The sequence below is a fragment of the Podarcis melisellensis genome, assembly GCF_964234715.1.
Source record: "Podarcis melisellensis genome assembly, chromosome: 17".
NCBI classification, from domain to species: Eukaryota; Metazoa; Chordata; class Lepidosauria; order Squamata; family Lacertidae; genus Podarcis; species Podarcis melisellensis.
The window spans coordinates 2,689,559-2,826,528 of NC_138534.1; the positions used below are offsets into that span (position 1 = coordinate 2,689,559).

At 45.7% G+C, this 136,970-nt stretch overlaps 7 protein-coding genes and 2 long non-coding RNA genes across 13 annotated transcripts; 2 read left to right on the plus strand and 7 right to left on the minus strand.

The window, feature by feature from the left end:
- Window positions 1-3,809: 3,809 nt before the first annotated feature.
- Window positions 3,810-16,592, plus strand: EMD (emerin). Of its 2 annotated transcripts, none has more exons than XM_081894715.1 (9): window positions 3,810-3,834; window positions 9,672-9,761; window positions 11,070-11,162; window positions 11,255-11,335; window positions 11,622-11,705; window positions 12,310-12,390; window positions 14,272-14,375; window positions 14,503-14,555; window positions 15,937-16,592. In XM_081894715.1, the coding sequence occupies exons 1-9, from the start codon at window positions 3,825-3,827 to the stop codon at window positions 16,190-16,192; spliced, it is 852 nt and encodes a 283-aa protein (XP_081750841.1). In that variant the 5' UTR covers window positions 3,810-3,824; the 3' UTR covers window positions 16,193-16,592. The 2 variants fall into 2 exon arrangements, with proteins under 2 accessions (XP_081750841.1, XP_081750840.1); XM_081894714.1 differs by lacking the exon at window positions 3,810-3,834 and adding an exon at window positions 8,864-9,008.
- LOC309359662 (uncharacterized protein) lies at window positions 16,432-26,006 on the minus strand (the record flags this gene model as incomplete). The annotated part of the gene is made up of 4 exons (XM_081893542.1): window positions 16,432-17,250; window positions 17,403-17,541; window positions 24,915-25,047; window positions 25,877-26,006. The coding sequence occupies 4 exons, from the start codon at window positions 26,004-26,006 to the stop codon at window positions 16,969-16,971; spliced, it is 684 nt and encodes a 227-aa protein (XP_081749668.1). The 3' UTR covers window positions 16,432-16,968.
- A 2,914-nt stretch (window positions 26,007-28,920) lies between these two features.
- LOC309359663 (5'-nucleotidase domain-containing protein 2-like) lies at window positions 28,921-50,020 on the minus strand (the record flags this gene model as incomplete). Its single annotated transcript, XM_081893543.1, has 14 exons — window positions 28,921-30,176; window positions 32,031-32,095; window positions 32,659-32,799; window positions 32,935-33,021; window positions 33,713-33,794; window positions 34,727-34,828; window positions 35,668-35,770; window positions 36,425-36,485; window positions 39,048-39,176; window positions 41,054-41,147; window positions 41,648-41,703; window positions 43,029-43,103; window positions 44,387-44,571; window positions 49,774-50,020. The coding sequence occupies 14 exons, from the start codon at window positions 50,018-50,020 to the stop codon at window positions 29,915-29,917; spliced, it is 1,689 nt and encodes a 562-aa protein (XP_081749669.1). The 3' UTR covers window positions 28,921-29,914.
- Window positions 37,501-39,041, minus strand: LOC309360428. The gene is made up of 2 exons (XR_014164139.1): window positions 38,662-39,041; window positions 37,501-38,631 (listed from the first exon to the last, which is right to left on the minus strand). It is a non-coding gene; the product is annotated as an uncharacterized lncRNA (long non-coding RNA).
- LOC309360443 lies at window positions 44,923-49,612 on the minus strand. The gene is made up of 2 exons (XR_014164154.1): window positions 49,113-49,612; window positions 44,923-48,689 (listed from the first exon to the last, which is right to left on the minus strand). It is a non-coding gene; the product is annotated as an uncharacterized lncRNA (long non-coding RNA).
- Window positions 50,021-56,888: 6,868 nt separating the features above from the next.
- LOC309359869 (protein bicaudal D homolog 2-like) lies at window positions 56,889-77,717 on the minus strand. 2 transcript variants are annotated; one of them, XM_081894151.1, is made up of 9 exons: window positions 77,579-77,717; window positions 72,977-73,196; window positions 72,653-72,865; window positions 70,590-70,742; window positions 67,451-67,858; window positions 63,811-64,578; window positions 59,341-59,492; window positions 58,346-58,550; window positions 56,889-57,551 (listed from the first exon to the last, which is right to left on the minus strand). In XM_081894151.1, the coding sequence occupies exons 2-9, from the start codon at window positions 73,187-73,189 to the stop codon at window positions 57,546-57,548; spliced, it is 2,118 nt and encodes a 705-aa protein (XP_081750277.1). In that variant the 5' UTR covers window positions 73,190-73,196; window positions 77,579-77,717; the 3' UTR covers window positions 56,889-57,545. The 2 variants fall into 2 exon arrangements, with proteins under 2 accessions (XP_081750277.1, XP_081750278.1); XM_081894152.1 differs by lacking the exon at window positions 77,579-77,717 and adding an exon at window positions 77,003-77,386.
- A 339-nt stretch (window positions 77,718-78,056) lies between these two features.
- Window positions 78,057-99,866, plus strand: TEX28 (testis expressed 28). 3 transcript variants are annotated; one of them, XM_081894556.1, is made up of 8 exons: window positions 78,907-78,924; window positions 79,483-79,538; window positions 80,512-80,623; window positions 90,788-90,854; window positions 93,916-93,986; window positions 94,851-95,521; window positions 98,177-98,312; window positions 99,432-99,866. In XM_081894556.1, the coding sequence occupies exons 4-8, from the start codon at window positions 90,800-90,802 to the stop codon at window positions 99,744-99,746; spliced, it is 1,248 nt and encodes a 415-aa protein (XP_081750682.1). In that variant the 5' UTR covers window positions 78,907-78,924; window positions 79,483-79,538; window positions 80,512-80,623; window positions 90,788-90,799; the 3' UTR covers window positions 99,747-99,866. The 3 variants fall into 3 exon arrangements, with proteins under 3 accessions (XP_081750680.1, XP_081750681.1, XP_081750682.1); XM_081894555.1 differs by lacking the exons at window positions 78,907-78,924; window positions 79,483-79,538 and adding an exon at window positions 78,699-78,806; XM_081894554.1 differs by lacking the exons at window positions 78,907-78,924; window positions 79,483-79,538; window positions 90,788-90,854 and adding an exon at window positions 78,057-78,415.
- Window positions 99,867-100,521: 655 nt separating this feature from the next.
- Window positions 100,522-106,027, minus strand: OPN1MW3 (opsin 1, medium wave sensitive 3). The gene is made up of 6 exons (XM_081894580.1): window positions 105,660-106,027; window positions 104,896-105,192; window positions 104,293-104,461; window positions 103,428-103,593; window positions 102,584-102,823; window positions 100,522-101,585 (listed from the first exon to the last, which is right to left on the minus strand). Exons 1-6 carry the CDS (start codon window positions 105,766-105,768, stop codon window positions 101,469-101,471), a joined length of 1,098 nt encoding a protein of 365 aa, XP_081750706.1. The 5' UTR covers window positions 105,769-106,027; the 3' UTR covers window positions 100,522-101,468.
- Window positions 106,028-126,965: 20,938 nt separating this feature from the next.
- On the minus strand, window positions 126,966-134,514 carry LOC309360514 (blue-sensitive opsin-like). Its single transcript, XM_081895071.1, has 5 exons — window positions 132,768-134,514; window positions 132,259-132,427; window positions 131,839-132,004; window positions 128,662-128,901; window positions 126,966-127,103 (listed from the first exon to the last, which is right to left on the minus strand). The coding sequence occupies exons 1-5, from the start codon at window positions 133,153-133,155 to the stop codon at window positions 126,975-126,977; spliced, it is 1,092 nt and encodes a 363-aa protein (XP_081751197.1). The 5' UTR covers window positions 133,156-134,514; the 3' UTR covers window positions 126,966-126,974.
- Between the last annotated feature and the right edge of the window lie 2,456 nt (window positions 134,515-136,970).

The following is a 136,970-nucleotide window of genomic DNA, read 5'->3' on the forward strand; positions in this document are numbered from 1 at the left end:
AAGTATCCCAGAAGAATAGAAACGAAAGTGTTGACAAGGTTCTCAGAAAATGGGTTGCAAAAATCCTTTCCTTGGGAAACAGAAATGTATACAGTATAAGTAACTGTATAGTAGCAGAACAAGACCCTCGGCTCCAACATAATTTAACATTTAGAGTACAGAAGTGCTTCGATATAGCAAAATTTCACAATGAAGTCTGTATTCAAAGTATAAATAATAAAACCCCACCATGTAGAATTCAGCCCTTGGAGAGCTGCAACTTATGTGTCGTTTTTTCTGCAATAGTCCACATATTTTGGTGGTGGTGTTGTTTAGTCGTTTAGTCATGTCCGACTCTTCGTGACCCCATGGACCAGAGAACGCCAGGCACCTCTGTCCTCCACTGCCTCCCGCAGTTTGGTCAAACTCATGCTGGTAACCTCGAAAACACTATCCAACCATCTCGTCCTCTGCCGTCCCCTTCTCCTTGTGCCCTCCATCTTTCCCAAGATCAGGGTCTTCTCCAGGGAGTCTTCTCTTCTCATGAGGTGGCCAAAGTACTGGAGCCTCAGCTTCACAATCTGTCCTTCCAGTGAGCACTCAGGGTTGATTTCCTTCAGTATGGAGGGTTTCCTTAATATTTTGGTACTGTTGCGATATTTGCAAATTCTGTAACGTTTTCCCTTTCTATGCAGTGGTGATCAGCCTGCAGCCAGCATCCAAGTCAAAAGTTATTTTGACCAAAAGTTTGACATGCGCCTGTCCATAGGTTTAATGAAGAGAGCGGTGGAGATATGCAGACAGAACATTTTAGTATATTAGATATTTATCTATATATGGTTGTCCAATCTATAATAAATAAATGGTGTTCCCAAATTGTGACCCTTGGGACACTTCCTTCATAAATGGGAAAAGACCCCTCTGTCCCCAGTGGCGTAGCACGGTCAGGTGGACTGCAGGAAGCTGAGGTGCTGTGTGAGTACAACTGCAAAAAACAAGCACCAGTGCAGATATGCACCCACTCTTAAAGAGCTTAATTGGAACACAAGAAGAGCCGGTGGTGGAGGAAGAGGGTGCGGGGTGTGTAGGTCACCCCGGGTGTCATCACTGAGGGGCGGTGACAACATGAAAAAATGTGAGGGTTTTTGTTTAAAAAAATGGGCTCACGAAACACCTGTGGTGTTCTGCACCCACCTACTCCCCTTCCTACTCCTCTGCCTTCAGATGTCTTCTAAAAATCAGAGAGTTGTTTATTTCCTTGACATCTGATGGGAGGGCGTTCCACAGGGCAGTTGCCACCACCGAGAAGGCCCTCTACCTGGTTCCCTGTAACCTTGCTTCTCTCAGGGAAGGAACCGCCAAAAGGCCCTTGGAGCTGGATCTCAGTGTCCGGGCTGAACCATGGGGGTGGAGATGCTCCTTTTGGTATACTGGGCCATTCACAGGGCAGTGCTGAATTAAACTCTGCGGAGGCCCCTTGGCAGTCAAAATCTGGTCGGGAGGCAGGCCTCATGCGCACACTGGAATCACATTGAACTAAGAAAGCTTGATTGTCATTTTCTTTCAAGATCAAAATATTATTTTGATCCATTGTCGCGGGACCCCTAAAAAGTGTGGGGCCCATAGGCCAGTGCCTACTCTGCCTATTTGGTAATCCAGCCCGGCCCCTTTGGCTGCAGGAGAGAGAAGAAAGAAAAGTTGAGGGACGCCTCCTGATGCGCTGCAGCTGTTCCTCACAATGAAATGGAAGGCTCCACATTTGTCAGGCACTTTCGGATGCTCAGCAGTCCTTTTGTGGTTACAACAACCCTGTAAAGTAGGCCAGTGCTATGTGCTCCCCAAATTGCAGCTGAATCCCTTGCTGATTGGCATCCAACCTCTGCTTAAAAGCCTCCAAGGAAGGAGAGTCCACCACCATCCCAGAGAGTCTTACCATCAGAACGTTCTTCCTAATGTTTAGTCTGAATCTCCTCCCCTCCCCTCCCCTCTGGAACAGCAGAATACAAGCTTACTCCCTCTTGCAGCCCACAGATATTGGAAGATGGCTCTCCTCTCGCCTCTCAGTCTCTTCTTCTCCAGGCTAAACATACCCAACTGCCTTAACCATTCCTCATCAGGCTTGGTTTCCAGACCTTGGTTTCCGGATGGGGGGGGGACATTCCCAGCCACCCTGGAGATGCTGCCCAGGACAGAAGACCTGCAGAAGGACGCAGAACAGAAGTTCTGACAGAGGAGCATCACCTCTCAGGAGGGGCCGCTGTTGCCAGGGTGACAAGGACCTGCCCTCCTTTGTGACATCTCTTGCTTCTCCCTTAAAAACCACCAACTTGCAGGTGGCCATTGTGGGTTAGTAGTGAGGCGAGTTGAGTAGTAGAAAGAGGAGTTGGTGGTGGTTGGAGACAATAAGGAGAGGGGTTCATTTGATTGTTATTTTGATTTTGATTTGATTAATTACTTTTATCTGATTTGATTTATTTTGATTTGATTTATTATTTTACTTTTTATTTAAACACTTTTATTTTACTTTTTTAATTTACTTTCCGTTCTTTATTTTCATATTTTTTTATTTTGGGGCTCCATATTTAGCCCAAAAAGTCCATATCTGGAGGCAGTGCTTCTGCGCATGCGCAAAGCGCGCAGAGTGATTTTGTGCATGTGCGCGCGGTGAAACCTGGAAGTATACACTTCCGGGTTTGCCGCATTTGTAACTCAAAATTACATTACCATATACGGTATCTCGGGTAACATATCCTGAGGTACCACTGTATATTTATTTTGTGTAGAGAGTAGTAGTTAGGGGTAAGTGTAGGGTTAGGGCAGGGGTTGGGCTTAGGCTTAGGCTAAGTGCTGGGGGTGGGGTCAGAGTTAGGCTTTGGCGGGCATTTTAGATAGTTAGCTAGTTTAGAGAGAGGGTGGAATTTTCCGTGAACAAAATGTGCAGACTGTAAGCATTCATTTGCTTTCTCTTGGTCTCCTGGGGGGCGGGGAGCGAATCCTGGGGTCCCCTGCACAGCCTTGGCTCTCTGGAAATCAACCCGGCCAGTCTTCTCCAGAGAGCTCAGCTCCTCCACACTGTTCCCCTGTCTTCCCCTTTTCTCTCCCCTCTCATCATTTACATTTACTAGGACATTCCTAGCCCACTTTCCTCCCAGGAGCTCAAGGTGGCCTTCATGGTTCTCCCAGCCACCAATTGTTATCTTCACAGCAGCCCTGCCAAGTAGGTTAGGCTGGCCCAAGGTCCACCAGGGAGCTTCATGGCTGAGTGGGGATTTGAACCCTGCTCTCCCAGGTCCTCCTAGTCCAGCCCCTCCAACTACACCTCTGCCTGGCTCCATTTTGCATCTCTCCAGCTGCCCTACGACCTCAGCCTTCTCCCCCTTCCTGGGGGTCTCTCTGGCTCCAAGGAAGACTCCACCACCTTCCTCATGTTCTGCTCCTCTTCTGGGACACCTTGATGCTTGGAGGACCCTCCTAGGGGTCGCCTCCCTCTCTAGGAAGGGCAGGGCTGTCCTAAGAAGATGAGGCAGAGCAGCCCTTAAACAGCTGGCAATGTTTCTCTTTCCTTTGGGCTGGAGCTCTTGAACCCATAGCACTTGGGGCCTCCTTTCTCTCTCTGCCAGCCCTTTGTGGTCTGGGCTGCCTCTTTCCTAGTGATGCCCTTTTGGGTCACTGAACTGCAGAGAGATGGAAGGAATTGGGCCATATGGCCCTCCTCACACACAAACATCCCCAAGAATTGGGGCTGCCGGCTTCTGAGTCGCTCTCTTGTCTTGTCTCTTCTAGGTTCAGGTGCTTAAGACGCAGCAACAGGGTGGCCCCCCCCCCTGCAAGGCCCAGAGCAGTCCATGGCGTCAGGTGAGCAAGTGGTCTCCTTTTTGGGACAGAAGAGGGCAGGAATGAGCTGGGGGGGCAGCTAGTCTAAAGATGTACAGAGCCAGATGGCTGGATCGACCCACAGTCCATCTGGGCCAGCATCTGGAAACCCAACCCCCCTTAGCGATGTGGGGCCCGATGGAGGAAGCAGGGTGCTGGGCTGCGGGGCAAGGCAGGGGAGGGGGCAGCTGTCAGTGGGAGGGGCACCTTCCCTGGGGAGCCATGTTAGAAACTCTTAGAATAGCCTTGCCAGTGGCTCTGGGACGAACTCACCTGTCCCATCTTCTTCTCTTTGCGGATGTGCTGGGGTTCCACATCCCTTCCCTAGGGGTGAGTATAGGATAAAATGAGAGCAGGGAGTGGATCCCTCAGACCTGCCCCCCACTGCACTCTCAGATGCGGAGGAGCGCCCCCCCCCCCGGGAACTGACAGCCTGACTTTTGCATTTCACCTGCTGGAGGAAGATCAGCTCTACCTCCAGAACTGCCAGGCAGCCTGGCTCAGGGGCTCTGAACCCTGAAGTGCTCCAAGCATTTTTTGCTGCTGCATCACTCTCAGGTTGACTCATGTTCAGCTTGTGGTCCACTAAGACCCCTAGATCCTTTTCCCATGTACTACTAGCAAACCAGGTACCCCTCATCTTATATTGGTGCAGAACCTTAGATTAGTCCCTATTGAATTTCTTTTTGCTTTTGGTCATTTATGATTAAGTATTTACAAAAAAAAAAGGAATTAGGAGTCATATTCATAAAAGGAATTAAGGCAATTTATATAGATCAAACTGCAAACCTTGTTGTAAATAATGCCATTACAGGAAAAATGTAAGATACAGAAGGGGACAAGGCAAGGATCCCCCCTATCACTGCTTATTCTTCTTAAAAAAAAAATTATTAACCAATTTCCACATAACAATTTACTCTTAATCAGTTACATTATTTCCCCCCCTTTCCCCCTCCCCTCCCTCTCCCCCCAGCAAGGACTTCCTTCAGCTCCCCTCCCTGATTTCTTTACATATATTGTTTTCTGCATGTTGTAAAATTGTACATATCCTTACTTTATCTATCACATGTTCAGCTAATAAAATTGTGAATGTTTATTCAAACTTGCCAAAGAGTCCAATTCATTTTGTTGTCTTTTTATATAGTTTGTAAAAAGTTACCATTCTTCCTTGAAGTCACAGTTGTCCTTTTCACGCAGTTTATATTTGGCCAATTCCACATAGCTTATCAATTTTTCTCGCCACAGTTCTTTTGATGGTATTTCCTCATTCTTCCATCGTTGTGCTAACAAGACTCTTGCTGCTGTTGTAGCATACATAAATAAGTTCTTTACTTTTCTTAGCAAGTCTTGTCCTACAATCCCTAACAAAAATGCTTGTTTTTTTTTATAAATGTCAATTTAAACATTTTTTTCAATTCATTATATATCATTTCCCAAGGTTTTTTTTAAACTTCCCTACATTCCCACAACATATGATAAAAAGTCCCTTCTTTTTCTTTACATTTCCAACATGTGATTGACCCAGTTTTATACATTTTTGCTATCTGTACTGGTGTTATATACCATCTATACATCATTTTCATGTAATTTTATTTCAAAAGAGAACAGTTTGTAAATTTTTAATCTATTTTTCACAGTTTCCCCAGTCCTCAAATTGTACATTATGTCCTATATCTTGTGCCTATTTGATCATGACCGCCTCCTCATCTTTTGTCTCCAGTTCTAGCAAGATACTATATGCTTTCTTCAGCATTTTCACTTCTTCTATAACTTCCTTTTGAAATGTAGAAGTTGTGTAACTAAACCCTTTCTTGTTGTTTTCCTTGTACATCTCATGTAATTGTCTGTAGTGTAACCAACTTTGAAAATGATATATTTCCTCATAATCTTTTAATTTCCATTTTCCTTCTTGGTCTTTCAGCAAATCTCTCTCTATATGTAGGCCACTTCCCCTTTGTGCCAAGTGGTTTGAGTATCGAAGCTTCAATTGGTGATAACCACCAAGGTATTTTTTGTTCTATTAAATCTTTGTATCTCTCCCACAACCTCATTAGTGATCTCCTGATTATATGGTTGTAAAATCCTTTGTGCACTTTCCTTTTCCCATACCATAAGTATGCATGCCATCCAAATCTATTATCATGACCTTCCAAATCTAATGCTTCTTCCTATTCCAGTTTTATCCAGTCCCTAATCCACACCAAACATGCAGCCTCATAATACAGTTTGAGGTCTGGGCGGGCAAAACTGCCTCTTTCTTTTATATCTGTAAGTATCTTATGTTTAATCCTTGGCCTTTTGCCCCCCCCCCCACCAGACAAACTTAGAAATATCCTTCTGCCATCTTTTGAGGCAATAATCTTTTACCATTACTGGACCCCTCATCACTGCTTCAATCATGTATCAGTCCTAGAGGTGTTGAAGCGGAGGGTAAGAAAGAATTCTGACATAAAGGGGATATGGATGGGCCAACGGAATTATAAGGTAAAAGCCTTTGCAAGTGATGTGGTGTTTTCTGTAGAAGAACCATTGACAAGTGTACCTACGTTATTGGAGGAAATAAGGAAATATGGATGTGGGTGGCACAGAAGGACGCGGGTGGTGCTGTGGGTTAAACCACAGAGCCTAGGACTTGCCGATCAGAAGGTTGGCACTTCGAATCCCCGCGACAGGGTGAGCTCCCATTGCTCAGTCCCTGCTCCTGCCCACCTAGCAGTTCGAAAGCACGTCAAAGTGCAAGCAGATAAATAGGTACCGCTCCGGCGGGAAGGTAAACAGCGTTTCCATGCGCTGCTCTGCTTCGCCAGAAGCGGCTTAGTCCTGCTGGCCACATGACCCGAAAGCTGCACGCCGGCTCCCTCGGCCAATAAAGCGAGATGAGTACCACAATCCCAGAGTTGGTCACAACTGGGCCTAATGGTCAGGGGTCCCATATTTCCTTTAAGGAAATATGGAGAAGTTGCAGGTCTTAAAACAAATAAAACCAAAACTAAGGTTTTAGTGACAAATATGGATGCCCAGGCAAAAAAAGGTTGGCAGATGGCCAGTGGGCTGACAACAGAGAAAAAGGTGAAGTATCTGGAAATATGGTTAACAGTGAAAAACTCCAACATATTTCAAAATAATTATGTAAAGATGTAAGAAAAAATATTGAGTTATGGGGAAGAATGAAACTCTAATAGGCAGAGTTTTGGTTACAGAAACGAATATTTTGCCTAAAATGCTATTTTTATTTCAAACGGCTCCAATAGTAAGCATAACAAGATGCTTCAAAGAATGGCAAAAATATATTTCTAGGTTTGTCTGGCAGGGAAGAAACCGAGAATTAAATATAAAATTTTCATAGATCTAAAATAGAGGTGGGTTTTCCTGGCTTGTCTCCCCTTCTCCCCCCAACTGCGCTGCAGTGAACCAGGCCGGAGTCCCGCTTGCCACCCGCTTGGCCAAGGCGAGGAGAGACTCCGCACCAAGATCCCCGGGGCGTCCGGCTTCGTGCGCCCCGCTGCAGGCAAGCGGGTTCAGCTCCCGAGGCAAGGGCGCCGCGGCGGGCGTCTCCTCTCCGTTGTCGGGCCCACCGCTGCCTGCGCGAGCTGGCAAGCAGCCCGAGGGAAGGGCGCGCGACGGAGGCCCGCCCCGGAGCCGGGCGGGGTCCGCGGAGCAGGGCGGCGAGGCGAGATCCCGCCTGAGTCACTCGGCGATGGTGCTCGGCCCCGCGCGCCCGTAGCAGCAGCAGGTAGGGCGCGGCGCCCCGCTTCGCCTTCCTCGCGTCTTTCCCCGGGGCGGGTTCCCCCTCGCCGCTCCCCGCCCGCCGAGCGCCCTTCGGCCGGCCGTGGCCGGATTCGGCGGCTGCGCGGGCGGGCGGGCGAGGCCTTTTTCCCGAGGAGGCCAGGCGGGCGGAGGGCGAGGGACGCCGAGACCGAGCTGGGGCGCCGGGGGCCAGAGCCGCCGGGGCCCGTCGGAGGGAGCGCGAGAGGGGCTAGGGCTGAAGGCATGGCAGCGCCAAGGCCGAGCGGGGCCTCCCGCCCGCCCGCTCGCCGCCCCTTCGGGCAAGCCGCGCCGGGATGGAGCACGTGGGGCGCGGCGAGTGCCGCGCTCCCTCCCCGCTCCGAGTGCTCTTCGCCGCCGCGCCCGCCGCCCGCTGCCCAGCCGCGTCGCCCGAGCCGAGCCGCCGTCGCTTTGGCCGCCTCAGCCCCGCGACCCCGCGGCCTTGACTTTGGGAACCTTGGCCGCGCTCGCTTGACGCTCCTCCCTCGGCCTTCGCGTTCCGGCTAAGGGATGCTCCGGGCGCTGCTCGGGACTGGAGCCCCGACAGGCCTCTTTCCTGGGAGCGACACCCGAGGTCCGCGCCCTCGCCTCCCCGGCTTTGCCAGGCTGCCCTTCTTGAGAAACACCGGGCCCCTGCCCGCCTCCAGCCTCCCTCTCCGCCTGCTCTTCCTGCTGAACTGCCTCCTCCATTGCGGGCGAACATGTGCAGCTGGGAGGAGTTCCGGGCTTTGCCCGCATGCAGCTCATTCTGCTTCAAGTTTATGTAGTCTGGATTGATACGGCAAATATTCTCTTGTGTTCCCTTCCCCACCTTCAACTGCCCCCATTTTTTAAAAGAGGAGACCAGTCATATTGTACCTTATTCAGTACCAAAGGTTTAAAATCACTTAAAATGTTTACGTATTTTAAAAAGAAACTTGTAATATTTGTCAAATTTCCACTATTATGTATAAAATGTGTATCAAACACCCAGGCGGCCAGCTGGCAATAGGCTTCTGGGGCCCAGGTCTCCTTTCCTGCCTGGAGAGATGGACACGGGGCCAGGTGACACATCCACCTATCCAGTACCAGGCAAACAGGAGAATTGAATCTGGCATCCACCTCCACATACTTTGAATTTTTGCAGAAACATTTAGGGAAAAATATTTTTATATGTTTCTATAGCATTTAAAATTAGCAGGGCGTAAAAATGTGTGTGGGTGTTTGTATATGTACACGTGTTTGTGAAATCTTAATCTGGATATTTTCCCAGTTCAGTTTTTTTTAAAGAAAAATAATAATTGAAAATCACATATTTAGTATTAAATCCATCTGGATGTGCCTGAAATGTATTCTATCTGCATCCAATTATACAAGAGCAGGAGGTGGTCAGTCCCCTATCTCACCACCTGGTGAGTAGTTGGGAAATTACATGCCCTTTCTATAGACTTTGGCAACTGTTCATTTGCAAGGTCAATAAACTGCTTTTGCTTCAAATCACATTGCCCTGCCCTGCCCAACCCATTAGCAATCAATCGCTTGTAAGTGTTAAGAGCTCTGGCTGAGGCAATGCTGCCTTTGGGGCCTGTCTCACCTCTCTTGGGACAGTGGAGGAAAAAAAGCACTTAATTTTCCATAGTTTCTCGTGTCTCATTCCCCTCACAATCCCTTTTATTGGATACTGGATGCACAGAGCAATCCTAGGAATGTTTACTAGTAAGTCCCATTGAGTTCCATGGAAGTTAATTCTCTGTGAACTGTGTTTAGGATTGCAGACTATTTTTGTTTCCCTGCCTTAGTTCATTCTTATGTAGTTGGTTTTGTGAGTGCCTGACTTCGTTTTGCCCACTTCACTGAAATCATCCCCACTTATGAAACGGTTCTTTGTGCGGAACCTGTCACAATCTCATTTGTTACCCGCTTGCATTTTTTTTCAGGGTGAATTGTTTTAATTGCTGGTGTAGTCTTTTAAAAATATATTTATATCTATTTATTTCCTCTTAAAATCATGGCATGAGGAGTACTGTGTGTAACTCTCCCTTCATGCTCCCCCAACCCCATTCTGTATTTTCTAGGTAGCACCATGGAGGCGTATGAAGGTTTGACAGATAAAGAGCTTATTGCCCGCTTGAAGAAATACAGCATCCCACACGGGCCTCTTGTTGGTATGGACTCTAGCACTACACCTGTCTCTCTCAGCGGAATGAAATAGATTTGCAATTGGAGCTTAGAAAGGGAAAACTCAGTAAGCCAGGCCTACAGATTACATATAAAGTGTAAACAGGGGAATCTGTTAGAGTGGACAGATGTAAAAGAGAATTGACTGAGCAGACAATAGTAAAGAATGGTAAAGAAGGTGGATGCTGCGTGTGCTGTTGTGGGAAATGAGAGACAGATGCCAGGGCTTGTCCACCTGGGAAAGTAACCCATCTAGGAGAAGGAAATCTCTGATCCTAAACCTCCACTGCCTTGTGGGACATCTTCAGGAGAAGAAAAGCTAAAGAATAAATCCTAAACCAATCTGGAGTAGAGTCCCGAAGATGGTTGGATGGCACCTTGTACGCCCTCCTTCTGGCAACTCCTGCAGCCAAGCTGGTGCCAAACATATTGTTCTGCTTTCCTTTGGGACTGGGCAGGTTTGCACCCCAGGTTTGCTGCTAACACACCAATTGTCTTCTCCCCACCCCCCTTTTAGACGCACTCCATTGTCTCTCGAGATAGATGCCAACAAGGGAAGGGGTTTTCAGCTTTACGTACTGAAATTCCCTCTTGTATGCTGAATTTGTAAAGATGTAGTAGCCCAGTCTTGTCTTGGATCAGGCCACCCAGGGTTTTTTTTTCCAGCTGGAACTTGCCGGAACTCAGTTGCGGCACCTCTCATGTGAGCGTCATTGCCATTATAAGAGAACAAGGTTCCAACACCTTTTTTTCTAGAAAAAAAGCCACCCAAAAGTCTACCTTCTACATAGCAGAAGGGAACAGTGGGTAAGGGAAGGTGGATCCTTCCTGTCACACACCATCCTCTTTATTCTGAGTATGGCTAGGTTGGAGAGAGAGGTGTCTGGAAGAATGGAGCGTACGATGGGGAGAATTCACCATGTCCTCCTTTTAAAAATCAATAATCACCAGCCCGTGCTTTCAAGGGGACTAACAAAAGCAGCCACAAAGAACAAATGTGGGAGCCTTTATCTTGCCTGGTTTGTCCCTTAACATTAGAAGATAGAATGGAGGGAGAAGAAAGCTGCCAAAGTGGATAATTGTTTTGAAAAAACCTTGTTGGTTAACTGAGGTATTGGCATGCCATCAATATTGCCGTGATCCTCAAGCAGCAGAGGGTGTGTGGAAAAGGCTGGAAGGTCAGGTGGGCTTTTGAAGTGGGCAGCTGTTTGAAAGAGGCATGAGTGAGAGTCTTGTGGGAGCAGTAAACTTTTGTCATCTAGGAGTTAACCTCCAGCTTGGATTCTGTCCTTCAGGATCAACCCGGAAACTTTATGAGAAGAAAGTCTATGAATACGAGACTGAGCGTAGAAAGCGTCCTTCACCTGGAAAAGGATCACTGTCCACAGGTGAGAATAATTGAGGGGGGGGACAGGGAAAGGGACCCCTGTCAGACACTTGTGCTAATGCCCCTCCTTCCCATGTGTTTTTACAAACGTAGAGCCATCCACCAGCGAAAGCTACATCCGAGAGACCTTTGTGAGTCCTCAGAGCAGGCCAAACCTCAACTATGGGCGAGAAGGTGAGACGTTTTAGAAATAACTCCTGAATTCCCAGTAAAAGAGAAAGCCAGTTTGTAGGGAGGAATTTAGGGACCATTAGAGCATCAATCTAGGAGATGTGGGGAGCAAAAAGGGTAGCCTTGTCAGGGTGGAATATCATCATCACTAAGGGGATCATCTCTTCAGGGGAGATCAGGGCAGGGCAGCATAGCCTGGGTATGTTGTCAGTTTTCTAGTACTTTTGGGGAACAAAGGACAACTGCTGCCACCAAACCAAACTCTCCCAATTCATTTTGCCTCTCCCAGCTCTTGGCTCTACAAGGACTTACGTAACAGAAAACTATGACTCTCCAGGATCCAAGGAATACTATTCTGAGTATATAAATGAAGGTAGGGGTCTCCACTGGTCTCCACATTCAAGTCTTGCTTTCCGAAAAATACAGTAATTAAAATTGATAAGCCAAACGGTTTATATTGTCTCAGCTTGGCTTCAGTATCTCATACGTAGACTAAGATTAGTCATTTATTTCATTTCATAAAATTTATATACTACTTGATTATAAAAAGCCCCTCAAAGCGGTTTACAAAGCGAAATCCTATGAAAATTAACTTTAAGCTAGTCTAGGATCTCTTGTCCCAATGATTTGTTGATGGGACAAAGTGCAACTAAGTATTGGTGAATTTAGGTGAGCAGTTTTGATTTTGCAGTGTTCCGACAGTCTGGGTTAGCTGTGACAAGGAAGGCACGCCCTGTAAAAATCAACATTCCGCACCTCAAACAGATTAATCTACAATCCGTATAATGTGAGTGCAGAAATACAGTGTGCTGAAGCCTATTATGCTGCCTGCTGTTGCTGCCTGTCTCCCACTCTCCCCATTAGCATTTCCCCACAGCCACAAAGCCTAGAAATCTCATTTTTAACAAAGCCATGAAATCTAATAGGAGAGGAAAACCCTTTTGCTAAATATCTTCCCCCACCCTGTCCTTCCCTAGATTCCAGTCCCACCAGGTCCTACCTGAGTGAAAATTACCGTTTGCCTCGCCATGAAGGACGCTCCACATATGCGACTGAAGGTAGGAAAGACGGGGGGCTAGAGAAACCAGCCATGTGGAATCAGAGCTGAAGCATAGGGGTGGGGAACCCTCTTTGCCCTGTCAGGCCAGATCCTTATCTGCCCCCACACACCAACCATGACAGGTGGGTGGGACAACCCAGCTGCCAGTCACTTAACAGCATTTTGCCATTGGATGACTACACAGATGGGCAGCTGGCAGAGGAGTCCCTTGCACAGCACTTCCCAAACATCCAGTAATTGTTGGGTGCTTGGGAAGTGCTGTGCAGGGGCTTTGCTAGTGCTATGGGGCTCACTTTCTGCAGGAGTTGGCTACCCCAGTAGTCTCCAACTTTTTCAGATCCAGGATCCACTTTTACCCATTGCATTTGGGGACCCATTTCTGATTTTTTTTAAACCATGTATTTATATGGTGGTAATTCTGCTGCTTTGTGACCCAACTACCAGCTGAAGACCAGAAGGCTACACCATCTAGTGGGCTTGAATTCAGTCCATCAGCTGATACTATACTTAGCACTACACTCCATCTCAGGAAGGGGGAGCCTTTTTCAGGCTGCAGGCCACATTCCCTAACCGCCTGCTAGTGGTGCTTAAGGCCAATGCAAAAGTGGGGGCAACCAGCACCTGACACACAGGCTCTCTCACTCCCCAGCAATTAGGCTTGGTTTTTTATTTATTTATTTCGCTTTTAATCGCTGGCAGGGAGCAGGGTGACCCTTTTGAAGACTGCCGCTTCCCTTTCCAGCTGCAGTTCCCATGAAGATCGCAGAAATCTCTTTGAAGATTCCCCACCTTCATTGCAGCAATTAATCTTGAATCCGGCCTCCACTTGAATATCTTTTCCCAAGCCTAATTGCTGCATGGAGTTTGACCAAATGGGAGGTTGCAGCACATAGGGAGGGTTAATCCTTCCTGGCTGTGATACACCTGTTAAGGAATTGAGCTTTACTCTCCTGAACTGTCTGTGTATCATATGGGAATGTATACATTTGCTTCTAAGGCCCTAAACATCAAGAAAAAGGGACCTGTCACTGCTGATGTGATGAACTGCACGTTGCTCATCTGAGGGTTGGAGATTCCTGAAGGGTCTGTGATTGAAATGGGGAGCTTCTAAAAACATATGGAACCAGGAGGGTCTTCAAATCAGGGAGGTCACACATGATATACAAAAGTTTGCTGAGCCTGGTAGGAAGCAGCAAAGGCCTCTTTGGGATCTCAGAATGATAAGAAGAAACGGGATTGCTGGGGATACAGGCAATGCAAGGGAAAAGGCTGCAACCCATAAATAGAGATTCTCCTGAGAACCTGGTGAGTTTTAGGGTCTGAATACGTTAGGGATAGAGGGTTGCATTAATCCACTTTGGATTTAGGTTTGCTCCAAAGGGAATATTTTTAGTTTCTCTAATTTGGGGGAGTTGCATTTCTTTCATTGTGATATTTGCACATTCTAAATTCAATATGTCTCCATTTTAGTAAATTTATCTCTGGTTTCATAAACCTGTGTGGTCTCAGCTTAATGTAAACACCTTGATGCCTATAGCAATAACTTCTGCTTCCTAAGGATGCAACAGAGAGACCCCAGGGAAATTATGGAGACTGTTTGATAAGGGGCAGCCTGGCAAATAATCTCTTATCTGGTGGCAACAAGAACCTCAAATGGGAGATGGGTGGGTGCAAGCAGAGGGGGTACATTCTCTGTTGTGGCCAGGTCTCCCTTCCCCAGGTAGCACAGCACTCACGAGAGCTGGGATGTGGCTATCACAACCCCCTGGAAAAATGCTGTTGCACTATTGGCTGGGGAGATCTCCTGGCCCGCCCTTCCCCATCCCTACTCTTGCCTATTCCATCTAATGGCTTTGCTTTTTGTCTTTGTTTCCCCCAGACCGGGATGCCAATTCTTCTGAGACGTCCACATCTTCCTACCAGAGTTACGTGTCATCGTTGACCAGTGGGGCACGTCCAGAGGCACCAAGTGCCCGCCAACCAGTACGTTGTTCTTCCCCTTTGTGGCAAGAACGAGGAAGCTACCCACACTGGGCTTACATCCAATTCACCCAGGGAAGGGTCCCTTCATAGCTGCCCTGTGCTGATGGGCATCTGTCTATCTTTTCAGATTGCAGAGCCGTATCCCTACAATTCTAGCCAGAAGGATGTCCCATCTGTGAGGTAAGCAGGGATAATGCAGAGGCACCTGCAGGAAACAATATTCCAGGCAGAGCTGGTGGTGGAGCGAGATGCTTGGCCCCTTGCTGAGGCAGACGTGGCCCATGCTGGATGGATGCTCAGTCTCAGTATTCCCCCCCCCCCGGGTCTGGCACCACCTTCTAGCCAGGAGATGGCTTTCCTACAGGTTTAGGGCTCAAGCTTATTCTCAGGCTACTAAGGAGTTATGGAACCTAAATTGGCTCTAGACATAAAACTAGGGGTGGTCACAGGACTGGCTAAATGTGGTGCTACCAAGTGCCTAGAGGTGAGCCTTCTGCCTCAGGCAGTGGATGCCAAGTCCTGTAATTGTCATCATCAGCATGAGAGCTGGGAGGGATCTTGGAGGCCATTCAGCCTAATTCCGGGCTCAGTGCAGGATCTGCAATGCCAGAAGCAACTATAGCCATCGCTGGCAGGTGGCCATCTAGCCCCTGGCCACCCCCAGTGAAGGAAAGGCCACTGGCTCTCGATGTAGCCCATTCCATGGTTAAACAACACTTTCCATTAGGAAGTTTCTCTTAATGGTTAGACCAAAATCTCCTTGCTTTCCATTTCCACCCATTGGTTCTAATCCTGTCTTCTGGAGCGACTGAGAACTAGTTATACAATGATAATAAAAGTTTAGCATCTGTGTGGTGCTTTCTGGAGTTTCAAAACACTTTGCACATATTTATCTTCTGTATCCCTTACAACTGCTCTGTAAGGTAGCCAGAATGATTGTGGCCATATCACAGGGGATGGGTGGGGAGAGGGGGAAAGGGCTTGCTTTGGGCAGACATGATATTAGAGTGAGGGGTGTCTAGATTCATTGCTCAGGTGATAGAACCACTGTGTTACACCAGTTCTCAGCAGGAAGGACCTTTGCAGAACAATTCACAAGGGTGTTCTCTTGTATGAGCTCCACCGAAACAAACTGGAGCTGGGAAACAGCATTACTGTGCTTTGAAGCGCTTCTTAATTTCACTGAGACTTTAATTTATGCAGTCTTGTATAAATTAGGTCCTGCCAACCTAGCAGTTCGAAAGCACCCCTAAGTGCAAGTAGATAAATAGGGACCGCTTTATAGCGGGAAGGTAAACAGCGTTTCCGTGTGTGGCGCTGGTGCTTGCTCGCCAGATGCAGCTTTGTCACGCTGGCCACGTGACCCGGAAGTGTCTGAGGACAGCGCTGGCTCCCGGCCTCTTGAGCGAGATGAGCGCGCAACCCTAGAGTCGGTCACGACTGGCCCGTACGGGCAGGGGAACCTTTACCTTTAATTTATGCAGGGTGGGTGGGGCTCATGCTAAGCCCTAGTGGAAGGGGGCAGGAATGATCTCTCTCTACTCTGCAATTGCCTTTTCAGGGACAGCAGTTCCTACCAAAGCATCTTCTACCGGAAATCACCTGGCTTGTCCACTCTGGGGGTGGAGCCACGCCGTGCCATCCATCCCGAGCGCCGGACCCAAGCAGCAGAAGGGGCCACAGGGAGAAAACGTTACCTGCCCTTGTGGCCCCAGCTCTTCCTCTTTGTGTTGCTGGCTGGCTTCTTGGCCTTCATTTACTTTTTCCTTCAGGGCGGTGCTGACGACAACCCTTTTGTGAAGTTTCTTCAGCAGTGAGGCCTCAGCTATGGGGGCACATTGTACACCTAGGCCGTCTCCTCAAAAAGAGCCTGGGATATCTCTCTCAGGCTGTCACTAAGTGCCTTCTTGTTTGCAACCCCCAAGTGGAGGGTAGAATAGAGGGGCTGAAAGATGGAGGTATCCTATCAACCTCCCCAAATCATGGCAGCTCCCCACCTCCCTTGTCAAACTTCAGCTAGCTTAATCTGGAGTATTTTTAATCTGCTATTTTTGTAACTTGTGCTTTATTAATTGGGCATGGGTGGCTATTTCACATGAGCGGGAAAGAGAAATGAGGGGATATATGTAGCTTATCAATAGCTTTTTCTTTAAACATGTGTGCCAACATGAAATATCCAATAAACCCCACGAAGGGTTTTGTTTTTGTAATTTTAAAGATTGTGTCTTTCATCTTTATCTCTATGTGGACAATTACTAATTCACCTTTTCCATTGTCACTGCTGCTGCTTATTCCCCCCTTCCCTCAGATGAAGTAGCAGGTCACTCTCTAAAACTGCAGGTAACAAGCAGCGAGGTTTTCTGTTTAAGAGGCCTTTTATTATCTGACTGACAAGTGGTGTGGAGAAGTGGGATCCAGATCAGAGCAACCCCTTGCCCCCTTCCCTTTCAGGTTATTCCAGCTCTTGGGTGCAGTATAGGCCCAACCATTTAGGACAAAGGCTGCTGTGGTGTTGCCTCTCCAGCTCTAGAGCAGAAGGGAGCCATAATGTGTCTGGTCATATCAGTGACAAGTGTGGTGGGAGGCAGGAAGCTCATGTGTTGGCAAGGGGAGCTGAGGAGAGACTCGAGCCCTTTAGGGAACCCTGCAGCTGTGGGGCTGGAGGCTTGGGGACCACAGATGAGCGTGTGGCTGAGATCCTGAAGGGCTGCCGATTGGTGAGATGAGGGCGCAGGAAGGGGCTGGATATTGGGGGAGGGGCTGCACACAGAGGAGGGGGATCTCGTGGATAGTGTGTCCTTCGTAGGTTTTCCCGGACCTGGATGAACTCTGGTTGATTCCCAACCGTATCACCTGTTTCTTCCTGTTGCTGGTTCTGTAGACAAAAAAAACAAAACCCTGTTTCTCTGAGGTGCTTCTGAGTGAACCATAGAGAAGACACACACCATGGCAGTGCTGGCAAGTGGCCTTTCAGGAGATGCAGGGAGCCACATCCAGACAGCCACAGTCCCGCTCTCTGGGTGTTACCTGTTCCCGCCTTTGCTGCCAGCGCAGCAGCTCTTGCTCCAGGGACGGCTGCTCCAGGCCACTTTCCACCCCGTCCCGGCGCCGGTTTCGGTGCTCCAGCACCTGCAGCAGCTCTGGCTTAGAACGAAGGCTCAGGCCTCTGAGAGGAGGAAGTCAAAACAAGACAGCCGTAAATGGCCCCTTCCCACCCTCAGCAGCTCATTCCCTAATGTCTGTGGCAACCACCTGCCAACCTACTTTGCCTTCACTGAGCCAAGTAACAAATTCAGGGCTTAAGCCAGTGCTACTGAATTAAGAGGGTGTAAGACGACTTCAACCGTCTAAGGATCCCTGTAAAGCTAACAGGGCTGTGTGTTAATGTTCCTAATCTACTCTCCACAACATTGGCCTGGAGTTGTTGCATTACTCTGGGCAACTCAGTAAGTTACAAAGTACAAGTGTAACCCACACAGTTCTGGTGGGAAAGCCAAAGCAGGAACAGTTTGGCATAGTAAAACTACAGTATTTTATTTACAAACTGACTGTTCTCCCATTTTTAATGGCGTCAACACCTTCAGAAGCAGCCCAGCTCCCTTTGCCAAAAGGCAGAGAGTAAAAAGGATTTTAGATTTTCAGCTGCTTAGGCATCGATATATATAAAATACATTGGGCTTTTGTCTGAATGAAACTACAATTTCCAGGTTTCTTTGAAGAAAGTACAAAGGATAGTGTGATTTTTGTGCTTAAACCCTTGTCTGGTAGCCACAGGCAACAAGGCATCTCATTACAGGTGAGCGAGTAGATTTGAGTTTGCCCTTCAGTACACACACAGAGATTTTGGGGGAATGTGGTGCTTTGGAATTCTTAGAAACAAACACTATCATGTGAGCACTCCTGCAACCTAAATATACTAAATATCCAATTTGGACTCTCTTCTCTTTATGTCGTTCTGACCATGGGATCTCACCCAGTAGTTCCTTAAACTTACTAAAAGCACCCTTTTTAAAGTCCAGAGTGCATGTCCAACTATGCTATGGACTTTAAGAAGGCTGGTTTCAAAAATGGGAGTTTCTTAAAGGTGAAATAATGAAGACACAATGGCAGATAAGTCTAACAATAAAGAAAAGTGAGAGGCACCTAAAGAAACCTGTGTGACTGCTTAAGGAGCTTAGAGGTGAGCTGAGGTTTAAGAAGGGCATGTACAGAAATGGAAGAAAGGGGAAATCACAAAGGCTTCTGCAGGGAGAAGGACAGGCAAGTCAAACCTCAGAATGAGATCAGGCTTGCAAGAGGTTAAAGATATCTAAAAGGTTTCTTCAGCTATGCTCAAAGCAAGTAGAAGAGCAAGCAAGTAACAGGTCCTCTGCATGGAGAAGTGCTATTGGGAGCAGAGGCATAGCATGGGGGGACCAGGGGGCTGTGGCTCCGGGCACACAATTTTGAGGGGGCACAATCAGGTGCCCCCATGACAGGCATGGAGCCCTGGCAGCTGAGGCTTGGCAGCAAGCAGATTGGTCTAGTGGGCAGAAGAAACATGGTTGATAAAGATAGATTACCAAGATGGCGTCGCTAGTGGAAGCATTGACTTGAGCTCCGCATCAGTTGTGCGGTTTTTATTAGTTTTTATCAGCTTTTATCAGCCTCATTATTTTATCTACAACATTTGGCAGCTTTTCCTTAACTAATATATTCACAAAGCTTGAGTTAAAAGCTCAAGTTAAAAGTCTTGGAGAAAGTCCTGGAAAGTCTCAGAGAAAGCCTTAATTAGCTCCAGCTCGACTCAATCTACTAACTACTTATCAGCAGGAGTGGAGATTAATTGCTCTATTTTGGGAGGACGCCGAGCTTTCCGATTTACAGCAGAAATTAGTAGTGGCTGCATCTCCGGGAAAATGACTAGGAGAAAGAAGCGACAGGTCTCTTCTCCACAAGTGAGCCCACAGCAGAAGTGCAAGCAGAGTAAACTGGATGATTTCGTAAGAGCACAGAATTCAGAACCTACCACATCCAGTAGAGCACATTCCCAAGTAGGTGGGAACACTTTAATGGGTGGAGATCACCCAGGGGAGAATGCTGAGACGAGCGCCCATGAACTATCCCATGAACTACTATCAGAGGGGGCACTGCTCTGTGCAGAAATACTCGCGGACCACTGTCTGCCAGAACAGAGGAGGAAATCAACAGCAAATTATAAAAGGCAACATCTCTTTTGACTGGGTTGGTACTTCTGGCGACCAGAAATAGCTCCCTCAATTCTAAAGACTCCCCACAGACACAGGATGATTCACTGACATTGATTCCATCTTTGTAATGGGTAGAGTGTTTTAAGGCGGTTTTCTTTGATGACTGTATTCCACCTGATAGTCAAGACCATACCACTTTTACTTTTGCAGATGAGTGGTCCCCTGTCTCCATCACTGAAGTTATAACTTTAACTGACCAGATGAAAGCAGGAAAGGCTGCCGGCCCTGATGCTATTCCATCTGAACTGATCAATGCCAAGCCAGAGTGGTGGGCTCTGATACTAGAGGAACTATTCACTATGATAGATAGATCTGGTATCATACCCAACTCATGGCAGCAATCTATAATTATCCCAATCTTTAAAAAGGGTGACAAAAAGCTGCCATCCAATTATCGGCCAATAAGTCTACTGTCAAACATCAGGAAATGGTATGCTAAACATCTGTTAAATAAACCAACTACTTGGCTTGATGAGAATAACATCATAGGTCCAGAGCAGGCAGGGTTCAGGCCAGGGAAATCTACTTTACACAACTCTTTGGTGTTATCTCATTTAGCCGCTAAATGCACACGGCTTCAAAAAGAATGTCTTTATGTGCCTTCCTTGATATCAAGGCTGCTTTTGACACTGTCGACAGGGGGCTGTTATGGTCCAAATTGGAGACAATGGGCCTAGAACCTAGATTACTTTACTTGATCAAAAAGCTTTACGCAAAGAACACCTGTCGCATAAGAACAACACCAGGGAATGTAATGACAGATCCTGTCATTATAAATGGAGGAATAAAGCAAGGCTGTTTACTCACTCCCTCTCTTTTTAATATTTTACTTAACGACCTCACTTCTTTACTAAAACAGGTGGTTGCCCACAGCCCAAAACTCAATGCATCAAGCATTCCCATCCTTCTATACACTGATGATATGATTTTGCTTTCACGGAAAAGAATTGGCCTAAAACGTTTGTTAAATTCCTGTATTGACTATCTGTCCAGAATGAAATTGTGCATGAACTCTGATAAAAGCAAAATAATGGTTTTTGGGAATTCATGCAAAACTATAGCTGGGTATTTGGTGGAAAACCCATCCAGCAGGTATTCAGATTCAACTACCTGGGAATCATTCCATCATAGGCTTCTATGGTCCTCGCACTGTGCAATGGCGGTGAATACCAGTAAGATGTCTATGCAAGCCATAATGTGTTTCTTTATAACAAGAGGTAATTCGCATATCCCCTCTGCCCTCAAGGTCTCCAGTGCCAAAGTTATAGCTCAGTTACTCTACGGAATTCCAGTCTGGCTGCCAGGGTTTACCCAGCTGGTAGAACGAGTGCAGGCAGCTTTCCTCTTCAAGATTTTTACTGTCCCACGCAGGGTACCCTATGCAGCCTTGTGTCTAGAGGGAGGTCAACCCAAGGTAGAGACGGTAGCCTGGGAGATTTCTTACATGCTGGTTAAACATCTGCCTCACAACAGATAAAGATCCTCTCCTTAGTGAAGTTTTGCTAGATCCCTTTCTTTCCCCGGGGCTACAACGGTTTAACATAAAGGTACAGCAACTTGGGTTATCAGTGGAATTTTTGCAATTGATGTCCCCACCATCTGCCAAGGCTAAAATAAAAACTAGGTTGTGGGACAATGAATGCCAGGAACTAAAAGCAGTAGAAGCAGCAGCAGAGAAAACATGTTCCCCTCTTAACTGTCAGCTTTCTTGGGCACATGAAATTAACCACAATTTATCTTGAATTCTTGCTTAATCCTCAAAAAGAAGGGCATTTTCGCTGGCCAGGTTTAATTCAAATCCTTCAAACCTCATATGGGGAAGGTTCTCGGGAATGGTGGAAGGAGAACGAATTTGCCCATGTGAAGACCATCAGGTGGGAACTCTTACACATATGGTTCTTAAATGTAAACTATATGTTGATCTCTGCCAGCAGTTCCTAGATCTACTCTGCATCCCCAGGTGGAAACCAGAGTTAGAGGTCATACATTTTCTATTACTGGGGAATAATCAGGAGCTCACCAAGTTAGTGGCTAAATATCTTTATCTGGTTTTTTGGCACTCAAACACATTGCAGACGTCTGATCTCCCTGGAGACCTAGAGATGTAATGTTAGCCTGCTTTGCCTCTTTCATTTGACTAATGTTTTGTGTCACTGGGAAGGTGGGAATTCTGTATTGATTTGCTATGGATGTTTGTATGTGATGCCAATAAAAGGTTTGATGATGATGATATTTGATAAATCACTTTGATAAATTATAGGGGAAATCAAGGGGAATAAAAAATATGGGGACAGAATAATGAGATTTTGGCTGATTAACATTCTATCATTGTTTAAATGTGTTTGTTGGAGAACTGGTTATTTGTTTTTGTTTTATCATGTATTTTGTATTCTCATTTTGTATTTTTATATTATGAACCACCCTCAGATCTTGTGATGAAGGGTGGTATACAAATTTAATCAGTACTCTTTTTTTAGAAAAGAAATTATGAAAACAACACAAAAATGCATTGCATATATTATGAGAAAGTGCATGCAAAAATGTGTACATTAGGCAAAATTGAATATAAAAGTTGTTTATTAGGATAAATTCTCACTAAAATGTTGAAGGAATTTTCATGAGGATTTATTTTGTTTTATTTTACTTGGAAATTTCTGAAGACAATGTGGATGACTGAACGTAAGGTTAGAAAAATGCGAGACCAGAAATGGACAGATTCCTCCATCTCCCTCACTGCCTGCCCCCAATTGCTTTGAGGAGCAATTTCCCCATTATCAGAGTTGGCTTGAGGGAGTGGGGGCTTTGCTCCCCTCACCCACATGCTCTTTCTGTGGGCAGAGCCCCCACCCCCACCCCTGCAAAGCTGCCCTGTTCTGGTCCCAGAAGTAGGCCAGTGAGCGTGGCCAGGAAAAGCAGCTCCTGGGTGACGCTGGGCTTGTCTGGAGGCCAGCAGAGGAAGGAAAGGCGACACCTGCATGCAGCCTCTTGGGCTGGGGATGCGAATCAGGTTACAAAGAGAATCCTGAGCAGAAGGATGGCGATCACTCAGGTGGGTGGGTGGAAGAGGACAGTGCCACAGTTTTCTCCGGCTTGGCAGTGGGCATGAATTGTGCAGCAAGAGTGGGGCAGCACATTCAGAGCTGGCATTATTATCAGGGACAGGGTGGTGCGGGGCCTAGAATGCCAGACTAAGACACGGGAGGCCACAATCCGCACCACGGCATGAAGCTCACTGGGTGACCTTGCGCCCGTCCCTGTCTCTCGCCCTAACCTGCTTCACGGGATTGTTATGAGGATAAAACGGGGGGAGGGAAAGCCATGTATGCTACCTTGAGCTTCTTGCAGGAAAGGTGGAATATTTAAGTAATAAACAAAAAATATTATCAATTGGAGCTCTCTCTCTGTGTAGACACAATATTTTATCTGTGTCCATTCCCACTTAGTTCTCTCACATAAACACATTCATGAGCGAATGTGAGAGGAATTATGTAGATGTATGTATATAATTATTTACTCACATTTACACTAGTCACACATAGGGTAACAATTAACAAATATTTCCGCAACGCTGTTGATTCCTGCCTCTGCTAAACCTCTTCCCATCCTTCCAGAATTACTTACACACACAAAGAAAAAGGCAAAAATGTAAAAGCAAATAGAAGAACCAGAACCTAGTAATGGACGTGCATGTGAGCATCAGTAAGATAGCAGGGAAAATAAACATTAGACTCTCCATAACTCTTTGGTTACTGAGTCAGGCTGCAATTCTATACCCACTTATCAGAGAGAAAAGCCCCTTTGAACTCAATGGGGCTTAACTTCTGGCTAGATTCGTATAGGATTTTGCTTTTAAACTAGTATTATTATTATAAAAAAAATAATCCAGATACCCTAAAATATAATGGGGGGGGGGAATCAGCTCTTTTTAATAATCACAAGCATAGCCCACATTCCATGCAGCCATCCATTAATTGCTAGAAGGAGTAAAAGAGTTTTCCCTGGCATTAGAATCCTAAAAGGGGAGTTGGAAGGGACCTTGAGGCTCATCTAGTCCAGCCCCATGGAATGCAGGAATCTTTTGCCCAATGTGGGGCTGGAACCCACAACCCTGAGATTTAAAGTCTCATGCTCTACCCACATGCTTGAGTGCAACCTGTTCTGCTGTGTTACTGAGTAGCTCAAGAGGACCCTCAAAAAGTGGGCAAATATTTGGAAAAACTGAGGACTGTGGTCCATCATACTAAGGCCCTCTAGCACTTATGGTTTGAGCCAGTTCCCACCCTCTGCCCCCCAATTCTGTCACATAAAGAAAACAGCTTGCTTCTAGGGTGTTACACCTCCAACATAATTTAAATAAAGTCCACTTAGATATTGTTTATTGCTACAATAAACCACCCACCACTTCTCCTTTAACTTTACATGGTGGGAGAGAAGCTGTCACCTAAATAACAAATATGCAAATATGCTTGGAATGGACTAACACAGCACCAACTTCGTTAGGGCCATTACCCCATGAGCTGCAAGCCCAAAATTGGGTACACTCTCCTCATTCCTAGAAAAATACAATTTTTTCTGTTTCTCTCTCAAAATGGGAAACATGAATATGCACAAACTGTTACAGCAGTTTCACATAAGGCAAGGAGGTGAAGTATCATTGTTTGAGTTAATACCTCAACACATTTCTCTCACGGATAGATAAACTAGGGTGATAGTTGTGAAGCTTCAGAATACTTTTTCTCACAAGTTTACAGATACATAGGAAATATTATTCTGGCTGAAGGCCAGCACTTCAGCCCAGAATAAACTGCGAAAGTTTTATTATATATGTATAACTCTGCTTGCAGAATGCCATCCAAATTGACTTTTATTTATTTTTAAAGTCGTGAAATGGCATAGAGAAATGGGAGTGTTGTCCATCGCTAACAAAGCCACAGGTGTTCCTGACACCTCCACAAAGTGGGTCTAGATGGCAAAAACCATTGCAATAGGCAGACCAGCAGTGGAGACAGGGAAGGGGAGGAGAGAGCAATTTTCTGAGCAACAAGCTACTGCGTTTGGAGTGCTGGAAAATGGATTTCCTTGATAAAGGATCTCTGGCTTCCTCTCAACAAGCTATACATTTAACGTTGCAAGAAAGAAACACAGTCACCTGGAAAGGGAGAGGGATTGGAACAAAGCTGAAAGAACCCAGAGGTGTGGGTTGTTCTGCCCAGCAACCAGCACAGACCCACTGGAAAGACACTCAAGAAACACGAAAGAGCGAGAGCAGGCCGGGAGCTTCTAGCCATACTTGCGATGGGTGAACAATAACTCTCGATGCAGCTGCTGCTGGTTCCGAGGGCCTTTGGCAGGGCTTGTGGCCCGCGAAGAGGCGGCAGGCTGGCCCTCAGCACCCTTGGCTGTGCTTTCTGAACGTGCAGCAGCTGGAAGGAGCAGAGAAGAAGAAGAGGATTAATGCCTCGCAGTTGGAGGGGGAGGCCTGCAACTCCTGCTGGAACATAGCTGTCAACCTTCCCTTTCCCCCCGGGAAATTCCCTTATTCCAGCGCCTTATTCCTGCTGCTTCCCAGATTGTTAGATATCCCATAGACTGTCTCCGGGACAGGGGAGGCTGCTGATCCCTTATTTTCAAATCCGAAAGTTGACAGCTATGTTCTGGAAAGGGGCCTTCTTCCCCGCCTGCTCAGGTCCCGGGGTCCCCTGCTGGGGGCCTGGGGGGTCCAGGTGAAATCCTAATGAGGGAGAGGAAATGGGGGTCAGTGCACAGGAGTTGGAGAAGAAATGGCCTGAGGCAGGATTAGGGCAGCTTTGCCCCATCCTCAAAGTCCTTTCCCAATCTTCAGCCACGTTGGTTTTAGATTAGGGCTTGTCAATTCAATTCAGTATTTTTAGGTGATTAATCCTCTGTCCTTTCACCGACCACTCTCTCACCTGTGGTGTCTTTTTGAATAGTTAGAAAGGACGAGCGTGCTGCTTCTTTCATTTCTTATTTCAGCAGCACACCAGAAACATTAAAAATAAATTTAAAAAATTAAGAATGTCTTTAGCATTCACCAACTAACGGATCTGGAGGCGGGTGATTGGGGCTTGTTCCTCCCAGGAGAGTTGAAGAGAGTTTGAAATAAAAGGCCCTTCCTCCTTTCACTTCTGCTCAGGAGTTTTCCCTTTTCCCCCGAGGAAGCCCCGCGAACTTCAAGGCGCTCCGGATGCGCGGCGAGCGGCGGAGCTGCTCTCTCTGGCCGGCGCCCCTCACCTGCTGCTTCCAGGCGCCGGATCCAGTTGCCCGCGGTGTCCCGCTGCCAGGTCACGCCGCCGACCCCTCGCCGCTCGCCGGCCCCCGCCCCCTCCCCGGCCCGGAGGCCGCGTGGCCCAGCCGCCGCCATCCGCCCGCGGCCAAGGCGCCGCTCGCTCCCCGGCCGGCCTCCGCCCGCGCGCGCCCGCGGAGGGAAACTGGATCTGGCGCTCGCCGCCGAGCCCCCCCTCGCCGCTCCAGGCCGGGCCCGGCGCAGGCTCGCCCCATTCAGGCTCGGGGCAGAGCCGGGGGGAGAGAGAGAGCCAGGCAGCCGGCGAAGAAGCCAGCGCCCAAGCCCCAGCGCGGCTCCTGCGCCCCTTTCGCCAGCAGACTTGGAGACAAAACGAAGGAGACTGGGGAAACCAACAAGCAATAAAATGAGTTTCAGTAAGCAGAAATGTAAGGTTCTAGAATTACTGTAGTCAGGAATAAGCAGCTGAACCAATATACAGTAGTATGAGGGACACCTGGCTTGCCTGAAGTACATGTGAAAAGGATCTGGGGTCTTGGTGGACCACAAACATGAGTCCACAGTGTGATGCAGCAGCAAAAAAAGCTAATGTTATTCTAGGCTGCATCAACAGACGTCTAGTGTCCAGATCAAGGGAAGTCATAGTCTTGATTCTATTCTGTCTTGCTCAAAACATACCTGGAGAGGAGGGCAACCAAGATGATCAAGAATCTGGAAACCATGCCTTATGAGAAATGGTTGAAGGAGCTGGGTATGTTTAGCATGGAAAAGAGGAGATAGGATAGCCAATTTCCAATACAGTGGTACCTCGGGTTAAGAGCTTAATTCGTTCTGGAGCTCTGTTCTTAACCTGAAACTGCTCTTAACCTGAAGCACCACTTTAGCAAATGGGGCCTCCCACTGGTGCCATGCTGCCACCGTGCAATTTCTGTTCTCATCCTGAAGCAAAGTTCTTAACCCGAGGTACTATTTCTGGGTTAGCAGAGTCTGTAACCCAAGGTACCACTGTATCTCAAGGGCTGTCACATGGAAGATGGAGCAAGCTTGATTTCTCTTGCTCTGGAGAAAGGATTTGAACCAATGGATTCAAGTTACAATAAATAATATTCCAACTAAGCATCAGGAAGAACTTTGGGGCAGTAAGAGCTGTTCAACAGTGGAATGGACTCCCTCGGGAGCTGCTGGGCTCTTCTTTTAAGCAGAGGTCGGATGGCCACCTGTCATGTATGATCTAGTTGATTCCTGCATTGCAGGGGGTGGGACTAGATGGCCCTTATAACTATGATGCTGAATGTGCTGTGTGCTTATGGCACAGATGTGCTGTGAGCTTATAGAATACCTCAAAGACTTCAAAAGTCTGTCACCACAAGTACAGTACTTCTCTTCATATCATAACAAAAGCGCCTGAATTAATGTTCCCGTTGTTCTTCAGGTTCCCTCTCACACAAGACACCTAATTTTGAAAATTGAAGTTAGCAATTTTTTTGGTGGGTGCAAGTAGACCACAAAATAGCCTGGCACTGGCAGAGAGACCATGAACTCTGAGAGCCTATTGCAACCAGGAGAAACCATTGTGGGTTTTCAGTGGCAACTTTTAACATTTCCCCCCCATTTTGACTTCAAAAAAGCTTTCTACTGGAGCCAGTCCAGGGTCTGTGCCAAACCTTCAGCACTGCAGCTAGCCTTAATTTCAGTTGGGGACAAGGGGGGGGGGGGACGGACGGACTTCAGGTGCCAGGGACAGCCTATACAACTCAGTTTATTTGTAGGACTTCCTATGCCTCTCAGCATGTAGCCGTATACAGAACAGACTTTATTCTGCAACAAAATATTGGCAGAAATATGAAAGCCTTCATATATATTTATGGGGGGGGGATTCAACCTTTATTCCTGAAGTCTATGGTGCAAGGAATGACAGGGGTGAGAGGAGAGGGGCAGCATGACCGCAAGTTTGTCCAGGGCTCTCAGCAAGACACTCTTGGGGCTCAATAGCTTCCAGCGCACACACAGCCAAGCAAACTTACTCAGGAGCCCATCTGCACCCCATGGGACCTCTTCCTGTGTGTGTGCAGGATTGCTGCCTGTTTAGCTTCATTGTTTCTTTATGATGTTTCATTATCCATATAAAGAATAATGTTTCATTATTCTTACTGCTGTTCTGGGGAAAATGAGCGCTTACTCCCTTGGCCTTTAGAAGGTAAAGAAAATTATAAAGCACTTTGTTAACTATTCTAGTGACCTGCAGCAGGAGATCCCAGTGCCAAATCAAGCCTCTTAAAGAACAGCACCTCACCCCACCTGCTAAGCAAGTACTGTATCGCAAGTTTTAAACGGAAGCTCTGGGGCTATGGGAAAGGATGTAGCAATAGTTCCATTTTAGGAGAATGCAGAGGGAATTTGGACTGCCACCTTCCATTCTCTCCCATAGAACAAATGGCTGAACAAGGCTGTAGCTCTGTGTGCATAAAACAGCTGAAGGTAGCATCGTCTTTCTATGGGGGCACATGGCATGAAGTAACATTCCAGACATCACTCTCCACACAGCTTATTATGTGGCCGTGAGGTGACAGCAAAGTAACACTGGACCAGGGCTCAGCAAACTTTTTCAGCAGGGGGCCGGTCCACTGTCCCTCAGACCTTGTGGGGGCCAGACTATTTTTGGGGGGGGGGGAGTGGGAGAACAAATTCCTATGCCCACAAATAACCCAGAGATGCATTTTAAATAAAAGGACACATTCTACTCATGTAAAAACATGCTGATTCCTGGACCGTCCACGGGCTGGATTTAGAAGGCAATTGGGCCGGCTCTGACTCCTGGGCCTTAGTTTGCCTATCCATGCCCTGGACTGTGCAATACACAGCTGCTGCCATTAGAAAGTGTGTTTCTAGTCCCTCAAGTTAAATTTTAAGAATGTGTGGGAAATGCTTATTAAGACCAAGGATGTGAACAGCATTTCCTGTTAGTCAGGAAAATTTTCAGAGTTCTGCATTGACCCTCATATTTAGCAGAAGCAGAATACGCTAGACAGAGTAAGAAATCTTAATGTACACTTTACTTAATTTACATAGGAAGAGAAAGGAAGATTACTTTGAAAAGGATTTTTTTTTTTAAGTGAGGAATATACATCCACCCCAAAACCACTCCTCATCACAGGCAAATGGTTCAGAAAAGATGAAACATGTTAGGACAAAGTAGAAGAGGGAAAGTTTGGGAGCCAAAACACGTGCCCCCCACCTCTGATCCTGTACCCCCCTTTTTCTGGCAAATAAACATACCAGGAACAGGTTTCACACTGAACTTTATTAAAGGTACAAAATTTGACTTACGAGCTACAAACACCTACCCTCCCATTAGCACCTCCTGTCCCCCCACCAAGAGACAGGATATTTCCCTCCCAGCCCCTCCCCACAGTACCCCATACCTTCCATGGTTGCAAGCAAAAATCACCTTCACAAAAACCCAGCAGTGGGGAAAAGGTAAACTTCAAGCACTTCAGAACACCCCTGCAAAGGGTGGGGGATGAGTAGTCTTGTGAGTTGGAGCAAAAATAACATTTCACCCCCACCCCCACACAGCTGCTGAGTGAGTTTGCCTGTGAAATTATCCACCCCAGGGTAGGGCAGAGAGGACTGCAAGACCATTCCAAGGTGCTCCACCAGCGGACAAGCAATTGACAGGCTTCCCAGCTTACTAGAGCACCTGCAGGAAGAAGGCCAACCAAAACTCTGCTGTTGGGCTCCTGGCCAATTTGAGATTTGGGAATCCTGCAAAGAATTCTGGACTAGCTGGACCTTGGTCTGAGCCAGCAAGGCACTTCTGATGCCTGCAAGCAAGACTGGATACTGAAGACCACTTGGCAAAGATGAATTAGGCCTTAACAATTAAGACATTCCTAGGAAGCACTCTTGCTTTGTAAAATTGGACGAATACCCCGCAGGGACTCTAATTCAAGAAGTCAGCCCTCACGGCTGCACTTGTGGGTCTGGGGCAGAGTCGTGAGCCTCTGCAGCCCTGCCTGCGCAGGTCCCTAGCGGATATGAGCCATCTCTTCCAAAAAGGGAGTCTTCATGCAGCCAGTGCACAGCTGGTCCATCCAGAGGGGAGCCTCATGCTGCAGGGGAGTGCGTCTTGGGTAAAAGGTGTAGTTGAGGTCATAGTTGAGCAAGCAGCTGAGCGAGGCCATGTAGACGTCCGAGAAGCGGCACAGGCGGCGTGAGAAATAGGTGGGGTTGTGGCAGGTGCGAAAGATGCTGCCAAACTGAGGATTGAAGAGGTTTTTGGTGAGTGCCCTGCAGCAAGTTTGAGGGGACACAGAGAAGAGAAAGAGAAAGAGTTATTAGACAACAGCATACAAAATTAAATCTTTGGCTTCCTAGGTTCTGTGCCTAGCTAGGTGACCTAGCAAGCTGCATCAGGACAATGTGTTTTCATGGAAACTGCAGCATGCAGTGCTAGCTGAAGAAGGCACCTCTCCAAGAATCTCAGCTTTCTATTGGGTAGAATTTTGGTTATAAAAATGAACGTGTTTTATTGAAAAAGTTATTTTTATTTCAAATTGCCCCAATAATTAATAAACTACGCTGTTTTAAAGAAGGATATTTCTTTGCAGAAGGATATTTTTAGATTTATCTGGCAGGGAAAGAAACCAAGAATTAAATATAAGATATTGATTGATACTAGGGAAAAATGAGGCTTCCCTCTGCCAGATCTGCATTTATATTAGAAAGCAGCATGCTTGTGTTGGTTAAAAGAATGGATAAAGTTGAAGAACACTCAATTGCTCAATTTGGAGGGGTGTTAAATTTGGTTGGCATGAATTTCTATGGTATGGCAAAGCAAGAATACGTAAGAACTTTATGAATCATGGAATTAGGAGAAATATCTATGGAGTCTGGGGAAAATATAAAAACCTGCTGGAAAGGAAAACTCATTTGTGGCTTTGACCCATCAAAGCAATTGCAGTGAAAAACTTAATATGGAAAAAAGAAGGCCAACGTATAGAGAATTACTGGACTTTACAGATACTAGTGTAAGCCTGAAAAAGATGGAAGAAGGCGGCAACAAGTGACAGATTGGTTGCAATACTGCCAAGTGAATTAAACATTTGACGTCAATAAACAATATGGTTTCATGGAACATACCGATAAGTCAATTTCTAAAAAGTATGTTATTACAAGAATGAGAGACAGGATGAAATGGTGAAATTGGCAATGATTAGTTGGGCAAGAGATGTAGGCCATAATATAGTTAGATTTGTGTGAAAAGCTGTGGGAAACAGGACTGAAATTTACAACCTGCTATGCTCTTAAGAAAAACTATTTGAAAATGCTAAATTCAGCTCAGTTCAACTTCTCTCGCCAACAGTCAACTGAAAACCACCACTGGAGTGTTCAGAGGTCACTGGAAATCCTCTTGAAACTGCTGTGCATGTAGTATCCATACCCACAATAAATGGATTATATTATTATTATTATTATTATTATTATTATTATTATTATTATTATTATTATTATTATTATTTACTCGGTCCATCTGACTTGGGTTGCCCTGGCTTCCTACGAACATAAAAAACTTTCCCATACAGTGGTACCTCTGGTTACGTACTTAATTCATTCCGGAGGTCCTTTCTTAACCTGAAACTGTTCTTAACCTGAAGCACCACTTTAGCTAATGGGGCCTCCTGCTGCCGCCATGGCGCCGAAGCAGGATTTCTGTTCTCATCCTGAAGCAAAGTTCTTAACCCGAGTTCTTAACTCCTGATGAGGAGCTAGAATTCAGAAGGAAAAGCAACTATAAGTAGATCAACCTTTGTATTTCATATTTTGTTGTTGTACATTGTATTTTTGTTTTGCATCGTAACCTACTTTGAGTATTATTTTAACAGAAAAACAGGGTATAAATTGTAAATCTCATCTCATCTATTCAAGCATGCAAAGAAGATATCACCCTGCAAGTTGACATTAATACTACAGACTGAAAAAGCAAAGCACCACATGTACAGCCTCGTCCCAGCTCCCCGAAACATCCTTGGCTAGTTGGCCTGGATAAAACTCTGATTTGCCACAGACACTCAGGCATGTGGCTATTTGTAACCCTGGATCTGGCACACTGAAGCGCATGGGAAGGCCGAGATAAAATGCTACCTGAGCTCTTGTCGCTCCTTCATCCAGTCCTGCAACACCTTCTGAGCTTCTGGATCCTTGAACATCTTTTGGAGAAACAAACCAAGTGGTTAGAAATGCATTTGATGTCCCATCCTGCCTTAAAACTCTAAACCATATACTAAACCAACTTCTGCAGAAGAAATCCGCCTTTTTACCACAGCCCATAAGCTAGCAAGAAACTTCATTTCTTCTATGTTAACTGGTCTTTAGGGCACCTTATTGATTCTATAACCAATGGATTGATTCTATAACCAATGGCTTCAAGTTACAAGACAGGAGATTCCGACTAAAGATCAGGAAAAACTTTCTGACAGGAAGAGCTGTTTGGCAGTGAAAGGGACTCTCTCAGAAGGTGGTGGACTCTCCTTCCTTGGAGGTTTTCAAGCAGAGGTTGGATTGCCATCTGCCAAGCGTGCTTTAGTTGAGATTCCTGCATTACAGGGGGTTGGACCATATGACCCTCTGGGTCCCGTCCAACTCTACAATTTTAGCATTTTAGGATTTTTGCTATACTATTTTAGCATCCTTTGCCATCTCTCAAGAGCAGCCCTCCATGAAGAGCTCTGTGCCCTTTCCCCATTCCATTCTCAGCCACCAAGTGGACTACCTGCATGCGCTCCAGCAAGCCGGTCAAGGCCTGCAGCCAGGTGAGTGCTTGTGAGTACTGTTCTGTGTTCACCATTTTGGTCTCTGTTTCCAGTTCGGGAACTATGGCCCCTGTTCGCCAGCCATGGCGCAGCATCAGGTCCTGTGGGGAGACGGGTACAGTGGAAGGAGGAAGGCATAGGCAAGCCCAAAGCAACTTCACCCCCCCTCCCCTCCCTTCAACTCAGTCAGGTCACAGTTCCCACAGGCCCCAGAGAAAAAGGCCCAAAGATCTCACCGCCAGGTCACTGTAGAGATGATCTCCGAAGTAGAGAACTTTGGATCCACGCCAGCCTGTAAGCTGGAGGAAGTCAACGAGGTTGCCCTATATTTTATTTTTTGACAGTGGAATGAGAAAGGGTGCATTAAAATCACCAGACAGGTGATGTCAGTTAAAGGAGTTCTATAAATACAGGAACAAAATGGCTACACAATTTTTACATTAATATAGAATGAGGTTAAATATAAGAGGCTGAATTTTGACCTAGAATTGACAAAAGATATGGAATTACTTGCTGGTATGGAGAAGGCAGCCTGGTGCCAACCTCCAGAAACAGAGAGCGCTGGGCAAGAAGCCCGCAGTGGGCTTTTCTCCTCTCCCTTGCTTGCCCACTGTGCCATGGCGACAGTGAGGCCAGACTAGGCCGTTTCCTCACTACCAGAGAAAGAGAGAGAGAGAGAGAGAGAGAGAGAGAGAGAGGGGGGGGGGCTGACATCTGAAGGGCCACACAGGCTCCTGTCATAGGGTGGAACTGGATTAGACCTGCGAGAGAGGAGATTACTTCCCCCATCCCTTAGGTATCTGATTTGACATCCATCCAAAGCTGCCTCAAGAATATCCAAGTGGAGAAAAGACAAAGTGTGTGTGTGTGTGTGTGTACAGATGATGATATGCTGAAGGACTGACATGCCCAAGTTACAAGCATGGAAAGATCTGGTGTATTAATTCCAGTCTTCCAAAAGACAGACAATCCCACCACCATGACATTTTTATCGTCCACAATCCATTTCCTCACCTGCTTATATACCTGCCCCTTCTCCAGCTTAGTTATTTTGTCCCACTGCAGATCCCCATTAGCATCCAGTCGCCGGAAAGGTCTGAGGAGAGAAGCAAGTGGGGGGTGGGTGGGGGGTGCCAACAAGACCCTCTGCTTTCCCAGAGCTAGGGGGCATGAGCTCCTGGGACCCAGCACCTGGCCTCCAAACCCACAAAATCATTCTCACTCACACTGTTTCTGTGGGCAACCGACACATAAGATTGTGTAGATGTTTTCTGCAAATTCTTGTGTGAAGTGGCTCTTGGAGCCAAGGTGAACCAGGAGGTTTGTATTTGAACTTTGACTTTGTATTGCATTTGGCAATATTATAAAAAGTGCAATTTAAGATGCACCTCCTTAAAGACTTATTTTCATTCTTTTATTTATTTAACAAAAATATATGTACCTCTTGATTGTAATAAAACCTTCATGTGGTTTAAATGTCAGTAAGACACAAAAAGGGAAGGAGAAGAAAGTATACAAGATATAGGGAAGAAGGGGAAGAATGACAGGAAGTGAAAACAGAATATTCAGAAGTCATGTATAATTTACAAAGCACCCCTATCTTCATAAAAGCAGACAAGCATTTCTGTCCCAATCCAGTGTAAGTGTGTAGCCTTCCCCACCCCACACACTTATTAAGTCACCTTTTTAAAAGTAAAGAAAGGAGGGAAATGATGCAGTTGGGCAGATAGCAGGATTTCAAATTTACACAGAATGCCCCCCCCCCAGCAACAGAAAGCAAACAGAATATTGGGCTCTCTGCAAAGTGGCCAGAGGCAACCTACCAGGTTCTTAAGGCTCAAGTCTCTATACTGACTGGTGTACTCTATAAGACGGTGCATGTGTGCGAGGGCCAGTACCACTTCCCAGATTTCAGGCTGTGCGCTCTGCCCCCCAACCGCCCAAGGTGGATGCACTAGAACTCATCCCTCAATGTGGCATACAGGATCTGGAACCCACAGCAGGAGCTTTAGAGTGGGCCACACTTACTTGACACAATCATTGAAGAAATGAGGCTTGTCTGCCTGGACTATGACCACGTCAAAGAAGTCCTGCCAGTCTTTACCAACCATGTACCGCATCCCTTTATTGCTGGAAAGAAGGAAAAAGGCACATTAGGAATAGGAGAGGGAATGTCACCAGTAGCAGACAGCAGAGGGAGCTTCTATGGGCTCTTGCAACAGAGACCAAGGAAGCCTGAGAAGGGCAGCAGATATTCCAGCAGAAGAATCAGCAGAGTGCAGGAGCTAATAATAATAATAATAATAATAATAATAATAATAATAATAATTTATTTGTATTCCGCCCTCCCTGGCCAAAGCCGGGCTCAGAGCGGCTACAATTCACTCCTTTCTCACAGCCCACATTAGTGCTCCCTGTTCATCTTCCTCCTTTATTCTCTTATCTACCATGAGACTGTCAAATTAGTGTAAGCTGTCTGCCTGAGCCGCCTAAAGGGCTGGGGCTAGTAGTGTAACACTTTAGGTCAAACCTAAAAAAATCTTCAACTATCTCAAGGGCCAGCACATGGAAGATGGAGCAAGCTTAGTTTCTCCTGCTCCAGAGGGCAGGACCAAACCTATGGCTTCAAGTTACAAGAAAGGAGATTCTGACCAAACAAGAACTTTCTGATGGCAAGAGCTGTTTGACAGACTCTCCTTCATTGGAAGTGTTTAAGCAGAAGTCGGATGGCCACCTGTAGTTACGATTCCTACACTGCAGTGGGATGGACTCGATGACCCTCAGGCTCCCTTCCAACTCTACAATTCTATGAAAATGCAGGAGAGCCCTAGAGATTCCAACAGAGTGGTTCAATATCAGCATTTAAGCAGAGTTTAAATAAAGTCTATTGGAGATCAACAGTTTTGGACCAGGGCAATGCTAATGCCCAGCCTACTTCTAGCTTGCAGCCCTGCCATGTTCAGACTCACACAAAGCTGAAAGGGCTGTTGGTGATGAGGAAGAGTTTCTTGCCACACTTGGCCAGGCGGTGCAGCACGGCGTATGTCTCATCCCCACGCAGGATGTACTTCTCTGCAGAGGGAAGATGGGCATTAAAAACTTCTCCATGTAGACAGAACCAAGAGACAAACTGAAACGATGTTCACTGGGTGGGAAGGAACAGTGCTGGAAGGATTGTTGTTTTCGTTTTCTGACTTAGGCTGGGCTTTGCCTACCCTGTGGAAGTGAACAAAAAGCACACAATGCAAGTTTCTAGCCCTTGTTGCTGTGCAGATGCACATGAAAGCACCTGGCCAATCCCTCTCTGATTTCTGAGACGAAGGGTGGGGCTTCAGTCTCCTGGCTTCTCCTGTGACTGCAGAATTTAGCTTTCTTGGTGTGGAATGCGCTTGGTCCAGGCACAGAGAATGCACAGACGAAGAGACTTCAGCCAGGCCTGATCTTTGGTTTTGCCTTCCCTTAAGCAGTCCACTGCTTGGTTCACTTGCTTAAGCCTCTGTGCCATTCTGCTAAATTACTTCATGCAGAAAAACAGCCCATTGTGGAACATTTCACTTCCGACACACTAGGCTAGCTAACCAGCGTGTTTTGCTCTACAGCTTAGCTAGTGGGTGGACGCTCTCCCCTTGGGAAAGGCAGCAGGTCTGGAAAGGCCATTTGCATCCCTTGCAGCCCTCTGCTTGTGTGGTTGCCCTGCCTTCAGCCCCTTGGCAGATGGATACTCACCCAGATCCTGCATAATCCACTTGTACATAAAGCCTTTAATATGGACATCCCGGATGGCATCCTATTGAAAAACTTTTTTTAATAATAGTTTTTAAAAAACACCTCAGAAATACACAAACAAATTAAACAATGTGCACACTGGTCTAGCTCCCCCTGACCTGCGTTTCCAATGCTTCACCAACACCCTGAAAGTTGCTTTCGAGAGATGGTACTTTGGAAAGGAAGGCTATACTGCGCCCTTGCTCTGCACCCCTTCCAAGCTGGCTTTGGGCTAAAGGGGGGGGGGCAAGAGCCGGAATCACCCCACTTGCCCCTCTATCCCAAGCTAGGTTACCTAGTTGGGTGGGGAGGCACTGCAAACTTTTGCAAACTGACCCCAGCCTCCCACAAATCACTTGCCTCTGTTGCTCCATTGCTTTACAACATATTCCGATGGCCAAACCAGTTTAGAGATCCATGTCTGGATCACTTGCTTTAAAAAGAAAAGAAAAAAGTAACAGTAGCCACCAGTTTTTGTGGGGGTAACAAGAATCCAACTGGGACTCCAGAACTGTAGGAAGAGGGTTAACCCTTTCCTTTTTGGCCCTGCTTTCCCTGACAGGGATGTGGGTGGAGGGAGTTCAGAGACACGGATACTTGCTTGTTTTCCTCCACAGGGCAAATAGCGGCTTCAGTGTGTTGGGGGTGGGTGGGTGCATTTACAAAGGAAAAACCTCTCCGTTTGAACCACAGCCCAAATCTGATTTGAGAAATCTCACGGGTGTTTTTACCTGTTTAAATAAATGCAGCAGACCTTGCTACAGTTACAACTAGCCTGGTCCTTGCCTGTTTCTGTCTTTCTTCCTCTTTTAAACACAGAGAAATTCCCAGCTACTTTCCAAAAAAGTGGTGCACACACAGTGGTTTAAAATGGTTTCTAAGCACTCCATGTGTATACACTTTCGGCACTGACAACATCCCATTGGCAGCTTGCACTTTAAAATGCATTCTGCAGACAGGTGTTTTTTTTTTACATTTGGGGTGACATTTTGCTGCACACCCCTACCTGACAGCACTCCTCAGTGGTCTTTTTTAAAAAAATAATAATCTGTTTTTTAATGCAAATCTGGCATAACAGAAAAGTTGTATCCAAAAAAGTTTTGGCTGCCTCCATAGGAAAATGAATACATGTGTGCATACCCACAATGGGCCTCACGTTTCTGGAACTTAGGGAAAGTGGGGAAGTACTGTGAGGAGGGGACAATAAGACACAGTGTGAATACATCCCATCAACTACTAGCCACTAGTGTGGACAGGAAATAATGTGACAGTGCTTTCCATTGCTCATGTGGATAGGTGTGCAGACAAGAAGAAATGACCAATCCATACTTGTAATGGCAGGTTTATTGTAGCTTTGAGAGACAGAATAACAACAGGAAACCCACCCAGAAGACAAAGGTCTGGGATTACAGGTGCTTCTAATCTCAGCTCATTACATACAGTGAAGATACCAGGTAGCCTGACATTTGGCTGGTTGATAGGGGATCAAATACTTCTTTCACTCATTATAATGCACATCAATCTCTGACTTTTGTCTTCTGGGTTTCTGGAGGTTTTCCTGTTGTTATTCTGTCTCTCACAGCTACAATAAACCTACCATTAAAATTATGGACTGGTCATTTCTTCATCAGAGGGCAAACGGGCAAATTTAGCAGGGGATCAAATACTTTCTCCCCTCACTGTAGAATAGAAGCATGAGAACCCCCTAAGCCTGTCCCTATTTTCAGGTGGAATTCAATCAAATACAAGCAAATTCACATTCCGGGAGGCTAATAGAATTGTGCAATTATCATTGATTGGGAGGTCTTGTGTAGCAAACCTGCTTCCCCCTTAAGACTTCTTGTGATAAGAAAAGTGATGGACAAATGCACTGGGAAGTGTGGGGCAACACAATGTCATCTAATCTCCCCATAAACAAATCAGAAAGTTGGCTTGCTAATGAGCATTTGCCATCTAATCTTCCTGCAAACAAATTGGAAGGAATGCTCAATAAAGAGGTCTCTTGGAATAGTCAAAGGGCCTACGTGCATCGAGGCAGCAATGGAGCAATGCTATTTATGACAATGCCTGTTCTGACCTCTTGCCCTGGATCAAGGAGACAGGCAGGCTCCAGAGGAGCTGTGAGTCTGAGAGGCAGAGCCAGATGTCTCACGTTTCCAAAGATACAACTAAGAAGGAGACTTGCCTTTTCAAAACACAGGCAGAGGAGGAGAAAGAGGCCCGTGCGTGTGCCTTGGGGCAGCTGGGCTCCTTGATAAGCCTCCCTGGCAGCTAAGCAGGCAGCCCCTCCCAATTCTCTCCTTGGTTCAGGACAGCCTGTTCTGCTGTGGCAAGATACGTCACTCCCACCCACAACAAAGTAGTAAAAAAGAAAGAACTGAACCGAGCCCTTGAGAGCACTCAAATCCTCCTCCTCAATTTGCCTGCAGGGTAAACCACAGAGAACACAGAGTCCTCCCTCCCCCCACCAAAAAAAAGGACACCTAGCAAGCAACAATCCTCCCGCCAATTCTCAACACAGAAGCCTACATCTCAACACTCAACAACAAGAGCAGAATATGCAGGAAAGTGGAGGGAAACACACCGTGACGTCTTTGTAGAGATGGATGGGATCATAATCAATGTCGTTGGTGATGAAGAAGTCATTGACTACGGCCAGGAGGGTCATTTCAGGGAGAGAGAAGATGTCCATAAACTGCTTTATGGCTGGACCCTGGGAAGACCAAGGGAGGGAAGGAGAAACAAAAGATTGTTCCTGGCTTGAACAGCAACTCTCAATCAGAACTGCCTGCACTCATCACCCATTTCTTGCTAGTGCAAGGACTGTAAGTGTCCAACTTTGCAGAATTCCTGGTTCATCCAGTCCAGCTACACATCAGAGCCCTACATTCACCAACCACCTTCAAAATCCACCATTAAGTGAGAGCGAGCATATTTACTTCCTCTTCCATTATTTGATTTATCAGATACAGTCATACCTCGGGATAAATGTGCTTCAGGATGTATTTTCGGGTTGCGCTCCGTGGCGACCCGGAGGTAACGGAGCACATTACTTCCGGGTTTCACCGCCCGCGCAGACAGTCAAAATGACGTCATGCGCATGCGCGGAAGCAGCGAAACACGGCACGCCCAGATGCATCTTACGTTCTATTCAGGATGCGAATGGGGTTCCGGAACGGATCCCGTTCTCATCCCGAGGTACCACTGTACATAGATCTAGACTGAAGAAAAATGGGGAAGGCAAGAGACATCAGGATTAGATAAAGACAGCTAGGAGGTACAGAGCACCCTCCGTGAGCAGGGGAAAGGGGCTGCCGTAAGACTATTTCACCGGGAAGTTCTTGCCTACCCACACTGCATTCCGAGTGTCAAACAACACACTATGTTAAATGCATAGTTTCATGTTCTTTCGTTTGTTTAAAAAACATAAAATAGCACCTATGGAATGTTCTGATCAGGATCAGGACCAGGACGGTGGTACCTTAGGATGTGAAAGTGGTGCATTGAGAGTGGGGGGGGGGGAGGTCATTGGTTTGGTTTGTTCTTGTTTTTATTATGCATTTTGTGTTTTTATCTTGTATTTTTATGCTGTGGATTGTCCTTAGATCTTTGAATGAAGGGTGGCATACAAATTTTATAAACAAAATAAAGTACCGATTTCCTCTCATGTTGAGCCAAAAACACACACACAAAGCTCAGGCTATCTGCACAGTAAGAGCAGAGCTCAGGTGTTCCTTCGGCAACAGTCATCCTCAGACCGAGCCCTAAACAGGAGCTGCAGCTGTATCTCAGTTGCTGGCTCTGCGCCCATGAAGTGAAAAACTGGACACAAAAGTTGAGCTCTTTTTGCGGGGGTGGGGTGGGGGGCAAAGTTGTTCATTGTTTTTAATGAAATTCACCAAAACCGACACTTCTGACATGGGCTGCCACACACCCGGATTTTCCTGGACATTCATCGATTTCCCCCCAGACGCTGTTTACGAGGGCTGAATACCAGACGTATGGCAACCCTATTTAAAGGGGCCCAGTCTGCTTTATCTGCCATTGACTCTTGGGGAGCGGGATGGCGCCTGAGTCCTCTGAGTCAGGGCAACATTACACCTTCGGCTAGAGAGGCTCACACCTCTTCGACAAATGACTTCTGGTTAGTTATGTACATCTAGGACTGGCTCCAAGGGCAATGCCAGCACTGGCATGTGGGTGCTCTGCCAACATGACGAAAACTTCACTATGGATGCCCCTTTTCAAAGAAGACCACTTCATCCTTACTCCAGCATCTCAGTTTGCCATGCATCCTGCAGTATTCCCTGCAAAAACTCCTGAGACAATGCAATCCCCTACCAAATACTTGGTAGAGAAACCAGGTGAATATGGAGGTCCAGCCTAGAAAGTAGATGCAACTGCAGGCCAACTAAGCTCCCTTTATAACTTGGTGGACCCTGGAAAGCAGAGATACATAGGAGGGCAAATAAAAGGAGCTGCACTCTGCTGGCACCTGGTCCCCTCTTGCCACATCTCCGTCAGAAACAGAAACGAGAGACACTGGCCGATGGCCTTCAAACCAGCTCCAGGGCTAGCAAGGGAACCAACCTTTCCATAGAAGCCACTAGCCTGGTGGAGGGGGATATGAAGGGTACCGTCATACAACGCCAGCACCTCGTCATCTGGAACCGGTTTCAAGCCCCTGTGGAATGCCAAAAAGGGGAAAGGTTTAGGAGCTTGGAAGTGTCGCAAGGAGTGCATCATTTCGCAGCTGAATCAAAGTACTGCATCTGAGTGATGTGGCTACGAAGTTATGAATTCCAGTTTGACTGGTGCAGACATGATGCGGTCTCCTTACAAACTAGTTTGCAAATTTTGAGCCAGAGCAAGGGATGGATGCTCCTTCCCCTCTTCCTTGCTTTGTTTGACTTAACCATGGTTTAATATTCCATGTGAACCACAGCTAGCCATGGCTAACACAAATATAACCAGAGTTTTCAAGGGAGATTAAAAGGACCGCATGCCTTTGGGACTGCTTCCCAACTTGCAAATTCTATTTCCTGGGAGTCAGGGTTATATCTTAGGCATGACCACACAGAAGAATATTAAAAATTAGGTCTAGGAACAGCCTCAATTCCAATATCTCAGCTATGAAATTCTGCTCCATCTCAGCCCTTGGGGGCCAATGTGAGCAGCACTTACCGGTATACGGTGCCCAGCTGAATGTAATGAAAGGCATCTATCTTCATGAGCAAGCCCTGTATGGATGACAGAAGAGAAATGTGGAGTCAGCACACAGGAAACCTATATTGCAAATTAGTTCACAAAACGATATTTTATTTATTGAATTTGTATAACACCATCTGAAGATCACAGGGTGGTTCACCACATAAAAATACAAAATATGAACACAAAATACATTATAAAAACAAGAGCAATAACAAACCAATAACACTCTTCCCACAAACACATTTAAAAGGACACACAGGGTGGTCCAACACATGGTCAAAGGGCTCCATGTGGCCCCCAAAGCCTTTTATGGTGGCCCTTTGCAACATTCGATGCCCCATCCTTGCACTGCCTTCCCAAAGCTGGATTAGCAAGGCGCTGGGCTTTGGGAAGTAGGTGTGAGGGCACTGACAGAGTCCTAGATTCCTCTTGCCTCCTTCCCAAAGCCTAGTTAGTGCTTTCCCAACTTTGGGAAGGAGCCAAGTGCCTTCAACCCAAAGCAGGGCCGGGTGTGTGAGTCAAATTTTGGTGATCCCACCCCCCATGAGACAAGGCAACGTGAAGCCCACTTGGTATGAGAAGTTGGACCGCCCTGATCAGCCAAAGCCAAAGGACTAGTTAAAGAGAAACATTTTGCCTGGCACCTAAAGATATGTAATGAAGGTACCAGGTGAGCCTCTCTGTGGAGAGCATCCCACAAGTGGGGAGCCATCATAGAAAGGGACACTCTGGTCCTCACATGGAGGACACACACAAAGAAGGGCCTCAGATGATGATTGCAGGGTCTGAGGAGGTTCACATGTAAAGAGGCGGTCCTTGAGGTACTGTGGTCCTTAGCCATTTAAGTCTTTATAGGTCCAAACCAGCACTTTGAATTGGGCCCAGAAACTAACTGGCAGCCTGTGCAGTTGGGCCAGGATTGGTGTCATCTGCTCAAACCGTCTTGCCCTGGTGAGCATCCTGGCCACCGAATTCTGCACCAGTTGCAGCTTCCAAACCGTCTTCAGAGGCAGCCCTATGCATAAGGCATTGCCTGCCCACATCTGTGCTACATGGATGACCACAACGGAAAAAAGAACAAACTCTTCCCTTGGCTTACAATTAACCCCCTGCTGAAAGTGACCCTTATTTGCACAGGTGACAAGTAATAATACTTAGCATGCATTTAAGAAGACTTTTAAAATGTTCCAGGTTGATTACACTACTGCATTGGGCCATTGCAGTTTGGCTAAGAACACCTGGTGACTTCAGGCTAAAGTGAGATTTGACACATGCACACACAGCTCTGCTCTTCCAGCCTCTGCTCTCCTGCCAAAGCCACAACAACAGGACAAGCCACCTGTCTCTGTCTCACCTTGGCAATGTCGTAGTGTAAGCCCCGGATGGCAAAGTTCGGCCAATATTCATACTTCAGGATGCCCTTTGGATACTGATGGGACAGAATAAAACATACAATTTGCAAGGTGGTCAATCAGTTTAAAAAGTCTAGAGCATTTCAAGTGTCATTTGGAAGCGGATTTCAAAGATAATACTTTTTCTCGATGAAGTCAATGCGGGGAATTGCTTGGAACCATGCTATCCATATTTATCAGCTACAATTGGGATCCCAGAGGCAAGCACAGACAGCAGGGATAGGGAACCTCTGTGGCCCTCCAGATGTTGATGGACTACAGCTCCCATCAGCCCCAATCCATTAGCCGTGCTGCTTTCTGGGGATGATGGGAGTTGAGAGTACAACAACATTGGGAGGCCCATACAGGTTCCCAAGCATGAAGGGCAAATGCACATTCTACCCATTAAGAGGCAAAGGAGGCATGAAAGGAGAAGCCCTCTTGGTCTGTCTGCCCTGATTACGTATAAGACAAGAGGTAAAAGTTAACTTTCTAGCACTTGAATGAGGAGTGCTAAGCCCTCCCCTTTCCCCAATGCTTCAAGTGTCTCTTCTAGTCTGGGCCACTTTGGATAACTGAGCTGCCAGAAAAGTGCCTGCAGTGACAGAGCATGGTGAGGTGAAGACAGCAGAGGGTTCAGCTTCGTCCACCTGAATGCTCCTTTTGATGCAAAAACCAAACACATACAGTTTACACAGAACAGGAGAAGCATACAAACACAACTGCCTCCTCCTCTCATGTCTCGCTTAGCCTAAGGCAGGGCTGGGGAACCTTTCTAGCTCCACTGGTCAGATCCTGGCCTTGGCTGCCAACCACCTGGTGTCACTATGATAGCAAGTGCCTTTGACTTTGAAGTACAGTACAAGAGTCCTGCATTGTGCTTTAAAATGCCTGCAGCTCCAGTTTCACTGCCCACCAGCTGATGGGTGGTAGAGCCACAGCCTGTTTTCTGCAGACATCCGGTGTATGAGGAAGTTCCGCACAGGGAGCACTTCAGCAGCCAATTCAGCGCTGCTCAGCTGACTGGCGGTATATCTGAAGCCTGATTTCCCTTGCCAATGCACAATTGTGAACATGGTTTAAGTGTACATATGATGTCAGGTGTGGGGGCAGGTGGGCAAGTTTTGGGGGAAACGGGCTCATGGATCAAGCAGGTACCCTTGGTGGGCTAACTTTGGCCTGTGGACCGCAGGCTCCCCACCCCCACCCAAAGGTTTTCAAACCTTCAGTTGCCGCCATTTGTCCAAGCCAAGCACCCTCCAATTTTGCCAATTACTTTTCTCGTGTTCTAGTCAACAGGACATGCAAGCTCTGGAGGTACCTTATACTGCTCCACAAGGATGTCCCGAGCTGTGTTGTAGATGCAAGAGTGGAGGGCAGGTGAGTATAACGCCAGTGTGTAGTCATAGTCAAATCCATAAACTCCGATAGTACTCAGGGAAATCTCATTGTTGGAGTAGATTGTTGAAGGGTTCAGAAGATTGCAGACCCCTGGGGGAAGCAAATCTGGAGGAAGATGGAAGCACAAGCAATTACCGCACACTTCCAAATGGATGCCTCTTACGGACAAAAGTAGGGGTACCCAACACATCAGAAACGTTGGCCTCCTGAGATTGTGTGCTATGCTGCAATGACACACACACACCACCATTTCTATACATTTCTCTCCATTTGACAACCTATACTGCACTCCCAGTGCCATAATAAGGCAAGAAAATAGCCAAATATATGGTTTTATTTAGTTCCAAAAGGTAATAAAATTGTGATCCAGGGATGGAGGGGAGGGGACCCGACTCATTGCATGGATGGGAGGGAGAATACAAGGAGCATTTTCTGAGGGAGTTTTTAGATAGGGCTTGATTTGAGATGGGAGAAAGGGATTAGGATAGAATTTGTCTGAGGGAGAACTGGTTCTGATTTGAGTTGAACCACCACACTGAGGAGACAATCTACAGCAAAAGGAAGGAGTCTCACAGATTAGATAGGAAGACTGGGTTGAGAGTCTAGAGAAGGTATTTAGACTGGAAGGCTAAGTCTGTGCCAGGGGAGGTAGAACCTGTGGGAATACAGACTACCTGGGTTTCATTCTAGCCAGAAGGGGAGAATTCTTCTAGGAAAAGATGATTCCCAAACCAGAAACAAGGGGTGAGGTGACCCCCCTGGGTCTGTTATACAAAATAAAATACCTCAGGAGGCAGATTGTTAAGAGAGTGGGTAACTGACAAAACGTGTCCCTCACTCATGAACCAAAGTTAGTGGGATAAGTCCTCTACAGCTGCGTTTGCACATAATGCTAAGCCATGGTTTATTCAACAAATCATCTTGCAGATGAACAAATAAGCAGTGGCTCCTTTCTCCAAAGCTTGGTTTGGTTTCCAGATGCTCTTGCCTATGTGTCATCATGAGTGGCTGCAGGAAACAAGCAAATCATAGTTAAGCAAGCCTGTTGGGTTTGGAAATAATGTCAAACCACAGTTAAAACAGGTCATGGTTCTTAAGCCAACAACAAACCATGGCTTCATTTTGTGGTTTGTAACCAGAAAAGAAGCCGTGGTTACCCAGCTGGGCTGAGATCAGGCATTCAAACAAAAGCCACTTGAGCTAAGTAAAACATGATTTAGCATTATGTGCTAACCAGGCTATAGACAGGTTGAAAGGAGTGCATGGCCATTTTCTTACTGGTTTCTCTGAAAGGCAGAAGGCTAAGAAATAGGAATTTAGTTGTTAAGGGAAGGGTCAGATCCCTGAAAAAACAGGTCCTGTTCCAGCTAATCAGGACCTTCTTTTCCATCAGAGAATAGGGAGAGCCCAGAACCTAGTTCTCAATGGTCTGATAAATCTGTATCTGAGCTGCACAACTTCAGATGACTGCTAGGAGTCATATAACTAAATGCTTCTCCTTAAAAAAGAAAACCTTGAATACAGAAGTAGCAAGGCAGGGAGAAGGGTTCCAGCTTAGCCTTCTCCCCAGTATGCCAGCTTTCTATGGAGTGTTTTTCTATGAAAGATCAACCCATCATGTGAACCACTACCTGTGTCATGGTATGCCATTTATGTAAGAACTAGGGCCCAAATTATCACAAAATTGGACCGTCTCCATTTCAGCCTCACTCTCCCCCTGCCCCCCCCCTCCAGTGTACCATACTTAGTTAGTTCAGGGTGTTGAACTCACAAAGCTACAGTTCCCAGCACCTTTAAAAAAAGTTCCCAGGTGAAGGTGGTATAAGAATGCTTTAAATCAAGGGTTCCCCAACTTCTGTCCATGGACCATCGGTGGTTCATGAGCTTCATGCAGGTGGTCTGTGGTGTGTCTGTTGATTTGTGGCTGAAGACAGGAGGGAGATGGTACATCCATCACATTAAATATTGATAATGGGGTTTTTTAAATTGAATTTGCATTACTTCGTTTATTTTTTGGATTTCATTTTTTGGCAATACTTCAAGTGACTGTCTATCTGACCTCCTTGGAGAGTCTCCCCACCTCTAAGTCTGTTCTTGCACATCAGCAATCTGTTACTACTGAACATTTCAGGAGACATCTTGCATAGCCAGGAGTCCTTGTTACCCTCAGGGCTTTATGTCTGCCACGTCTCAGCCTCTGAATGTGCTTTCCATATCGGGCTAAGTCCTCAAATACATGAAGATACAACAAAGAAACATGCCTCTAACTATGTATGGTGTGCATGCCTTTCCTTACTATTGAGTGAGCACAGGTAGATTCCACATATACAGGATTAAGGTATAAAGCAGACATAATGGCTCCTAAATAGACCTCAGCCTCACCCCACCCCAAGCCTTAATTTATTCTTTTTCTTAGAAATTAAGAACTAGTCATTTGGATTCCTCCTTATTTAAATGAGCAATATGAAGGCCATTCAGTGCCATTCTATAACAATAAGAGGCTGCTGGGTCCATCACCCAATGGCCCATCTAGCTCAACATCCTGTTTTCACAGTAGTCCACCAGATGCCCACAGGAAGCCCACAAGTAGAACCCGAAGCCAACAGCACTCTCCTCCCCCACTTCTGATGCCCAGCAGCTGGTATTCAGAGGCTTCCTGCCTCCTACTTGGGAGGCAAAACATCCCTTCTTCAACCACAAATCTGCAGTCACTCTTTTAACCACCTAAATGAAGCTTATCTCCAGGAACCACCATTTGGGACTGCCTGCTAGACAGCAAAGATTAAATCTCCCCACAGTAGCCTTTGCCACCCCTCTGCTCCTCCAAATTATTCTCTAAACGCTATTATGGCTTCACATTCATGGCTGGCTTGGAAGCTGGATGGGAACCACTGGAAACAGAATGGATCTTGGCCATTCTCAACTAGATTGTCTGCTTTGCACGCAGGTCCCAGGCTTGATCCCCAATAGCATGTCCTGGCAGGGCTGGGGAGAGCCCTGTGTGAGATCCTGGATAGCCCCTGCCTGTCCACATGGGCGATCCTGAGCCAGAGGGACCAAGGGTCAGATTCAGTAGAAGGCAGCTCCTTGTGTTCCTCAGTCCTTCAGGGAGGAGCTTGAACAAGTGGCAGAACTGGTTCACAGCCAAAATATAAAGCAGCCAGTTGCCCACACAGCTCTCAGTCTTTTAAGAGTACAGACTGCTATACCTGGGCAGCGCATACACTTCGCTGCTCGAAATACATAGCACTTGTGCAACAGCAGACATCCTCCATCAGTTAACCCTGTCAAGTGCAAGCAGGCACACTAATGAAGAATTTGCCTTATGCCAAGTGATGAGTCAGCTCACCTCGGAGCACGGAATACACGTTGCCTTCTGTCATCCCCCCCCCCCCCGTAAACTGGTTGAGCTGGAAATAAAAATTACTGTATTCAGCAAATGCTGAAATGCGTAAGATTCTTTGTGGTCAACGGGCAAAGCACAGAGGGAACTGCTGGGTCAGACAGCCTGGTGTGGTCAAATAAACTTTGTGGGTAGCGATGCCACAGTTCAAGAAACTGGCAGTGCCCAGGAAGGAAGGAAGAAACTGTTAAGCTTTGTAATGCATATTTTTGTGAGGTGCAGAGGAATGACAGTGGGAGGGGAAGAAGAGAGGAGAGAGAGACATGGCAATTTGTGTAGCATTTAGGAGAAAGTCAGGAATTAAGAGCAGGAGTTTGATCGCTTTGTGCATCCAAATAAGTATGTCCATCCTTATTACAAAACTGGATTAAATACTGTTAACGTTACACTAAATATACAAAAGCACACTATTTTGCTCTGGTTTATTTTGAAGCTAACATCATCTCTACAGGGTTTGTTAGAATCTTCAATTCCGCAGATGAACATGTATAAAAACGGGTGAGAATAGGAAGTCGTCTTAAGCTAAGTTGAGGCATCTATGCTCTCTACAACAGCTCTCCAAGGCTTCAGACACGGGTCTTTCCCTGTCCCTATCTAAAGATGCTGGGGACTAGGTAATGGTGGTAATGTAATGCTGGCATTGTCATACCATGAAATTACATTACCTTCTAATTGTTTATCACATGTTTTAACATAAATTGCACAATTAAGTTCACTCGCCAGTCCATGCCTCCTCCCGATCTCTGTAATATTGATAAAAATCCCGACCACAGAAAAAGGGAGAAAGGGGAAGAAAATAGAAGAGGCAACAGCAGCTTTGCTACTGAGCTATAGCCCATCTCTGGCTGCAACTAGAACAGATTGATTAAATCATGTTAAGGAGTATAAGGGGGGGGCACTCTAAAATTGCACTGTTCTCCTCTGCCCCAGCAAGCTTGCTAGATGCATACTTTTGGCTGGTCCCTGACAAGGACTGGGAGAACGCCCCCGATACCTGGAATTCAGAAGGAGAACCCAAAATGTATGCATCATATTTTTGAGAAATCAGGATCTCCTTCTTTGGACTGGGGGTAATTAGTACTACCGTGTTCAGATGAATCATCTGTTCCAGTCAGTCTTATACGTGCCTCCACCACCTGTATTAATCAGGCAGATTTAAAGAAAGAATACTTTTTTAAAATATGCAAATATTTACAAAAATCAAGGGTAGCAGGCATCATTTAGAAGAGCTTCTCTCCCACACAGGAAGGAGTGGCTCTTCCAGATTCATGGATGCATAATCTAAAAACAAAGAAAGGATGGCACTTTCTTCCAAAGATTTGTTTTACCTATTTTTTGCATGCAAATTTAAATCAATTAAAACTACTGTGATAAAACAACTCCAATTCTTTAAATTTCACTGTGTTTGGTGTTCTTGCTGCAGAAGAGTCCCGTGGCACCGTAAAGACTTATCAGATCCACGCCACAGGGAATGTCAGCCTTTCGTGTTGTTGCAGCCGCCGCGTGGGTCTTGCTCTCTTCCTCCCACCCTCCGAAGCCCGGCCCGAAAAGCCGGACACAAAGCAGCCCCTTCTCCCGCTTTCCCTGCCCGGACATGTCTCCCAAACACAGGGGAGGGGATCCCACGATCCAGCTTGAACGGCAGCAGAAAGCAGGAAGGCCCCGGAGCAGATTCACCACAACAAAAGCAGCCCGGGAGATGCGCGAGTGACTAAAACTGTGTCAGGAACCGGGTTCCCTCGGGTCGGCCAAAAGGTACCACAGGAAGGGACCGGCTACAAAGTACATGGACGGGGAAAAGAAACGGGGGTCCTGCGGGAGGAGAGAAGCCAAAGGGGGCGGCAGCATCCCCGAGGGAAGGGAGCGGGCCGGGCGCCTCCTCCCCCGCGAAGCCCCTCGCTCACCCTGCACCAGCCGCTTCAGCTCTCCGTAGCGCGCCCACAGGAAGGTGGGCCGGTCCGGCCCGGGAGGCGGCGCGCTGCCGGCCAAAGCCTCTTGGTGGGCGCCGGGGGCTGCGGCGGCGCCGCGCCGAGCCTGGGGCTGCCGGCTCCCGTAGGGAGGCCTGGGCTGGGCGCCGGGCGCCTCCGTCGCGAAGCGGCTGCAGCGGGAAAGCGAAGCGCCCGCCCGGCGCAGCAGCAGCCCGCCAGCCATGGCCGAGAGGCGTGTGGACGCGCGAGCGAAGGCGCCCTGAGGGCGGGCCGGGAGAGGCGGCTCCGCCCGGCAGGGAGGGCCTGGCCGGGCGCCCGCGCGCAGCTCCCCCGCCGGCTGGGCAGACGCCGCGCGCCCCGCGGAAGAAACAGGGGCCTAGGAATGTAATAACTGCAACTAGCAGATCCCCCGCCCAGGACGAGGCAGAAGTGGCCGCCTTGGGGAGATCTCGCCGGATCCCGCCCCCCGCGTCTCCGGCAGGATTCTGCCGCCTGAGGCACCGCCTCCTGGGTGGGCCGGTCCTGAAAAGCTTCCCTAGGATTGCAGTCTTCCACCCGCAGCCTTGTCTCCGCGTGTCCGGGGCTGCTTCAAGAGAAGAGGGGGACTGACAAATAAGTATATTTTGAAAAATAAATGAATGAACGAATTCCTGTGCCCCACAAATAACCCAGAGATGCATTTTAAATAAAAGCACACATTCTACTCATGTAAAAACACGCTGATACGTGGGGTGGATTGAGAAGGCGATTGGGCCGGATGCAGCCCCCCAGGCTTTAGTTTGCCTACCATGCACTATACAGTGGTGCCTCGCAAGACGAAATTAATTCGTTCTGCGAGTTTTTTATCTTGCGAATTTTTCATCTTGCGAAGCACGGATTCCCATAGGAATGCATTGAAAATCAATTAATGTGTTCCTATGGTCAAAAAAAGATTGGGACGCGGGTGGCGCTGTGGGTAAAAGCCTCAGCGTCTAGGACTTGCCGATCGAAAGGTCGGCGGTTCGAATCCCCGCAGCGGGGTGCGCTCCCGTCTTTCGGTCCCAGCGCCTGCCAACCTAGCAGTTCGAAAGCACCTCCGGGTGCAAGTAGATAAATAGGGACCGCTTACCAGCGGGAAGGTAAACGGCGTTTCCGTGTGCAGCTCTGGCTCGCCAGATGCAGCTTGTCATGCTGGCCACGTGACCCGGAAGTGTCTCCGGACAGCGCTGGCCCCTGGCCTCTTGAGTGAGATGGGCGCACAACCCCAGAGTCTGGCAAGACTGGCCCGTACGGGCAGGGGTACCTTTACCTTTACCTTTATGGTCAAAAAAGGTTTAAAAATCACCAAAGTGTACAGTACTGTACATACATTTTCTAAGACACTGGGGGACAACTCAAAGAAGGTTCCTCTTCCACTCTGTCCATGGTCTGCTGCTTCATCCGCCTTTTCAGCACCTCCCTGAAAGATGACATGACCCTCGTATCAAAAGTGTTCGCAAGGTCACGTGTCAGGTCCTTGTCAGGGTGGTGCCGCTGTGCAAAAGCTTGCACATCTTTCCACTTCTGGCAAATGTCCCTCAGTTCTTCTCCTTCTTCCTCTCACCGGCCTCTGCAGCAGCAGTCTTCTTGGGCCCCATGGCAGCACAGCTCCTACCTTCGCAACCCCCCCCCCCAAAAAAATCAGTGCTTCACATCCAAAAAATTCAAAAGCACCGAACCTCCTAGAAAACACAACCCAAAATCCAAAAAAAACCCAAAAAGTTTTAAAAGTTTAACTTACTAAATGGCTGCAAAAGAAGTTTTGGAAAAGCTTCAAAAATCACCAAAGTCTTCAAAAACCTCAAAAAAGGCTACCACACCGCGTGCTATGAGTTGCTCCTCGAGGTCAAGTCGCAACTGCACCTCTTCAAGCAATGCACCCTGGGTATTAGCAGTTTTAAGAAAAAGGAAACAAACTTGCAAGACGTCTTGCGAAGCAAGCCCATAGGGAAATTCGTCTTGCGAAGCAACTCAAAAAACGAAAAACTCTTTCATCTTGCGAGTTTTTTGTCTTACGAGGCATTCGTCTTGCGAGGTACCACTGTACTTTTAAAGCACATTTCAGGAATTCTTGGCACTGTGGTTTATTCCCTCACAGTTCACAGTTCTTAGCAACCCTTAACAAACTACAGCGCCCAGAATTATTTGAGGGAAAGGATGTGCTTTGCGTGTGCTTTTATGGTATATTGTATGCAATAGCCCCCTTCACACATCTGTTGCATGAAGGGAAGTCCCACCTAGAACCGGGCTAAAGGCCACCGGCTCTATCTCTGACATCCATGCAATATGCATAGACATCAACCAGGAAAAGCCTACAGGTAAGGACTTCCCCCCACATTCTGGAACTATACACTTAATAATAATGCATCATTTTAAACAAAAAAAAATCCATGTGTTCCAGGGCTAGAGAGAAAGCAGCAATCCCAGTATTGGGAGAAACAAAAGTTGGCAGCTGATAGATCAGACATAGAAAAAGGCTAGAAGGAATGCAACAGAATCCTAGAACAGATAATTAAGCAGTCTGGGAGCACTTAGAAATGGAGGCTGTGATGGGTTTTTCAAAGCAAGTCATGCCAGACAAATCTCGTTTCTTTTTTTGGGAAGTTACAAGCTTGATGAATCGGGAATGCTGTGGATATTGATTTCAGTAAGGCTTTTGACAAAGTCCCCCATGATATTCTTGCAGAGAAGCTGGTAAAATGGTCTGGATGAGGTAACAGGTAGATTTGTAGCTGAGCTTCCTGAATCGCAGGGAGTTGGATTAGATGACCCTCTATTTATATAGAATAATAGAATTGTCATATCCATTGCAGGAAGTCATTTTATCTGCCTACAACTTTATACCAATGACAGCAATGAAGTACACATGCTATTAAGTACACATGGCAGAGTTTGGGCACTGTCAGATGGTTCCTGTTCTGCTGATGGGATTTAATTGTAATACCAGCTTTCTCTTTCTTTAGGTTTTTCCTCCTCGTCTTTTCCCCTTTCTGCCTTTGTTCTTTTTTAGACTAGGTAGCTGTTTTATGCCAGTATATTATAAAAGAGATAACTTTGTAATGGGTATGTATTATTGTATATCTCCGAGTATCAATAAATTAAAAAAACCAGCAGATGCAAGTCACACAATTAAACTCACTCCCCACTTCCAATTTGTGTGTGCGCGTGACATCCTCTTCATCCAAGTGGCAGACCACACTCCCCCCCCCCATTAAATTTAGATTTTCCCAATCAACAGTTCATCCAGTAAGGGAGTATCAAAAATAAAAATGTATGTTACCTGACTGTGGGTGTACTGAAGCACATTGTTGGCACTTCTTTTCCACATGTACAGTAGTAAAATGTCACTAAGCACCATCTCTCACTGTGCCCCCTACTTCTGTTTCCATTAACCCAGAGGAAAGAATGCAGCCTGCCATTTTCCACTGGTTGCTGTTGAAGGCATGTCCATAATATTTTAGTTTTTAAATAGCTCTTTCTGCAGAAACTCTTGCATAAAACAGCCATATCAAATATACATACAGGAGTCAGGAAAGAAAAAGCTGAGGAAAGGAAGTAGCAGCCTTGCACATAAACAATCATTGGCTGGAGTGGAGCAGCACACGTTTTATTTTTGACTGTTCTTTTGTGCACAAATCTAGAATATTGTAAACACTTTTCTTTCAAAGGTTGGTGGAGTTTGGCTGTACAGTGGTACCTCGGGTTAAGTACTTAATTCGTTCCAGAGGTCCGTACTTAACCTGAAACTGTTCTTAACCTGAAGCCCCACTCTAGCTAATGGGGCCTCCTGCTGCCGCTGCGCCGCTGGAGCCTGATTTCTGTTCTCATCCTGAAGCAAAGTTCTTAACCTGAAGCACTATTTCTGGGTTAGCGGAGTCTGTAACCTGAAGCGTATGTAACCTGAGGTACCACTGTAGTGGAAAAGTTAACTGAAAAAGTAGACATTTGAGGGGAGTCAACCTGAAAGGTATAAGCTTGAGGCAACAGTGTAATGCAGCAGCAAGAAAAACAAATGCTAGAAGTGACATTAGCTAGCATTCAGCACCAGGGGAAAGTATTTGTTTTCTACCTGACCTTTTGAATGACAGCATTGGCCACAGTAGCAGATTTGACTGATTGAGGGCAAGTATATACTGAACTTTATATTATGATCAGCTGTCTTGGGATTGTTCTATTGGTGTGTATATATATTTATGTATATGTATATCTTGGGATAGATTTTTGGCAAATTGGGTACTGATGAGGGAGCACTACTACGGTGAATCTCTCCATGCTGGAAACTTAACAGAAGTATGATCTGTTGCACACACTAGGTGTCTCACTCCAGTGTACAAAGGAAGAATGCTTCTTCTGCACAGTAACATTTCTAATGACTCAGCTTCTCTTCCTCCCTTTTTGTAGAACACTCCCACAGCCTTAGCCCAGAGGATGAAGGGCTGAGACCAATTTGACACAAAGCACAGCAACAAACCCAGCTTTGCTCCAAGTACCTGAGCAAGAGGCAGGGTTTAGCCAAGCCTCCAAGCTTTTATCTGTTACTAAGATCACTATATGCCTATTTTCCATTTTTGCCAGAAGGGGGCATCAACCATCTACAGATCTTATTATTATTAAAGAGTTTTTTGTTTTACAGAAGTATGTGTAATGTCTCTCGTATTTTTTTCCATGTAACATTTTTACAAATCCTTTTCATTTGTTGAGACATTAGGGGGAGGAAAAAAAGGGGTGGAGGGGGGAAGATGGGTGGGTGGTGGGTGGCGATGCTTCTATTATGCTTAATGTATGTAGGGTTTGGTGTCAGCGTTGCTTGTGCTGTTCACTTGTGTTCCTTTGGTGGTGAGAGAGGTTGGGGTTGGCCTAGGGTGTGGTTGTTTGTTTGTGATAGGCTGTGGTGATCTTTGTTTTCGTGTGTGAGTGGGGTTGGTGGGTGTTTTGGATCAGGTTAGCCATATTGATTTGTACAGTGGTGCCTCGCAAGACGAAATTAATTCGTTCTGCGAGTTTTTTCGTCTTGCGAAGCACGGATTCCCTGGGTATTAACGGTTTTAAGAAAAAGGAAACAAACTTGCAAGACCTTTTCGTCTTGCGAAGCAAGCCCATAGGGAAATTCATCTTGCGAAGCAACTCGAAAAACGAAAAACTCTTTCGTCTTGCGAGTTTTTCATCTTACGAGGCATTCGTCTTGCGAGGTACCACTGTATGCTGTTGGTGGATTATTGTCATTGTCTTGTTGGGCTGTGTAAGTGATAAAGGGGAGCCATAACGGGGTAAAGGCATCTTCTTCTGTTTGTCCCCATGTCAGTTTCAGTTTATTGGTTATTTTTTTCTAGTAGGGCTGTTTCCCATACTATTTGGTACCATTGGTCCATGCTTACTCCTGACAGGTCTCTCCAGTGTCTGGTTATGGTGTTTCTGGCTGCTGAGAGCAGGTGGGTTATGAGTTCTTTGTGGTGTAAATGGGCATTGTTGTCTTGGAAGATGTTTAGTAGGTCCAATTCTGGGGTGATGTTTAATACTTGCTTAGTTATTTTACATATTTCTCGTGTGGCTGTTGTCCAGAATAGTTGGATTTTGGGGCACTCCCACCACATGTGGAGGTATGTGCCTGTGTAGGATCCTGGGCGTATTAGCGCTAGTTTCCTTGGTGTTAGGTACCACCTGTAGGCGAGTTTCAGAGAGTTCTTTTTGTTGATATCTGACCTCTTGACACTGCTTCCTTGTCTTCAAGCTGTGGTCCATTTGCTTTTTGTTTAAATGCACAGAGGCCCCCCCCCCACTCCGTGCCTGGCACAATCTGCTTGAAGCACAAAGTAGTTTTTGAAAGCTGTGCAAGCAAGCCAGATGGGCTACAGTCTTCTTGGCTGAAGTCATGGACACAGTTTTCCCTGCACACAGAAAGCCATCTCCACCCAGCCATGATGCCTTCACAATAAGATTCTTAAAAATATCCTGAGCGAGAAGGACCATAGAAAAAGAAGTTGCATTACTTTGTAGCATGGTGGCAACAAAAGCTTGGATAAAGGAATTAAGGAAAGGATCTGCCCCAATAGGTCTAGCAATGTTTGCCATCCTTTAGATGTGAATTTGGTAAAAAGACAAAAGTGGAAGGAAAGTATTATGCAACCACCAAAACTAGGATGTTATTTACTAAACAGAAAAGTGTACCAAGGATAGCAGAATGGTTAGAGAAGCTGTAAGGATATGTGGATATAGGTAAAAGGTAAAGGTAAAGGATCCCTGGATGGTGAAGTCCAGTCAAAGGTGACTATGGGGTTGCAGCACTCATCTCGCTTTCAGGTCGATGGAGCCGGTGTTTGTCCACAGACAGTTTTCCGGGTCATGTAGCTAAACTGCTACTGGTGCATGGAGGTCCATGACGAGTGTCAGAGCACACAGAGACACAATTTACCTTCCCGCCGCAGTGATACCTATTTATCTACTTGCACTGGCATGCTTTTGAACTGCTAGGTTGGCAAGAGCTGGGACAGAGCAACGGGAGCTCACCCCATCGTGGGGATGCAAACAGCCAACCTTCCAATCAGCAAGCCCAAGAGGCTCAGTGGTTTAGACCACAGCGCCACCCGCATCATATGTAGATATGAAGATCACTAAGCGGGAGTGGGTGGCATTCATGTTTTATTCAAGCTTGATCCATTAAAATGAAAAAGACTTAACTTAGTCATGTTCGTTAATTTAAATGGGTCTCCTCTGAGCAAAACATAGCTGAATATTGCCCAAAGCTTATGGAATTTAGAAGGCAAATGGACAATGTATTTAAAAACATGGCTTCCATTGGGGCCAGAGATTGTAACCTGTAGCCCATCCTCCCTGACCACCAGTCATGCTGACTGAAGTTGGAGTCCAAGACAAACACTGAAAGATCCACAAAACCCCAACTTAGATTATCCTTTCTTGCTACTGTACATAAATGAATGGGAACACTGTTACAGTAGAATTTCAAGCGGTATAGTCTAAAATCAAAGAGTGGTTTTCTAGTAATAATCTTATGTTATTTATCATATTTTGTAATAACTATTATTTAATGCTCTGAATTAAAGAAAAAAGGCTAGGGATGCAGGGAAATCAATTATTTATTTGAGGCAAACAACCAGGGCTCATCTTGCTCCAGACCACAAAGAAAACTGTTTCATACTCTTATACTGCTGGCGTCAGGATGGTGAGGTTAACAGGAGACACTGCTGGGTCCATCTCACAACATGTCTCATGGCTGCATGGGGCTAGTTTTCCTTCTCCCCACAATCCATGCAGTCAGCAATATAATCATTAACTATGTGCAAAACCCCATGGGGAGACAGGTAGAGAAGTGATGGGCCTGGGAGAGTACAGCAGCGCAAAGAAATTCAGGGGAAGGGAAGAACCCATCTTTTCACAGCCAGACCCAAAGCAGGCAGCCCTGGTCATTAAGGCAGACATCAGTGTCTCACAAAAAGGCACAGTGTTAGAGGCGCTTAGGAAAGTCAGCACTGAGGCAAACAGAGAAAAGGTGTGTGTATCTTCACATAACTCTTAAGGCACGAGGGCAGGAAGCAAACACTGGCTGGAGGCCTGCTGCTGGCACAGGGTTCCTCTTGATGGGCTACAGCTTGCAGGTGCCAGGCTTCTCCATGTTATGCAAAAGATAATAATAATAAATGGAGTTCTGTGACCACAATGGAAGACACTGAATGAATGAGAAGTGCCTGGAAATCCTGCACTGGATACTGGCTGTCTCATCTCTGAAAGGAGAACGGGGACCAGGGAGAGAAGAAAGGCAGTTAGAAAGATACATTAAAAAGTACCACTTGTTTTCCTATAGCTCTCCTGTGCTGGCCCTGGCATAGATACTCACATTACAGCTAAGCATTCACACAGCACTTGAACTGTTTAAGGTGCCACCATATTGACCAATTTTGCTGACTGGTGTGGGAGGGAGGACACTGAGGCTGGCATAAGGCCACCTAGTGGGTTCACAAAGGCTTCGGTGCCACATTAAGCTCTCAGTCATAAGGCTGCATGGAAGGTGGGGTAGGGGATTGCTATTGGTCCGTGGACAATAGAGCCTTGGCTCTCAGGTGTGTCATCATTTAATTTTCATTTACTGCATTTATATCCCACCTTTTTCTCTATGGAGCTCCTCATATAATCCCCAAAACAGTCTGCTGAGAGGCAGTGACTGGTGGTGAGCTTCATGGACAAGTGGGGATTTGAACCCTGGTCTCTCAGGTCCTAGTCTGACATTCTAACCACATTACCACACTGACTCTCCTGGTTTATCATCTCCAGAGATAATTGCTTGGATAAGTAAGTGTTATTAAAGCTGAACAAGTACACTGGTTATACATCACTCAAGGCTACACCTTCTATACCCTGCCACTGTTCTATGCAAAATTTGAACTGATAAATTTGAAGAAGCTGTGGATCACTCCCAAAGGCAGCTGGGCAGCATTACATCCTAAGCAGGTGAATGGCTTCAGGGGGTTTTGTTTCACCACCCACCCATAGCAGAACTCACTGCTCCAGCTGTTCTTACCGCACTACCCTTGGCTGGCCTGAGCGCCCTCCTGCTACTTCCCCGTGGCACCTCAGCCGGGCTCTCCAGGGACTCCAACCTTTGTGTGAGTGCCAGCTTCTGCTGTATGGCCATGCGCAAGAGGGAACTCAGTGTCTTCTTCTCATCCTCAGCAGCTGCCAGCTGCCGCTGCATCTCATCTAGCTGACTCACATACTGGTCACACCTGGAGACAGATGGAGGTGGTGAGTTCAAGGCGAGTGTCAAAAAGGATAAACACCACAGAATCCTGGGCAGGCCTTACACCAGCTCTCAGTGCTTTGCATATACTCAGGGACCCATCAAATGCCAGAAAAAGAATGGAATATCCCACTGGACACTAATCATTGCTTGCTGAAATCTTGGCTCCCTTTAAATTAAGGGTGGTTTCTAGTCCTTATGGTTGTGAAAGTATATTGGAAAATGCATGAGCAACGCCTGGCAATATCTCAGAAAGTATAGGAATAGGGCTTCAATAATATTAATAGTTTGGCCAACTGTCAAAACAAGTTATGAGGAATCTAAGAAATTTTGTTTTATGTTGTGCAATATATAGGCTCTATATTCCACCCTTTGGTGGCACAGAATATGACAAACATTGCACATCTTGGAGTTTTGTTTTAGTTCAGCACCCCCTCAAAGAGCATTACCTCACCCCCTGCAGCTTCCTTCTCTTGTGCAACTTCTGCGGTCTAAGCAGCTTTCCATCTCTTTCTATGCATCGTGTGAAACCAGCCTTCCTAGTCCACAACCAGTCAATATCACAATTACTTGATTCTCCCAATCTACATGGCAAGTCCTCAGTTTCAGCACTTGTGTGAGGATAGTGGCACAATTCCAACATGAAACAGGAGCAGCAGTAGATCAAAGGCTCAATGCCAGCCCCCACCCACTTCAAGAGGTGGCTTACCTCCAACCTCTGCCCCACTGCCCCTTCTCTGCTATAGACACAGCTCCCTGGGATGCCCGCTCCTAACCTGCTGGCAAACATGGCACGTAGGGAGCAGAAAGTAGCAGCATCCTCCTTCAAGGCTTTCAGCTCATGACGCAGCTTGGCCATGGTCTCCGACACCAGCACCTTCTCGCCTTCAAACTGGCCCTTAAGGTTTGAGAGGGCAGCCTCTGCCGTCTAAAAGGGAAGGATGCCAAGGGTCAGATGATGCACTAACAAAATGAATTTCAATAGGGACAAATGTAAGGTTCTGCATTTAGGCAGGAATAACCAGATGAACAAATAAAAGATGGGGGACACTTGGCTTGCCAGTAGTAGCTGTGAAAAGGATTTAGTGGTCTTTGTAGACCACAAGCTGACCCTCAGTCAACAGTGTGATGCAGCAGCAAAAAAAGCAAATGCTATGCTATGCTGCTTCAACAGAAGTCTAGTGTCTGGTCAATGGAAGTAATACTACCACTCTGTTCTTCCTTGGTTAGACTACGCCTGGAGTTCTGGGCTTCACAATTTAAGGAGGATATTGACAAGCTGTAACGTATGCAGAGGAGGGATGACCAAGATGAACAAGGGTCTGGAAACCACGCCTTATGAGAAATGGTTGAAGGAGCTGGGTATGTTTAGCCTGGAAAAGAAGACATATGATAGCCACCTTCCAATATCTCAAGGGATATTACATGGAGGATGGAGCTTGCTTGTTTTCTCCTGCTCTGGAGGGTAGGACTTGAACCAAGAAAGGAGATTCCAACTAAACACCAGGAAGAACTTTTTGACAGTAAGAGCTGTTTGACAGTAGAAGGGATTCTCTTGGGATGTGGTGGACTCTCTTTCCTTGAAGGTTTTAAAGCAGAGGTTTGATGGCCATCTGTCACGGATGCTTAGTTGAGATTCCTGCATTGTAGGCGGTTGAACTAGATGACCATTGAGGTCCCTTCCAATTCTTTGACCTATAGCTTCTCCACATGGAAACACCCTTCACCATATGCAGAAAGTATCATTAAAGCACTGGCACACAAACATAGCGCACACACCCTTCTATGCTGCTCTGCATAGGAGACTCAAAGAGGCAGCTGGAACCATTCCACCCACAAGAACAATCTTGGAAGAGCCAGGCACATGGGGCTACCAGCCTGCTGATAAGGAAATACCTTCAAGAAGCTACTTCACTTTCAGGTCAGCAACAGGGAACACATCAACAGGACACCTTTTTCAGAGAATGAACAAGTTTATGTGTCCCTAGGATTACACTCATGGGTGGCCCCATTCTTGCTTCAGCCCTTTTTTTAAAAAGCAAGAGAAGATGCTCCAGCAAGGAGCCTCCACAACACAGCCTAGGGTGCTTGAAAGATCCCAGGACTGCTCAATCCTGGTATATGTGCAAGGAGTATTCCCAATATCCAGTCTTACACATGCAAGCTGTGTCAGAAATTCATCATGTGCGTTTTTCAACAGGTGCACGTTCAACTGCAACCATGTGGAGATCTCTGGATGCCAGGTTGGCAACTGATATCTCCATCTGGCATCTTCATCTTCATCAGCATGAAGATGATGGACTTTTCAGAGCTAGCCGACCTGACCAGAAGAGTCCACGATCAGAATGAGGAGGAGTACCAGGAAGAATGGATGAAATTTAATGATTATTTAGTTAAATACGTTCAGTTAAATTAATTGGAAAAAGCTTGCAATCACCAGTTAGGCTTGGGACTTAAATAAGTAATGTGATGAATTATTATGTTTAATGCTGAATTGGGAAGAAAGAGTGATGTTAAGTGATTAAGTTAAAATTATAAGAACTTTGATTTGGAAAACCGTTAAAATGATAAGCACTGAAATTCAACTAGGGGGATACGAGGGAGTCACTTAACAATGTTAAGAAGATTAGTTTTAATAAGGTTATGATTTATGTTTATTTGTTAGTGTGTTTTTAATTTTGTGAAAATCAATAAAAAAAATGAAGGGGAAAAAAGACATCTCCATCTGGCTGGCCCCTCCAGTTTTTTTAAAGAAGGTAAGCGGAAGAGTTTATTTATTGCATTTATCTCCTGCCTTTTTCTCCAAGGAGTACATGGTTAACTTCTCTCCTCAGTTAATCTCTACAATGACCCTGTGAGGTAAGTTAAGAGGCTGTGACTGGCCCAAGGTCACCCAGTGAGCTTCAGGACTGAGTGGGGATTTGAACCCTGATCTTGTAGGCCCACGTCCAACACTCTAACCACTACACCAAACTGGCTTCCTAGTACTTCTGCTATGGAGTAGTTTATATAAGTCAAGTACCGTAGGTAAATAAATATGGGGAAAGAAAAATGTCACTTGGAGTAAGATCTGAAGTGTTTTCCTTGAAGCTTGAATTTGTTTTAATCTGGATTGTTCGTTTTACTTGATGTTTTAATGTGTTGTAAACCACCAATATTTTTTTCTTTAAAATGTAAAGTGGTATAGAAACAAAATTATCAACAAGCTTCATTTTTTTAAAAAAAAGGTGCCTAGACATTATGTTGTGGTGACCATAACATAGGTTTAAGGTGCCATTTGGCGATTAGCTTAAATATCTGAGTTTCTAACACTGAATGCAAGCCCAGACCACCACTCTTTTGGGATGCAGCCCTTTCTGCCTTCTTTCCCAGGCCTGGAAAGTTGGAGAAAACCTATCAGCAGCCTAAGCACAGGGCTCATGCTGCAAACAGTGAGGAAAGCCGCAGGGCTGTGAAGAGAACAGTACTGGTAGGACCAGGGAGGAGGAGCAGAACAGGACAAGGACAGGAGTGCCCCAGGACTGCAGCCAAAGGAAGTGGAGTGGATAGACCCCTCCCAGACAATTGGAAATTCTATTAACAGGGTTGCTATAAGCCGCCACCCCCTCCAAGTGCATTTTATTGGTCTGCACTGGATGCTGTCAGTCCACCCAGTTTAAACATGGCACTGGTATTGGAAGGCAGGGCCTGCTGTCTGGGTACCTAGACAAAGTGCCCTGCTCTGCATTCCCCACCATCTAAGGTACAGCTAGTGGTTAAATGTGTCAAGGTTTTTTTTCAGCTGTTGTGCCCAAACTCTGGAACCCAGGAGGCCCACTTAGCCCCATACCCATCAGCTTTCCAAAGAAAGGCTAGTGAAAACCACCTTATTATTTAGGCAGACCTGTAGCCTGCCTCCCCAGTCTGCTGCTCTTTGATTGTTGTTATTATTTGTTTCTTGGTGGCTTTCCAAAAAAGCAGCTTATGAAACATTAAAACAAATGGTATGCAAGGGCCTGTGATCTCAGGCCATGCCACATCACATCCAGGCCTATATATGGGCCAAAATCATGTGGGAGCACTGAATGAGAGGTTGGGAATACAATTCCACTCCAAAGAATCTTAGTTTTAGAACACGTTGTAAGCCACCATCAAAATATTTCTGTTGTGGGAGGAGGAAATGCAGCTAATAACAATCCACAGTTAACCCGACATGATAGAAGGATGGAAGCCACAAAGAGGATGATTTAAAGAGAAAGACATATGCAATGGAAAAGATGTTTTTAAGGCATTGCAGTGATGGAATCCAATGGCTGGGTTGCTCTTAGAATGGTCTCTCTGTAAACAGTTTTTGTGAGTTTATTTATGCTGTAGCTTGACACTGTTATCAGTAGAAAGGAATGTGAGTTTGGGTAAGGCGAGCACAGATGGAGGAGACAGGAGAACTGCAATAAATCAGTGAACCAGGGAAAGAACTTTGATTTGATGTGAAAATATTCAAGCTGGAAAATAAATGCCGAAATCTGGAAATATGAACTTACTGAAATACTACACATGCTGCAATCAAATATACACACTAAGTTTTTTTTAATATATTTGCTGTTTGCAGGGTTGTAAAGGGGCAGCTGATGGAAAATATAATTGAAATTATGGGGTGATTTCAAGTAGAAATCGAGAACTAACAGCAATGGGGGTCTATCATGGACATATCTTGCAATAAGAGAAGGAAATCAGTTTTGGAAATTATATTGAATTAATTCAGTAATGATTTGTAATAATTTGGAAAATCAATAAAAATAATTGGAACAATCCCTTGCTCTTCCCATGATAGACAGAAGAAACCTGTGTAAAATAAATGTTGTATAATTCTGCAATTTGCAAGATGGCAAAATATTGCCTCGGCAAAGATTCATTTACTTTTAGACACAACATACTCACAGCCTGATCATACCTGTTTTGTGACTTCTTAACACATTCAGTTTTGCAGTCAGTGTGTAAGAAAATTCCCATAACTCTCACTGATGAGCCCATTTGGCACCAGTAGCCTAGCAGAACTCCATTCTTCTTCCTCTGCCTGCACTGTTTGGCAGGAGAAGCAGCAGCAAGATGAAAAAGGTGCTACTGGCAGTGGGCAACCCGCCAAAAGGGCTCATTGCACTAGCTGAGGGTGCTCCCAGACCCAGCTGCAGACCCACACCTTTCTCACCCTCCCCATCCTATTCACTCAGGGCTGACTTGCACCACAGACAGGCTACTCCTGCACCCACCTGCTTGTTGGCCTTGAGTACTGTGCGCAGGGTGGCGATCTGCTCCCGCTTAGTACTCAGCAGGGACTTCAGCTTCAGCACCTCCTCCACCAGCGCCTCCTTGTCACGTTCCAGTTCGGCACTGTGCCCCATCAGGCCCTGCTGATGCACCAGGGAGAGCGCCACCTGCAGGTGCCCTAGTTGTTCTCGCAAGACGGCAGTCAGGTTGGCCACATTGAGGGGCTCCAACCCACAGGGGGAACTGGGGCTGCTGGCTGGGGACTGGTCCCCACTGCTGCTTGTCTCCATTTCTGTGAGTAGGAGTTTTCGGGAGGACCGTCTTCTGCACATGCTCCGGGCTCCACGACCTTCCCGGTAATAGTCCAACACAACACGCTGAGGGGTGATGCTGTGGCAGGCACAGACATGATGATACAGAGCGGCCATCTCCTCAGAAAAACCCAGGAGCTCTTCCTGGGCCTGTGCCAGCCGTGACTGACTCTCCCGTGCCATCCTTCGGGCAACCCGCAGCTCCGTTTCTAACTGAGCAGCTGCCTCCCTCTCCTGCCGGGCTGCCAGCTGGGCCTTTTCTAACTCTTCATGGCAGCGCTCCCTCTTACAGGGTGATGGGTGGTCCCCGCCATTGCTAGGGCCAGCATCCAGGGTCTGAAACTGCTCCACCTCATGGTTGTTGCACAGCTGTTGCTGGGCTAGAGCCTCCTGGGTGCTGCTCAGCTGTTTCTTAAGGTCCTGCAGGTCTGAGGCAAGCGAGGCCTTCTCATTTTCTGTCTAATAATGCAAACAGGAAATTAGAAAGGGGATGGGGAGAGAGTTTGGTGTTTATGTTTCCCAACACAAGGCATGGAGATAAACTGAGCCATAAGATAAATCCAGATCCAAGGAGGCCAATAGAACTCTAAGTTGTTGGGACATACTCAAGAGCAGTGTATTTTGCAGAGCTACATCCTGGCATGGAAAACAGGAACTAAACTGGGAGTAGCTGGCAAGGACACTCTTAATAGGCAAGTGCTCTGAGTGAGCAAGGACAGCGCTGGTTTTGCAGCCTTACCCCAGAGATTAAGGCTGCTCAGTTCTATTCCAAAACTGTGACCCTTTTGGAGGGATCAATACAGAAGCGACAGGCTTCTCTCTTTATAGAGCTTGCCACTCCCAGGTCTCAAGTTTCCATCTGGGCTTTAAAGAGCCATACAAAAAGAAGCTGAGCTTCCGGGCTTTTGATTCGCAGCCAGGTATTTCCTTTGGCCAAGGGCGGCCAGAATGAGGCTAGCCGGAAGTGACCCAGAATCAGCTATCATAGCATTCACCTTTAGGAGGCTCTCTAAACTGTGGGTGATCTCTAATACAGGATAATCTGTTAAAAATAGAAGGAAGATGGAAAAAGAGTGAGCTGCATTCTAGACAAAAAGTGGACAAAGTGGACAAATGTCTCCAATACCTTGCAAGAGTAGAACAGCATTCAAACCTCCTTTGCCAAGACAACTGGCTTGACAGGAGGGAGAGATAATCTGCAGACAAGCAGCCTGAAGGGGGTAGGGAAAGTGCAACAGGGTCAGGCCAGAGCATGACGCTAGCTGGGCAGGATGTGCTCAGAATAACTTTAGTGGCTTCCTGCCACTCACTCTACAGGCGACTGAGAAGCTTCCAGCTCAACCGGAGTGGGGAGACAGACAGACAGACAGACAGAAACAAACAAACAGCAGACTCCACAGACAAGATTACTGGCAGAGTAGAAACCCGAAAGCAATGCCTCTGGCATCCGAGCGACTTGCAGTCAGAATAGCTCCTTTGAGTTCACTGTGGATCAATACTATCAAGCCATAATTTTGATCTCTAAAACCTTGCTTAGAAAATCACTTCCCAGCCTAGCATTTTCTTAGCTTTTGCCACACCCATGCTCCCCGCCCTACAGAAAGAGGAAATAGTCCCATTACAGTACATTTTAAGCTTTGAAGAACAGGAACCCACTTTTTGACATCACAGCCTGATTGTTCAAATTGCAATGGTGGCCACTATTTGTGCTGCAATACCTTCATCCTCTGTGCCTGAGGCAAAACGGAATGGCAAGCAGTTCTAGGGGATGCCATCCAATGCTGCCCTGGACCACTTCAGGATTACAGATGGAAAAATCAAGGGTCTACAAATCTAGCTGGAGTTGCCCTTGCCAGATAGTCAACACCAAGATATCCCACTCCTGCATCCTCTGTGAATGGGGAGGGAATAATATTTTTCTCTATTTTTTCCCCCTTAAGGTAAAAACAATGCAAATAGAAATGTGCACCCCACCATGAGACTATCATTTATCATAATGATAAATTTCCAAAAATTTAAGACTTCTTGAGATGGTTTAACAACATGAACTCCAGAAATATTCTCCATATTTTCTCAAAGTCATTTCTCTTCCATATTCCCCTTCTTACTTTAACAGCACACATTAATTTATCATTAATCGCTATATCCCACACTTCTTTGTACCATTCTTCTATTCAGCATCCACCTTGCTTTTACCATTTCCTAGCTTTGATAACTCTTCCCACTGTCAACAAGTTTTTAAGTTCTTCATAGCTTGTGTACAGGGAGGGAATAATTCTGCTGGGAACAAGAGACCACTCACTCTCCCCAGGTTCTCTGACAATTGTGTGGCTGGATAAAAGCAAGGGATAAGTAAAGGTAAAGGGATCCCTGACCATTAGGTCCAGTCGCAGACAACTCATCTTGCTTTACTTGCTGAGGGAGCCAGCATACAGCTTCTGGGTGATGTGGCCAGCATGACTTAAGCCGCTTCTGGTGAACCAGAGCAGCGCACGGAAACAATGTTTACCTTCATGCTGGAGCGGTACCTATTTATGTACTTGCACTTTGTGCTTTCAAACTGCTAGGCTGGCAGGAGCAGGGACCAAGCAACGGGAGCTCACCCCATCGCGAGGATTCGAACTGCTGACCTTCTGATTGGCAAGCCCTAGGCTCTGCGTTCTTTGCAGGTACAAGAGGGCTCTGGGCAGGAGGGGAAGTGGAAGAGAAAAACAAGGGGTCTTGCCTTGCATCAGCACACTGGGCTTTGCACAGCTAGTGCTGTTTGTTCCCCAAGCCCAGCATAAAGTGAGAACTGAAGCACATCCCTCCTGATAAGTTCCCCACATGCACCAGAGGACTCTTGTGTGGGAGATCAATGACAACTGCCTATTAGCCAAAGTAAGAGATGGACTGTCCAAGGAAGAAGAATTTGGTTTAAATGATGCCCTCCTGTAAAAAGCAAGTCTCTGTACATTCAAATATAAATTGCCAGGGGCAAAGACTAAACTAGAATCTTCTTGCCAATACTAGCTTTGTTTTTCTACAATGGAGCATTCAACAATTTGATTCCCTCCCTTGAAGTATTACACAGTAACTACACAGACAGGGGCAATGACTTTTTCAGAATTTGGATACACAGTACATGGCAGTGGACTGAATCTCTAACAGAGCTGCAAACCCCAAGTTAGCCAGCTGGGGTAGGGTGAGGGGTGGGGATAGCAAACCATTCGCATTGGCCTAAAACATAGCACATCTTGCTCCACTGTGCAACAGGAATGCAATTCACGTTGTTAGTCATCTCATATTGAAACCAAACCTCTCCCTGATCCACAGGGCTTAGCCTGCTTACCTGGAGCAGCTGTTGCTGCAGTTTGTGAATCTCTGCCAAGTTAAGCTCACTGAAGAGGTCTGCCACAAGACCAGGTGCAGGCCGGATGCTGTGGGGTGTGGAAGCCATGCTCCCAATGCTGCTGGCATTGGCAAAGCCACTATCCTGTTCCTCTGCACGGCTGTGGTTAAGCTCTTCTAGGTTGGCTTGCAAGCTGCTTAGGGAGTCATGGCGCCCTCCTGTGCAGATGGCCAGCTCTCGCCGCAATTCCTGCTTCTGCTCACGCTCTGCCTGCAGAGCCTCTAGTGCCTCCTGAAGTTGGTGTTCTGCCAGGTCCCGGAGACGACCCAGCTCCAGCAGCTGAGTCCCAGCAAGCACCAGCTCTTCCTCTCGGCAGCTAAGGGCATGCTTGATGCTCTCAAACTCCACCTGAGGAAGGAAAAAAGGGCACACTACTAGGTGGTTGGCTGCTGCTCATCATCAGGCCCTGCCTCCCCCAGTATTTCATCTGAATTACTGACATCCACATCTTTCAGCTTCAACATCACTCGGACCAGTTTGGCATGACTGAATATGGCACATGCTTACACTTTCTTTTTACAGCAACAGATGGAAAACAATCCCCACCATCCTTTAAGATCCACCAGCAAGCCCTTCTTCCATGTCCTCTTATGTAAGTGTCAGACAGACATGTGGAATTGTGCACAGGCACCTGTATTGTGGAACTTCCTATCACCACCGTTCCAGACACCAAAACAAGAAAACCTGAGTGAGCTTTTAGTGGCCTATTCATGACGTAGATAAGCTGGACAGGCATTTAAGAGCTATTAAACAATTCTGTTTTATTCATCTTGCACATTATTCTGCAACAAGCTCAAAATAAGTTTAAAATGCAAATCCTATATCCTAGTAGCAAAGGTGGTGGTCCTGTACTTTTCAGTGAAACGAGGCCATCAGCAAAGTCAGTATGTCTGCATAATTGTGAAACTAAAAAATTAGTTTAACTCAACACAGAAGGAGACATAGCAACAGGTATTCGAATGCAGAAATTGGACTATGCGAGCAATTAAGCATCAGTAAAAAGCAAGGGGAAAGGAACTTAAGAGATGGAAGGATGGAGACAACTGGTCTGCTCCAGTCCCCAACTATTAACACCACTTCAGAGAAATCAGTATTGTGGGTGCAAACTTGAGCATAGCAATTACACCCCCCAGAGCTTTTAAGAGCTCTGATCCCTTTGAAGTTAAGAGCCTTGGAGAAATATGTTCAATCTGATAAAAAATACTTCCTCCAAACCCAATTAATTGCACAGATCCCAGGTACAAAGGCACGCGCGCGCGCGCGCGCGCACACACACACACAGTGTATGTACCGTATTTTTTGCTCTATAAGATGCACCAGACCACAGACCACCTAGTTTTTGGAGGAGAAAAACAAAAACAAAAAAAATATTCTGAATATTGGAAGCCAGAACAGCAAGAGGGAATGCTGTGCAGTGAAAGCAGCAATCCCTCTTGCTGTTCTGGCTTCTGGGATAGCTGCCAGTGTGGTGTAGTGGTTAAGAGCGGTAGTCTCGTAATCTGGGGAACCGGGTTCGCGTCTCCGTTCCTCCACCTGGGTGACCTTGGGCCAGTCACACTTCCTTGAAGTCTCTCAGCCCCACTCACCTCACAGAGTGTTCGTTGTGGGGGAGGAAAGGAAAGGAGAATGTTAGCCGCTTTGAAACTCCTTAAAGGGAGTGAAAGGCGGGATATCAAATCCAAACTCTTCTTCTTCATTCGCTCCATAAGATGGCACACACATTTCCCCTTACTTTTTAGGAGGGAAAAAGTGAATCTTATAGAGCAAAAAATACGGAAATTTCATTTTGTATACTGCCCTTCATATGAAGATAACGAGGGGATCACAACATAAAAATAAAAAATGAGAACACAAATATAAATTCAACAAATATTAATAGCACCTTAACATCGGAGGCCTTCCAAGAGGCATCCCCTGCTATGCCTAAACTATTGAGGTAAAAAAAATGGATCACTTGATATGGAATGACCCTTAACTCAGTTGGTTAGAGCATAATGCTGATAATGCCAAGGCTGCCGGTTCAATCCCTGTAAGGGACAGCTGCATATTCTTGCACTGCAGGGGACTGGACTAGATGATCCTCAGGGTCCCTTCCAACTCTATGATTCTATAAGAGGCTTGCTTCGCGTTCCTAATATTGGTACCTCAGAAATCAAACAGAATATGTTCCGGAAGTCCATTCAACTTCCAAAACGTTCGAAAACCAAAGGGCAGGAAGCTCCTGCAGCCAACCAGAAGCCGCAGAAGTTGTGTTGGACGTTCGGGTTGCAAAAAGGAACACTCACTTCTGGGTCTGCGGCATTCGGGAGCCAAAACATTCGACTTGCAAGGCGTTCAGGATCCAAGGTATGACTGTACTACTGTCTTTCTAGCAGCAGGCAAATACTTTCTTTTTTAAACTCTCCAAGACAATGAAAAGGTTTTAAGATTTTAAATGGCTAACACTTTAAAACAGGGCTAGATTCAACTAAGGAGTTGCGCTAGCAGGAGCTGGCACAAGTCCGCGTAGCACAATGTGGCTTCCCTGTCTCCTCCTGCACCCCCATATCAGCTTGGGAGGGTCAGGAGAACCTTTAGAACAGTGCAAATGGGGAAGAGGAGAGAATTCTACTCGGCAAGCAGAATTCTTGCACTGGTAGAATGTTCATATTAGTACGACACTGAATTCCACCCTTAACATTTTGAACTACAGCTTTAAATATTTAGACTGTTTATGATGGTTGGTTGCATGTTTTAAGTCCTGTAAGATTGCTCCTGCAATGCTGCTAGACTGCTGAGGTTCAGAATCAACTAATCAAGGCTCAGAGTTCAGCCATCTTAGAAGTGTCTCTACAGCAGCTGTATTAGTATCACCCCACTTCCATCCACAAGCCAGCAAAGGTCCATTGGGACATGGTTGTAGGTGAAAGCAAACATACATTTGCAAAATTAAAGCAGGTGAACACAACCGAAGCAGTATTCCTATAAAGCAGATGCTATACAATGACGTGGTTGACATCTGGTCCACACCACTGTATGAAAGGCACACATTCAAGTGGTCAGTGCCAGGCCCACTATAGTATGTGGAAGATACCAATACCTGACTGCCCTTGAGCATGGAGACCTGCTTCTGCAGAGAGATGTTCTCCTCTTCAAGTTCAGCACAGTCCTGCAACTGACGCAGCTCCCGTGTCTTGACCTGTTTCATCTCCTCACATAGCCGGGCCTTCTCGGATTCTAGGATCTGACGTTCCTGGGAAGACGGGGAAATAGGAACCAAGTCAGACATGCCACAAACCACCCATCATATGGTATTACATCAAGGCAGGATTGGATACGGAAGAACTTGATATAGGATATGTTAATGGCAAGATCCAATACCCAAAGCAACTTCATCCTACCTACAAACACTTTTTAAAGCTTTCTTATTCCATGTTAATTCATGCAGGCTCCTCATCAAGCTTTAAAACCCTGCTTTTTGGGGGGTCAAAGCTCTGCATGAGGAGCCTCCACCAGAAGAAAATACTTGTTCATACAGCTCATGCAACTTGCTTCCAAAGGAGTCAGTGAGGACCAGCACCCTGGATGGCTTTAAAAGAGGACTGGTCCAATTCATGGAGGATAAGGCTACTAGCCATGATGGTGGCACTCTGCCTCCATAGTTTGGGAGACACCAGTTTCTGAACACCAGTTTCTAGAAATCAAAGGAGAGGAGGGTGCTCTTGTGCTTGGGTCCTGCTTGAGGGTTGCCTATAGTCATCAAGTTAGCCACTGTGAGGACAGAAAGTTGGTCTAGATGGCCTACTCCAGCAGGATTCTTCTTACATTCTTGAGCACAGGGACCCCACCCAACCCCCATTTCAAAGCTTTGTCCTCCAACTTGGAGGATAACCAGCATGGCAACGGGAGGCAGAGCTAGCATGATTGTCACTGTGGTCCCCTTCATCTTTTTAACATGGCCCAGTAATGCCTGAGGACTTGATTATTAAATCAAAGTGAGGGAGAAGTGTCCACATGGTTTCACACTTAAAAGTATATCTAACACTTACATCAAGCTGCAAGTACAAGCTGCTATTGGTGGTCAACCACAGCAGAACATTTTTATGGCATGACAGTGAATTTCACCCACAGAGTACACTGTAGAAATAACAAAATGCAGGGAGCAACGTCTCACATTCTCATGGACGTCTTAATACTCCAGGAACAAATCACTACTACTTTTCCCATTTCACAGCTAACCAATTTTGCATTCTGGTTTGCAGGACCATTTGCAGAAGGGCAAAACCTTATTCCTGATTTTGCACCGTGTGAGCACTCGGAGCAGCTCAGAAACATAGCACAACAATGGAAATGATCCTCCAAGTTACCTCCCAACTCAAAGTCTGGGGGCATTGCCACACTATCATTCTGAGGCATTAGACACACCTTTCAAGCTGCAAAATCCAACAACCACTGCAGACCTCCCCTGAAACTTGGAGATGGAAGTAGAACATGCTTGAGGTACCTCAAAAACCTGGGAAGCAATGAGACACAGCCAGCCCTCCTCCCATTATGAAGGTTACCATAGTTGTGTTGTGCTTTAGAAGACCTCTAAAGCACAGCATGATTTCTGAGATGATTCCCCAAAGCACCTCCCCAGCTTCAAATTTCGGATGACCTCTGGGGTTCATCAAGCTCACCCGAATGGGTGGAATACTCTAGCTTTATAAACTCTAAACCCATAAGCATTTAGTTCAGTATTCTATGTAGCTGGCTTTCATTAGTTTAAAGAACAAAAAAATAGAACTTCCAGTCTCGATGGCTGCAGAAATTATCTTGAATACACATGGGCAGTGGTTGGTGAGATTTTCTGAACGGCAACAAACAGGACTTACAGTAGCCAGATACTGGGGCTGCAGTGCTTTATATAACTTGAGGGCCTCATCTGCCCCTTCCTGTCTTAGAAACTATTATGGCATATAGGTGGCACATCAATCAATAAAACAGTGGAAACAGAATTGTGCAAAATGCAGCCAACTGCTTACTACAAATATTTCATTCCTTTATCAATTTAGCACTAACCTAATACACTTTAGTAAATACATATGTACAGACTTGTGTGCTAGACAGTTCTGAACTACAACCCGTATGGACCACCCCAGTTTCTTAACACAATCACATTACCTTCCTCAAGTCCCGCAGAGCCACACTAATACGCTCATTTTCTACCCCATTGTTGTCCAACTGGGATCTCAGATGCTTTACATTGTTCTGAAGCTCCTCAATGGTCTGGGTCAGGCAGGCTTCTTTGGAAGCAGTTTCTCTGAGCAGACATTCTTCTCGGCTCTCGCCGTCAGCTGCTGCCCGTTTGTGACTGCTGTGGGACTCTGCTAAAGCCTAGGCAAGATAGAAGGAGGCAGGAGATTATGGTTAAGAGCACATTGCCCAAGCTGGAAACATGCTAAGGGCATTCTTGCCCAAGGCAGAACACGGGAAACTTTCACTCACCTCCTTCATGTGGACCAGCTCCATGCGTAGCACCTCCAACTGGCCTTCCAGCTCACCACAGCGCTGCTTAAGCTCGCCATTTTCCTCCAGCACAGCCAGCCCATACTGTGCAGCCTGGACTTTTTCTCGGGTTGCCTCCTGCAGCTCAGCCACCAGTCGCTCCACCTCTGCTTGAAGCTTTTCTGGATCTTGGGCCATGGAGGCTGCTGGCATGCTGCCCCTGGCCAATGACAGATAAATATTTGCTAGGAGGCAGGAAAGCATAGGTGGAAGCACAGAAGATAAAACTATCAGGCTTCTCTATCCAATAGACAGAGCTGCCAGTCAATCCCCTTTTAAATCCCATTATGGAGATCCCTTGCACACCCAGATTTCATCTCCCCTGCTCATTCAACTCAAATATGCCACTGGTGCTCCAACTAAAATCTGGGGTGTTCTTAAGCCACCTCTCAGCACGGATGAGTAACATCTCCAGGCAAGTCTAATCTATTGATCACTCTGACCTATACTTAAAGAAAGAGACATATTTTACTCATTTTTATTTAACAATATATAACACTTGGTTGTAGTAAAACCTCTAAAACAGTTATAGGCAATTAAGTGAATAGACATGTATGTGGTAAGTCAACTGCACAAGTAAGGTTTAATTTGTGGCTTCATACAGTAACATTTACAAGTCTGACTTGACCTAACCCCCACCATAGACAAAACAGTCCAAAGATGGCTCAGATATTCATTAGTTGGGGGTTAACCAGGAGCTTGAGAAAACACAAACAGCAAATAAACAAAAATACAAAATCAGAGTACTAGCCTCCACTAATCTGATTACTGCACCCCAACACATTTTGAACTTTTATGGAGCTAATGATTCAAAGTCAGGCAAAGAGTTATTGTTCTGGGAGGCATCTGAGAAAGAATAGTTTAGATGTTAGCCTCAGACACCAAGGCATAAAATATTTAAGGTAAAGGTAAAGGGACCCCTGACCATTAGGTCCAGTCATGACCGCCTCTGGGTTTGCAGCGCTCATCTCGCTTTATTGGCCTGTACAGCTTCCAGGTCATGTGGCCAGCATGACTAAGCTGCTTCTGGTGAAACAGAGCAGTGCACGGAAACGCTGTTTACCTTCCCGCTGGAGTGGTATACCTATTTATCTACTTGCACTTTGACGTGCTTTCGAATTGCTAGGTTGGCAAGAGCAGGGACCGAGCAACAGGAGCTCACCCCGTCACGGGGATTCGAACCGCCAACCTTCTGATCGGCAAGTCCTAGGCTCTGTGGTTTAACCCACAGCGCCACCCGTGTCCCTCCTATAAAATATTTACTGGGAGATTTATTTCTTTTTTAAACACATAATTAAAACAAACAGAGCACAAAACAAAAACATACAAACATTTAAACATGTATAATTTCATAATCTTATTTTCATGCACCTTCTTTCCCCTGACTTTAACATGTATGATTCATTAACATGTATGATTCATCATGCAACAGTTGCAGCTGGAACATTACTGTGCCAAACATTGGTGCCTATTTGGTCAGAAACATCACAGACCTCAGCCCAGAAATTGTATCCCACCCTTTCTTTCTCAAAGGACTTCAGCATGGCATAATTAATAACCAAGAGGGAATCAGATGGAAAGATAATAATACCACTGGGAGAGGCAAATTCAACCCGACCTCAAATTACGTTCAATGAGAGCTCCCCTGCTCACAATAGATGTGGCTGAATATAAATGTATTGCATTGCTTCTAGAGGAGACCTTGGCTTTGACAGACCCTCTGGATGAGTGGAACTCAAAAAAGCATCCAGTGAAAACACCTCCATGCAAAACCTTGCCTATGGAACATGCTCCTTGAAGCATACTAAGAGAGGCTGCTACTGACAGACTGTACTGACTACAACATGATACATAGAAGGAGTTGCTTTTTAGGGATATATGGGACAACATTTTTTTTATGTTTTATAATTTAGATAGAAGTAGCATCTACCCTATGAGAAGAACTGACTTATAGGAAAAGACCAAGGGATGTCTGGAAACTGGGGAGATGCCTTTCAGATACTCAGAACTCAGTGAAGGCAACTGTCATTCTTTATGCAGCATCCAGTACCGTCTCTGTGCATGGAAGTATCATTTAGGAATATGCAAGCTTCCATAAGGAATGTGGAAAATATAAGCATTTTTGGTGGTGGTAGTGGTGGGGATACAGAGAAAGCATGCAGCCATGCTTAGGAAGGCCAGGAGTGAAGTTTGCCTTCCTTGTAATAGGGAGGGGGCAAACAGCAGCAGAAAAAAGCTTCTCACACTGGCTAACCATTATAACTGCAAGCTTCTCTAAAAAAATAACACAGGCAGTAATCAGAAGAAAATATCACTGTCTAAAGGGTAGAGTATCACATTAGAGTTCATGCCACAGTTCACAACAGCTGTAACTTGCTTTTTGTTATTAGTTAATTATCTGCTGTTCACCAAGTGTTAATGCTTTGACAATTACCACAAATTACACAGTCAGGTTTACATTTAGGGAAATCGCAGGGATCAGCACACCCAGCGTGCAACAGAAGAGCCTCCACTCAGGAAAATTTCTTCACGATCAATGTATCTTCTACTACCAGGCATTTGGCGAAAAATGTTTTTTGATTGGCCAGACATCCAAAACCAAGCTATATGCTGACCTAGAAGATATGTGCCTTGATTTCCATTGCTCCCCATTACAAAATATAACAAAATGTTGTCATCCACTCCTTAACATTAAAAAGCATTTTAAAGGATGTAACAAAACAACTCCATTCATGAATGGTCCACCAGACTTGTAAATAGTTACTTGCCTAGAAAGTACCGTATCTTGAGACAATGGAGCGTGCCTCTGCCTTCCCTAACACCCCAGAAAATAGATGTTACTAGCTGGAGAAGTACTAGATAGCAAAGGTGGAGAAGGGTGCCAGCCTTCCCTTTACAACCCAGAACACCTTATTTGCACCCGTCCAGCTCCAGGAGTACCCACGGAACCAAACACTATACTGCAGTTTGCAATCACAGGAAATGAAGCAGACAGGAATAGAAATGCAAGGTTGCCCAGAGAAGACTGCAAAAGAGAAAGATTTGAGACTGCCACTTTGTTTTCTGAAGCAAGTTGTATCTTCTCCAGATCATTTTGCTAAGAAAACAAAGAGCCTTAGGACACCTTAAGGCTAGTAAGATTACCACAGTTCCTACGGTGGGTACTAGAGGAAAGGAGGATATAGCTAAAAAAGCTAGAACTAAACTCTGCTTTCACAACAGTCTTCAGACAGGCTTGAGAGACTTCTGCTTTGATGACACATAAGCTGATCAACCACCACTTGACTTCCCTCCACACCAATGCAATGAGAGTTACAGACTACAGCGCTACCTTTATGAGTCTGTCAGTGACTGAGTGCAGGGCAATGTTAGTACTGTAATAAGTGCAGAGGCCTACTTGCCACCAAGGTGAAATGAATTTGCCAGGGCTGTACCAATTTAAGATCACAGGCGAGGGCTCACAAGAGAATGGACTGTATGAAAGAGCACTACATCACACAAGCTTTCATCTGGAGGTTCAGTTGGTATAGCCCCGAGGCAAATTGGCCATTTTAAAGAGAACTAGGCTAGAGCTGAATGTATGAGCAGGTGAGAAGGAGGACACAGTCAAACAGCTGAAATCCAAAGTTAAAAAGGCAGTAAGCACCAGGAGTCAAAACTGCGGCAATCAAGATACCGCAAGTATCAAAGGAATGCTCCCACAAATAGTAAGAACAATTGCAGAAAAATGCTGTAATATCCTGTGTTGGAGAAACAACACATGCATACCTACCATCCTTGCACTCCAGAAGAATGACCACCTCCTGCCATTAATCCCATTTTACCCCTGAACACATGCTAGGGCATTGGCCAAAGTAACTAATCCAGATTAAGCAGTCTAGGAATGTGTAACTTGACTTCACATCTTCATAGCGCAGAAGATTGTTGCTTCACATTCTGTATTAAGAAATGGAACACGGTACCCACCTTTAGCTGTGCTTCCAGCCACAGAATCAAATCGGACCCTGTGCTCCAGCCACAAAACCCCACACTTTCTCCCCCACCCGGTGCTTTGCGTGACACCTTGCCAGTTTCCGAGATCTCAAAACCTCACTGTTCTGCGACATTTTGGTTGGTCGCAAGAAAAAAGTACTGTCCTGCTGTGGATTTCTGAAGGGTTTACTTCCCCCTTCCCGTCTTCTAAATGACTGCTTATTTCGCTTTTTCACGCATCTCAAAAGAAGGTGGGAAACACCACCCTCCTGCGTGACTGGCAACAAGCCAGAAGAGTGCCGAGAAAGCTGCTTTGCAAGCTCGAGTAAGGAAAATTGTTGGCGCGAATCCGTTTTGAGAATAACGCCGCGTCCCCTCCCCACAAAACCCCCCGAACCCCCACCCCACCCCCGTGCTATAACGCCCTTGGGTTCCAGAGGCGCTAATGAAAAGGCACTGGGCTGTCACTTTCGGATGTGAAGGCGGGCTGAGGCGAAAGGACGCCGCTCCCGCCGGGCCGAGGCCGGGCTCGACGCGCGCAGCCCCTCAGAGGAAGGCGCGCAAACTCACCTGCGCCCTCACCTCGCGGGCGGGGGGGCGTGGCCTCCGCCTCAGCGTCCTCCAATGGCAGAGCGGCAGAGCGGCTGGGCGCGAAGATCACTCCTCCGGCCCCCGGCAGGCCGACGCGGGGGATTTCCGCCTCAGGCGAGAGGGCGGGACGCCTCCCTCTCCTCCCTCCGCACGCGGGGTCCCCAAGCGCCGCTCCGCGCGGCCGGCGTCAGGCACTGGCACTCCGCGGGCCAGCCGCGCCAGGCGCCGCCGCCGCCGCCGCCGCCGCCATCAACAGGGTATTCATCCTCCGCCCGCTCCTCCCCCTTATAAGCCCCGCTCCTCCCCCTCCCCCCTCGAACGTTTGAAATTCCTTGCGCGCCATTATGTCTGACAGAGCGAAGGGCAGATAACGTTGATTGGTCTCTCCAGGCAACCGACTCGGCGCGCCGTGGTTCTAATTGGCCGGTTCTTTCACGGAACGCTCTTCCTCTGATATGATAGGCTGAGCAGCAGGCGGGGTGGGAGTGGGCTGTGCTATATGGGATACGCTTTGCTATCGGCTTCTCAAAACTGCGCCCCTCCTGCCTTCTGTTTGGCTAGATCCTCCGGGAGCCACGCCCCATATTCTATTACCAGGTCCCGCCTTCTGCCCGACAGAAGCCTTTTGCCCCGCCCCTCTTTTGGCGGCCAACGCTCTTTCCTGGTCCCCTCGTGCTTTCCCCTTTATAACGGTCAACGACAGAGGGACCGGACGCACGCTGATAGACGTGTGCGTAGGCCAATAAGAACGCAGCTTCGGGAGATTTAATGTGTAGGAACCTCCCTAATACTCCCGCCCTCCGAAATCTGCGTGAGGTGAGGGAGGGTCGGGAAGTTTAGGAATTAATGGTCGCTTGCGTGATACTTACAGGTGTTGCTTTCTCTCCTCAGAGGAAGACAGAGCCCCATTCAAGTGCCTTCAAAGGGAACGGGGATGGGCGATAAGGGGTCATTTTTTCCAAGAGGGCCAAGCGCTCTCTGAAAAATGTATAATAATAATAATAGCAATAAAGGAGAAAGACAAAGAAAAAGATAGGCATGGTGTCTGTCTGCTCCTTTATATTTATTATTATTATTAAATATTTATTTGTACCCCACCTTTCTTCCTCACAAGGTTTCAAGGTGGCTTACAGACAAAATATACACCCCAAAAGACAGAGACTTCTGAAGGGGAAGGAGGGAGTGATTTTAAAGAAACCCAATACCAGTGAGGATGATTAATAAGAACACTGCTAATTTATTAATGGCTCCACTGATGTGACATTTTCCAAAAGGACAGCCATGTTAGCCTGTTGCAGCAAAAACAGCCTTGCAGAGCTGTCAAGATCCACAAATTTTCAAACAGCCCTACTAGAAAAATTAACTAATAAACTGAAACTGACACGGGGACAAACAGAAGAAGACGCCTTCACCCCGGTATGGCTCCCCTTTATCACATACACAGCCCAACAGGACAATGACAGTAATCCACCAACAGCATACAAATCAATATGGCTAACCTGATCCAAAACACCCACCCACCCCACTCACACACGAAAACAAAGATCACCACAGCCAATCACAAGCAAACAATCACACCCTAGGCCAACCCCAACCTCTCTCACCACCAAAGGAACACAAGTGAACAACACAAACAACGCTGACACCAAACTCTACATACATTAAACATAATAGAAACACCGCCACCCGACCCCACCCCCATCCATCTTCCCTCTCTCCACCCCCTTTCTTTTTTCTTTCTTTTTTCTTCTCCCCCTAATGCCTCAACAAATGAAACGGATTTGTAAAAATGTTACATGGAAGAAGAAGAAGAAGAAGAAAAAAATACGAGGCACTACACTTCTGTAAAACAAGAAAATCCTTAATAATTTTTTTTTTTTTAAATCCACAAATTTTCCACAGCATTCAAGTGGGAACACAGGGAGCTGCCTTGCACCAGGTCAGTTGCCTAACACTGATGGATCTAGCTCAAGGCTGTCCACTGACTGGCAGTGCCAGGGTTTCAGGTAGGGGTTTCCCAGGCCCAGCTTGGAGGTGCCTTTGGGGATTGAAGCTGAGATGTTTTGTATACAAGGCAGATGCTCCGTTACTGAGCCAAGACCTCTTCCCTTTTACACAAACCACACACACACACACACACACACACACACAATATTATTCACAACCTTGTTTGTTCTTGCTTAAATCTGTTTCCTGTAAAATGCTGCAAAGTATTGTTTTCAACCCTCTGGGTCTTTTCAACAATATTGTGAAGCTAAGTTTTGCAAGAGATGACGTATGCTACTACAGCACAGCAGTACAGTGCATCTTGCAAAATCCTGCTTCCAATATAAAAAAAATAAAAAAATCAAAATTACAAATAAAAGCAAGGCTCTTGTCCAGGGGAAATGTAGTCAATAGAACTTAAGTTTGTCCCGGCAAAATCATGCTTTCATTTCCCTCCCAGCAGCAGACAATAATGAGAAGGACAGGGCAGCAAGATGTCTGGCCATGGCTAATTTTCACTACAGATTACTGAGGGGGTGGGGAGAAACTCAACGTGGGGCTCTAGTTTTCTGTCTTAACATCTAGTTCTGCTCTAAAAATCTCTCTCTCTCTTTCTCCCTGCCTTCCATGCATATGCTCAAACCTTCCTCAGTTTTTCTTTCTGTCCTTTCACTACCTCTTACTGTTATGAAACAAATTATCCAGAAAGGTAACAGTTGAGAACTTGCTGTTTTTTATTGACTTGCTGGATGTGCATTGTGAATAGCAGATATAGTACATATAAAACAGGAAGATGGTTGCAATCTATTTCTGATGGGTGAGAGTAGAATTAATATCACAACAGGAACGTTAGGCAAAAGCATTTATGTGACATCCCATTGCATTTCTGCAGGCAAAACTAATTCTATGTCAATACCTTCTGGTAGGAAACAGCCAGGAAACATTTACTACACAACAGGGCCTTGGAATGTCAGGCATGAGAGAAGAAAGCCAAGTAGGGTAGGAGCCAGGTACAGGAGTAGGTGTCAACAGGTTCAGGTAAGACAAGTACTATTTGGTCCACATATAATTGCCAGGAAGCTTTTGAGCCCAGTTAATACAAGAGTAGTTTAAAAATCAAGTACCATGGCTTAGGGATGGAGAAAAGGGTAAATTGGACAGGTCAAAGCCTGTGAATGTTAGCATTTATGTCAAAACTGGAAAAAGAAGTCAAAAAGTTAATGTTTGAGAGATATCTTTGCTCTTTTAAACCCTCACTTTTCATAATTCCATTATCCCTTCCACCAAAAGGCAGAAAGCAGTATTTGTTGGCAAAGGTACTCTTCACAGCTCACAGGGGACCTACTACTTAACTACTAGGTTTATCTATGCCACTTTTCCTGGGCGAAGGAGCCTGCAAACACAGAAAACATGGTCATTGATTCTTAACCCAATGCACCCCTATTTGGCTTAAGAAAGGAGACATAAGCAAGTTATGAGGAACTATCCTGGGATAGCTCAGTCAGTAGAGCATGAGACTCTTAACTCAGGGTCGTGGTTTTGAGCCCCACATTGAGCAAAAGATTCATGCATTGCAGAGGGATGGACTAGATGACCCTCATGGTCCCTTCCAAGCCTATAATTCTACAAAGTCATTTATATATGCAGGTATGACTGGCAAGCCAACCGGGCCAGATTTAATCTGTATATCATTTGTTGTGTGTTCCCAAAGTACACTTTCCCCCTTACAGTGGAAGAGGACTTTTACAATGACTTTTTCTTCCTACTTGCTCCAGTGAGCAGGGCTATGCAAGTTAGACTTGAGATAACCTTCCAGTGCGGGAGTGTGCCTCTGCTCAGTTCTGGTCTTCCTGAGCTCAAAGTGACAATGCGTTGACAGAGCTCTACCAAACTTTCTATTAAAAACCCTCTCTTTTCAATTGGCAGGAGGCTATTTAGGGTGGGAAGAGGGAGGTGGGAAAGAGGAAGGTTAGATGTTCACAAACAGGCTACTGCAAAGCTGTCAATCATATAACATTTCAGATCCATAGATCCATTTCAGTCCGGATTCCATCCTGGTTTCGGGACCGAGACAGCTCTGGTCTCCCTAACAGATGATATCCGTAGACAACTGGATCGAGGCGGGTCAGGACTACTGATTCTCTTAGATTTCTCAGCAGCCTTTGACATCGTCGATCATGATCTTCTGGACCACCGCCTCGCTGACATGGGGATACAGGGCATAGCCCGGAAATGGCTGTGCTCCTTTATCTCTGGTGGGGACAGAGGGTGGTGCTAGGGAGGGAGATGTCTTTGCACCACTCCTTGGTGTGTGGAGTGCCGCAGGGTGCAATCCTCTCCCTGATGCTTTTTAACATCTTTATGCGCCCCCTTGCCTTGATTGTCTGGAGTTTTGGGCTGGGTTGTCACCAATATGCTGATGTCACTCAGCTCTCTTTTTGCAGGGAAATGCTGTTCAAATCCTTTCCCCCCTCCTCCCCTGTGTCAAAGGGGGGAAAACGCTTGTTTGATGTTCGGATTGTAATCCTTAAGAACGTCCTTTAAGGTTTCTGCTTACAAGTTCATTGCTTTACTTCCTTTACAAGAACGGGAGGCAGACTTCCTGTTTATACCTCTCCGCATTCGGTGCCAAATCTTTTATAGAGTTCCTTTAATTGCAAAATTGACCTACTCACGGATCGTTGATTTTAGTGCCAAATTTTCAGGAAGAAGGCAGCACTCTCCGGCAACGGCTTCACGGCTTCACTCCACGGAAGAAGCAGACGACTCATAGCACAGCGCCACTTCCCCGCTCCGCTCCGGAGCCCAGAGCTGGACTCCTTCGCCGATTGGGGGGGTGCAAAAGGTGCCCGCCGAGTCCCATGGTCACAGGCTTCACCCGCCTGTGATTTTTTGAGGGTCCCCGCTGCGCCGTAGCGGTAAAGACCCAGTTTCCGCGGAGCCAGTCCCCTCCGAATTAAGGGGAATCAGCCATTTTCCGATGGCGTCACCCTGGAAGTCCTCAGCTCTATCTGCTAATGAATGGTCACACCGACTCGGCCCCGGACACACTGACCAGATGCTTGGAAGCTGTGGCTGGATGGTTTTGTGGGAGTCAATTGAAACTAAATCCTTTGAAGACAGAGGTCCTCTGGCTGGGTCGGGATGGCATAGGGATGAGGGACCAACTCCCTTCTCTTGCAGGGGACCAATTAGTGCCATTGCCTTCCGTTAAGAGTTTAGGTGTAATCCTTGACGCCTCCCTTTCCATGGAGGCGCAGGTTACAGCAACAGCCAAGGCAACATTTTTCCACCTTCACCACATCAGGCAGTTGGTCCCTTACCTTTCCCGCTCCGACCTGGCCACAGTGATCCATGCGACAGTCACCTCCAGGCTTGACTACTGTAATTTGCTCTATGCGGGGCTGCCCTTGAAGCTGTCCCAGAAACTCCAGCAGGTGCAGAATGCTGCAGCGAGGCTCCTCACGGGGTCTCTGCCATGGGAGCATATTCACCCAGTGCTTTTCCAGCGGCACTGGCTCCCGGTGGAGTACAGGGTCAGATTTAAGGTGCTGGTTTTGACATTTAAAGCCCTTTGTGGCTTAGGGCCCTCATATTTATGGGGCCGCCTCTCCCGATATGCCCCACGGGGGACCTTAAGGTCCATAAATAGCAACATCCTAGAGGTCCTGGGCCCTAAGGAAGTCAGATTAGTCTCAACCAGAGCCAGGGCCTTTTCAACATTGGCTCTGGCCTGGTGGAACACTCTGTCTCATGAGACCAGGGCCCTGCAGGATCTGACTTCTTTCTGCAGGGCCTGTAAGACAGAGTTGTTCCGCCTAGCCTTTGGCTTGGAATCAGTTTGATTCCCTCCCCCTCTTTCTTTCTTTTTTCCTTTCTCCTGTGTTGGAACTCCTATTTGGGGACTTCCCTGGCTTTTTTCTGGCCCATGTAGGACCTGTCTGCATAGTTAGCCTTGGTGAAGACTTGACATTTTCATCCCCAAAAAGTTTTTTTTTTTTTAATATAATTTTTATTAAGTTTATAGTGTACAAAATCCAACTTCCAAACACTTATTTCCATAAATCTAATGGACTCCCCCCATCTTCCGAACACTGCATTCTCTGTAAATTTAAAACCTCAGCAAATTGTTAACTTATTTTAAACCTAATAATATATCTTCCATTTTATCGTGATATCTGGTCTCTAAGCATTTCAGTCCAAATCCATTGTTTTAGTTTCAACACAATAAAATTATTTCATTACACCACTTCTGTCTTGTTGTTCCTTATTTTCCAATTCAAAAAATTAACCGATGCTGAAGCTGTAATTTCCTAAAAAGGAGCATTTTTTAACATTCATACAACTTATAATGCCTTTTCAAATAGTCCTTAAATTTTTCCCAAACTTCCTCCGTTTCTTCTTCTCCCGAGTCTCGGATTCTGCCAGTCATTTCAGCCAGTTCCATATAGTCCATCAGCTGCGTCTGCCATTCTTCCAATGTGGGTAAATTTTGTGTCTTCCAATGCTTTGCCATCAGGATCCTTGCTGCTGTAGTAGCGTACATAAAGAAAATTCTATCTTTCTTGGCCACCCTCTGGTCTACCATGCCCAGGAGGAAGGCCTCCGGTTTCTTGGGTAAGGTAAATCTAAGTACCTTTTTTAGTTCATTATGTATCATCTCCCAGAAGGCCTTCACCTTCGGGCAGGTCCACCAGATGTGTAAGAATGTCCCTTCCTCCTCTTTACATTTCCAACATTTGTTGTCAGACAGGTGATATATCTTTGCAAGCTTGACTGGGGTCATGTACCACCGGTATGTCATTTTCATAATATTTTCCTTCAGGGCACTACATGCCGTAAATTTCATTCCGGTGTTCCATAACCTTTCCCAGTCTTCAAACATAATGTTGTGCCCCAAATCCTGCGCCCACTTTATCATGGAGGATTTAACAATCTCATCCTGTGTATTCCATTTAAGCAACAAGTTGTACATTCTCGAAATTAACTTAGATTTTGGCTCAAGCAGCTCTGTCTCTAATTTCGACTTTTCCTCCTGGAAACCCACTTTTTTGTCCGCTTTAAAAACTTCCTGAATTTGAGCATAATGTAACCAATCTCGCACCTTGTTTTTTAACTTTTCCATACTCTGCAACCTCCAATTATCTCCAATTTTTTCAATTATTTCCCAATATTTAGGCCAGTGGGCCTCCATATTGAGTCTTTTCCGTGCTTTGGCCTCCATCGGTGAGAGCCACCTCGGAGTTTTACTCTCCAATAAGTCTTTATATTTTGACCAGACCATAAAAATTGCCCTTCTGACAATATGGTTTTTGAATGATCTATGAACTTTAACCTTGTCATACCACAAATATGCATGCCACCCAAAAGCATTATCAAATCCTTCCAGGTCGAGGACATCGGTGTTCTCCAATAAAATCCAATCTTTCAACCAGCAGAGGGCTGCAGATTCATAATATAACCTCAAGTCCGGCAGGGCAAACCCCCCTCTTTCTTTCGCATCCGTTAGTATTTTAAACTTAATTCGGGGCTTTTTGCCCTGCCAGACAAATTTAGAAATATCCCTCTGCCATTTTCCAAAACATTCCACCTTGTCCACGATCTGGAGGGCCTGAAACAGAAATAGCATTTTCGGCAATACATTCATCTTTATAGCAGCTATTCTACCCAACAAGGAAAGTTTCAGTCTTGACCATGTTTCCAAGTCTCTTTTGATCTCTGACCAACATTTCTCATAATTGTCCTTAAACAAATTCAAATTTTTGGAGGTCAAGTGCACCCCTAAATACTTTACTTTTTTAACCACATTTAATTCCGTTTCTTTTCTGAACTCCTCTATTTCAATAGTTGTCAAATTTTTTGCTAGAACTTTAGTTTTTTGTTTATTCAGCTTAAATCCCGCCACCCGACCAAAGTCAGAAATTAATTCTAACGCTCTTTTAGTGCTAGAGGCTGGCTCCTGTAGTGTTAATACCAAGTCATCTGCAAATGCTTTCAGTTTATATTGTTTCTCTCCGACCACAATTCCCTGTGCCAACCGGTCATTTCTAATCTTGTTCAATAGCACCTCCAGGACTGAGATAAACAACAGAGGAGACAGAGGGCACCCCTGTCGTGTCCCTTTTTCAATTTTGAATTCCTCTGTCACCACGTTGTTCACTATCAATTTAGCTTTTTGTTCTGAATAAATTGCTTCTATTCCATTTTCAAACCCCCGCCCTACTCCCATCCTTTCCAAATTTTTCTTCATAAACATCCAAGAAATGTTGTCAAAGGCTTTCTCCGCATCAATAAAGATCAACACCGCTCTTGTATTTGAATTTGTCTGTAAAAATTCCAAAATGTCAATGATGTTTCTTGTGTTGTCAAATAAATGCCTACCAGGGAGAAAGCCTGCTTGGTCCTTATGAATCACTTCATTTAATACTTTCTTAAACCTACTTGCCAAAATGTCTGCAAAGATTTTGTAATCCACATTTAGGAGTGAGATAGGACGGTAGTTTTTAAGTTGAGTTTTTTCAGTTTCTAATTTTGGTATCAACGTGATGAAAGCTTCTTTCCACGTTTCCGGTGCCTTCCTCCCCTCCATAATCTGGTTGCAAACTTCCAACAGTGGTTGTATCAAAGAGTCCTTCAATACCTTATAGTATTTGGAAGTGAGTCCATCTGGCCCTGGAGACTTGCCTAGTTGAAGATTCTGAATGGCGCATTCAATTTCTTGGAGCGTAATGTTACAATTCAGGGTTGCTCTCATTTCCTGAGGTATTCTTTGTAATCCATTAGTTATGAGAAATTGATCCGCCTCCGAATCTTTTTGTGGCCTTTGTGAATAAAGTTCTCTGAAATATCTCTGGAAGCACTTTCTAATTTCCTCAGGTTTCTGAACCATTCTCCCTTCAATCTCTAGATTTGTAACTGTATTAAGCTTTTGTCTCTTTTTCAACTGCCAAGCCAGCAGCTTCCCACACTTATTAGCTGATTCAAAGGATCTTTGTTTCATTTGTTTAATTTTCCATTCCACCTCTTGATTTATCAATTTCGAATATTGTGCCTGGAAAAACTTCACTTCTCTCAACACTTCCTTCGATTTAGGCCTGGATCTCAGTTTTTTCTCTCCTTCTCTTATTTTCTCCAAAATCTTCTCCTTCTTTTCATTCCAGAGCCTTTTTTTGATCGTGTTCTGCTGTATTAGAAACCCTCTCATAACTGCTTTACTTGCGTCCCAGATTGTTCTTTTTTCCACGGTTGTCTTTTAATTTATTTCAAAATAATCCTTTAAAACTTTTTGGGCCTTCTTAACAATCTCCTGATCTCTTAACAAAGCGTCATTCATTTTCCATCTGAAAGATCCGGTTGTGTTTAATCTCAGTTCCATTCTCAAAGCATTGTGGTCGGAGCAGGTTTTTGGGCAGATTTCCACTTTTCTAGTCTTAGGTGCCAGTCCTCTAGTTATCCATATTTGGTCGATTCGCGTCCATGTCATGTGGGCCTCAGAAAAGAAAGTTCCTTCTTTCCCTAGAGGGTTCTTGATCCTCCATATATCAGTCAAGTCCAAATTGTCAGTCATTTCGAAAAAAGTTTTTGGTAGTCTGCCGTCTTTCGTTATGTTAGCACTTTGCGACTTATCCATATTCACTGAGACGACTCCGTTCATATCTCCCAACATGATAATGTTGTTGTAATCCAAATAGTCCAGCATAGTCTCATGCAGCCTCTTGAAAAATTCCGATTTCCCTTCATTTGGGGCGTAGATTCCTAAAATTAAAAACTTTTCTCCTTGTGTCTGAATTTCAACCGCCAAAATTCTGCCCTGTTCATCTTTAAATACAAATTTTGGTGACAAGTTCTCCTTTGCGTATATCACCACTCCTCTTTTCTTGACTTTGTCCGATGAAATAAATTCTTGGCCTAACCTTTTATTAATTAACACTTTTCTGTGGAGTCTTGTCACATGTGTTTCTTGCAAGCAGATAATGTCCAATTGTTCTTTTTTCAAAATATGAAATACTTTTCTCCTTTTTTCTGGAGAGTTCCCGCCATTTATGTTCCAACTAAGAAGCTGTAGAGACATCCTGGTCTAGTACTTGAGTATCACAGTTGGGTATCTATGTTATCCTCCGTTCCCGAAGGATGTGGTGCCGGTCCGCCTCCAGATGGTACGTGTCCTGGTGGTAATCCCGGTGGTGGAGGCCAAGAATCTGCGGCTCTCTTTTGGAGGTCCTCCTCGTTGTCGTGCAGGAACTTCTGCTGGTCCTCTAGTGTTTTAATTCTTACCTTCTTTCCTTTATAGGTGAATGATAAACCTTGAGGGAATTCCCACCTGTAAGGAATTGCGTTGTACCTTATCAGTTTGGCCAAGTCTGTATATGAGGCTCTAAGGTCCAACAGATATTTGGGAATGTCTCTATAAATTTCTGCTCTTTTGCCTTCAACTTCCAGAGATTTTTTAAAATGTTGGCCTAGTATCTTGTCTCTTTCCTCTCTTGTTCTCAAGCAAACCAAACAGTCTCTGGACTTGTCTTTCTTAGCCGATCTTCCCAATCTGAAGGCCGTCACAATTTTGAATTCTTTGTCTTCCTCAACCCCCCAAAATTTAGAAAATAACTGCGTCAAAAATTCCTCTAGGTTGCCCTGCTCCAGTTCTGGGACGGCCCTCAGCCTAAGATTGCATTCCTTACTTTTCAGTTCCACCATTGACAGGTAGGCTTGCTGTTCTCCTACCTGTCTTTTCAGAGGTCTTACTTCCCCTTTGATCTCCTCAACCTTTTTGCACGCTTGCTCAGCTTTTTGATTGGCTTCCGCAGCTAATTTATAGTTCTCTGCCGTAGCTCCTTGCAATTTCTCAATAGCCTGGGTATGCTGGGAAACCTGATCTGATAACTTACTGATAGTAGATGTAGCTCTATCAATTTTAGATGACTGATCGTCCACCTTCTTATTCAAAAGTGCCAATTGTTCCAAGATTTGTTTCAAGACTGGATCAGTTCCTCCAGTTGCCATTTCTTCTGTATCAAGCGTTTCAACTTCTCCCTCCTGTGCCGTCAGCACAGTTGGTACAGAGGATCTACGTTGATGTGTTAACGTTGTTTGAACAAGCTGCCCAGCTCTCTTATCTTTTTCTTTAGCTTCCTTAGCTTTGGCTGCTCTTGTTTTCCCTGGGCCACTCATTCCCCAGCTGCCTCTGTTCAAGGTCAAATGGTCTTTCAATCCATGAGAAAGGCAAGTCCAGAATGTAAACAATTAAACCACAAAGAATCTCAATATAGTACAGTTCCCAGGCCTCTATACCTCTGCAAATCCACCAGGGGGGGTGTTTCATGAGAAGGAAAGTTTCTTTTCCGCCATCAAAGTTCCTATCAACTTTTATAATCCCCAAGTTCAAAAAGGAGGTTTCCAGATAGTTCTGTTTCAAAATAGTGCCACAAGGTGACAGAAAGGTTCCAGTATCAATATTAAAGCGATAATGTAACCATCCATGCAACAATTTATACTTCAGAAAAAGTTTCAGCAGCCTGACAGTTCTCCTTTGCAACACTGGCAGCCCGACAACTCGGTTGTCCCCTTTAACTCCACATCACTCCACAGTAGGGGGAAGGTTCCGTAGCAAAATAAACCAAAAGATTTAATCCTTCATTCCTTTTAATTTCTAAAAACACAGTCTATTGATGCCCCTTCGTACTATTTTCAAAGTCTCTTTTTAAGCGCTTCAGCCCACATCAAATTCTTTGCTTTGCTCTGATTAGCAGGGTCGGGAGACGGACTTCCTGTTACTCGCCTCCCGTTTTCAGCCGAATTAAATAAATTTAAGTCAATCTTTAGTACCCCTTACTCACGGGTAAATTGCAGCCAATTCCGATACTTTTCAAGAAGAAAGGTCGACGCTCATCAGCAGCAGCAGCGCGGCTTCACTTCCGCGAAAAGAGCGATGAACTCACAGCGCCGCTCCCCCTTTCACGTTCCGGAGCCTCTTACGAGGTCCCTTCCTCGCTTCTGGGGGGGCTTCTGGCACCCGCCGAGTCCCACGGCCGCAGGCTCGCTCTGCCTGCAGTTTATCTTAATGGGTCTCCGCTTTGCCGTAGCGGACGACCCTTTTTCGCGGAGCCCCTCTTCACTGGGTAAAGAGGACCGCCATTGCCGTTTTGCGCCGCCTCCGGAAGTCCACCATCCCCAAAAAGTTTTTGATGTCGATTTGAGTTTCCACTGAAATGAGGCTGCATCTTAAAGTTTTAATGTTGTATTTTAATCTTGTTTTTTAAGCTGTATTTCAACCAATTGTTTTTATATTTGGTGTTAGCCACCCTGAGCCTGGTCTTGGCTGGGGAGGGTGGGGTATAAATAATTTTATTTTAATTTTTTTATTTTTTTATTTTTTTATTTATTATTATTATTATTATTATTATTATTATTATTATTATTATTATTACAACTGTAGCAGCAGCAGTGTTCTCCCCACAAGTAGAAGACAAACCTGTGCTGTCGATAAATTGTTTGGGGAAACTCTTGGAGAGGGACATCAGGTAGATACAAGTGGGCACAGAGAGCAAACTTTGTGGTGGTGGCACTGTCTCCTCAATAACCAGGGACCTAGCCAAACCCAAGGAGGAATACTCAGATGGTAATAAGCCCAAGCACTTAACCACCCTGCCTGCAAAACATAAAGCTCCTGAGATCAAGTCAGAAGGATGGGGGCAGGCTAGCATCAATCAGTGGGGATTGCTGCCACCCAGCCTGTTGATGGGAAATCCCTACAACCCAAGTTTTGCTGATAGATTTGGCAGATTCTTATTAAGGTCCTAGCACAGGGGTAGGCACAAAGCCATCCACCAAGAGAGTCCATGGTGCACAACTAAAAAAACAGTTTAAAACAACCTTCTAAAACAGTTTAAAATTCCTTAAAGCAATTACCTACACTCAAACTAATCATAACAGAGTTGCTAGGGACATAATTTTCAGCCATCAATTGGCCAAGTAAACAGGAATCATTTTAAATATATCCTAAAAGTTCACAGTGGAGGAGACTGATTCACCTCCTTTGGGAGGGCATTCCACTTTTTTATTTTTTTAATTGCAGGGCACTTGGAAGAGTGGTGATATTCCAGTGCTAACATATAGCCACACTTGTACAACTGGCAATTGCAGACACAACATGTCATCAAAAAAGCAAGATGAGCCAGAATTGTCTTGAATAGTTTCTCTTCAGAGGCATCCTGTGCCATGGTTCCACAGTCACAACTTTCATTCCCCAGTCATTTTGAAGCAAACATGATGAGTAAGTTGCTTATTCTCTAGTGATCCTCAGCAGTGGTGATTTGGCCTCTGATGGCTATGGCATCGGAGGTTATGGTGGCAGCATCCAAGTGTTTGATTATAAAGGGATATAGATGCTTAAGAGGAAGCAAAAGATCAGAGAATTCCACAAGGGGGGGGGCGGAAATATCCCAGCATTCCATTACCTTGTTTGGCCAGCTCAGCAGCAGCTGCAAGGGCTTCATGGACTGTAGCACATGCTTCAATAACTGTAACCTGGTCAGCATCGCTCTTATGCACAACCTATAAAAGACACAGACAAGAAGCACCCCATATGCAGAAAATGACTGGCCAACTAACATAATAAAACAATAACCTATAGCAACCTTTGGCCCTCCAGATATTGCTTGACTACAACTTCCATCATGCCTAACAATTGGCCATGCTGGCCAGGAAGTTGGAGTTCAAAATACAAATGGCTAATTCAAGCTACTGCTGTTCTCTAGTGGAAAGTAAGAGGCCCATGTGAACTAAGAAAATGGAGGAGGCCTGTTCAGCACCAGACATCACCCTCCAAAACTGGGCTGTAAGTGGAGAGCAATCTGCACTTTATTCTTATACTACAGTAGATACTGTAGATACTACTATCCAGTAGATACTGAACAAAACAACAACAAAAAGAATTACTGTATGTGCACTTGTGCACAAAGCTGGGTTACCAAGATGATAAATCATAAGTGGTTATCAATATAAACCTTTTCACTTGCTTTAATAGCATAATGTCCTGGTGCTGCAAATCTCTGCTTCCTAGGGAGATGTTGAGCAGAAACCCAAGGCAACTTTTGATAAAGGAAAATGTAATGTAATTGAATTGAATGAACTTAACTCATGTAGTCCAACCCCCCCCCCCCTCATTTATGATACCTACTTCAATATCTGCCTGAAGACAGTCTCTCTATTATTCTGGTGGAGCTAGACTTTATGTCTGCAGCTGAAAACTGGTGAAACATGACTTCTAGGCAGATTACTTGGGAACAGTTTATGGCTGTGCAATACCTCAGGCCTATTTTAGCAATTTCGTGGCTATATGGCCAGCTAATATCAGTCATCTGCCATCTAGTGGTAGATACGTGTATGTCTCAAAGATGCAATTACTTACCAGTATGTATGGTACTTTTTTGGGGGTATGACGTATCAGAAATTTTGGGCTTTGTCCAAAGAGACTGATTTATGTTACAGCCTTGGCTCTAGTATATAGGTCATAATGACAACCAATTAGTCTGGGCCTAGCATTCACTAAGTTTTTTGGCATTTCATAATATCTGTTAACATTCCAAATCTGCCACATTCCAAGTATTTTATGTAATCAGAATGATGTACAAGCTTTATTGCGGCAAGGATTCAGTGAGAGCAAATTCACCATGCGTTGGTTCAATTCACAATCTTTTCCAACCTCCATGAGTGTAATTAATTAAAAAGTCTAGTTTTGTTCCAGAAGTGCATCCTCCTTAAATTGAATCTGTGCGGGGGGGGGGGGGGATGATAAGTGAACACACAGCATCCTTCACATAAGTAAAACACCTGGCTGTAGTATAATAAAGAAACACTACCACAAACAGGCCTACCTAGTGTTGTCAACAGGGAGAGATGAAACTTTTAAACACAGAGAAAATAAGTCACATTACCTAGTTCACATCTTCAGTGAGATAGTATGTCACAGGTGGAATAACCAATACAGCCCTCTCTGCCTTTCTTAACACCTGAGGAGGCAGACTTTCAGATATTTGGGGCCTCCGTTAATAAGAATTTATCCTTCTATCCCTAGTGGTTACAGAAGTTGGCAAACCACTTTGACTGTTTGGGGTTGAGGTGCTGGCTCATCACCCCTCACACCCACCTCTAAATGTCCTCCAAGACATCTGTTTGCTTAATATATATGCAACCCCTACTCAAAGGAGATCTTACCATGAGGCAAATCAGGTGTTTGCCTCAGGCAGAAAGCTGAAGGAAATACAACTCTAACACATAAAGCACAATGCACCAGGAAATTCTCTTGTAGAAAAGTCTTGTTGGCAGAGCTCTTGGATTGATTAGTGGGAAGGGGAAACTGCATTAATGAAGTCAGGTGTGCGGAATCTGTTGTACACCAGGTGTTGTTGGATTACAACTGCCATCACCCCTGACCATGGGTCATGCTGACTGGGGGAGCTGATGGGAGTTGGAGTCCACAACATCTGAAAGGCCACAGGTGCACCATCCCTGTATTAAGAGGATTGAACTTGTTCACATTTCAATCACAAACTGTGGCATTGTGTCCTTTATTGGCACCCAGGGCACAGACAGTTCACGGGGCCAGGCTGCGCCACCTGCCCACCCACGCAGAAGGAGCCCAGGCGACCAACACAGCCCTTGGCTGATGAATTCTCCCAGCTCTGGCCAGCTGGTCATTCAGTGAGGGGAGGCCAGGACAGGCTGGGCTCCTGGGCCCAAAGACCCCCAGTGACAGGCATGGTGGGGATCCTTGGTTGGAGGCTACCTGGCTCACCCCCCTCTCAAAATCATGCATTCAGGGCCCCCCCGGTCCTCCCCAAAGTGTTCCTGATCACAAACATTTTTGGGGAGAGGGGTAAATTCTAGAATATATTATTATGCTTTTAATGTGTTTGTAAGCTTTTGATACTTAACAAATGGGATGGGAAATGTCTAATCTCATTCATTTAATAATTAAGGATAATGACGATGACAATGTTGATAAAGACTTGGAGTAATGGAGATGAAGGTGGACACATACTGTCCCTTGCGTAGTGTCTCATGGGGCCCTTAGCTTGGGTCCAGGATGAGATAGAATCATAGAGTTGGAAGGGACCCCAAGGATCTCATCTAGTCCAACCCCCTGCAATGCAGGAATCTCAGCTAAAGCATCTGTGACAGATGACCATCCAACCTCTGCTTAAAAACCTCCACAAGGGAGACCGTTCCACTGTGGAACAACTCTTACTGTCAGAAAGTTTTTCCGCATGTTTAGTTGGAATTTCATTTCTTGAATGAATTGCTCTTTGAAGCACATGTCTGTCTCCTTACAGCACCCATGGTGGATCTCTGTAATTCAACCAAGGGAGAATCCTTTCAGCAAGCAGAAGACTCTGCCAGTTCAGTGAGTGACCAAAAGATAAAGCCTGATTTCCCCCAGGGCATGTGGCTCTCTTGGGGAGACTCTTAAAAGCCCCAGCCCATGTTCTACACATTAACTGCCCACTATCTGTGGTTATTGGTTCCAGGAGCTGCACCTGCCATGGCTTTAGGGGAGAAAATATTATGATGTCACTGTGTGATAATTTGATGTCAGGGAACTCTCTTTGTGAAGGACCTTTGCACAGAGACCCATGACAGGAGAAGTCAGGAAACGTTTCTCTCTCATGCCTTTCCAATGCAGTCAGCAGGGACCAAAGGAAGGCTTTGCCCCTCAAGTCCTTCTCACTCACTAAACCTGGGTCCCTCCCCAATGCCAATGAAGAATAAGTGCCTAATCCCCTTGTGGGGAGAGGCAGGTAGTGAGGATGGAAGATGGTTAACAGGGCTCAAGGCTATAATTTCAATAGGAACTGTGATGTTAGTCCTGCTTAGCTTGAATCAAGGAGTCAGGAAGTGTTGTGGTGACTGAGTGACTGTTTAGCCTACAAGGAGTGCTTGCCAAGTCAGCTGTCTCTTGTTCAGCACCCCATTCCTTCATCCCATACTGGAGCAGTATCATATACATTCAAATATTATTGCCCAATTTATTTTTAATTGTATTGTTAAATTTATGATTAAAATTGTAAATGTTTTCAATCCTTAGAGGAAGCACAGCAGAGTGCTTTGTGGGATAGATAAAAAGATCAATAATGGCCATGGCAGAATGCATTCTAGATGAAGTATAATTCAATGTCTTGTGATGTAGCTAGTGGGGACCCAGCATGAATTCAGGGTTAGCTGATGTTATTGTTTCTCTGATCATCTTCCCACCTCGTCCCTGTGGTAGGTGGAGCCCCCTCGGCCCCGCAGTGTCTCTGTTGTTTCTACCACTTCCCAAGTAAGCAGCCGCAACCCAAAGGATGTCCTGCGCCATCGCATATTCCACTTATCTGAGATGCTGCGGGTGGAGAAAGCCAATCGGGATGACAATACCTCATGCTATGTGGAGCTGGTGGGCAAGGCAGACAGAGAGAAAGCACCTTCCATCCGGCAGGCCTTTGAACGTATCAACCAGCGCTCCTCAGCCAATATTGCTCAACTAGAACAGCGTCTGCAGGATTCCTGGGCTCAGCTGAAGAAGTTGGAACAGAGGATTTTTACAAGCCAGGACAGCAGCAGCAGTGCTACTCCTGCCCAGCAGCAGCTCACCACTCCCAGGAACAGCATGTCTCACCAGCCATCCTTCAGCATACCCAGAAGCCGCACTTCAGAAACTTTCACTGCTGAGGAACTCCTTCCTTCCATCTTGGAGAGCAAAGAAAACAGGTCTGCTCAAGAGGCTTCCTCAAAGCAAATCCTTGAGGAAGAGATCAAGCAGAGGGTTCAAGAGTTGAAAGCTCAGCTGCTTGATCTTAGAGAAGACCACAAGGTCCTGGAGGATGAGTGGCACAAGCTGGATGAGTCATGGAAGGCTGACAAACAACAGATGATGGAACTGCTGCAGGAGGAGAAGAAGAGGTGGGCACCCACATTAATGAGGGCAGTTGGCTCCAGTATCCCATCTCCTGACACCCCATTCTCAGGTTTGATGTTTCCTGGTCTCCTGTCTCCTTGTCCCCCTGCTCAGTCTCACAGGTTCAGAGCCTGTGGCTCAAGATCTTCAATGCTCTGCTGTTAGGGCCAGAATCTAGAGTTGTGTGCCAAGGCCCCATGACCCCACAGTTCCCTAGGGAAATGACACAGGACAACAGCATACAGTGGTACCTCAGGTTAAGAACTTAATTGGTTCTGGAGGTCTGTTCTTAACCTGAAATTGTTCTTAACCTGAGGTACCACTTTAGCTAATGGGGCCTCCCGCCACTGCCGCACCATTTCTGTTCTCATCCTGAAGCAAAGTTCTTAACCCAAAGTACTATTTCTGGGTTAGCTAAGTCTGTAACCTGAAGCGTCTGTAACCTGAAGCATCTGTAGTGCGAGGTACCACTGCATTGGGCTTTTGCCTTGAATATGGCCACAATTGGTTACAGTAAAGAATGGTTTGGCATAAGCATTGGGTAAAGCCGTTACTATTCCACTCCAGTGCATCTGCTAGAAGTGCATCAAAGGATAAATCACATCTTGGGGAGGGGGGAAATGCCCTTTGACCTATATCAAATAGGGGTACCCCCCACAGGGCCCCCTTTGGAAGAGTGGTGAGACCCCGCCCCTGCCTGGGTGTCAGACAGAACCATTCCTCCTGGATCCTTTTAACAGGATACCCTTTCCCAAAGGGGGCAGGCAGAGGCTACAACCTCCCCTCCAGCCAAGATCTAGGCTTACCCAATTCCTAACCTCCTTACAAAGTTGTGATTTGCTATGAGATAGGTGAAAACCAGATGGTGAGTGCCAATTTGCCAAATGGAAAAATCCCTGCCCAGCCCTGAATATGGGGGCTGGCTTGGTCCATAGCAAGGTGAAAGCACAAGTAAAAACAATCAAATTAAGGGGTGGGGATCCAACAAAAAAGGCAGGGAAGACTTCTGGGCAGGCCGCAATTTAACGCCCCCTGGTAGCGGGCCCAAGCATTCTCATTGGCTGGTTGAGCCCACCACCAGGGGAACGCCCATCCAAGGACTGCTGGTATTGGCCAATAGCTGGGAGCTGGGCAATCGAGCCTGCCATTCACTGGATCATTTGCATGGTCTGAGGCCTGGCCGCAACACTGCCCACCAAGGAATGTGATCAGACTTCTATTACTGGATACATGGGCTTTTGGAACTGTGTGCCGCACTCCCTTTTCCACTGCATTAACACCAGGGCCAGCACATTGTTGGGCACCTGCAGAGGTCCACACTCTTGCAGGTGGCCCACTGCCCACTCTCTGGAGCAGCCTGCTCATGCTCCTCCTAGTTATTTCTGCTTGTGCATCTTTTCCTTTCCAAAGATGCCAGCACTGACAAGAGTGAGGTGATGGAGAAGCAACCTCCATTTCCCTTGTCCTCTGCCTCTGGGTAGTTGTGTGGATTGGAAACAGAGGGAGAGGGCAAAGAACTGGACAGTAATGCTTTGGAGAGGGGTGCATTGAGTGTGAATTGGCCCCCACAAAAAAAACCTGGAACTAGCGCTGATTCACACAGAGGCACAGAAGCAAAATCCTTTCCCCCCATAGCTTATACCGTACCTATACCTTCTGATCACCATGCTTTTTCTGCTACATTTACATTACATGGCAACCAAGGTCCCAATTTTCTTGTAATGAGGAAAAGGGAAGAGCTATCATGACCTTAGAAATGAAGGAATTCTGAATGTCTTCAGTTCAAAGAAGAGAGACCTCGCCTCCACAAAAGGGCACATTTTTAGAGCAATGGACATTCTGAAAGCACATTAATGGCAGCTGATGCAAATGTGCCTATTTTCCTCCAAGCTTAAGCTCTGGGTGGGGGAAATGTTCTGCAAGTCTGAAGCAGAAACACAATATTGTTTGGCTGTGCCAGTGATGTCTCAAAAAAGTTTTTAAAAAATAAGGTAATGAACGAACTGCTTATGCAACACTTTTAAAAAAATAGAAAAGTAGACAATCCATCTGATGCATAGGATGAGTGGCAAGGCTGATGGCTGAGCTAGCATTTGATTTGCTAGTAAACACATTTGTCATTTCAAATAGAATGGCAGTGTTATAGAAGAGTTTGCTTTGATAACCGCCCCCCCCCCGACAATTCCACTTCAGCAGTGAGCAACCTGCCTGGTATTTTTTCTATACTCTATAGTCTATAGAATACTTAGCATAACAGCAAATTCAACACAGCCAGGATCACATTTCCCCCAGTACCAATTCTTGGGGTCAAACTATCCTGGTAACATGCTGACGTGGGGCCTGATCTTCAAGGACACCCAGAAGTGTTTCTTCTCACTCTTCTTTGGTTCAGCGCCCTAATATTTACCACACACTACTTGGTGCCCTTGAGTCTGCTGGGTAATCATGGCCATCTCTCTTTCACTGCTCACCTGTGTCTTGTCAAATGAGGGAACAGAGCCAACTCAATCATAATCCATTTACCAGCAGTGTTTTAAGCTCAGGCTGTAATAAGATCAGCCAGCTGGCTTGGGGTGTGTGTGCAAAGAGGGAAGCAAGGGATAAAGGACCAGACGGCAGAACTTCACTCCGCCCTCCTTGACTGTGCCACCCTTCTCCAGGTACTACCATCTTGAAGTGCAGGTGAATGATGTGATACAGATAAATCTCAATGAGATCACCAACCTCAAACATGACCTGGCATGCACGGAGGAGAAAATGGTCTATCAGTCTTATGAGAGGTCCCGGGACATCTGGGTAAGGAGCTCCCATGTCTAGGAGCCCAAGATGTATGCATGGCACTATTATGAAGGGCAGCGAGTAGGACAGTGGAGTGATCCTCATGTTATTGGCCATGACAGAATGTGTGGATGCAGAGGCAATGAGGTATATCACATTATGGGGTAGGCCATAACAGTCAGCTTTAGATGCAGCCGTGTGTTTCCAGAGGGATGTCATGTCGTATTGCTTATGTCAAAGTAGAATGCTAGAAAGCTCAGAGGATTCAGGTCAATATTAATTATATAGCTTAGAATATTGGAGGGTGGGGTGGCATTGACCTTTTTGTAGAGTGATACCCAAGGTGGGTGGGTGTGTACTGATTCAAGCTGGCCAGTGGATGGTTTTATTACCCATATGCTGATACTTTCCTTATTGGCAAGTATTTCACTTGCATATATTGTAACACCATTATCACATGAACTATGGGACCTATAACAAAATGATACAGTGGGGAATGCTCCCATTCAGGATGTTCCATTTCAGTCCCCTTCCCAATCACAGGAGCCAGCTCCTAGGGGCTGTGGGGGCTTTGGCTCCCACAATAAAATATTTGAGGGGGCTGGGCCCCCACAAAGTTGATGTGCATTCCCATTAAAATGGTCTGCATGCACTGCCTCATGTGATTGATTATGCAGGGTGGGGCTTACCTGGATCCCCACAATATTTTATTCAAGTTGGCACCCCTGTTCCCAATGATTTTCTTTCCCCCCTCTTCCCAATGATTTTCTGTTTCCCATCTCTCAGTAAGCACTCAGTAAGAGCTACAGAATGTGTTTGAACTCCATTGGGCTGTTTTGCCCCCCTCCCCAATTTATGTTCACCAAATATTTTTGTGTACTACTTCTGCACACCTTGGGGTCTCCCTAAGCTTGCTGATGCCTCCCTTTTGTATGAGCATTGTGCCACTTGACTACCTAAGAACTGGCACTTGGCAAACTGAGAATAGCATTATAATTTAAGAATTGCACATTCCAGGGGAGAAATAAGGGTGTGGGAACCCAAAGAGGGTTCTGAGGGAAAGACCAGCCATTGTGGGGACAGGTGGTCTAGGACCTGATCTGATCACCTCATACCTTCTCCTTTCACCCCTGCCAGGAGGTGCTGGACTCCTACCAGACCCGGCTGGCCAAACTCGAAATGCAGCAGCAAACCCAGCAACAGGAGGCAATGGAGCTACCCCAGGCCAGTGTCTATAAACTTTATGGACAGCTCATCAACCTGCTGCTGACCATTGCCACCATTCTCTTGGTGTGTGTTTCTACTATTTCAGCCTGTTCCCTTCCTCTCCTGCGCACTCGCTGGCGTGCCCTGGCCACTCTGCTTGTGATTGTCATCATAAGCGCTGCCTGGAAGTACTTCCCTGTCATTCGTCAACAGGAATGGAGAACATGGCTTCCCTCTGCTTGGTAGGCAGAGAACAAAATGGCACACAAATTTCCTTATCCATCCTGATGCTCTCCAACACTCCCTACTCTCAATGCTTATTTAACTACTTGTTTGTTTATTTATTAATTAAAAATTAAGAGCCTATTCCCCTGTGCTTTCCCACGTGTCTATTTCTCCTTGTGGCTATGCCAAGCTATATGTGATAGTTAACTGAAAAATCATTCCAGGTGACAAGCCTAACTCTAGGCTGCAACATCCAAGATGGGTCAAAAATCTGTAAGGAGCTTGAGTGGTGGTATCCATGCTAAGCAAGGTGACTCAGTAGGAAGTGGGCAGAGAGCTAGGACACACACATGTTCTGAAAGCTGACTTGAGTATGAAAAAAACCACACAAATGGAACTTGTCCTGAGGTAGAAAAACCTAATTGCATCTTATTACCCCCTAATAAACAAAAGGCACTCTCCATGGCAGTGCTTTTCATATTCAGCTCTTGCTCATGTCAATAGAATTTGCACATAAGAACTTCCCAATGGATTGTGCCTGGTAGGTTAGATCTCTTGTCCCCCAATTCTTCAACTCTTAATAGTACTGAAAACCCTTCTGCCAGAGGCAACTGCTTCACCTTGCCAGATGGTTGTCTTGATTGATTGATTGCACCTGCAAGCAACGAAAACTACTCTTCTCTCTCCACAGTTATTACTCTGGCAACTATTGCACCCCCTTCCCATGCATCAAACACTGTTTTGTTACATAGTTTGTAGGATAAAAACTGAGCTTTTATACAGAAGTTAAAAATCTTTATTCTCTATCTCATTCTTCTTGCTGCAGTCAGTTTTTTTTTCCATTTCCCCCATTGCATTTCTAGCTAGATGTCCCAGGGACAAAATAGGCTTTAGTATCAAACACTATGTACAGAAAGGTTCCAGTTGAGCCGTGTTGGGGAGAAGCACTAAGTCCTCAGTGGTGTCCAAGGTGGCTCGTGCTGATTCTCCGTGGTTCTGTCCCACATTAGAATTACGTCAGCTCCTAGACAGAGCTAGAACTCAATACACCCAACCTTGCTGAGGCACAGACACCTTGGAGGACAAACTTTATTCACCTGACCACCCCTGTGATGCACTCTCTGGTACCAGTGAATTTTTTTTATAGGAAGGACAGAGCAAAAGGGAATCAAAATAGGTGCTGCATGGTCAAATTGTGAATTATATTGGTTCACATCCACCAACTCATTCATCCACAGAAATCAGTGTGTTGAACTTGGGATGTGTGGTCTTCGGGGCAGTTTCAAGGAAAGGCCTTGGACAGAGTTGCTTTACAAAAGCTATATACTTCCCACAAGGAGCCCCCTTAGTTCTGCTCCCTTCTGGGAGACAGAGTAACAAGTGGGAGACTACTTAAGGATCACAGCTGAGGGGAAGGAGTGTCCAAGCAACCCCTCATGTCCCAGGAAAGGTGCACAATGTTGGTATATTTGAGCATGGAATTCTGCATCCTTCACCCCCATCCAATAACAATTCTCGGAGAAAAACAGAAACATTTCCCTCCCCCAACCACAGGAGAAACAGCAGTACCCCAGCCTGGGGCACAGTCTAAGTTCAAAGGAGAGGATCTGTTGAGATGGCAGGCCAGTATTTCATATGCTCAAAGGGAATCCATACGGCACAGAAGGAAGGGGAGGCTCACAATCACTGGGGCTCTCCTGGGAGGCAGAGTTCTGTCACGGTGTCCATCCAGGCATGGGGCTCTTATGATGGTGATACAGAGGAATTAGAGACAGATGAGACTTCAGTGCGGGAAGTGGAGGAGAGCTCGGAGCCATCATCAACCTTCTTGCCAAAGAGCTGCAATATGCAGTTACGGAACTGCCAGAGAGAAAGGAAGAGGTAAGGTTCTACAAATGTAAGATTCCACACTTATGAAAGAAGAACCAGCTGCACTAAGATGAGGGACACATGGCTTGTCAGTAGTACAAGTGAAAAGTATTGAGGGGGTCTTAGTAGACCACAAGCTTAACATGAGTCAACAGTGTGATGCAGGAGCAAAAAAGGTTAATACTAGTTTAGGCTGCATCAACAGAAGTATGGTGTCCTAATCAAGGAAAGTCATAGTACCACTCTATTCTGCCTTGGTCAGACCACACCTGGAATATTGTGTCCAGTTTTAGGCACCACAATTTAAGAACGATGTTGACAAGCTGGAAAGTGCAGAGGATGGCAACCAAAATGATCAAGGGTCTGGAAATCAAGCCTTATGAAGAATGGTTGAGGGAGCTAGATAAATTTAGCCTGGAGAAGAGGAGACTGAGAGGAGATATGATAGCCATCTTCAAGTATCTCCAGGGCTGTCACATGAAAGATGGAGCAAGCTTGTTTTCTCCTGCTCTGGAGGGAACCAGAGGTTTCAAGTTACAAGAACGGAGATTCCAACTCAACATCAGGAATAACTGACTGATAGCAAGAGCCATTTGACAGTGGAATGGGATCCCTCGGAAGGTGGTGGACTCTCCTTCCCTGGAGATTTTAAAGCAGAGGTTGGGTGGCCATCTGCCATGGGTGCTTTAGCTGAGATTCCTGCATTGCAAGGGGGTGCTATTAGATTACTCTTGGGGTCCCTTCCAACTCTACAGTTCCAAGAGAGAGGGCGAGTGGGTGGAGGAAATGGAGACAAGGTTAATCAGAACTGGCGAGCAGTTCTACATGCCTCCAGTATGTATAGTTATACAACATGCGTCATCTACAAGGCCATTCATCCTACATGGGGTTTTCTGTCCATAAATCCCTTCCCTTACAACTCTGGTTTTCAGTACTTTTAATATCTTGGCTAGCCTCTTAATTCTCCATTCTACAATATAGCAGATTACCTGTCTGTTCATGAAGACGTAGATAATGGGGTTGTAGATGGTGGCGCTCTTTGCAAAGAAGGCAGGCAGGGCAGCTGCAAGGGGGTGGAAGGCATAGCCTGGGTTGGCAGCAGCAAAGCAGGCAAAGATCGTATATGGTCCCCAGCAGAAGCAATAGGCAATGATCATAACCACTACCATCCTTGATACTTCCCTCTCAGCTTTCTGTGTAGATTCTGATTCCTTCTGCTGGGCAGCAACCTGTACAAGAGGAAGAGGAGGTGAGATTATTCCCACACACAGAACATGGGTGAGAGGGATTCAACCTGCAACAAACCTGGTTTAGGTAAAACAAGAGAAGGTCTCATGGGAGACTATATCCAGGTATGTTTCAACCAGGCTATCTTCTCACAAGCAATATACAGCAAGCCATGGAAAAGGGAAGGAATCCAGTGGAAATGGGGGAGGGGGTGCCAACTGGATCTGGATAACAGGTGCTCACCAAGAAATTAAGCAGGGCGGAGAGTGGGGTCTGCTACAGAAATGAAAATCCCACTATATTTGTGGGGTCTTGTCTGGCCTGCAGCTATGGAGAGAACATTCTACTGTTGGTTGCAATGTGACCAAGGGGATTCCACAGTGGAAGTAGTAAAATGAAGGCATGGTAGAATGTTAGCAATTGGTAGTTTGATCCCAGACAAAGATCCCAGAGGTATGGTAGCTCAAGTTTGGGAGAGATGCAGTTTCAGAAATCAGCAAAAGGGACAGGATTAAGGGTGACTGTTCCTATGTGAAGCTTTGCTCTGAGCCTGAGGGAGAGTCAGGGCATGCAGAGGTGGGGTCCTAGGATAAGGTGAGTGCTCACCGCACGGATAGCGAGCCACACTTGCAGGTAGCAGAGAATGATGACAGCCAGTGGGAGGAAGCAACAGGTGATCATGAGCACAACCATGTAAGACTGAACTCCAGGGTCCTCACTGCCACTGAATACATCTGGACCACATGATGTCTTCAGACCATGGGGCCAGTACCTGCAGGACAGGGAGAGGAAAGAGGAAGACCATTTTCACAAACAGGACTTAAATCAGCTTTGAGTCTCTTCCACCACTATTTGATGAGAGAACGACTGTCTCTCATCCAGAGCAGTTCAAAAGAGAAAACAGAGCAGTGCAAAGGCGTAGTGGGAGGGGGAAATAAAAAATACATAACTAACTGAGGTTCTCTCCCCCCCCCCCTGAAAATCCTGGCTACACACATGGAGTGGTGGCCTTTGTGATATGAATAAACATTCTAACCATTCTGTAGTTTTAACATTCCTGTGACAAGCTGATTGACACAATCTGCTTTAAGCCTTATACATAAATGCCCATTGCCTGAGGCAGTACTTCAATAGAATACCCTACTTAAGCTTCACAACCCCAGGAAAATTTCCCCATGCCAAAAGCTACATGTAATATCTCATGGACTGTAAAAGGGGCAGATTTTCTCATAGCAAGGAACTCCATGACCTCTTCTTTCCCTCTAATCTTTCTCAGTGGACATTGCCTGGCTTGAACAGTTCTGTGTTACTTTGGCAAAGCTTGTGGCACTTGTCCTGCTAGCACAGTTGAAATGGAATAAGGTCTAACCTTCCCAGTCCCCATCATCAGCCCTTCTTTTTATGTACATGTGCTTACATTACTTGCTTCTCTCCACAGCTGCTGCCGGTCCAAGTCTCTCCTCACACTCACCTACTCCAGCCAAAGATGGGTGGTGCTGTCCAAATACAAGACCACACCCAGGAGAAGACAATGCCAGCCATGGCCAGTTTGGCATCAAACTTGACATTTCCAAAGGGCTTGCAGACAACAACCCAACGCTCCCAGGAGATAATGGCTAAAGACCAGAGGGCTGTTATGCCTGTGGGAGAGGAAAGAACAGAGGGAGCAGTTGTCACAAAAGGGAGTATGGATTCTACCATGAGACTTTGGGACTGTCCCAATTCATCTCCCGTTACCTGGCTTTCTCAGCAACTACAATCATAGTTGAGGGCATTGTAGATCAAACTTTTGCACTTGCTAAACACCATAGCTAAAGAGTTCTGGAATGCACAGAATTCATAGGAGGAAGACAAGCAGGGATAAGGGTGGGGCTGGCATTCCTTCTACACCATAAATTCCTGACAAGGAGAAGCAGGGTGGAAAGAGTGTGGTGATCTTGGAAGAAAACAGGACTCTGGTTTGTGATTAAATGGGGGTAAATATATGAGCCAGGAGGGATAACATGGGGAAGGAATAGGATGACAGAGCATTAAGCAGAAATTATTGTAAATAAGAAATCCCTTGGCTTCTTACCACAAGCAGACACGGTGTATCCTTCCAACACACACATGGGATGACCAAGAATGAAATAGCCAAAGATCTGGTTGATGACGCTGATGGTGCTGGCAATAACTGTCTCACCCAGATCAGCTATTGCCAAGTTCACCAAAATCCAGTTGAGTGGATGCCGTAGCTTCTTGAATTTGGCAGTGGCCACCAATACCAAACCATTAGTGAAGACTGAGGCAACGACCACAAAGATCATCCAGAGAGAAGTGATGTTATAGACCCATCGTGGTGCAATGTGATAGTTTGGACCTTCAAAAGGGTCTGCGAAGGAGGGAAAAGGTTAGGAGTTGGAGGGATCCCAGCCTGCCTCATAAGATAATCCATCAGGAATCTACTGTACCAAGACTTGGGAAGGCATCTTCCCATATTTTCTTAGTGTCCCTTCCCTTGCAGACCGTACAGGGTCCTTCCCCTTCACAAGTCATACACCAGGAAAGTGGATAAGGTTACACCTCTCTCTAGTTGCACATAGAGACCTCCACCTGGACCAGCTGAGAACCCTTCCTTGTCTAGTCCCAAAAACTTTCCAGAACTTTTCCCAAAAAACTTGGGCAAATCCCACTTTTCAAACACTTGTCCCCTAGACAGGCTTATAACCAACTAACCATCCCCCTTGCTGCATCACTTGCTCTATCAAGGTTAAACTAAATGCCAGTGCACCTCCATATCTAATCCCCAATTTTAGGCTTCCCACCCCCCCATTTCTGCTGCCCTGCTGCTGGGCTCACCCCGAGTATTGTTGCTGTTGGTGTAAGTAAACAAGCTGTCTCTGGTGGTATCATCATCTTCATTGCGCCGGCGGGCAGCAAATACAGCCACATCCCAGGCTTCTGTCATGGCCTTTGCTGCCTTCTTTCCCACCTTCCACCTGCACCTGTTTGTTGCCCTGTCCCACTCCCTCCCTTTTTCTTTTTCTTTCCTACTAGATTCTCTCTGTCTCTGTTGCTCTCTGTTTTCCTCTTTCTTTCCCTCGCTACCGCTCAGTCTCTCCCATCCGCTTGTCTGTGCCAGGGTCCAGGACAAATACTCATTTATATACCTACCCCCCCAGGTGGATTAAGCACCCAGCTTGGAGCACAAGATCCCCAAAGCCCTTAAATGTTTTATCCCTTAATTGGGCTGCGATTTGGCCCCCTCCCTGTCTCAGCCCCCCCCCCCCATTTACCATGGCATGAAGGACTCACGCGTACCCTGCGTCACCATGGGTGTCTTTGCCGGACACTTCAGGTGAGGGATGAGCATGGAAGGGTGATTAGAGAGTCAAAAGAGCTCAGCTAATCCCTCTCAGAACGGTCCTTCCTTGCAATTTCCTAATGGCCCATTTTTCTAACTAGGCCAAAGGACGTTTTGGCCCAATTTTCCTACAGCCGGAGATAGCTGTTCATCACTGAAGGCAAGGTTTCAGCCCACCATGGACTCACCAACCATGGTGCCGCAAAGCAATATGCCTCAGAATTGCCTGTCCTCTGCCAAGGCCAAAACAAACACCACAAAATGCTTCCTTAAGCAGAACGACAATCATCTTGTGCATGCCACCCCAAGCTCCGAGCGATGCAAGATTCCAGGGCTCTTGGTTTGTGTTTCCTTTAGAATGAACCACAGTGGAGACTGGGGGGTCCTTATGTTAGATGTTTCATTAAACAAATATACAACCTGAGCCTGTGATGGAGGGGTTCACAGCATGAACACCCCAAGGGAGTCTTGCTTTCCCCATAACCACAGCATTGGATTCAAACAGAAATCAAACATATTTTGACAAATCCCCCATGATATTCTTGTGAGGAAGCTGGCAAAATGTGGGTTGAACAAAGTAACTGGTAGGTGGATTTGTAGCTGGTTGGAGGACCAAAACCAAAGAGCGAGTGGTTGCTGAACAACTCCAGGCACGCCTGGAGGATGTGGATCATTTGGATCCCTTCCAGTCGGGATTCAGGCCTCATCATGGGACTGAAACTGCCTTGGTCGCGCTGGCTGATGATCTCCGGCGGGCTAGGGACAAAGGTGAGAGCCGTTTCCGTGTTCTGCTGGATCTCTCAGTGGCTTTTGATACAATCGACCATAACATCCTTCTGGACCGCCTAGGTTATCTGTTTTCTGACATGATTGAGGATCGCAGAGCCAGAGGCAAAGAAGTCTGGAGAGATAAAATTGAGATATGGAAATATGGAAATATCAATGAGAAGCAGGACTGAGATTTGGATATGCTTCGAGGTTCAGACTGTAGGAAGCCGATAAATCAAAATTAAAATCAAAATTACAATTTGGAAGACAATTTGATCTTTTTTATTTTATTTCTTATTTTTATTAGATTATGATTTGATATGTTAATTGGATTTTTTTATTGGAAACTTAATAAAGGTTCTAACAAAAAAAGAAAAGAAAAAAGAAAGACCTACATTGGCTCCCAGTACGTTTCCGAGAACAATTAAAAATGCTGGTGCTGGCCTTTAAAGCCCTAAACGGCCTCGGTCCAGTATACCTGAAGGAGTGTCTCCACCCCCATCATTCTGCCCGGACACTGAGGTCCAGTGCCGAGGGCCTTCTGGCGGTTCCCTCACTGTGAGAAGCCAAGTTTCAGGGAACTAGGCAGAGGGCCTTCTCGGTAGTGGCACCCACCCTGTGGAACGCCCTCCCACCAGATGTCAAAGAGAAGAACAACTACCAGACTTTTAGAAGACATCTGAAGGCAGCCCTGTTTATGGAAGCTTTTAATGTTTAACAGACTATTGTATTTTAATATTTTGTTGGAAGCTGCCCAAAGTGGCTGGGGAAACCCAGCCAGGTGGGAGGGGTATAAATAAATAAATAAATAATTATTATTATTATTATTATTCCTCATCATCCTGGAGAAAAATGACAAGTGGGGTGCCACAGGGCCTGTTGTTGTTCAACATCTTTATAAACAACTTGGATGGAGGATTTGAGGGGATGCTCATCCAATTTGCAGATGACACCAAATTGGGACGGGTAACTAATGCCACAGAAGACAGAATTGGAATTCAAAATGACCTTAACAGATTGGAGAACTGGTCCCAAGCTAACAAAATGAATTTCAGTCGGGACAAATGTAAGGTTCTGCACTTAAGCAGGAAGAACTAGATGCACAAATATAAGATGGGGGGCACTTGGCTTACTAGCAGGACATGTGGAAAGGATCTAGGGGTCTTGGTGGACCACAAGCTCAACATGCGTCAGCAGTGTGATGCATGCAGGAGCAAAAAAAATTAATAAATAAAAATGCTAATGCCATTCTAGACTGTATCAACAGAAGTATGGTGTCCTAATCAAGGGGAGTCATAGTGCCACTCTATTCTGCCTTGCTCAGACCACACCTGGAATACTGGGTCCAATTTTGGGCACCACAATTTAAGAACAATGTTGACAAGCTGGAAAGTGTGCAGAGGAGGGCAACCAAAATGATCAAGGGTCTGGAAATCAAGCCTTATGAAGAATGTTTGAGGGAGCTCGGTAAGTTTATCCTGGAGAAGAGGAGACTGAGAGGAGATATGATAGCCATCTTCAAGTATCTCCAGGGCTGTCACATGAAAGATGAAGCAAGCTCTGGAGGGAACCAAAGGTTTGAAGTTACAAGAACGGAGATTCCAACTCAACATCAGGAATAACTTTCTGATGGCAAGAGCCATTTGACAGTGGAATGGGATCCCTCGGAAGGTGGTGGACTCTCCTTCCCTGGAGATTTTAAAGCAGAGGTTGGGTGGCCATCTGCCATGGGTGCTTTAGCTGAGATTCCTGCATTGCAAGGGGGTGCTATTAGATTACTCTTGGGGTCCCTTCCAACTCTACAATTTTATGATTCTATGATATCTCCCTCCTTCCTTCCTTCCTTCCTTCCTTCCTTCCTTCCTTCCTTCCTTCCTTCCTTCCTTCCCTCCCACCCTCTTTCTTTCTCTCTCTGACTTCTGCCTGCTTCTAACATTCAGTGTTTCCCAACCTTGTGCCTCCAGCTGTTTTTGGACTACAATTCCCATCATCCCTTGCCACTGGTCTTGCTAGTCAGGGATGATGGGAGTTGTAGTTCAAAAACAGCTGGAGGCACAAGGTTGGGAAACACTCACACACCTCAGCTATCAACTCTTGCAAGGCTTTCATTGCATACCACCCTGATTTTATTGTCTTCCTTTCATAACGACTTTGAGGGGGTTTTTAACAATCGAACTATGTATAAATTTTATGAAATAATAAATAAACCACAGATGAAAGAAGAGGAGAAGATGAAACAGGATGGAGGCTTTAAAAACAGGATGGAGGTCCTCCCCTTATGACTCCAGATGTTGGGGAGGGGGAAGGCAGATCCACTGTCTCTCTTCATTACCCTTCCTATGGAGTGTAGCACCTCATTGGGGAAGAGCATGGGGGGAGTATTTCACCCATTCAGGGTGAGGAGCAAAACAGGAGGAGGAGGCAGAGCTGGAGACAGAGGAGCATTGCTTCCATAGGTGAAATCAGACACACTCACCCAGAAGGAGTGTACATTTGAACATGCAGGGGTCTCATGGGAAGAGAGCCTTGTAAGTGAGCTTGCCCCATCTTGTATTCAAAAGCTGGGGAGGAGATGAGGGAGCCTGTTGGGACATATTCATTGGTTCTGTTCAGTTTGGCATCTCTTGCCTTGCTTGTGTCCCTTTGGACCATGACTTTTGGACTCAAATCCTGCTGCTGAGTTTGCACATTTATTAGCCTGAATAAATATCTATATTTAGTTTCAAGTAAGAGCCACTGTTGTCGTGCTTTGGGACGGGAGCATGACACAGGGAGAAGAAAATGGGTAGGAGAAGCCTGTTCACCACCTCAAGCTTCTGGGAGGAAAGCAGACTATAAATGCAATAGTAGTTTAGTGTAGCTGGTTCGCAGACCATAAACATCATAAACAGTATAGAGTTAACACAACCACAGCAGGGAAAAACCACAATATGCATGCATATAAATGTAATTAATAAATGAAACAAAACAGAGCAATAAGACAGCAAAAAGGAATTTAAGCCAGACTAATGCTGAGGATAACATGCTGCAGAATGTCTTTGCTTGGCAACAGAAAGACAGCAGATTTGGTGTCAGATGGGATTCCCTGGAAGGGTGTTCTGCACTCAGAGGGCCACACCTGGGAATGCCGTCTTACTACTTGCCTAATTTCAGAAGGCAGGGGGTCGGGGAGACTCCAATAAGGGCCTCAGGTGATAAGCATAAAATCAGGAAGTGTTGGTGGTCCTTCAAGATACCCAGGTCTCAAACCCTTTAGATCTTTCTTTATTGTCATCACATATTAGCTCTTTTGTTTGGCTGTGTTAAAGATTTAGTCCCATCTGGTGATAGGGAGATATAATAAGGTATGAGAAAACATAAATCCATACACTTTGTTGGGAATAATTTGAGACTCCAGTGAAGTTTTTGGAATACTAGTTATTATTTATTTAATTAAACATATCAGACATTCAAGTGTTTCTATTTCCTTTTTTCTGTATACAATAAAATTTTATATATGTCTGATATGTCTAAATGTCTAAATGAATAATAATTAGTATTCCAAATAACTAGTATTCCAAATGTGTGTGTGTTTAGCACCCACACTTTGAAAAACCATCTGAAAATCTGGTAAAATCCAGCTCTTTTATGGAATTATGGTCATAATTGGCCCCATTCACTCCTGTGAGTAGCACAGCATGTATGACTGCCCCCTGCCATGTCCATTTTCCATACCTTTGCACAGGACGTTTAACTAGGCAGTATGAAAGTCACCTCCAGGAAAGAGGAATGTGGGTTTCAGAGAAGCAACCTATAAGTCAGCAGTTATGTTTCTGGGGTATGTGGGAGGCACAGGGGTGGGGTGGGGATTTTGATTCAAAATCTACATTTCTCTGAATTTTGCAATGCAGTTCTCCAGCCAAAGAACTTGTCCTAAAAGGCATATGCTAGGGTAAAGTATGCATATAAATGCATATATTTGTGAAGATATATAAAAATGCATTCTACTATGAGAAATTGCTTTGTAAAAAATGTGTATATTAGGAGAAATTTGCATTAAAATGCCAATGAATTTTCATAAGGACTTTTTAAAAATTCAAACTGATGTGGAAACATGGATTGAAAAAATGAGGAACTGACAGAAGCCCAAATGGACATGTTGGTAAACAGCATGTCAAAGCACAGCACAGATTGCTTCACTGGAAATACAACAGCACTGTGGCCTAAATAAGGAATGCAACAGCCTCCTCTGTCAGATGGCTGCACAGACTTAACAGGCCCTCTAGTCACAAAATGGCCGTGCAGGGGCAGAACCCGTCACAAAATGGTGACAGATGTCTGTGCAGCTAAAGTCATCAGCACTCAAAAGAGAGGAGAGGTATAGGTTTGTTGGTAGGAGTTTCTGACTCCAAAATATTGAACAATAGCAAGTTGCATGTAAAAAGAAAGAAATAACTATTTCCTGTGGGGTGGGGGAAGAGAGGAATCAGTAGACTTGAAGGAACACAAAGGTTTGTAGAAGTGCAAAAAATGTTTAGGAGACCAAAAATGCAAAGGGGAACACACACCTCAGTGGCTTTGTCAGGATGGAGAATGCTTAGTGTGCACAGAATGCTGACTAGGGTTGTCATATGTCCAGATTTTCCTGGATACGTTCTTTTTTCCAGGGGTAAAAATCTCTGGGTGAATTTTTAGAATCTGCAAGTATGTCCAGGTAGTTTTCTTTCATTCCAAGGGAGCATATGCATGCAGTTGTGTCCCTCCCCAGTGCCCTCAAACTGGCTGGAAAGCTGCCCAAGGACCAAGGTAGTGGGGAGGGGGAAATAGGGGGCAGTGTGTGTGTGTGTGTGTGTGTGTGCAGTGGCATAGTTAGGGGGAGGCGGGGAGTGCAGACATGTATTGGAGCACTTGTATTGGGGGGCGGCAGCGCATGCACCTATTCCCTGCTTGCCCGCCCTGGTCCCCCCAGCTCCTTGCCTGGCGCCATCTCAGGTTCACACCACCGCACTCCCCTGGGCCAGGAAGCCCGGAATCCCTCCGTGAGCCCTGCTGCCCACTTCATGGCGAGGGAAGTGCAGGCTGAATCTCTCCAGAGGAGTAGGGGGCGGCAAAAGCAGCATTGGCGGCAGCTCTGCTATTCACAGTGGGGGGGGGGGCAATGTATGTGTGTGTGTGTGTAACTGAGTGTGTGAGGGAGAGTGCGAGGGCAACGTGGCAGTGCCGGTGGCTCAAATGTGTCCTCTTTTTTGCTCTTCAAAATATGGCAACCCTAATGCTGATTGAATGTTGGCCAGGGCAGAAAATCAAGTAGAAGAAAAAGAAGAATATGTTGGAGTGTCCAGGTTAGTGCTCCGCAATGCACCCCCTGAATGACACAGGGTTGGAGGCCGTAACATGGCACGGCCTCTTAACTTTTCCTCCTGAAGAAGCCACTACAATAAATGACTACCTCTCACTTAATGGTAAGGGGGCATCTGAATCATGTGGATATAGCATCAAGAATCATGGTGTCTGAGTCTGGAAATCAAGCAGTCATAAGGATATTTTTAAAAGGTGCAGATCCCACATGTTGATGGTCACACTGATGACTTAGAAGTTTTGTGAAGACGGCAAAATGAAGTGGAACTTTTTAATAGACTCTGGTTGGCCATATTCCTTGTGATGGGCCAAATAGCTGAAGGGCTGTCACATGGAAGAGAGAGCAAGCTTGTTTTCTCCTGCTCTGAAGAGCAGGGACCAAGCCAATGGATCCAAATTACAAGAAAGCAGATTCCAACTAAACATCTGAAAGAACTTTCTGACCCTCAGAGCTGTTTGATAGTGGAACAGACTCATGGAACCATAGAATCTTAGGGTTGGAAGGGATTCCAAGGATCATCTAGTCCAACCCCCCGTAAAGCAGGAATCTCAACTAAAGTCCCTTGGAAGGTTGTGGAGGTTTTTAAAGAGAGGTTGAATGGCCGTCTCTTGAGGATTTTCTAGCTGTGATTCCTGCATTGCAGATATTAAGCTGGGCTGGGTCACTTCCATTGCTGCACCAGAGTAAATTGCTGTTATATCACTTGAGTGTATAGGTCAGGGCAAAGGTCCAACTGGAGCACCCAGCAGGGGGAATGAAATAAAGAGCAATGCTCTGCTGAGAGCAGGGGCAGGGCTGACATTGGAAAGCTGATGTGCCTAACTATGAGAAATATCCAGGAAATTGCATTTAAACAAGTGTGGTTGTGGCTTAAAAACTCCCCTTGCTTTCTTTGTCCTATATTGCTGCTGACAGCTGTATTTGGATCACCTTCATAGGCAGGATCGTTCCCTGTCACAGGTGTTCCCAGACTGTGATCTTCAAGCTTAATTCTGTGGTCTGCAGAACTGACACTGAAGATGAAAGAATGCTCAACCATTGCATTAAATATTCATACTGATTGTCAGTTGTATTTGTATTGCTTCTTTTATTTCTCATATGCTGTATTTTACTGTATCACATTTTTAATTCTATGGAATTCAAATTGTAATACAATATATGAGAAATAAAAAGGCAATGAAAATACAATTGTCAGTCATGCAGCAATGCAGCATCCAGCACATTTGCAATTGATCCTACAGGCAAGAAAACCATTGAGTGGTCAGGCAAGTCCTTGAAGGTTCGGAGGGAGGGGGGGGGTATGAGCCGCTGCCCTGTCAGGATGGAGGGTGAGCCCATTCTTTAGAGAGAGTAAAAGGAAGAGATGAGATGGGACTTTACTCCTCTCCTCTCCAGTTGTATAAATAGAAAGCAGGACAAAACATTAATGGAACCTTAATTGCTAATTAGGGTTAAACAGGAGATCAGAGGAGATTAAAAGCCTGGCAACATTGTGCACAGGTGAGCGCAAGAAACAAGATGGGGGGGGGGACAAAGAAGTCAAGAGCTACAGGAAGGGAAAGGCGGAAGGGTGTGTGTGTTTGCAGCACCACAAATCACTGCTGCATCCATCCAAGATGCTGACAGAGCTGGGCCCAGACCAGCTGGAACAACAGACCCTAATTTTTCTGACAATACAGTGGTACCTCAGGTTAAGAACTTAATTCGTTCTGGAGGTCTGTTCTTAACCTGAAACTGTTCTTAACCTGAAGCATCACTTTAGCTAATGGGGCCTCCCGCTGCCACTGCGCCACCCCTGCACAATTTCTGTTCTCAGCCTGAAGCAAAGGTCTTAACCCGAGGTACTGTTTCTGGGTTAGCGGAGTCTGTAACCTGAAGCATATGTAACCTGAGGTACCACTGTATTCACTTCTCTCTTGTAACTCATATACATAAGCTAACTGGGGTCTCTGTCAGGGCTGTTGTGTGAAGAAGGCAGGGCTACACCTTGAGAATGACTGCTTCAGAAGGAAATGGGAGCAGAGGCGGTTTTAGAGCGGTGTGCTTCAAATTTTAGTGTTGCACTGGGCACCATTGAAATCTGACAGCCCAAAGCCCACCACTGGTGGGAGGTGGTAACACCCAAGGCAGCAGTTTGTTGGTGCCATTAATGGCGTTTGAGTGGGAAACACAAGTGGTGATCCATAATGAAATGGATCACCCCCCAATGAAATGAGTAGAAGCTGTATAGGAATATACGGTAATCAAGTTGCTTCATAAAGGTAAAGGTAAAGGGTACCCCTGCCCGTACGGGCCAGTCGTGTCCGACTCTAGGGTTGTGCGCTCATCTCACTTAAGAGGCCGGGGCCAGCGCTGTCCGGAGACACTTCCGGGTCACGTGGCCAGCGTGACGAAGCTGCTCTGGCGAGCTGGCACCAGCGCAGCACACAGAAACGCCGTTTACCTTCCCGCTATAAAGCGGCACCTATTTATCTACTTGCACTTAAGGGTGCTTTCGAACTGCTAGGTGGGCAGGAGCTGGGACCGAAAGACGGAAGCTCACCCCACCGCGGGGATTCGAACTGCTGACCATGCGATCGGCAAGCCCTAGGCACTGAGGTTTTACCCACAGCGCCACCGGTGTCCCTTAAGTTGCTTCATAGTCCCCATTAATTTCTGTGGGTAATAACCAGTGCTAATCATACTCAGAGTAGGCCCACTGAAATGTGTGATAACTCTGGCTCTCATCCATACTCACCAACGCACCAAGTGGCCACTTCAGTTGCCCAAGATGTTTCTGTTTCTTAAGCCTTCCTTGAGGGATAACTTTCAAAGGGAGGTAACCTCTCTTACAAAATCATGTTCCATATAAGTGAGTACTTTTGCTGCATCTCTCAGCTGCCAGGATTCAGTAATTCTCCAAAGGTTCATAAGGAAAGCAGTGAAGGACATTCACAAGATGTCAGCAGTTACAGAATCATAGAGATGTGTGTAACTGTACAGCAACACAACAGCCAACTCTAAATAGGGCTGCATCCAGACAGGTAGCTCCAGTGCCCAATCATTGCTCTTCCTTTGAAAGCTGCAAGCAGAATTGCAACTGATTTTCTGTAGTACCAAGAGTATTGCACTGTTTCTGTGTGCCCGGGCCACTCTGTTCTGTCCACAGCCATGGGCTTGACACAGGTCAACCACTAGAACCGCTGAGGGAGGCATCCTTCTGTAATCCATTTTAAATTGATCTTTTAATTAGGACTGCAATACTTTTCCTGTTATAATTTATTCTTTTATGAAAGAGAGTTACAGTGTTGTAGCACCATGAAGCTATCATGTTAATATTTAATTTTATCATTTTTTAAATATCTTTATCTAGTCACCACCTTTAATTATGTTGACAGAAAAAGGTTTGTTAGTTTTTTTAAAAAAAATAATGTTAGTGCTTTGACTCTCTTTCACACTACAGTATAGTGTAATGAAAATACTGATTAAAAATAACTGGGTCATAAAATGAAGGTCATACTGAATGTGTGATGGTCTATGATAGGTTCTACGTACTTCCTGAGTTTATACTGCCCATTTCAAAACCCTGCCTTAAAAAAAAAATGATCTTATTTAAATATATATGATGTTATTATCCTAATACATATGTAGATGTTAATATCCTACTACATTCTTCATGAACTCATTCCAAATGTTGTCATATTTATCCAAAGTCTATATCTGTAAGCAGTCCATTCATAAGTTGCGAGTGTTGTCATATTGTCAATCTATTGATTAAAGGGGATCATATCTTCATTTTTCCAATTCATCAGTATCAGTCTCTTGGTCACCATTTTCATTGTCCCATTTTTAACTTCCATACAATAGGTATATAGTTAAAAGAATATTCTCCGCTAAAAGTTACATTCTGAATATTATTTTCTGTTGTATAAGTCTTAATTTAAACTCCATCAATACCTTGAGTTTCGAGGCTAAAATACTTTCTCACTGTCTGGATAATACTGAAAGTTCCAATTCCTTATTCCAATCATTTCTTGAAGTTTGCATACCAAACTTATTTGTTGTTAATAAATATCTTTTAAAAGTAATCACTGGCTTTTTAGTTTCAAGTGAGCTATCCAATTGCTCCAATATCTCAGGTGTCTCAGAAGCTGAGAAGGCCGACGGCCCAAACTCTTGCTAGGAGATGTTGCAATTGGAGATATTGCCACTGGGCCTCACCTGATGGATGACATTTTTTGTCTTAAAACAGCATAAGTATAAAATTCATCTTACTCATCTATCAGCTGGTCCAAAGTCAACACACCTGCTTCCATCCAGTTTTTCCATGTTACTATCTTTTTTGCAATTTTTAGAGTAGGGTTTCTCCACACAGTAAGTTTAGCATGTGAGAATGAATCAAATTAGACAATATATTCCATCTAACTGACTTAGTGGTTTCCAGAATCACCTGGGATTTTGAATATTTTGATCCTAGTATTGTCCAACCAACCAAAGGTGCTCTATGTATGTATTCTAGAGTTACCCATGTCAGACCACCGGTATGAAATTTACGGCTTGTAATGCCTTAAGAGAGAATATTATGAAAATGATTTATAGGTGGTACATGACCCCAGTCAAGCTTGCAAAAATTTATCATCTGCCTGATAACAAGTGTTGGAAATGTAAAGAGTCTGAGGGTACATTCTTCCACCTCTGGTGGACGTGCCCAAAGATTAAGGCTTTCTGGGAGATGATATATAATGAACTGAAAAAGGTATTTAAATATACCTTCCTTAAGAAACCAGAGGTCTTTCTCTTGGGCATAGTCGGCCAATTGGTGTTAAAGAAAGATAGAACGTTTTTTATGTACGCGACAACAGCAGCAAGAATACTTATCGCAAAGTATTGGAAGACGCAAGATTTGCCCACCTTGGAAGAATGGCAGACGCAAGTAATAGACTATATGGAGTTAGCAGAAATGACCGGCAGAATCCGAGACCTGGGAGAAGAGTTAGTGGAAGAGGACTGGAAGAAGTTTAAAGATTATCTGCAGAAACACTGCAAAGTTTATGAATGTTAAAATGATGTTGGATATGAAAATAATATGGCATTAGTGATATAGTGCAAAAAAGTATGCTAAAATGTAACAGAAAAGGGTGAAAGACCAAAGGTATATTATGTCGAAAGTAAACAATATTTTAAAGGTGTTTAAGTATAAGGAGGAAAGATTGGAGACATAAATAGAACGAATCTAATAATTAGAAATGAGTTTTGAAAGAGGGTAAGGATTTGCTGTATCTGATTGGGTAAAGAGGAACACAAAAAAGGGAGGCGTGAGGAGGTCAAGAAAGAAAGTTAATCAAGTATGATTTTAAAAGTTGGAGTTTTTATGTTTCTTATTTTGTTGGGTGGAATCTTACTTTTCTGTTTTCTGTCGTTTTGATTTGTTTCATATGTATTTTTGATTATGTTTTGTTTCTTTTTATATTTGTGGTTGTTATGTGTCTTTTCTTTTGCAAAAACCTAATAAATATATTAAAAAATAAATAAACAGAGTTACCCATGTCAGAAAATTTATACCAACAGTGGTTTTCCAATATTTAATACTTGACAGCAAATAAGCATCATGATATAGTTCCAAATTTGGAATTCCAAAACTGCCTTCTTTAATTTGTAACTGCATTCTCTGCAAGGATATTCTTGGTGCTGTTAACAATAATAATAATAATTTTAAAAAAAATATTTATATCCCGCCCTCCCCAGCCAAAGCTGGGCTCAGGGCGGCTAACAACACTAAAATAGTGCAACATTATAAAAACATTCTAAAAATTAATTAAATTGAAAATTGATGGCAACCATAAACTAAAGTTCTGTAAAGATTGTCAAAGGAGGGAGTCAGGCTGCGCCCTGACCAAAGGCCTGGTGGAACAGCTCTGTCTTGCAGGCCCTGCGGAAAGATGTCAAGTCCTGCAGGGCCCTTGTCTCTTGTGATAGAGCGTTCCACCAGGTTGGAGCCGCAGCCAAAAAAGCCCTGGCTCTGGTTGAGGCCAGCCTAACTTCTCTGAGGCCTGGGACCTTCAAGATGTTTTTATTTGAGGACCGCAAGTTCCTCTGTGGGGCATACCAGGAGAGGTGGTCCCGTAGGTACGAGGGTCCTAGGCCGTATAGGGCTTTGAAGGTTAAAACCAGCACCTTAAACCTGATCCTGTACTCCACCGGGAGCCAGTGCAGCTGGTATAACACCGGGTGAATGTGATCTCGCAGCGAAGACCCCATAAGGAGTCTCGCTGCAGCATTCTGCACCCGCTGGAGTTTCTGGATCAGTCTCAAGGGCAGCCCCACGTAGAGCGAGTTACAATAATCCAGTCTGGAGGTGACCGTCGTGTGGATCACAGTGGCTAGGTCAGGGCGAGAGAGATAAGGAGCCAACTGTTTGGCTTGGCGGAGATGAAAAAATGCCGCCTTTGTTGTAGCTGCAATCTGCGCCTCCATGGAAAGGGAGGTGTCGAAGATTACACCCAAACTGTTAACGGATGGTGCTGGCACTAATTGCACCCCCACAAGAGATGGGAGTTGCCCCCCCCAATCCCATATCGTCCCAACCCAGCCAGAGGACCTCTGTCTTCGAAGGATTTCACTTCAACAGGCTTCCACGTAACCATCTAGCCACAGCTTCCAAACATCTGATCAGTGTGTCTGGGGCCGAGTCAGGATGGCCATCCATCAACAGATAGAGTTGGGTGTCATCAGCATACTGATGGCAGCCCAGCCCAAAACTCCGGACAAGCTGGGCGAGGGGGCGCATAAAGATGTTAAAAAGCATCGGGGAGAGTATCGCACCCGAGGCACTCCACACACCAAGGAGTGGCGCGATGACAATTCCCCCCCAAGCACCACCCTCTTATTCTTATTCTTATGGAATAGGACATCCCTAATTTCATTGGAGAAATGTTGGGTGGTGTGGGGCATGAGCACTGCATGGAGTTCTCTTTAACTTCCTTATTCTTGTTCCCAAAACACCTTGCTAAAAAACACCTCTGTGTAAAGGGACAACTATTTTCTGTGTGACATCATGCTCACATTGCCCTAGCAACCTCCCCCTGGGTTACTGGCAGGGTCTTTTGGCTTTTGGCTTTTGCCATGGGTTAATGGCTGGGCCATCATCTCCCTCTGTCTGGCTCAGCCTGTCAGCTCACCTTAATCCTCAGGGCTTTGATTTAACCCCAGCATTTAGAGGGGGAAATCTGGCACCCAGGGGTCTGGGGGGTCCCTGTTCCTCCACTAACCCATAAACATGAGATAACATTGATCTCAACTGCTTCCTTTAGAGCTGCACCAGCTTAAAATGCAGCTAGATTGTTTATTTCCCACATGTTGGTTTGGAGGTGGCTTGGGTAAAGCACATCAAAATGCAGTACTTCATAAGAAACAACAGTCTTGTGCGCACTGCTTCCTAAATCAGTGGTGGGAGAGCACTGAATACAGATTGAATGGGAATGTGGGAAGGGGGAATAAATGTGCAATTCATTCCCCCTTCCCACATCTTCTTGAATCTGTTAGAAAAAACTGCTCCTTTTTCCCTTATGGGGTATCCAGGAGCCCATATAGAGTCCTTATGTAGGTTCTCTATTGGTAGGAGAAAAATAACAGAGGCCAACCAGAGAATATTGAGAAGCAAAGCAGCTAGTAAGCCTGATCTTTATTAAACTGTTGAAACAGGATGCTCACCCCCCCCCATGCAGGAGGGAGGAGGAACCCAAAACACTGGTGTTCCAAGTCCTTATATAAACTTTTGAAATCCCCCCCCCCCGTAGCTCAAGGCCACCCCCCAATACATCTTACATACATCACTCAAGGGAGAGTCTACCAGGATACCTAATAACGGTCACTGATTACATTTACCTGGGCATCCTGGCCATTCTTTTGTGATGGTAAATACTCAGTTCCCGAATCCAGGTCACAGGCTCACCCTATTCATACACAAATAAACACTTAAGACAGATAAGCAGCAAAAGACAATGGGGAAGTTTTCCCATTTCCTTCCTCCTTGCAGAGAAACATTTGAGGTCAATTTGGGAGAGTCAAAATGGTTTCAGGACTGTTTTCCTATAGTGTTTCAGACATGTGGTTTGTTTGTTTGTTTATGTGTTTGCCTGGTACATTTATGAACATATACAGTCATACCTCGGGATAAATGTGCTTCAAGTTAAGTATTTTCGGGTTGTGCTCCGCGTTACTTCCAGGTTTCGCTGCGTGCGCATGTGCGCACATGTGCAGACAGTCAAAATGACATCACGCGCATGTGCAGAAGCAGCGAAATGTGACCCGTGCATGCACGGATGCAGCTTGCGTTCGCTTCAGGATGCGAACGGGGCTCCGGAACAGATACCACTGTATTTTATATCTTAGACCTTATAACAATGTTGCTGTGTACACATTTCCATTCACTCTCGCTTCAGTGGGCTACCACCACTGGTGTTGGAAGCTGTGTGACATGACCTTAGCCATAATACATATCTGTCGTGTATTTTCTTGAGAAATACTCCTGTTTGGTTCATTTATTCTCAAACTAGCTTCCATCCGATTTGAAAATGTAAGCTACATTCACTTTGCAGTTAAGCTGAGGTGTGTACATTGTTCGTGCACAAATGATAGCTTCAAGAACAGGAGCTGGGGAGATTGCAGGTGTTGGGAAACCAAACAGGCAATGTGCATCAGGTGAAGACATGCCTGTCCCCTTTCTGGTGTGTATAGCAATGTTCAAATGCAATTTGAAAATGACCTCACTTTGTTTTAATAGCCTGTGTTTCTTCTCCATTCTTTCACAAAACCAAGATTCTAACTGCCCTGAACGAAAGGAATGTGCCAGAAACCACCCAAGCTATATTGCTCTGATCTCTCATTGGATGTTTGTTGCCAACACATCAACAGACTCAAAGACTTACAGTATTTGGTTTTAAAGAGACTGAAACCTAGTTCTCAGTGCCGATGAGCACCCACAAAATAAATTTCTTGCATAAAGAAAGCTTGCATGTCAGGTAGAGGGGCTCTATCTAGCATGGCATTCTCTCTGGCATGCTAATTTTCTATGAGGAGGGATTTATTTATATATCTACACTCCATCATCTGAGCCACTTGGAATTGGAAGTGGTATTTCCAGATACAGGTTTACTACCTCAGTGTGAACTTGTGTTTATATCAGTGTCTAGGAATCCAGACCATAAAGTACGTATATTGTATTAGGCTGTTCAGTGGAATATTGTTTATGTCTAATGTGATCATCAGAGTCCACTAAAAAGTCAAGAATATACAGTATGTACCTTCTGGCTTCTGGCTCTCCAACAGGAAGGACCACTCACACATCTTGGACTCACATCCCACACAGCTAGAGGACTCTGGCCCTCCAGATGCTCTGGGATTCCAACTCCCAGCAACCCCAGCCAGCAGGCCCAGTGGTCAGAGATGATTGGAGCTGTGGCCCAGCAACACCAGGAGGGTCAAAAGCTCCTGCATCCCTGCTCTATTATATAGTTTGATGGGAAATAGAATATTTTCATGGTGTCATTGTGATTTATCGCCCAGAACTTGTTTTTGTTTTTGTGATACAGGAAGAAGTAGATTACTGGATTCTTGAATGGAAGATGCTGTCTCTGGCTTCCATATTTAACACTCACCACAGGTAACCCTACCATGACTCAAGATGTGGTAACTGCTTCAGGATGTGAACTCTGAGCAGCGGATTAAGAAACATTATTTTCAGCGACTGGGCACCATCTCCATTGAAAGCCCCATTTAAATTAACAAGAACTATAAAAGAGCTTTTCTATTCATTTCAGTGAGAACTGCATCTGGTGTGTGTACCATTTTGATGCTCCATACAGGCATCCAAATGCCTCGCTCTGTCCTGATCCCCATTTTAACCATGTGACCCCGCTGGCTCCCCTTCTCTACTTGCCAGTCGGCTCACACCTGCCCTAATTCTCCTCCCCCTTAAACTGCAGTGAGCTTCACTCAGTCCAAGCTGCTCAGCTGATGGGAGGTGACACCCACCCCCTTGGCCCCAACTAATCCAGGGGATTTTTGGGTCACTCCGGGGGAGTCCGATTAAGGGAAACTGGAAACTGTAATCTCCCGGCCACGGAAAAGGGGGCAGAGCCCTAGGAGGCTGAGGTGGAAAGAGCCACGCAGCAAAGGTCCAGGAGGCAGCGCCAGGGGCACACCGTGGGGACCGGATCCTGACAGGTACCTTGGGTTGTTCAATGGATGTCAGGGTCAGTCACATTTAAGGAGAGGACCATTGAAGCTTCCGCTTTAGGGTAATGCGTTTGGGTGGACGGGGGTTTCAGTTATATTTGCAGGATATACATTTGTGTGCAGTACAGTGCATGGGGCTGTGCACACTGGGGTGGAAGGACCTTGGTTACTTTCTAATATGCAACATGGTGGATGCAATGAAAATGCTTTGCTTGTGTGTGCAATTGCACTTTACTTCAATGATGACATTTCATGTATATATTTTAGTGTGGAGGGGAAGATTCAAAAATGTCTGTCCTTGGATATATTTGTGATTAAATTATGGAAAAACAAAGCATTTACTGTGGCTACCTGTTGTGCCTTCAGCTACAGGTTCTCCTGATGATTAATCACATGTGCTCTGAAAGAGAGAGGGAGGGGCTCACCCAGGGCTATTTTTCTAGAAAAAGAGGTGCCGGAACTCACCAGGAACACCTCCCTTGTTCTCTTATAATGGCAATGGTGCCCACCTGAGAGGTGTCAAAACTGAGTTCCAGTGAGTTCCAGCTGAAAAAAGCACTGGGCTCACCCCTCCCTGCATGACACCTGTAGTTGGTTCTAGGGAGAGCACACACCCAACACCTTTGATCAAGCAGCTCAAGATATAATTGTGCTGCTTATGGGATGTTGTACTCTCTTTTTTTGTGAGCCACCAAGGGATAGAGACCACAAGTGCCTGACAGACTCTGCTGGTATGCATGTATATGTGTAATCAATCAATAAATCAATCTTATTGTTTGTAACCAATGGCCATTACAATACAATATGCACACAAATCACACAGCTGCAAAACAGAAAAAATACGTTGCATGCTAAGGTTTCTCTTCAGATCGTATATGTGCAACACCCTCCAGCTTTTGCATATTGTGGAGGTCTCTGCAGCTCATCACCTCTTTCCACAGTATGGTGCTTTTTATTCGTAATGTTACTGCACATCCAGACCTCTTGATTATCTTGTTTTCCCAGCCAAAGGTTTTGACTGCTCCATATACCTTCTCTGGCTTTGTCAGTTTCTGACATCTAATGGTGGGGTATAACTACGTGCATGTACCTCTGTCAGCTGTGGAAACCTGGCAGAACCTACAGTTTGAAAGCTAAGTATACTTTCTATAGTTTGGGGCCCATGTCCTTCTGAGCTAGATAAAGTGTGGGGGACTGCAAGTTCGCAAATATGGAGACACATGATACTATTTCTGTGGTTTCGGTTATCAGAAGTATCTGTGGATCCAGCATGGTGGATTTTAAGTGGAATCTGAATGGGGAGGTAGAGTATCTGTTTGAGGACTGTTAGGTGGTGGATTACTTTAACAGTCCTTCAGTAAGAGATCGGGGATCCTGACTTGTAGAACGAGTTGCCAAGAGTATTGCTGTGATGAATCTCGTCTTTTAGTTGGGTCTTGCCCCCAGCTTTCTGGGCTCTCGTCAGGAATTCCGCTAGTTCTGAACTATTTACAGTTAGAAAAAGTTCACTACTAGCAGAACTCGGCCGTGCGCCTGACACTCTTCAGGGGGCAAGGCTTGAACAGACGGGGCTGGGCAAGGGAGCCTCCTGTCCCTGATTCACATTAGCAACTTGTCCATGTACAGGCTCCTTGTGTTTTGAATTCAAGGCCCTTCCTGGACGGGTTGCTGTTTTTTCCACACAGCCCAGCCCCCATCACTCAGAGAAGGGGAGAAGTAGGGACTTTATCATCACATACTTTTACCAGAAAATAGGGGGTGCCAACTCCCCGATTTCATTACAAGTCAAAGATGAATGAGCTGAGGCAGAAAATCCAGTGAAAGCGAAGCTGATCTTTTATTATCTGTTGCAACAGAGACCCAGCCCACCCCCCTTGTCAGGTGAAGGACCCAGAACAGAGCAAAAGCACCTCTTCTTAAAGGTTTGCATCTCCTTTCCGAATAAATCACAATAAGGTGGGGTTACAGTGACTCAGGCAGGCCAAGGTGTGACATTCCTGAGGATTAGACAGTTTTACATGGTTCCAGACACAGTTTACACAAAGCATTTGCGTTTGATAAGACAATCTGGATGTTGCGGCAGGCATCCTCTGTGCAGAGCATCTGGGCAAACACTGGCAGATTCAGGAACTTCCCCTGATGGCTATCTGCTTATGTGATCTCAGGCAAGGGGATTATGGAGGATTTGCCAAAATGCAAGAGGCAAGAGTTATAAACCATTTTATAGATTGTTCCATAGGGAAATTCAGGTTTTCCTTGCTTCAACAGGCTAGAGTGAAAGTATCTCTCATAAGGATGCACTTATTTCATGTGCATCCTGGGGACGTGGCAGGGCACAGGGTGGCACACAACAGATGCATAGAGAAAGGAAAAGGCAGGGTATGCAATGGGCATTTCTCTAGCAACAATATGTGATTGCAAATAACCAGCCATCACTGTAGATTCCAAAGCTGCATCTCCATTGTATTTATTCATGTAACTGGGAGAGACTGGGGAGAGGTATTCCATTTACAAGGTGATAATCATGAAGATAGAAGGGAATTACAGAGATGTGGGTGGATTTTGAGGGGTTATTGGATATTTACAAAATACAACCACCATTGCCCTGCAATGACTGTCTGCTTCTTGGGTATGCTAAAAGGGGGCTGCACAGCAGAGGCAAAGTTTGAAGCCTATCAGCCTGGTTTATCTAGTGCAGAAGGTTGTTGCTCAATGCTCAAATGACAGGGAAGGCAGGTAGCCCTTGACCCCTTTACCTTTCATGGCAGCCCTCTTCAGCTACTGCTATCAGCAGGCTATGGGGGGCATGACTGGCTCCTCAGGCTCTATAGACTGCCTTCACTTTTATTCCCTAATGAGTCCTGTTTCTGTTTCTCTCTCTCTCCCTTTTCTACCCTGGCAATGGCATGAGGGGATGACAGGTAAAGAGCAGAGGGGGAAGTAACTTATCCATCCCCAGAAACTCAAAGTATTGGAGGTCACATGAAGTCATGAGGCATTCTAAAAGAGTAAGTTATGAGGGGTTTTTTTACCTTGTTTTATTCCTGGCCCTTACTATTTGTTTAGAACATACACTATATGTCAGGATGTTCCCAGTTTTCAAATCTTGATTTAGCTATGAACTTACAGGTATCCTTAGGCAAAACCATCTTGATCAGCTCTCCTTCAGTAATATAGCTCATAATGCCAGGCTGCCTTATGGGGCTGGTGTTACGATTATTGAGATAACGTATGTAACGTGTCTTGAATATGTTAACATGTTCAAAGCACTTTTGGCTCTTACTTTTGTGGCCTAAGGTGCACTCAATTGCTTTTTTGAGAACTATAAGAAATAGCTATATCTGATAATGACATGACAGCCCTGTGAAATAACTCCTCAGTACTCGCATATCCTGCTATGAGGGGTTGTTAAATCCTCATCCTTTTTAATGGAAGATTTTAAAATATATTTTAGACAGGAACTTCTCAAGAGGTACTGGTTAACTGGTTTTGTGTCTTCTGACATGCTGATTCTGAAGACCCCAATGAGTCATTGTGTTAATGGAAGGAATTCAGGAGGAATGGTCCACAGAGCCCAGTAACCTATCTCTGGCATTTGCTCCAATGGAAGTCATCAGGCAATTTTAGTGATCCATGCCTTGCAGCTGCCATGCAAAAGTGTTAGCATTCAGAAGTTTAGGGTTACCATGAACACAAAGCTCATCTGTGGTGTTGTGTTCTGTTTTGAGGGTTATTAGACCTACTATCTGCAAGCATTGACATACATTTTTGCTGCCTCCTGCTGGAGGTAATGAAATATGGAGGAGGAAGAGAAAGGGAAGGTTGACTTGCAATTTTACTATCTAAGAGGATAAAATTTTCCCTCCTCCAAATCAGGCACCTGTGGCCAGATGTGCCAGATCTGATGCTGGTGAGAAGGGACTGTTCTCTCATGGAGGTGGAAGTAAATGAGCACATGCACTGCAGTTTGTCAAGCTAACCGTTCATAGCACACCCAATTCCTAATGCACATAAACCAGAGCTCAGAAAGACATTCACACATAACCCAGGCGCTCTTCTTTTCACAGATTTGCCTGCAGTGGCAGAGACAGGAAGGCTGGACCAGCCAGATGTCACTTCCACAAGGCGAGGCTCTTGACTGTTCTGCAGCAGCTGGTAGTGACTCCCCTGATTGCCATCCATAGCTTTTCAGTGTGTCCGATAACCTTGCTCACCTCCGTGGGACAGGAAGAGCAGTCCATGAGCACAACAACTGTTTGTAGTGCAACATTAATTGTACAGACGGGTGGAGCAATGCCGGTTGGGGTATGTAATGTGAGCGCCCTGTACAGAAACCAAATGCCGGATGCAACGAATGGAACTGCAATGGGACCCTTGGAGGAGTAATGCACACATTGGGCGCATCCTGCTGTGCAGGGCAAAGGGTGTTGCTGCGTACAGGAGAAGTGTTCCCTGGAGGTAGAGTGGGTGGTGTGGGCATTGCTCATGGTTACGCTGGTGACACCTGGCTGGAAGACACCGACGAGACCTGGGTGGCTTGGGAGGAACCCGAAACATCCTCCTCCTCACCAAAGGGGCTTTTGCCACAGAAGACAAGCTTCAGCATGCAGGAACGAAACTGAAAGGGAGAGAGGGCTAATTAGCAGGGATGTCACAGCCCTAGGGAAGAAGGACACAACAGTTTTCTGAGCCCTAGTCCATACGAGAGAGGTACAGTGCTGAATGCCAGGGTTCTAGCTCTGATTTTCAAACTTAAGGGAAGCCTGTTCACATCTGTTCATCTGCCAAGGAACCCCTGCACATTGCAGAAGATTTGCCAGACCTGTTCCATCACAACAGTGCCCCTCTCAGAGCGCAACCCTGAACCATGCCTAGCATTATTCTGTGGCTACACATTGCAGGCAAAGACAGACAGTGGTGCAGAAGCCGTCTTTCAGAGAAACTTCTCAACAATTACTGGCCTTCTCATTGTCCACTGTTACTAACACTTTAGAGACAACCTAGCAGGGAACCATAGGGTGCTCCCCAAGTTCAGTGTGAAAATCACAAAGCTCTCTTCAAAACGGAAATGTCTCCAAATACATGTACTGCTATCCATACTCTGTAGGGCAGGTAATTTGACAGAGGGGCACTGAGTGCATATCCTGAGACGATACCAGAGTCTTTGATAAGCTCAGGGAGAAATGTTGACCTGTAAGCCAAGTGAAGGATTTTATATTCTTTGCATGAAGTTCTGGTCATAGGGGGCACAAGTGAACATTCAGGGCAGTGAGGAGAGATTGCCAGAGCCCTAAATGATTCCAGGGAAATCCAACAGAGCATACAAGAGGTATGGGATAATAATAATAAGAATAATAATAATAATATACACTGCCCATCTGGTTAGGTTTCCCCAGCCACTCTGGGTGGCTCCCAACAGAAAATAAAAAAAACGCTAAAATATCAAACATTAAAAACTTCCCTAATCAGGGCTGCCTTCAGATGTCTTCCAACATTCAGATAGTTGTTTATTTCCTTGACATCTGATGGGAGGGTGTTCCACAGGGTGGGCGCTATTGCTGAGAAGGCCCTCTGCCTGGTTCCCTGTAAGCTAACTTCTCTCGGGGGGGGGGGGACCGCCAGAAGGCCCTCGGAGGTGGACCTCAGTGTCCGGGCTGAACGATGAGGGTGGAGACGCTCCTTCAGGTATACTGGGCCAAGACCCTTTATGGTTTTAAAGATCAGCACCAACACTTTGAATTGTGCCCGGAAACGTACTGGGAGCCAATGTAGGTCTCTCAGGACCGGTGTTATATGGTCTCGGCGGCCGCTCCCAGTCACCAGTCTGGCTGCTGCATTCTGGATTAGTTGCAGTTTCCGGGTCACCTTCAAAGGTAGCCCCACGTAGAGCACATTGCAGTAGTCCAAGCGGGAGATAACCAGAGCATGCACCACTCTGGCAAGAAAGTCTGTGGGCAGATAGGGTCTCAGCCTGCGTACCAGATGGAGCTGGTAGGCAGCTGCCCTGGACACAGAATTGACCTGTGCCTCCATGGACAGTTGTGAGTCCAAAATGACTCCCAGGCTGCGCACCTGGTTCTTCAGGGGCACAGTTACCCCATTCAGGACCAGGGATAAATGTGCCACTCTCTCTTTCTACCCAGACCAGCTTGGTTATAGATGTTTCCCGTGCTAACCTGCTTGTTCATGAAGACGTAGATGACAGGGTTATAAACAGAGGAGGCCTTGGAGAAGACAGAGGGGATGGAGGCCAAACGAACGTCAAAAGGTTCTCCACGGTGGGTCACTACCCACAATGCAAAGGAAGCGTATGGCAGCCAGCACACCAGGAAGCCCATCACCATCACCACTACCATCTTGGTCACCTCTCTCTCAGCCTTCTGTGTGGTGGCTGACTGTTCCTGCTGCTTGGCAACCTGATGAGGTGGGGAGATGATTAACCATGAGTGAGAATAACTGAAGCCCAGGCGGCAGAGTGCACACAGTACAGAGTTGCCATATCGATGGAGAAAGAAAATGGAAAACTGCAGCACTGGTGTATTGATCAGGTCTACAGTGAGCAAAGGCACTATCTGAGTGGGTGAAGGGGGTTCAATCTGCCGTAATAAAACACTGGCTATGCTTATCACCACAACCTCTGTCTCTCATGGTGGAGCCTAGTACCCATGGAGTAGACTTCTGAATGCAAGGTCCTAGCTAAGAATCACTACATTAGGAGGGACCTTGTGGTTTATCTGATTGAAACCTGGTTTTTCCTCCATAGAGCATTGCCAAGTGACGTCATTCTACCTTTTATTTAAACCTTCCATGATCAGAGGTTCCACACTATCATTGCTTGTGCTCTTACGAGTTCGCTAACATTCGGCCTAAAAATCTTCCCTTCAGTGCAAGTCCATTATTTTCTTACCCTACCTCCTAGTTGATATGGAACATAATCCACTGAGCAGCTTTCCTCTACAAACCCCACTGAAATGAATGGGACTCCTCCCATATTTTTATTCCCAAAACAAATATTAATTCCTCTTCCTACTCTTTCCAGTTCCTTCATATTTTCTTCATTGCACTTTCTGCATTAGCTGATACAGGGGGAAGCAATTCCTTAAAGCAGTGTTTCCCAAAGCACGATACATGTACCCCTAGAAGTACGCAAACAGAAATTTTAATGTTACTTTAACATTGATTTTTTAGCTGCAGCAGACAATTCAAAGATAAAATAGTATTATTAAAACTAACCCCAAATTATCTTCACCCGAAAGGGGGCTGCTGGTAAGTCTAAGCTCTCATAAGGGGTATGTGATCATTGTAAGTTTGGGAAATGGCAGGAACTGTGCATCTGTACACAGATTTGTACACACTGGTGTGCCTTCATATGTGTGCAGTGCACGAAAGTATGCAGATGTAACTCAACACTCATGTACAGCTGCCATTGCAGCCGAATCTGTTGATGTCTTGCTTGAAAAGTATTGCTCAGGGCCTTCAGTGTGCACAGCACTTGGCAGGAGCCGGGGCCTCTTCCCCGGGTATCCACAGGAAGGGGAGGAGAAGCTGACCTTTGGGACGCTCGCAGGCATGTGACATCACACACGCAATCTGTGTGCGTGACACCAGTCCCCTCAATCGGCTTTGTAAGTTGGTGTGTATGAGCAGAAGTAGTTGCACCACCCTCAGAAGTTCAGGGCATTCACTGTGGTGGCCCCTAAAGTGTAGGATTTCCAGCCCACAAAGGGGCATCCGGCACCTTCCTTGTGTAGGTTCTGTTGCATGCTGAAGATGCATAGTACTGTGGCCTTTGACACTGGGGATATATATATTTTAGGCCCCATACCATTCTTGTGACTGTAATTTGTTTAAAACTAATGTTAATAATATATGTTTAAATTGCTGAGACCTGCCCTGGGATATGTTTTTAATAGTGTATATCTAAATTGCTGTAGCCCACTCTGGTGAAGCATGGGTAACAGATCCAAACCATCCATCCATCCATCCATCCATCCATCAAAACAGAGTTTGCATATAACCACCCCAATATAACCATGTGTGCTATGCATCATGAATGCACAATGAAAAGAATGTCTCCCCCCCCCCAACAGTCCCAATGACTTCTTTTCTCCACCCGAGGGGGAGTATCAGCTGGGGACATTTTAATTAGGATTGCAGAAGCAGGGTAGATAGTTTACGTTGCCTATTTGTATGATGTAGTACCAATCCTTATTTGGCTCCCTGGTGACAGTTATTTAGAGATACTCAGTTGTATCCAACATAGCACCAAGTAAGTGTCCTGCCAGTTCAAGTATTTGTGTTTGTGCAACGGAGTTTTCTCCCCCTCCCCTCCTCTCATGTGCATCTTAAATCTGTTCCAGGGGTTCCCCCAATCCTCTGGAGCAGATTTTGGGAAGCTGCGGACTGCATGCAGGAAGGAGAGGGGGAGAAAGTTCCACCGTGCAAGCATAAACCCTTACACTGATGGGATGTATTTGCTGGATACTGCCCATTAACTAGACACCTTACATGCATTCACACATTTAATATCACATCTCATTTGGCCCTTAGGCATGTGGCACCTACAGAATTTTACATTAACCTGTGTCTGTGTAGCATGGAGGCCAAGAGCATGTCACTTCAGGAAACAACAGACATGAGTTCAAATCCCCGTCCAGGCAGGGGTTGTAGTCCACCAGAGCCTCCCTGTGGGAAAGCAGGCCAAAGAGGTGCCACACTTGCTTTTAATATACAACAGGGGTCAGCAAACGTTTTCAGCAGGGGGCCGGTCCACTGTCCCTCAGACCTTGTGGGGGGGCAGACTATATTTTGAAGAAGGGGGGGGGAACGAATTCCTATGCCCCACAAATAACCCAGAGATGCATTTTAAATAAAAGGACACATTCTACTCATGTAAAAACACACTGCAATAATAATAATAATAATAATAATAATAATAATAATAATAATAATTAATAATAATAATAATAATTTATTTATACCCCACCCATCTGGCCACGCTGATTCCTGGGCCATCCACAGGCCAGATTTAGAAGGCAATTGGGCTGGATCCGGCCCCCGGGTCTTAGTTTGCCTACACATGATATAGAAGGTCCCATGTTGGATCTTTAGCTTCTCCCACAAAAAGGATACTTGGCAACAAGACTGGAAAGAACTAATGCTGGCTGGTGGACTGAGGCATTCCACAGCTGCTTCACCTGTTCTTACCCATCCCTGTCTAGACACTCCTCTTCAGTTTGGACAGTTACACACCCGAGCAGATTTTCACCCTGGTGGTGGTGCTGTCTGCTACCTTTCCTTAGTGCTGTGTCTCATCAGAGGGGAGCAGAAGGGAGGAAAGAGGTAGTACTCACTGCCCGCAGGGTTAGAAGAAGACGACCGTAAGAAAAGATGATAACAGACAGGGGCACTCCAAAGCAGAAGGAGAAGAGGAACAGGACGTAAGATTCATTGTTCCACTTGTTGTTCGTTGTGTACCAATCAGGACCACACGAGCACTGCAGCCCCTCAGGAATATACCTAAGGAAGTTAAACACTTTTCAGCAATAGGTTTCCACTAATAGCAGAGGGTGGCATTAATTGTACTGTAAATACATTAAGCATGGCAAAGAACTGGTAAAGTACCTCAGGCAGAAGTGGGGGGAACAGTACATAACTCAATTCCATGTAAGGTATAAATTTCCGCCTTAGTGCCTTAACCCAGACTGCCTCTACTCCCATAATCTCAGCTCAGCCTTCCCCTCCCTGACATAACTTTATTCTCCAGCACCTACCTGCTCCAGCCAAACAGGGGTGGTACTGAAGCCACCAAGCCAAAGACCCATGTTATGATGCAACCAACAATGGCATGGGTGCCTCTGAAGGTGAAGTTTCCCAGAGGCTTGCAAATGACCAAGTATCGTTCGAAGGCCACAACTGCCAGGGACCATAGGCTCACCATGCCTGGTTGGGAGTAAAAAAACAGAGGACAGGATTGTCTAGTCAGCCCCCTATGCATATGGAAATGCAGATGCAGAAAACAGCCACATACCAATTCCTTGCTTTCCCCAAACCTCAGTCTCTGCTGTCTTATTCACAATGTGCAATTTCCCTTATTCAAGCTGTCTCTGGCTTGCTAACTGACAATGTCACTTCACAGTACCCTGAAATCCTCAGATAGCCCCACACACTCATCCCTTACAATCCTTCAGCTTTCCCAGTCTTGTGTCTTCTTGCTCTCTCATCCACCCACTCATCCTCCTCATTCTTGCCAATGCTACTAAGTTTCAAAAATTTTACTTACCCCCCAATGTGGCAGCAAAGCCCTCTATCTTGCAAGCAAGAGGGCCCATGATGAAGTACATGTGGGAGAAGCTGTAGAAGGCAGTGGTAGACCCAATGCAGACCACCACCAGGTTTGACACAGCAAGGTTGACCAAGATGTAGTTGAGGTGGGAGCGGAGCTTCTTGTACTTGAAAGTGCAGAAGATGGTGAGGATGTTGATGGGTACCCCAAGTACAACCAATAGGAACATGAAGGCAGCCATGCTCATAAAGAGGCCTGGACTACCAAGGTGAGTCTGAGGTACCAGAAAAGGACTTAGAGTTGTGATGTTGGCAACATCCAAGGGCACTGGGATGAAGAAGTTTTCCGGGAGGTCATCCTGGGAGTCAGAGCGGGCTTTGTGCATGGTGGGGATTGCAGTGGGGACAATGAGATGGAAATGATGGGGCTGGGGAGTTGAGAGGGTAGTGGAGTGTGTGCAAAGTAAGATGGATTGAGCGGAGGAAACTGAAAGAGAGGGCCTGCTTGGGAATGGGTGGGAAAGGCAGGTTGAGAGGCAGCTATTTGAGATGGGGCAGAAAGAGAGAGAGAACCTGGCTTCAGTTCACATCCCTTTGCGAGGACGGAGTCACAAGCAGCCGGACGGCCGGGGTACCATGGCGAGCGGGTCATGAGTCACTGTGTGGTTGTACAGGTTGCCTTTATACCTGAGGGGTCCCGAGGTCTCTTCTTGTATGGCTACAAATGATCTGTGCCCCCCCCCCGGCATTCCTGTCTTCCTTAATCGTCCTTAAGGCTGGAAAGCCTCAGCTAAGCCAAGCTTATCCTCAAGGACCGCAGAGCAGTTGTAGCCAAAGGGGCAAGGAAAGACAGGTTTAGCTGCCTGACAAGCCGCTTTGGAGGTACTTAATCGGACGGTGGAGCCCGATTAAGGACTCAAAGGGGGAGGAGGGCAGGTCAGATAACAAGACCAGCTAAGAAGCTGAGATGCAGAGTTTGAGGAGAAAATTATTTCCTCTTTGGGCACCTCCAGGAGAGGCTCTGCTGGCACTTCCCAAGCCCAGGCTGCAGTCCCTTGCCATTCCAGAATCCAAACTTCCTTCCGTTTGAACTGAGGCACTTCAATGAGGCCAAACCTCCCCTTTGCTACCCCAGCCTGACACTTGGGATGTGTGATCCATTTCTAACTCACCTTATGAGCTTTCCCCAGAACTGAGACAAGCACTCCATCTGCTCTCAAGAGCCCTGCTAAAGTCACACCTATGTTTCTAATTTCTGGAATGCAATGTGAATGACTTCTTCATTGACACCACTATTTACCTTTGTGCTACTACTTACCAGCCCTGATTCAGCAGAAGGGAAAAACTGAATTAATTCCTATCCTAATTCCATTCTTCTGGTCCTATACAAATCAATGGAGTGGTGAAAGTATCTGATTTTGGCAATTTAATGAACCTATCCCTAGCACATGTACCTCCAATTTGGAACTTCTTCCACTGGTCATTCTTTTCCTGGTCATTGTTTGCCACAATCCTACCTTGAGAGCCACAGCAAATTGTACATACATTTATTGCAGCAGTGCTAATTGTGCTTCAGGGAGATAACTTGTTTTCACCAAGTATTGTTTGAAATACTACATATTTGTATAAAACCAATAAGGTGCTCTATCAGGTGGACAGTCTACAGTATATATGACAGGTGTGGTTTTTTTAAATAAAAATGTTCAGTATACACCAATGGCCTCTAGTCCTTCAGTTTTTATATAAATGTCAATCTGTCTTATTCCTTGCTATTTGTTGCTTTCTCTTTTCCCACCTGCTTGTTTTCCTTCAATCCTAATAAAAATGTAATAAATGCAATAAGTAAATAAAATGTAATAAATCAATTAATGGTGGTTATTGATACAACCCGGGACGCAGGTGGCGCTGTGGGTTAAAGCCTCAGCGCCTAGGGCTTGCCGATCAAAAGGTCGGCGGTTCGAATCCCCGCGGCGGGGTGCGCTCCCGTTGCTCGGTCCCAGCGCCTGCCAACCTAGCAGTTCGAAAGCACCTCCGGGTGCAAGTAGATAAATAGGGACCGCTTTCTAGCGGGAAGGTAAACGGCGTTTCCGTGTGCAGCTCTGGCTCGCCAGAGCAGCGATGTCACGCTGGCCACGTGACCCGGAAGTGTCTTCGGACAGCGCTGGCCCCTGGCCTCTTGAGTGAGATGGGCGCACAACCCCAGAGTCTGGCAAGACTGGCCCGTACGGGCAGGGGTACCTTTACCTTTACCTATTGATACAACACTCATTAGGTCAGTTGAAAATCATCAGCAATTATTTCCATATTGGTCGCACTTTTATTAAAAAGAGGTGATCTTCTGGAGGCTTCCTTCCTGGTGCAAATAACAAGGGGAACATCTTTGTCAGAATCAGGGGGGTGGGGTTAAAATCCATGTGCTCTTTTTCCTTTTATACCATCCATGTTAATTACATCCATACAAGCTTGGCCCTTAGTATGCTTATATATCCACCCCCAGAACTTGTTCCAGTGACATTGTTGTTGTTTAGTCGTTCAGTCGTGTCTGACTCTTCGTGACCCATATACACCTGTCTGTTGGTTACAGAATCATAGAGCTGTCGAGTTGGACGGGACCCTGAGGGTCATATGGTCCAACCCTCTGCAATGCAGGAATCTCAGCTAAAGCATCCATAACTGATGGCCACCCAACGTCAGCTTCAAAACCTCCATCTGGAAACACTCTCTTATCTATGCCATGTTTGCCAAGTATTTGCTGTGGGGCATGAGAGGGCCTTCTCAGGAGTGGGTCCCCAATGATGGAGTACCCGGGCATGTCAGGTTTGACTGGCACCAGTTAAAAGCGAATTTATTTGTCCTGGCTTCTGTTGATGTGGTTAATTTGTTTATGGTGGATATGCACATGCTTGCCCTGCTGGATCAGTATGACTTGGGTTGAAGGTTCTGTTTTATTTGATTATATACTTTTGATTTTTCATATTGCACCAAGTGCTGGGATTATTTTAATGATGAGCAGGCTATAAATTTTTGATAGTAATTATTATTATACACTTATATCCTGCCATTCTCTAAAATGCTTAAAATGGATAGTACCCTCAATATTGTGCATGTTAGTTTTTTATTTGAAAAATTAACAGCTGTTTCAGACTGAAGTCACTGAAGGAGTGTACTACTACAAATGTATTAGAGCAGGGTGGTCAAATTTCAGGTTTTCAAGATGAGCTTTGTTTTCTCATTTCAACCTGTAGATCCACCAGTTGGAGCCAGGTATTTAAAAAGTACGCAATGGAGAGGAAATTTAGGGAAAGTGTGCCTCTGATTGCTTGCGGCTCAGGAATTTATTTTCCGTACCAGAACTGAGCTCATATTCCTTTCACACAAAAGTCTGCTCTTCTTTTCTCCCTAAAGCTTTCTTAATTTTAGTGGCCTAATTTGGTGGGGTGGCTGTCATTGGAAACCCATGCTGATTAATTGTAAATCACCCAGAGACAACAATCTTCCTATGCTGCACCCCCTGGATTAGAGCCCAGCCTAGGTTTGTTCTATTTAGAAAAGCTGCTTTGGGATTTTGTGTGTGTGTGTGTGTTGAAAAGGAGGGGGAGGCAATTTGTAGTGCAGAAACTGAAAGGCAAAGGAAGTGTTGAGCTACTTCGCTACTACTTGGCTCTAAATTCCTCACTCCAAAACAGTAATTAATTTTAAAAGAAAATAAAAGTACTCGATTTGCATGTTACATGTAGCTAGCCCCTGCAAATTCTCTATTATTATTTCAATTAATTAGTTATTTGACACTTTTTAAAAAAACTGCCTAGTGCATGGCATAAGTGTATTGCAGTACAATAAAAACCATACAATAACCCATAAAACAAACCAGGTAAAACAGCAGCAAAAAAATTTACAATCAATATTAAAATAATCCTAATCTGTCAAGCGCATGGGATAAATTTTTACCTGGCACTCAGAGGATGTTAATGGTGGCACCAGGCAGACCTCACTGGGAAGAGAATTCTACAAGTAGGGGGCCACGATGGAAAAGGCCCTCTTCCTTCCTGTAACCCTCTGAACCAGCCTTGGAGGAAGCACCCAGAGGAGGCCTCAGAGAATTGAAGGAACCAGGGTGGTTCCAGCTGTTGGGACCTGCTCTGCATCCCTTGTGTTTATTAAGTAAGGTCTCTGAGGCACAGTAGAATGGAGACTTTTCAAT

Excerpts from the sequence above, each read along its gene's own strand:
- EMD (XM_081894714.1), top strand. The coding sequence starts at position 8,933 with ATGTGCCTGAAATGTATTCTATCTGCATCCAATTATACAAGAGCAGGA. Across the intron at positions 11,706-12,309 it reads TTCTGAGTATATAAATGAAG|ATTCCAGTCCCACCAGGTCC; the intron begins GTAGGGGTCTCC and ends GTCCTTCCCTAG. Across the intron at positions 14,376-14,502 it reads CACCAAGTGCCCGCCAACCA|ATTGCAGAGCCGTATCCCTA; the intron begins GTACGTTGTTCT and ends CTATCTTTTCAG.
- LOC309359869 (XM_081894151.1), bottom strand. The coding sequence starts at position 73,189 with ATGCCAGCAGCCTCCATGGCCCAAGATCCAGAAAAGCTTCAAGCAGAG. Across the intron at positions 70,743-72,652 it reads CTCTGCGGGACTTGAGGAAG|GAACGTCAGATCCTAGAATC; the intron begins GTAATGTGATTG and ends CCGTCTTCCCAG. Across the intron at positions 64,579-67,450 it reads TGCAGCAACAGCTGCTCCAG|ACAGAAAATGAGAAGGCCTC; the intron begins GTAAGCAGGCTA and ends TTGCATTATTAG.
- TEX28 (XM_081894555.1), top strand. The coding sequence starts at position 90,800 with ATGGTTCCACAGTCACAACTTTCATTCCCCAGTCATTTTGAAGCAAAC. Across the intron at positions 93,987-94,850 it reads CAGAAGACTCTGCCAGTTCA|GTGGAGCCCCCTCGGCCCCG; the intron begins GTGAGTGACCAA and ends TCCCTGTGGTAG. Across the intron at positions 98,313-99,431 it reads AGAGGTCCCGGGACATCTGG|GAGGTGCTGGACTCCTACCA; the intron begins GTAAGGAGCTCC and ends CACCCCTGCCAG.
- OPN1MW3 (XM_081894580.1), bottom strand. The coding sequence starts at position 105,768 with ATGACAGAAGCCTGGGATGTGGCTGTATTTGCTGCCCGCCGGCGCAAT. Across the intron at positions 105,193-105,659 it reads CAACAGCAACAATACTCGGG|ACCCTTTTGAAGGTCCAAAC; the intron begins GTGAGCCCAGCA and ends CCTCCTTCGCAG. Across the intron at positions 104,462-104,895 it reads ATACACCGTGTCTGCTTGTG|GCATAACAGCCCTCTGGTCT; the intron begins GTAAGAAGCCAA and ends CCTCTCCCACAG.
- LOC309360514 (XM_081895071.1), bottom strand. The coding sequence starts at position 133,155 with ATGCACAAAGCCCGCTCTGACTCCCAGGATGACCTCCCGGAAAACTTC. Across the intron at positions 132,428-132,767 it reads CTTTGCTGCCACATTGGGGG|GCATGGTGAGCCTATGGTCC; the intron begins GTAAGTAAAATT and ends ACTCCCAACCAG. Across the intron at positions 128,902-131,838 it reads TTCTTCTAACCCTGCGGGCA|GTTGCCAAGCAGCAGGAACA; the intron begins GTGAGTACTACC and ends CCACCTCATCAG.